We start from the raw sequence: 114,951 nt of genomic DNA on the forward strand, positions 1-114,951 counted from the left end.
ATGATAGGCTGGATAAATTGAGGTCTGGCTTGCCATCACACTGCTTTAAAATAAACGTCTGCCTTGCCCTAAGTCGTTTCATCTGTGTCAGCATGCGAGGCTGGTGCTTTTTACAAATGCGAAAAGAAAACGTGGGTTTGGAGCCCCCAAGATCAACATTATCCAAGAGAGGGTAATCCCCAATGGTTTGCTGAGAACCACTGCGTTATGTAACGTGTAATGGGTCTACGTTTTTTCCTAATCTACTCATATTTTCTAAGATTATAGTACTCTCCTTTCTCAAGTAGTTTCATTTTAGCATGTGAGTATGGTTGGCTTATTGACAGAGAAACAGATGAATCCACTTGATTTGGAAGAAAATGCATCCAAATATTATGTGTATCACTCTTGGAAACCGACCGACATGCACCTACTAGTCAATCCTCCCTCTCTCAATTAGCTTGTAGGCCTACTTAAACCTTGTCTTTTAAGTGCCATGGCTGGAGATATCGGGAGACAACCATAGAAACCACAAAGAAAACAGGTACTGAATGTGTTTTTTCCCTCAGGTTTCCGCTCTAATTGCAGTTATTACCCCTGGTTCATTGACGAACCTCCAGAGAAACAACCTGCCCTGACAAGATGGTGAAGAGTTTGATCTTTTCATCTTCAGATCAGCTTCTTTCAGCAAGTAGGTTTACACTAATGGGATGGATCCTTCATGTGAGGTTATCTTCTCCAGTAACTAACTACGTTCCGTAATAACCCACTACTGCTTTTCTAAACAAATTATGCTTTGTCATTACTTATCTGTTTTATAACTTTTAATGTGACCACTTACTGTAAACTATGCCTGCCTCCTGCCTCCTGGTTCAGTAAAAATAAAATGATTTAACCTTCTGAGACATCTAGGGGCTTATTAGCTTCTACTAGACTAGGCTACGCTGTCCGGAATTCCAATATGTCTGAAGAAATACCTCAGTTTTGAGCCTCAACCAATGACTGCAGAGAGCAAAGACTAATTTTCAAGTGTAAACAATTCAATAATGCCCAGAAACATCATTTAGCACTGGTCTCAGTCTTATATAGGCCACTATAAAAAGGGTTGGGTAGCTTTTGGGGAGACTTAGTGAATTTAAATCTCAAAATGAATTGTTTTTTTATGAGACAGAGGGATACCACGAAGCTATAAAAGTGCTTAGTTTTTCTTACATGTTGCATAACATCATTTGTTTCTTATGACCTACTTTCTCACCAGGATCACATTGCTTGATAATAAAATACTTTTTCCACAATTTATCAGCACAATTGGCTGTAGGCTAAATACATATTTACCAACAGGATACATGTTTAAGAATAAGTGCGTGCAATGCAGTGCATTCTAAACACACTTACTCACACTCACAAGCACAATAGTCACAAGCCCTAAGGATATGTTTGTCTTAAAGCCAGCAGTTACATGTTGAGACTACCCCTCAGCATACTAAAAAACTACATTCAATTAAATCAATTCAATTTTGTTTGCCACAAGATATATTACACATTATATCGTGTTTTGTGAACTGCACTATTGACGGTTACTAATTCCAATGACTAAACAACAGTACATGCAACATCCTAAATTTCATTTCACAAAAATCAAAAGGAGATGCCCACTTTCTTCTCTCTGTGAAAACAATTTGTTCTTCACTCGCGGTTTAAAATACATGGCAGACAGATTGGGTATATAAACACATGGGCGCACGCACTGGTTCCTACCAGGCAGGCATTGACCAGGCAAGACATGTCAAGTCCCAGGCTGGCCCCCTTCTGAGAGCATCTATAGTTGACTCACTGTAGCCCAGGGGCCCACAACCTTGTGTCCCACCACAACTATGCTCTGTCTGACCAGACCACCAGTCAGGGCCACACACACACACACAAACACACACATGTGCGTAGTGCAGTTGGTGGGTTCCATGCAGACAACACTTGCGGATTGACCCTTCATCCAGTCGGTCACAATTCGTCAACCAAGAAGAAAACAACAGTTTCTCTTTTCCCTCTCCCTCTCCCTCCTATTTTGTGGTCACATCCCTGATTGGAAGGTAGACCGCCATGTTGACAGATTTGACGTTCCGCACGCAGTGTTCTTATATAAGCATTTAGCCTACTCTGTCAATGGTTGGCTTTACCTGGCTGAGCCTGTGTGTCATCAGTCCATGGCCCCATGTTAGAGAGAAGGCCTTGTATAACCCCCCTCAACAGCATACTTCCAGTCGTTGTCGGAGCTTTGAGAAAATGGAGATTACCTGGGACCTAGACAGGCTTGGATGGACACAGGTCTAGCCATAATAGTCAAACATTGGTCTAGTCTGAAGTTCTGTCTGCAGTTCTGACTGAAGGACTGTAGTCTACTGGACCTCGGTTTAGGGCAGCCTCCGGACTGTGCCAAGCTGAGGGATGTTCAGGCATTCATGCCCGTCCCTCCACTTCTACCTCCTCAATCCCTCCTGCTGTTGCCCACACGCCACACACACACACCCTCCTTTGTCTACACTCAGACACACTACTTTGCAGTTCCCCCTTACATTTACTTGCACGCACACACACGCACTCATTTGTCTGTACTCAGACACACACTACTTTGCCATTTGCCCTCACATTTACTTGCACGCACCCACACACGATATCCAATCCCCCACCCACGCACCCACACGCGCACAGGATCGGCCACAGACACCCACATCACCATCCTCCAGTCCACACTTGTTTACCCACTTTCGTAGCAGCTCCATAGCAGTCAGCCCTTCATTCCTGGGATGTCTCTATGCATTCTTTCACTGGCTCCAAAAATGGCGGGGGCCGACGTCCACCCTGGTCCATGTGAAACCTTAGAAATGGCTAAGGTATTTTTGGAGTTTATGTCATATTATAAGTGAGATTTTGATGTAAAATTGTTTATATAAAATGGTTATTAAACCGATGCAAAAGCAGCTGTGGTCACACTGTGTTTTGGAGGGGTACTCGTGATAAAGTGTGTAGGCCAAATTCACAACTCTTTTTGAAAACATTTTAACATGTGACATTTCAAAAAAGTTTTTATATCTGATTCTGGTAAATGCAGTTCCAACTTGGCTATCAAGCTTTTACTTTACCTGGTTGTGCCAAACCCTACCTGTATTACCCACCAGTCTGTGCAAGACTGCCACCTATGTTCCACATGAGTAATAATTGTACAGTCTGTTACAAAACATTTAACCAAAGCTTTGTATATTTGAGATGTTTACTGAAATATAAAGCCAGAGATAAAAGCATGGTTTGTATCAGGTAATTTGTATTTTTTTAAATAAAGAAAAATAGAATCTCACCGAACCCGCTTATCACTGACGTCATATCTACGCGCCACCACATACTGACAACATTGCATTCAATGACACTCCAGAATTGTGTTTTAAATTAAACAAATGACCACAGATTGAGCCATGCAGAGAGCCGTTTTCGCGCATATTATATTGCACGACTGGACGCAAGTTTTCAGTCCTTTGAGAATTCAGCAATGTTGTTTAAAATACAGAGGTAAGCACCAATGTTTGCTATGTGACTAACATATCTGTCAGCCAGCCATGCTTTGAACAGCAAGGAAGTCCAAGGAGATTTGCCATCATGCACTCAAAAACTGTAGCTAACAGCTACCTCCCCTTATTAAATCTGGTCTGGCTGTACTTGTACTAGATGTACCTAACCAATGATTTCAACGTCTAATTCACGTATAGTTGTGGATAAAAGGCCAGAGGACATAGCATAACCTTTTCGTTGTGTCATTTTGACACAGGACCATTACATCTCTCGTCGCGGGGATACAGCGTGCTCCCACCCCCGCTTGACAGTGAAGAAAAGGCAATGCTGGACAGCATGTTACGGGTAGACCACGCAGGTGAATATGGTGCCAACCGCATATACGCCGGCCAGATGGCGGTGTTGGGAAGGTCACAGACGGGACCTCTCATTCAGGTAAACACCCGAGGAGAAACTGAAGGTACAGTTAGATTTATCAATACTTTTGTAGGTGATAGTTATCACTGAACATTTAATATTCGCTCAAAAGACTGACCAAAAGACTGACCTGAGTCATGTGCGTTATTGTGTAATTAACGCTAATGTATGTTAGCAGTGTAGTGGAGTATACATGGAGAGGCAGACTCCATACGTTTGATGCCATACATTTGATGGCAGACCCACTTGCCGGCTAACCTGTATCAATCAGTAGGCTACAGTTTATTTTGTTTTGTCCTGCAGCAAATGTGGGATCAAGAAAAAAAGCACCTTGAGAAGTTCGACGAGATCCTGGCTGAGAACCGAATTCGACCAACATTACTGCTGCCCCTTTGGAATGTTACAGGCTTCCTATTAGGTAAAGTATTGTTAAAAGAAAGGGAGTCGAGAATTTTGGATTAAATTATATCTTTCCATTTTCCACAAAGAACATATCAAAAAGGGACGTTGAGTTACATTATTACCAACGTACAAAATGATATGTTTAGCTTTACATTGCAATCAGGCATTGTGGGACCAGGTGGAGTATTGGTTTTCGTTCGACTCGAGATGGTCACTGGTCCCAAGGACATTGGTAACAATATTTATAAAAATATAATTAAATAAATATGATTCATTGATCTCCTCAGGGGCGTCCACAGCCCTGCTTGGGAAGGAAGGAGCCATGGCCTGCACTGTGGCTGTGGAGGAGAGCATCTCAGAGCATTACAACAGCCAGATCAGAGCACTGATGGAGAAGGACCCTGACAGATATATTGAGCTCTTAAAGGTTAGTCAACTCCCAGCTGTATCCACTACAATGGGATGGGCTCAGTGGCTGTCAGGTGGGAGGTTCAAATCCCCCTCTTGACGTCGCTTTGGATATAAGCATCTGCTAAGTGAATATATATGACATATACATTTTTAATTGATTCAACCGTTATGGTGCAGCTCATACAGCAGTCTCTAAAAAGGACAATTAAAAGTTATTTATTGAAATTGTTTGTACTCTGCCCAGGTGTGGGCTTTTGTTTGTCAGGAAAGCCACTCAAACTTGGTTGTTGCGTTTCCTTTTAAGGTAATAAAGGAATTCCGCGATGATGAGATGGAACACCACGACACAGGACTGGAACATGACGCTGAATCTGTAAGACCGTATTTTACCTTCCTTTTTAATTGTTTTCAAAGTTACAGTAAGCTTCTGTGCAGTTCTAACTGAATTCTTTCAACCAAAATTAGTTGCATAATGTGGGAGGGTTTGTTGTTGGTTTTCAGTTTATTTGTTTTTGTTACATAATGTTGTGTTTTGTTATGTCAAGTATTTTTTGTTTGGCATTCATCACAGGATCATTATTGGTTTACCAATAACAATATTCCATCAAAAATAGAAATTATTTCAAGGCTTCTATCATGGAACCCACCCAAGCGCTTTGATATGTCCAAACTGGGTCATGTTGGGAAAGACTGGGGTAGCTGTGGTATGCTTTCTTCATTTGGGCTGCTTAAACCAGACTAGACTATTGTGAAATAAGTTATGTTTGTTTGTGTTTTGTTTCCTATATTTTAGCTACCCGGATACTGGCTTTTGAAGAATGCAATACAAGTCGGCTGTAAAGCAGCTATATACATTTCGGAGCGCATCTAATTATAGATCACATGTTTGCATATATATTTCTAATTCTGGTAAATAATTATGTGAATTGCATTAGTGGTTCCCCCAAACATTTTGTGCCACTGCATTTTGAAAAAGTACTTTTATTTATTTCCTTACATATCTTTATTTGATGGTTTGATTGTTGATTTGTTACTCTGCCAGATGGATATTGATACTGTACATGGAAATTTGTCCTATTACATTGTGTAAATGTGAGTGAAAGTGAGTCTGCCTGGTCTGCACAGTGCGTAAAGTTGACAACGCTTATCAGTTTGTGTATTTTCTTCTAAATGTGTACCAATAAAATTGATACATGGTTGTCTAAGAGGAGCCCAGTTTTATTTCTTCAGTTCATACATGCCAGCGCAAGACAGTTGGAAGTCTTTCTCAAGTTGGCGTCAGGTAAAGAAAAAGCTGTCTTGAAGAGAAATTGCTAGAAACATTGGTGGTGTTCTGCTCAATTACATTCAAAATCAATTGCAATGCTTTTGGTCTACAGTTTTCTTCCACTCAGTTTGGCTTAATTACGGTAGGATTTCACTCACTATTACACTCTGGCAGTGGTTTAGAGCGCAATGAAGTCTTCAGAGGTTTGCACAATCTCACCCCTTTCAGATGTAGTCTTTGGCAAAAAATTACAGGGTCGATGTTCCCCAGAAAGCGACATAGCCCAGATAGTTCTAATGAGGTCAAATCGATATTGGCATTCTCACGCCATCGTACCCTTCAACGAACTGTCCTCTTTCTCATATTATAGGTCATTAATCACCCTGAACAATGGCTTGTCACTCCAGCTGAACTGCTAAGCCCCTGACACAGCTGTTCTTCGTTGGAACATGAGGTCAATGTGAAAGAGGGATCGACAAACGCAGGGCTAATCTACAGGGTGCCTTTGAGCGAGCAGGACAAGTCAGTCATTTGTTCCTTCCAATGCTCCCTGGTATTGATTGTAGGAGAGGTCAGTGTGTCCTTATACAAGCCCTTTCATATCCGCCCCATGTCTTGTCCGTGGTTCACACTTGTCACTGTCTTTCAGATACGTTGTGTATCCTGTATGGACTCAGGGAGACAGGGAGCAAAAGGGCGGGAACATTGGGACCATCACATGCAGAGCTAACATCACAGATGTGAGAAGGTTAAGAAGTTGTTGGTGGGACAAAGTTACGTTCAAGGTCCTCAGACACTACTACGCCTCCCAAGGATATTTAGTTAGTTAATACACACAGGCTGGGGAAGCAGTGATTTAAAGGGCTACTGGATATATACGGTCCCAATTTCCTAAGGACATGGTGTTGGCTCGTTGCCTGGTGTGTGAGAGAGCCACAGCACCTTTGTCTTGGCCCAGCTGAAGCACCTCTCTTGCGGGGACTGTGGCCCCAGTTCACAGGGCCTGGGCTATTTTCCCCAGCATGAGGTCAGAGGAGTTTTTTTAGCCAGGGGTTGGGTTTATGTATCAGAACTGACCCGAAAGGTTAACATGCTGTAACTCTGCTCTTTGTGTGTCCTCGGCCTTAAAAATAGACCCCTCCCCCTCTACAACCGTAGGCACACACACCCCAAGATGGACAAAACTCCCTCAAACTAATTAAGACCTTGAACAGGAACGTTTGGTTTAACCGTTGGGTGTGCTTTTAGCAGGCGGTGACTCGGAATGGCACAACAGAGAGGTGTGTGCATATAGGTGAAGCTATTTTGTGGATGAAAGATGGAGCTAGGCCTTGTTCCAGGTGGGTTTGATCTGTGACCCCTTTCTCTCTGCCCATGTCCACCCTCGATACCTGGTGATCATGCTGACAAAGATACCTCGAAGCTGAACTGCCAATGAGCCCAAGTCAGTATTAATAAACGGTGACGCATAGCCACCATAAATCACAAAGGGCCCTCTTTAGCTCTTGTTGCAAAACAGTCCATAAATTTCAACCAGTGATACAGAACATAAACAGATCGTCCCTGCAACGTGCACAGGGCAACCACTGCAGATCGTCTTTCACTTCTGACATTTGATCTGTTTGGTCATTTGACGCTAATAAATGTCTTGATTGTGTAACAAATGAAGTACGTGTGATATGCATGCATGTTTTCAGGTCAATTGTCTACAGACGAGCTAAAACCGTGATCCATTAACAGAACAAGCCAGAAATCAGAATCCACCAGAAACTTTTCATTGAAACCGAAATGATGACATTGAATACATTTGCAGTATCAATGCAGAAGAACCATTTCATCCTGAAGTTTTCCCCAGGGATGTGTTCCTATTGTGTGAACCATGAGTCATGAGTCAACATGAGAATGTGTTGCCAGCTATAGGCTATAGTCCACTGTTCTGATGTCTAAATGCATTCTTGCCAGGCTTACCGGTGCAAAATTAAAGAAGATATTTTTGTTATTACAGACATGACATTTTCACCACTTTGTTATAATGGGCAAGAAGATGCATGGGCATACTTTAATCTGTCACAGGAAGCAACGGCCTATACATAAATGACAGTTGAGGCCGAGAGGCTTTGCATCTAAAAGATGACTGTCAGAGATTATTTCTGTTGCAGATTAATAGTGTTGACAGCTTTATAGCAAGATGCAAGTCTTAAAAAAAGCAACAAGTGCACAAATGCATTTTTGGCACTGTGTTGGGTGACAAAATTGCCGTTAAATAAAAACATGAGTTATGACTCATGATGCAGGTGTTAATAACAGCAGCCTAAACCATAAAACCAACGTCTAAATTAGCACCGGTTTTTAACCACCCCTGTAATTCATCCTCTCTGCTTGATAAGCAATTGGGATTCGGCTAAGGACGGAGGAGCAATTCAAACCTTCAGTGCTGAGTAACGTGTGGCTCTGACATTTACACCCTGTTAGAGCTATCTTTAGACTCTGTGGTAATCAGGAGTTTGGAGGAATTGTTCAAGTCCTTTGCCTAGATTCACCTCTGGAATCTGTTGATAAATCGACCGGGAAATGGGCAATAAGAATTTGAAAAGTGCTATAAAACCCAGAACAGGACCGTCTCGCTCACTGAGAATAATCGTGGCAGTAAATTTCGAGGGGCACCGACAATATAAATCCACATAAGTCATGAAACCTTTCGGATGCAGATCTTCATGTTTCTTGGACTCTGTCTCCAAAGGATTATCAATCACCAGGCTTCAGGTTTTCGGTCTACAATTGACAAAGAGCAAACAGTGCTCTTTCATCTGTTGGGTCACCAAAGGTCTTGATGAAGTAACCTACGATTAATAATAATTTTAGCAGCCTGTTTAGTAGGCTAGTATTAGTAATAGCATAATATTGCCAATTAAAAAAAATTTGGGTTAGGATATTAAGACAATGTTTGGTTTGTATGTTAGATAGTTTTTAGAAACCAAAATACAATTTTATTATATTTTATAATTTTAATTTAAAATAGTTTAAAATAAAGAATTGTAGTTGGGCCTGTACAAATTAATGCTAAACTATGATTATTATTATTTTTATCCTAACTTAATATTATTGTTTAATTCAAGTGTATAATCCCCTAATAAATGTTGCCATAATATTTTAGTTTCATTCAAGTGTATAATCCCATAAGAAATGTTGGTATACGTCATGACAGCCAGCCCGTGAGGCACTCAATTATTACACGACAAGCTGACACTCATGCTTATGTCATGTTATCATAAATTTGAGCGGGATTCCTCTGCTGTGTTTGTATGTCAGAACTGTTGTGCCAGTTTGTCACAGCATAGCAACAGTCAGTGCCGGTGTCGTGCCAAAAAGTGTCTTTCTGCCAAAAACTGATTCCCATCCGCAGAAGCTGTAGACTTTTCCTTCACGCTACCGCCCACTTTATATGACATATAACAGCTGCTTTTACCTGGATCAAACAGTCATCACATGCAAATACACGTAACTTTATGTCCGTGGTAAAAGCAAAGGTATGTCTTTGTGAAACTAACATTACTTGTAACCAACAAAAAAAAAAGAGGCAAAAAGTGTTTGAAGTTTGAAGCGTCGGCATGACATTTTTAGGCAAAGCTATTGTATTGTTTATAGCCTGCAGCAGCCCTTGTGTTTGGTAGAGTAGGCTATGTGTAGCCTAGTATCCTTGTTTAGGACTAAGCCTACTTGGAAACTAGACGGAAATGAACATGACATATGGATGGGTTATATATATAAATATAACATGAGCTCTTGTAATTATGCTTATAAACTTTTTCTTCTTCATGCCCTATAGATAATACAAAATACAGTCATTTTTACAGAGGACAGGAATCACTATATAACAGAAAGTCACTTTTTGACACCTGTCACCTTTTTATGAGAGGTTCTCAGAAGTGAGAGGCCATTAACTGGAAGTGGCCCTGACCCAGACTGCTCCTCTTATACCTTGACTTAACCAGGTCAACATATCGCAGCAGGGGCAGAAATCACACTCGGTTTGCCACCTCACCATATTCACTGCCCAAAATAGGTTTGTTTGCGGTTCATTTAACTGTAATGTGTTATTTATATTCACTGTGTACTGTACATGATGTCATGGTTTAAAATTGTGATTGGGTTTATTGCGCTCTGTGTTGCTGGTATGTGCATTAATAGTTTTGTCATTTTCTCACCGTTTCACTTAATAAACTGAAGTGGTGTTGCACACTATGCGGGATATTGTCAAAGGGCTGCATTTGTTTTCAACTGCAACTGATCAAATCACACTTCAAACTTCACCAGACTACCCTGTAAATCTCCAGGCTTGTGGGTGCCCTGTGAAAGCTGTGACCACGTGTCCTCACAGTGTGAAGCCACAACACATGATGCAAAGGACTGACATCACCTCAAGAGGAATCCTTGATTTACGGCCTTCCCAACATGGGCAAGACTGGCTCCTACAGAACCCTGAGAGGGCGGGCCAAGGTCGGCTTGGGTGGTGGAAGGCAGACTTAAACGTAACATGCCATGGTGTTTGTGTCCTAGTTCTTCTCTCCGGCTTGTGGCGACAAGTGGAAGATCTAAAGATTCGAAAGGAATTCTTTGTAGCGCATTCTAAGATTTGTGTGGTATGGTAAATTGCTTTAAGACCTGGTGTTTTAACCCATGTATAACGTTTCATACATGGTAGGCTTATATTAAGATGTGTTACATGTATGGAGGCCATACAAGCGCTCTACAAAGCCTTTCGTAAGCCTTTATAAGATGTATTTTGTACATTATCTTCTTTAGATATGCGGCATCATCAGCATGGGTTATTGGGTGTGCTTGGTCTTATCAGACAGGGTTTGGCAGGCGTGTTTGGACTGTGCTACTGCCGTGATTTGGATCAGCTGGAAGGGGAGCACAGACGCTGCCTCTGAACACGGACTCTGACCCCGAGCATGGCGTGACCCCTGCTGAGATATTCTTCACCGTGGTGACAGGCGGTCGCAACGGACGCTCCAGCCTGACTCCAAGGCCACGTTGCTGCTCTACTGTGTCATGGGCCTCAAAGACTCTTCAAGCTATTTGCCAAAGCACGCCCCCCCCCCCCCCACACACACACACACACACACACACACACTCCCACCCGACTCTAAAACCCTTGGCCGACTTAGGCAAGAGGACAGAGACAAAGGTGATGCGAGGAAAGCTGTTCACTACACCGTTTGAAGGATTGTGCGTTGTCGTTTTTGGCATTGTGTATGTGGGCAAGAATGCCATTTTGTCCGTTTTTTTTTTTTAATTCCTTCCCCCCCAAACTGGACAATTTCTGTTGCTTGATTTGAATGAATCTGAGCTTCAGCTTGTGTTTTACACTACTGTTAAAGCCAGGGGCCAGCTTTTCACACATGGTATTTTAACCCCTTGATGCCTGGACTTGTTTTTCATTCTTCCCACTAACAGTAGTCGGCTGCATAGCTTGGATTGGTGAGTGTGTAGCTCATGCTGGTGGGATCTGCTCAGGCAAAGGTGCGCCAGGCATGCCCAACTGGAATAATGGGTGTGGGGGGGAGGGGAGGGAGCAGATGCGCCCCATCTGATGCCACCTCTTGTGGGCCGGCGCACCATACCTACACGTCTAGGTCATGCCACCCTATTCCGCCGTTGTTACATCACCCCCCCCCCATCCCCCCTCCCCTCCTCCAAAAAACTCCAGAAGTTCAACTCCTTGTTTCACTGCCACCCCCTCCCCCTCCCATCCACCCCCACCCCCCACCTCATCTATCACCCTGACGCTTTGGCAGTCTGCAGAAGGTTAACATGCGAGGCCTCCTAACACCTGGTTCTGAGGGCTGTCTTTACCCGCTCCACCTGCTAGTGGCCCTTTAGCGTCCGTCGCGCACTTTGCACCAATCCTGGTAAGCCCCCCCCCCCCTCTGTCGACTGGGCTGATTGAAGGGTGAGTCCTGGCAATGCGGCGTGGTCTGGGCCCCATCGCTCTCCTCCTGAGCCCGGCTTTCACACAGCTCGTAAACATGCCACTCTCCCTCCCCATCTGTCATGGCGTGGGCCGCTCCGCCGGCCTTAGCCCCGCGACGCTGGTGACAACTGAGATTTGGGGTGATGCGGCTGCAGATTGTCAGATTACACGCATCGTAGCCGCCAGCACGTGGCCCCCGGGCTGGTTAGCGCTGCGTCGTGTCGGGCGGACCGAGCGATGGTTCCGTGCGCTTCTCGTTCCTCCAAACCCCTCGCCCAGCACCCACGTTGACGACACATGCTGAAAGTTTACTGCTCCCGTGCTCGATGTTGAAGTCGTTACAAGGGGGAGGTCATGACCTTTCAGTGTTGTGGTGGTGGTCGAGAGATATCCAGCGAATGTCAATTGTATGTGGCGCGCCGTGCTTTGATGCTCTCAGCCGACAAAAATTCTCGCTCGAGCCTTGTGGCCCTCGGCTCCTGGTTGCTCCTGTTTGCTCGTGTTGACACTTGCTTTGTAGACAAATGCCTGGACCACCCTGGATCTAGGTGTCAGTGGCCTGACCTTGAAGCCGCCTGTGAAAAAAATATAACAACACTAGGCAGAAAGTATGCATCTTATGTGGCCCGGGGGGTCAAACCGCTGCCCCTTGTCAGAGCCAAAGGTCAGTGGCTCTTTGCGGCCTCTTCACATTCTGCAGCAGGTTACGCTAAATGTTTTTCTTCTCGTTCAAAGGGGCTTTGGGTAATAGAGTCCTTGATGAGAGTGTCGCTTTTTGCATGGTGGTGTTGGGGAGGTGCAAAACAGGGTGACTGACCTTGGGCAGGTTCACAGAGTTGAGACAAGCGTGGGCGTAAAACATGGAGGGGCTCCTGCTATTGATCTGAGGCCTGTCCACAAAATCATCTCTTGTATCCCATATCAAAGAAAAACAAAATAGCAGCAATGCCATTTCGAGAGCTCAGTTCGAGACAGTCTGGCAAAAAGGTGATAGATTTACAGCGACTTTTTTTTGTATCTCAGCTATTTGAGGTATCTGTTAAACAGATTGTTGCATTGATTTCTGGGAAGACAGATGGATTTACATACTTCAAGGAGAATGAAGGAATGAAGAAATTGTTCAGCTCGGTAGATCAAATTCAGTATAGCAGTGTCATTGGGGTTCTTTTTATTTTGCGTAGGCATACACATTCTCTCAGACATATTTTTTTCTGGCCTCACTTGAAAGTAATGAAAGCAGCCCAAAGCATGTGAGAATGAGGCTAAAATGCCCTTTCTAGCCAAAGCAAGAACAGGAACTCATAAAACGCCTGTTTTAAAAGACGTTTTTGCTTTTAATGTCTAGATGTGAGACGCTTGTGATAAGAGACCTTTTCATCCATGAATTTCCGATTTCAATCATTACATTGGATCGTGTCCTGCCCAGATTCAGGGATTGTCGTCTTTGACACTGTCTGACATGAAATGAAAACACCAGGACAAAAAAAAGATTTCCAAATATTTGTATTTGATGAACGTCAACTGATGAACCAATGTTTTTTGTGCAAACACGGTCAAACGAACATTCTGCCAACCATCCACTAAACCATGAACCCACCGTAACCCTTTGACTGTGCATGTCAATGAAGTAGTGGATGCTTTATCTGTAGATTGTAATTACCCCCCTTCACCCGGTCCCTCATCTTCCCAGCAGATTCTCCTGCCCTTCCAAAGTCAACTGCCATTATGAGTGCCTGTCTGCCCCACACTGCCTCTGTCCCAGTCCCAGATTCCCAGCATGCCCAGGAGCCTCCCTGAGGCTCATTAAGAGCTTGATTGACACGTCAGGATGGTGTGCATTTCATTGATGAGAATTTTAGAGGCCCTGTGGGGCTCGTGATCTCCCTCAGCGATCGGCAGGGCCTGGTGCGTCACCCTCCAGCTATCCCAATGGGAGGGGGACGAGAGATCTGTTTCAAATGCCCTGCCTCTGCCTCCCCCAGAGGCAAAGCTTCTGTCCAGGAGCCCCTGTGAGACCATCCTTGGCCCCTGCCAGAGCTCCGCGAAAAAAGGTAAAGAGGCCAAACGAGGCTTTGTGTGGAAGATGGACTCAACCTCTGTTCTTAAAATCCTTAAGTGCCCATCAAGTATTGAGTAAGTTGTGAAGAGAAGTCATGGTAATATTTGTAATTTAGTATCTAATACATTTTATATAGAATTATATAGATATTATTAAAAGCACTTCTTGCTTTTTGCGAGTATACGGGTGCAGTGTAGCGTTCCTTGAATATATCATTTTCGAGCAATAGGTGTGTACTTTATTGAACCTGTACTGTCTGTGAAAAAAGGATTGGGCTGTAATGTAATGTCTTCTTACATATAAATGTCAGAACAATGTTACGACAAAATAGAGTGGCAAAATGTGTGATAGTGTGATTATAGTCTAAGCCATCATTTGATTTGCATGAGTGAGACTTGTCCTACACATGTCACACACAATGGTGTGCACACTGACAGGTGCAGGTAATAGATTAAAGTTGGTTCACTTACCGGACTGTAATTCTTAAAAGATGTGTCATGGCATAAATAGTTTGAGGAGTTGTTGACAAATTCAGAATAGTCTGAGGATTGCTTGTTTTTCTCAGAACTTTCCTGAATGCAAATGGATTAAGATCAACTTTGTAATCCTTATTGTGGGAAAAATGATTTGACAATGAATCTTCTTTTGCACTTTAAGTGTAGACCTAATAATAATTCTCTGTGTTGAGCTGAAAGGACACGTTCATTGTTTATGTCGACAGTGCATACTAGACCTGGGCCTTAATTAAACGTACTACTTATTGTTTTTGATAGTGAATGATCATAGGGCGTTCAATCGAGTAAAAAACAGCGAGTCCCTCCTCGACCTTCAGTGTCAGCCACTCTGTACACCTTGGGAGTGTCCGCGTCCATTGGATTCTGAACCGTGCGTTAACTTTACGGGGACCATGAGTTCTCTGGTCAGAGTGTGTTTGAGGTGTGCGCTCCAGTGACCCTAGAGGTTACATACCACACAAAAGCACTATGCAGGTATGCCAACAATGTACGTGCTTAAATCAAAGCATAGGCCAACAGAGGTGGGTGGCGGGGGTGAAGGGAGAGAGAGAAGCTGGAGGAGGGGGGAGGGGTTGAGATGGGCGGGTGAAGGGGGGATGGCGCTTGTTGTGGGCCTTGGTCAGGTGGGAGGTTGGGTGCGTGTGTCTGGTTTGTACGTCCATGCGCGCGTGTGTTCCGGGAGCGAAGGCTTGAAATATGTTCAAGAGAAAGCGCGTGTTATCTTTTCTCCTCGCACACTGACTCACTTCAACACCCCTGGTGTGTGTGCCTTGTTCAGCGGCACCGGCAAACTGGCAGCAGCTCAAAGAGAATACGAGGAAATATGATCCATATGATGGTACTATAAAGGCTACCACCAACCTCAAGCCTTCACTGAAGACCTGGTCATCAACGCCACCATCGCCTACAATTGTCTCCTTTGTCCTCAGCGGTGCCATTCCTCCCCTCGACCTCGGCATCCTTCCTCGACTGCGACCCTCTTCCAGGCGGATATCGGAAAGGGGTACGTTGGGTTTGGAATGGAAGGATTCCGATAACCCTGACTCGAACTTTTACATTTAGAATTTGTACATTTTCTATTTGAGGTTTGGAACCACCAAGTCAAATAATCATCTTCGCTTCAACGTCTCCAAACCTGCTTTGGGTAGCAAGAACTTAGATGGAAATCAAGTGCTCAGTTGTGTTTCATGCTAATGGTTCTCTAATGATGCTATACTCTTCGATTTTTCCAGGCTGGCTTGGCTATGAAGTTACTAGGCCATCTGACTCTCCTGCTTCTGCTAGGAGGAATCTGTTGCCAGAATAACCGCAATGCCAAACCCAGTGGCAAATCATCCAAGAAGTCTGGAAACCAGGGGAGTGAGAGCGCTCATCATGCCCCAGAAGAAGAGTCTCATTCTGGGCCTGGAGGGTCGACAGAGTCAGGCAAGGAGGGGAGCTCAGCGGCTCGGACGGCCAATCAGCAGTCAGGTTCTGGGAACAAGGCCACGGATGATATGAAGCTGCACTTCCTCAAGAATGCCCAGGTGACTTGCAACGACGGCTCCGCTGCCGGGTAAGATGTTCTTGTGTTTCTGGGCGGGAAAGCTTGGAGCAGTGGTGTTTTGTCATATTCTTGATATGATACTACAAAAAAAACGAAAAGATGCTTAAACAAAGAAACAACCGTTTCATTGGCCTTGGACCAAGAATGTTTTAGAAATGTATTTTGTTTGAGGCTATCGACTTCAGTTTAGCCATCATCAACCACCGACAATGCCGCAAAGAAAATATGTTCATATTTATGTCACCCACTTTATGTTGTGTTTTTTGAGAAGGAGGTCTCGTATAGGTAGATGTAAGCTCAGCAAGTGTCCATGTATGGTTGTGTATTCGCTTGGTCCAGTCATTCCCTGCCCCTCATCTCCTGTTTATTTGTGGTTCACAGGTTTTACCTAAAGGAGTTCAAAGGCAGCAAGCGATGGCTGATATTTCTGGAAGGTGTGTATTTAAACCCTCCCTCCCAACTGGTTAATTTTATCTCGAGAGGTCAGCCTGTCTTGGTGTGACGTCCCCGCTGGCATTTTAACCGGTGGTCATCTTGTTTCCCTTTTTCCCCTTTTTCGGCGGCTGTCACCCTGTGAGCAACCGCCCACGCCACCCGCCAACCCTCTCCCAACACCCACCCAACCCCCACCCAACCCCCTCTCCATCACTTTGGGATATTTATGTGAATTGCGAGCATGTGTATTCTGGGGATGGGGCGTGTAGAGGCCACCGGATGCATTGCGTCATCTCCAGAAACACGTTTCACCTGACTGGGCAGTGTATGCCTCAACTGACCCCCCCTCCCTCCCTCCCTCTCCTTTCCCTCCCCAATGCTACTTAGGACTCCACAATAGACTAACAGGTTGGGGTCTTCCCCCTCTGCACCGGATGTAAGTGGGGGAGGGGAGCTAATATTAGTGTCTTATTTTTAGGTGGTTGGTGCTGCTACAACAAAGAGACCTGTGAGACCAGGTACATAAATATCCCCCGGCTCATGAGCTCATCCGACTGGTCGCTGACACGCAAAGGTAGGGTGCTGCCTGGCTTCCTTGTTTTAGAACTCACCGCCATTTGTGTTTTCGTATCTACCAGGTGTTTTGGGGTCTGCACTGTGGGGTGAGATGCAGCTGTTTTGTTTGAAGACGCCCCTGTCACAATTTGACCTCTGGTTTTCTCGTTTACAGGAACTGGGATATTGTCCACCCAGGCAGAGGAAAACCCTCACTGGTATAACACTAACATTGTGTAAGTGTGTCTTGTTATCGTTTCTATTTTTGGGGGGGTATTCAATTGAATGCATTTCATTACCAACGAGGCTTGACAAGCGACAAAAGCAATGTGTCTGCCATTTCCTGACAAACACATGTCAGGAAAACATACCGTTTATCTCCATTTTCTCTGGCCTAGCATGTGAGCTACATAGATATATGCCATCAGCAGTTAGAAGATCCTAATATATCGGGTCAAATATGGCCACGGGGACCAATCTGCCAACAGATGTGATTGAGGAAGCCAACTGCAAGCTGAGATGACATGTTGAAACCAACTTTGTCCTTGTCCATGTGTGTTGTGTGTGTGTTGTGTGTGTGTGTGTGTTTGTGTGTACAGATTGATTCCCTACTGCTCCAGTGATGTATGGAGTGGTACGGGGCCAACGCCTGTCAAGGCAGGAAAGGGAAAAGAGAAAGAGAAGGAGAAGGAGAAGGAGAAAGACACCGATGCAAGTAAGACCTTTTTCAAGTCGAAGTTCCCATTCCAATTTGTCAAGGAAAACTGATTCGGTATTCAGCACCCTATCTTGTTCTACATTCTCTTTTGCGTTTCTCATAGCTGAGTACACCTTCATGGGTTCCCATATCATTCGTGAGGTCATCAAAGACCTCGTCCCTAAAGGGATAAAGCAGGCAAAGGTTGTCATGCTGGCAGGCACGAGGTGAGCCATCCCTTCTACTTCCACCCCACCCCCCACCCCCCTTCTGTCTCTCCAGCCTCTCCTCCTCACTCATCCCTCCAACTCCAGCTTTTGGACCCCATCCCTGTTTGGCCCTTGAGTCCTTGCACCCCCCCCCCCCCCCTACCCACACACACACACACACTGTCCACCACCACACCACGTTCAATAACAGACAAAGGAGCTGAAGAAACTCTATTTCGGTTTCCATCCTGTAGTCTGTCATAAAGATGTTTACTGGGTGGGCCTCATGGACAATGACATAATGTCTATTAAAGAACCTTGTTGGTGATGGCCCACATTCTCCCCAGGTTAGCACTAGCAGCCAGCCGTATGCTTTGTGGGAAGCTAAAAAAAGTGAGTCCTGACAGCCTAGCTGCTTATCATCTCAAGTGCTAGTCAAAGGTCGCCATTTTGGCTTAATTGGGCATGGATCCCAATGGTCTCTGAGCCGCAATGTTGCCTCAGTTGTTTTCCTCCTCCATAGGAATGTCACCGAATGTTGAAATGATGTCCAGCAACTATCTGACTATACACTGTAATTTGGCAGCCATTTTGTGGCAGCCATTTGGACTTAGGTTAGCAGAAGCTGTATTGAAGGTACAGGAGTGCCAAGGAATATCACGTGTACAGTGAGCTCGTTCTGTTGTGGATATGGCAGACATTTGGGCTCAAGTTAAAAACGTTTGTTTCCTTCCTCCCCTGCAGTGCCGGAGGAACAGGAGTGCTGCTGAACATTGAGAGAGTGTCCAGCCAGCTGGAACAGCTGGGTGCAGAGGCTCAAGTTCGAGGATTGGTGGACTCTGGCTGGTTCCTGGAGAGTAAGCAACAAAGGGCACCAGACTGCCCTGACAGTGTCTCCTGCTCCCCTGCAGACGCTATCAAAAAAGGCCTGCGGTGAGACCACAAAGTCAAATGTCCCCGATTGAATCGTAATGTGCGAAACGTCGTTTGTCTTAAGTAGGCAGTTCAAGAATCCAGTTCGGTTCTGCAGCCGGTTTAAATTCTTGACCTTGTTAACGTCTCGACTGTGGCGCGTGGCTTACCGTTTGTCTTAGGCTGTGGAATGGCGTTGTGCCTGAGGCGTGTCGGCAGCAGTACAAGAAAGGGGAGGAGTGGCAGTGTTTCTTCGGCCACAAACTCTACTCCACTTTGACCTGTGAGTGATCTGCCCAATCCTTATCTCAGTTGTGTGAACAGACTGGCCCTTCAAGGACCAGTGTGGGTCCACCTCTGTTTCTTTTCTTTTGACCAAATACGAGTATTTGTCAATGTAATAGTATGTAAATGCAAGACCAAAATGATGACATTTCCATTTCCCGGCCACGGTTGGTGATTTAGTGATTTGACGAAGTGGCTGTAACGAATGCTTTTCACGGAATATCAGAAATTCCAACCAAAGCAAGAATCCACAGTTGTCTGAATTGTCCGTCTCATAGCTCTTTAAGCTAACACAGTGTTGAGAAAAGGCGCTAATCCTTTTCTCGACACTATGTTAGCTTCCGGTGCTCTCCAAGTGAGCTAGCTATCTATCTGAACCTGCTTATGGCACTGCATCACTAGACAGTTGTGTCCCTAAATGGTCTGTGTGTGTCTGTGTGTGTTTCTGCTGAAGCTCCTCTGTTCGTAGTGCAGTGGTTGTTTGATGAGGAGCAGCTGAGGGTTGAGAATATCTACCTGGGAGGCCAGACTCTGTCAGAACAGCAGTGGACTTACATGAAGAACCTGGGCAAGGAGCTCAAGAGCTCCCTCAAAGATGTGACGTAAGTCTCTACTGTACTGGAGTTTTGTGGAGAAAGGGTTGATTTGGTAGGGAAAGAAGTTAGGAAATAGCAAGACGTTCTGATGAAGAATATCTACAATAATGTGACATTACGATCCTCCGAAACGTATCAATTGACGGAGAAGATGAACAGTCAGGAAAGGACAGATTGTTTCTGAGACACTTCACCCCATCCCCTTGAAGTCACACAGCGGGCGTCACATAGTACCTCTCTTGGGTTCTCTCTTGGCTGACTGTAACTGTTTTTGCAGGGCTGTCTTTGCACCCTCATGCCTCTCCCACACATTGATCACTAAAAGGTAAGGACATATGACTCCTGCTGCCCTGAAAAAACACATCAACTACCCCCCCAACCCTTCTATCCCTCAACCCCCCCTCCCTCACCCCCCAGTCATCCTCCCTCCCTCCTCCTTAACTCCTCCTCCTCCCACACTAACCCCATCCTTACCCCATGAGCTCATGCTGCACTTTCTGCACGCTCGTCCATCACGGCGCATTCTGTGTGTCACTGCGTGCCATTTCACACTTTCACTAACCCCCCCAGCACCCCTTTATACACACACACACACACACACGAGCATGCGCCCGTCCCATACACACACACACACCTTCACTGAAATATACGCACATACAGGGCCACGCACAAGAACACAGGATCTCTCCAGCTGGACATGGGGGAGTCAGGGTCAATGGCAGGGCAAGGGGGTGGAGTCTCGGCTACGCTCTAAAGGGCAGGGTTTAAAGTGGGCGTGGTTGACAGAGGGATGCAGTCCTCTCTGAGGGGTTGAGTGTGTGTGTATGTGTGTGTATACTTGTTTGTGTGTGTGTGTGTGTGGGGGGGGGTGACGGCGTAGAGGGGTGTGAGGCAGGTGGGTAATTTCACAGTTTGGTAATCTAATGCGGGCCAGCGATGTCGATGGTTGTGGTCGTGTTAGGGGATCAGCACAGGTGGCAGCTGGGGAACGGATTGAGATGCGGGCTGCCAAGGCAAACTGCTAACCAGGCTCTGTGGGGGGGTGGGGGCAGGGGCTGGTGTAGCGTTGGGGGTGGAGTCAGGACAAGTGGGGCCACTCAATCTTTCTCTCTCCTCTGGTTCACTGGCGTTGTCTTTCGTTATCGCTCCTCCGCTTTTTTCCCCCCCGGCTCTCACATGCACTTGCTTGCCCCCACATCTGCTATGCTTGTTCTATTGTTTTCCCAACTAACCTTTTTTCTTTTCCTTCTTCCTCTTTCTCTCTCCTCCTTTCCCTCTTTCCTCTCCCTCGCTCTCCCCCTCGTTTTTGCTCTTCATTTCTCTTGCTCTCCCTCCCGTGGTACAGTAACTGGATGAGTTTCCAAGTTAAAGGCACCTCGCTCCCCCGGGCGCTACAGTGCTGGGACAAGAGTCTCCAGGAGGCCAACCGAAACAGCAAGACGCCCCTGAAGGGCTGCCCCTTCCACTTGGTGGACGCCTGCCAGTGGCCCCAGTGCAACCCCACCTGCCCCACCCTGATGGACCAGGCCACCCAGCAGGAGCTCACCCTCTTCCAGATGCTAGTCGGCATGGGCCTGGACCTCCAAAAACTCGGCCTTGACCCCAAGAAGGACGGAGCCATCTTGACTAGCATGGTCAGCAATGGTGGCTAAAAGAGAAGCAAAGAACAAGAGCGGAAAAAGCGAGAGCCGTTTTTGAGGGCTTTGTAGTGACAGAAAACAGTTATTTTTGAATTGTGACGTAACCATAACAAGGTACAGAATCTGGTTACTTCTTCTTGTGCCGCTCAGCATTCCATTGTGCTCCATTGTTCTTACCTTGGCGACCTGACTGGTGGGTATGTCACTGGGCAATATGTCTGTTCAGTTTGTCTCCTGGCGCCCTCTTGTGGGAAGTTGAAGGAGTCGCTCCAATATCAAAATCGGGATATGTGAGCCTCACGTTCTACACAGAGAACAATGAGTTTTGAGAACGTTGATAGATACCAGATACCATACCTGCAACACACTTTCATCTGAATAACACAAAGTATAATTTTACCGCATGATTTGTGGTGAGGTTTTTTACAAACACTTTTACTGATTGGAGGATATAAATCAATTTTACAATCGAATTTCCATCTTTTGTAACTGAATTGATCTTCGAAATGTCTGGGGTTGTAAAATTGAATGTAGACTAAAGAAACATATGAAGAGATTGAGAGAGTATAATATCCATTTTTAGGAAGTACTGTACTTTGGAAGTAGAGAAGACAGAAAGGACAGATAAAACAGTGTGGAAATGTTAAAAAAAATCTCACCCATTTCACAGACTCTACCGTTGCAATTTACTCTGCAATTTATGGAATTATTTACATCCTATATTTCCTATACAACCCATTACTGCCGCAACATAACATGCCTCCATGTGAGGCAGGGCTGTTTGAAATTTTCAAAAGTGAAGGCCAATATTTCTAAATGGCCACATCAGTGGCAAAGGCCGTAGAACTTTCTGCATTTGCTTGAGTATTGTTTTGAAGTGTGTGAGATCTGAATTGGTGGCTGTATAAGCCCATTTGACATGTGGTGTTTTTTCTTTTCAAACGCTGAGGTAATCACCTCTTAGCTACATACTGTATGTGCTATGTACTGTATCCACCCTATAATATGGTTGTAAGACACAATATATATAGCTATTGTATGACATCACATTAATATTTGCTACCGTTTTCAAGTCTTCTGACTCAGATATTTTAAAGAGGCTTTCTGATCATAATCAGTCTAACGCTGTCAGAAACTAGAGAAAACGCGTATGTATTAATAATAGAGACTGTATTTACCATGTAAACTGTAACTTTACACGCACCAAATTGTTGACGTTGGATTGAGTTGTATGTTCAACACACTGAATAAAAGTTTTGGATTAGACCTGAAAATCTGTAATTTTTGTACCACATTATTACCATGCATTTTGTTTGTATACACTTTACAGATAGCCTGCAGGTGCATCATTGTCCAATAAACAGAGTGCTTTGATGAATTCCCATGCTACGATGTCACAATACAACTCCAGATTGTCCAGTCTCACTGCATCTCATATGCATCAAATGGGATGGATGAATGGATGGATGGATGGGTGGACGGACGGACAAACAGACGCACACACACACACACACACATTATTTAATGAAATACAATTTTACCTCTGTATTTTTGTGCATTTGTATACATCTCTGTAAACTCTCCCTTTTGAGATGGTGAGATGTTGACCCTTTCCAAAAACCCTTGACGGTCAACGATTGTTTAAAACCTCATGTGTAGCTACTCCAACCACCAGGTGGCGATAAAGAATCTTTCAACAACGCGCCGCTAAAGAAGTTATAAATGATGTTATTGATAGCAGGTTTAACAAGTATGTTATAATGTAGCTGTTATACATTAAGTGTAGCCTAGTTGTTTGAATGAAAAGTGATTTCATTAATATTATTTTCATTGGATAGGCTTCAATACAAGATAACATCCATTACAAAACTAAATTCATTGTTTTAAAGCCATTATCCGTGTAGATATAGAAAACATTGCAAACTGTATTGTTATATTATTTGTATGACATATATGTTGGAATTTTATTTGATTGTTGATGAGTATTATTGTGATATAATTCGTAATATTTGATATGATTCCGATCATCATTTTAATCTTAGAGCTGAGTGTTTAGATTGGCAAATCAGTCAGATTTGCAAAGTAGGTTGTCTTGTCTTGCAAGTTCTTCGATTTTTTTCCCATATTGCATTGCTGAATTTTTCTACTTCCTCTTTCCGCCATATTGCAGAACCGGTAAGGTCTCCCTCTTAATTCTTATTTTCAATCTACTGAAAATCTAGTACATCCAAGCATCTTCAACACAGTTTTTGGACAGGTATTGTTGTGTTAAAGTGTAGTTATTTTATAAGGTGGTTATTGTGTCGATTAAACATACAGATTCGTTGACACCATCTAAAATCTGAAGTCCTTCGGGGACTTGTGATAGAAGCTGGCCATGTAGCATGTTGGATACGGCAGGGACAGAACTCGGAGTAGCAGAGAAAATAATATAGCTTACAATTACTACAACGATTCGACTGTGGAATGCAGTTTTTCTCGATCGGTGTGTAGGTGTATAAAGAGAGGTATAGTATGATGTGCTTAATTGTTCGAAGTGGACCAATTATACCTAGCTTACTGCGACTAGGTAGCTAGGTAGCTTGATTTCACCCAGGTTATGGAGTCTTCGTGCATGGCGGGGATGGACATGGTTTCTTTGAGCTGTTGTGTTAATCATCAAACGATGTTGGTTTTTAATGGCTCTAGCTGCTAGCCATCCATTGTAGTGATGGCCTGCCAGTGTCAATTCGTTACCGCGTTAAATGCTAGTTAAGTTAGCAAGCTATGGTTGGTCAGTACTGTCGGTCGTTTTGTCTGACGCTTAATTTGTAAATGTTTGTTTCTTAGGCATCATGGTGCGCATGAACGTTCTCGCGGACGCGCTGAAAAGCATCAACAATGCAGAGAAGCGTGGGAAACGCCAGGTTCTGATCCGGCCGTGCTCGAAGGTCATCGTGCGTTTTCTCACCGTGATGATGAAGCATGGTAAGTTGTTCAAAAGTTGCTTTTCTCGCTGTGTACTGGTATAAGTGATTGTCTGGTTGTGTGGTGTGTGTGTGTGTGTGGCATTGTACTGTTGACCAAATGAGGGCCTGGGGCATGGGTTGGTTCCAGCGTCAAAATGATCCCGGTTTAATGTGTTGACGAGCATACTAATCCAATGAACAATCTGGAAGTGGTACCACTGAGTGTCTTAGTGATGTCTGGTGCTAATGCCTTGTCTTCTCCTTGCCTCCCCAGGTTACATTGGTGAGTTTGAGATCATCGACGACCACAGGGCTGGGAAAATTGTCGTCAATCTCACAGGAAGGCTAAACAAGGTAAATTACATGTCGCTATCCTTCCAACGCTGGCACCAAAAGCCCCCAAAAAGGCCAGTTAGTGAAATGTGGGAGAGGGTGTGGCAGACCCCTGTGGCATGTGTACCTGCCTTTGCTGCAGCCATTAGACTGTTGGAAGAGTGATCTTTATTCATGAATGTAGTGATGTATAGGTGCTTGTCTAACATACAAATATTGTAATTGTCAATGATCACAACTCATGCCAGTGTCCACAGGAAATGGTTAACTGTGTCATTTTGAGGGGGAGTGCCTATGTGCTTGTGCTTATTCAAAAGGCTCACCAGTTGTTGCAGATACTGGTAACGGTGTCATGCTGCTACCCTGTTTTCTGCAGTCATTCTAAACATGACCCCCCCCCCCCCCTCCTCCATTGTTTGTGTTTTAGTGCGGTGTGATCAGCCCCCGCTTTGACCTCCAGCTGAAGGATCTGGAGAAGTGGCAGAACAACCTGCTGCCCTCAAGACAGTTTGGGTGAGAACCGCAACCAACGGGAACGGGCTTCCAGGGCTGATGTGGGCTTTTTCATTGTGCGAGCTGTATATGGAGTCGGGAGATTCCCCCTGAAAACAATGGGTGATTGTAGTTCACGTGGATGAGGGTTGGGTGATTTGTTTGGGTCATTTCAACAATGATGGTCAATTACTGTCTGGCCACATTTGACGTCTTTTCACAAAGTGATAGAAGCTGGCGCGTGTACTCAATGACCGGCCTTGCCAGACTACATCTCATCCTGACTGGAATGTCGCATACTGCCGTGTCACTCTTTGTAGAGGAATTGTGCTACTTTGCTTTTGACATGGCTGGTTCCAGGTCATGGAGTTGAGGCGGTGGGGTTTGTGCACTTGACCATTGCTTGTATGTCTCAGCCAATCAATTACTAGTATTTTGAGATTGTGTAAGGATGTCCCGGTCCCTTGACTTTACCCATAAGTAGACTCTTAATGAGGTGAACCTAACCAGTGTTATACGGTTACCGGTATTTCTTTAGAAACACCGGTAAATGTTATATGGTTGTTTTGCATTCAGACACCTCAAAGGTCTGCTTTCAAGGAACTTCCACGCAAGTCTATCAAAGTGCTTTTTCTTCACACCTTTTATTATTGTAAATGGGTGTGCCCTTGGCATGGGGTGGGCATTTGGCGCACAAACCATTTGCAGTTATTTTGCAGCAGTCGCGAGCATAGATATTTCGATTCTGAGATGTCATGCTTGCAGTGTAGGAAATACTGAATCTTTAATGAGAATGTCCTTGCTGATATGTAATGTTTCTCTCTGCAGATACATCGTGCTGACCACCTCAGCTGGCATCATGGACCATGAAGAGGCCAGACGGAAACACACAGGAGGAAAAATTCTGGGATTCTTTTTCTAAAATGTAAAGAACTGTGCAAAATAAAAACCAAATCCAGTGGACTGGTTTCAATCTTTGGTCTCTTTTTTGGCGTTCAAGCTCTGCTATTACACACAAAAGCAAACATTGTTACAAAGGCGACTAATTTCAATTTGTTTGGGTGTCAGTCTTTCTCGCTCTAGTAATGATCGAGTTAAAAGGCCAGAGTGGTGCTGTTTGAAGGGCACGGCACCTTGCATGGGTGTCTACTAGCTCTACCATGCATCGTAAAGTTATGTATGGTGAAAGTCTTCCACCTTGATGAACTTTGTTATTAGGTGATGTCGATTTTAAAATATAACCACACCTAGACTTCAGTCCATGCATCCACTTAGCAAGTGCTGTCAGATGCTCTTCCATGTTTGGGGTACTGATAACAACCATGCATTGGATGTGTTGGGGTAGGGAAACTTCTAAAACATACAGGACATTAGGCCCTGAGGATCAGGGTTGAAGACCAAAGCTCTTGAGTGCACATTATTTCACGAAGGGGCACCCTTTCTACATGAAAATGATCCACAGTAAACTTGTTTCAGAACAGTGTCGTTGGTACTGAAATGATGGAAATGACAGTATTCTGTAAAGTATGCAATCAAAAGTTGGCAGACATGGCTTTTTACAGAAAGAAATCAATAGAAATGTTCAAAAGGGTTTAGGTAATCCTTATGTAGCTTGTTTAACCCTTACTCTTTGCAACAGATACTTTCCTCTGTTCTTTAACATGAACTATCCATGAGTTCTTTAAAATCATCAATACTGAACTGCATTAAAGTAGCATCATAGCTAACTGCATGATATCCTATGACATCAGAGGTCCCAAAACCAGAACATTTGAATGTGGAATGCTAATCCCAGTTCCATGAAGGTGTTCATTTTTTCGATAGTAAAGTACAAGAATGCATTTAAAAGATGCACAAATTACATCATAAATATTCTAAAGCAGCTCCTGGGAAACAGAACCAAACAAAACACAAAATCCACAAAGTTTACAGCTGAAATTCACTTCACTACAAAACTGCACTGATATAGAGCTTACATCTGACAATGCCTTATAAACGAACATTCCCAAGGCCTTCTACACAGAAACCTAAATTTAAGATTCCTCGTTGGATTCTCAAACTGAAAGAAAGTAAGTTTCAACTTTTAATTTGTAATTAGAAAAAGGAAGAAATTATCATTTATCAATCATTGATGGAGTTAACTTTTAAAATTGTATCTAGGATGTTCAGGCTTATGTATGTTATTTTTGCTCAACTAGCTCTGAATGTTGAGGAAGAGGAGGAAACGCCTGTTCCTAAGACCTGTCCATTCATTGAGACCCCTTGGCTGAAGAACTATCACATCCCCAAACTTCCCAAGGCCACCGGTTCTGTGGATGCTGCTCCCTCCTCCTCCTCTTCCTCCAGAAGGAGAAGCAGAGAGAGAGACTGGAAGCACAGCAGCCAAGCCAGCCCGGCCTCCCTCTCCTCCCAGAAGCAGGCCGGCCGTGGACGCTCCAGGGAGAGGTGCAGTAAGACCCACAGGAGCCGCCTAGAGCCCAGCCACTATGACCGGCGCAGGGGGAGAGAGGAGAGGGGCTCTGCTGCTTCCAGAGAGGAGACATCCAGGGAGAACCTCCACCAGGGTCACCACTGCCAGTCTAGCTCCCACAAGAGGCCCCTGGAGGCCCCTCCAGCCAACCCTGACTCCAAGAAGATCAGACACGAGCAGCATCCTCAGCAATCCAGTGAGCACCTCCAACAGGGACCAGACTCTCAGTCCAGCTCCCACAAGAGGCCTCGGGAAGATGGGGACAGTCTTCAGACCCACCCTGAGCCTAAGAAGATCAGGCAGGAGGTCAGCACTTGAAAAGCAAACTTCTTGGACCAGAGACTGTCTCTTATGAGCATATTTTTGTAGTTTTATATAAATACATAGTTATGTTAGTGATTTTGTGAAGTTAAGTTGTTTAATTGAATGATTTTAGTTAGTGATAAGTATAGTAATAAGTTAATTACAATTCTGAATGTTTTTATTAATACGTGGTTACTTAAGTTAGTTAAAAGTTATTATGTTTTATTTTACTACATTAAAATTCAGCTTAATTTATTTGTGTCCTTTTTTTGTTGAATCGTATTCTCTTTCTATGGAGCATTTTTTAAGGTACCACTATATATTTTTTTTTACAGAGTTACAGTACAGTAAAAACTGCTATTTTGTTCACCATAATACAATTTAAACACCATGCCATTTTAGTAAATACTTAAAATAAAATACTGTTGAAATAGCCTATCCATTATCTGTATTACTCAAATTACCTACTTTTTCTGTTCCGATGCCTCTACAACTGTTTCTAACTAGAAGCTGCTCTTTAAGCAACATGGAGAACCAACTTGGAAAAGTAACAACTATTCATCACAACTACTGTCTGACCAGTGGGACTTCCATCTCAATACTAAAGATTGTCCCTCTTCAAGAAATCTCTGACATGACTGAGTTGGTGATGGCAATACAGCGTGAGAAATGAAATAAAGAACAATCTTCTACTACCTACAGAATTAAGAGATCAATAATCCTACTAATACAGACAGTATGTTAGTAATTGGTGTAAGTTTGTAAGAAGTATTGATGGATTACTGATATATTTTACACTAAAAGTATCAATAAATACTTTAGCGCATTACTTTAGCAAGTAATACGTTTCATTTGAATAAATATGAATTAATCCTCAATTAAGTGGCTTGAACTATGGAAAGCGGAGAGGAAACTTTTTAAAGACTAACAATAAAACGTTTTTGATGCCCTTGATCTATTGAACTGTCAACCTATACAGCTGTGGTTCTCAAACGTTAGGGCCCAGGATCATTTTACAGAGGGAGCTGCTGGAAAGAAGGAAAATAATCTAAAATGTGTTTTCTAATTTTACATTAACATTTTAACAATTTGGCGTCAGTGCTGAAGCCAGACAAGCACAGCCTTCTGATTCTACAGAATGACAGACTGCATGATAAAACATCACAAAGTTATAACAATGTTATTTATATTTAAACTTTTAAGGGGGCTTGAGGTTTGAGAAGCACTGCTCTGCTGGTTTGTCACTCTGAAGCCACCTGACATCAGTCTATGGAGATGGGACAAGCTCAGCCCCTATGGACTACAGTAAGCATGTCTCTGAACAATTTGTGCCAATACTCTCTCTTTCCTTGGATCAGGATGCAAAGAAAACAGTCTTTAAAAGTAATTCATGTATTATATTTGATTGAATAAAGAAATTACAATAAGGAGTAACTAAAAACTCTTAAGGAGTAATGGGCCATTCCACCAAATGTGTGACATTTCTGTCCCCAAGACATTATATGTATAGAAATGCACACAAATTAACTCTAAAATCCATTTTATTATTCAGCTAAGCATCCTGCACATTAAGCTAAATGTAAAATGTATAATTAAAAACATTAATAAAAACTACATAGAACACAAACAAATGCATTTGTTGCATGTCCCCCCTCTCTATCGCGATACTTTACCATGAAATATAATTATTAAAAACCTTAAGAAATCTTATTTGTTTTGCATTGATGTGTGATTTTATATCCAATCTATGCTTTAAAATAGTTTTTTTCATGAGAAATCCATAGTATTTTAGATAAAATACATATTGTAGTTGTGTCCCTGGGTTTTCACTCATTCACCCCGCTGAAAACTTGGAACATTCCACAAGACCAATTTTCAACAGGAAGTTTGCATCATCTGAATCTTCTGAAGTCAATGGGAAGACCAAAACTAAGTCCTCTCATTTTCTTTTCTGTAAATTTGATGATATTTACATTTACATTTATGCATTTAGCAGATGCTTTTATCCAAAGCGACTTCCAAGAGAGAGCTTTACAAAGTCACTGATCATAACAACGAGATAGCCCCAAACATTGCGAACAGCCAAAACATGAAGCATACATTGTGAAAAAACAAATAAGTGCCAAAGGGAAGAACCATAAGAGCATGCAGTTAAACAGGTTACAATTAAACAACATGACACTCAAAAAGTGCAAGAGTGTACCTGTAGAAAAAACAATCAACAGTAAAATATTTCACAGCGAGTACAATAATTTAAAACCGTTACAACTAACCAACAAGAGCAACAAGTCTCTCAATATGAGTCATTGTGATCCTGGAGGAAACTAACATCAGGTCCAGTCAAGCACTCCTAAATGCCGTTGTACTCCCGGCACTCCCTGATATTGCAACTATGTCTGAGAAGGTCAATCTCAACGTACTGTCCTGTTACCTAAATTATTTGTTAGATGTTATTTGTTTATTTTAAATATATACATTTTTGATAAATCACTAGAATTTGCTCAGTATCCTCATGCTATTAGCATACATGCCATGTGGCTATATTTCATGTATATGCTAATTCTATGCTAAAAACTCAGTCCTGTTACCCTCAGTCCTGTTACTTATATGATGAAAATGATACAAAAAGTCACACTCAAAAATTAAATAATGTTACCCAAGATTGACCAATATACATTTTGAACAGTGAAATATGTGTGTTATTAGATTCAGTGTTGAAAAAATATCAAAAATTAAGTTAATTCTTTAAAAGTTACTAAAGGCAAATGTCACCCATTCGGTGGAATGGAACTAATAATCTATATGCGCCAGGAGAAACACTTTAATTCTTTACATTTGCAGTAATTTAAAGAGATATACAAATAGTGCATTTAGAAAGTAAAGCAGAAATTCCAGTGAGCACATCTCAGCTACCAGGCATGATAGTGCAATAACAACATCTCAGTTACTTAATTACAACAACCATAGTGCAACGATAACATTTCAATAACAGTGCTGCAATTTTTTCTGCTAGTGCTTTACTGGTAGTTTAGTGATTCTTGCCTTTGTTTTACTGCTATAATTTATATATATAGAATTTATATATTTTTTTCCTTCTAGTGTTTTAAACTATTATATATTTTATATATAATAGATTTTTGATACATTTTTGATAAATCACTAGAATTTGCTCAGTATCCTCATGCTATTAGCATGCATGCCATGTGGCTATATTTCATGTATATGCTAATTCTATGCTAAAAACTCAGTCCTGTTACCCTCAGTCCTGTTACTTATATGATGAAAATGATACACAAAGTCACACTCAAAAATTAAATAATGTTACCCAAGATTGACCAATATACATTTTGAACAGTGAAATATGTGTGTTATTAGATTCAGTGTTGAAAAAATATCAAAAATTCCGTTAATTCTTTAAAAGTTACTACAGGCAAATGTCACCCATTCGGTGGAATGGACCTAATAATCTATATGCGCCAGGAGAAACACTTTAATTCTTTACATTTGCAGTAATTTAAAGAGATATACAAATAGTGCATTTAGAAAGTAAAGCAGAAATTCCAGTGAGCACATCTCAGCTACCAGGCATGATAGTGCAATAACAACATCTCAGTTACTTAATTACAACAACCATAGTGCAACGATAACATTTCAATAACAGTGCTGCAATTTTTTCTGCTAGTGCTTTACTGGTAGTTTAGTGATTCTTGCCTTTGTTTTACTGCTATAATTTATATATAGAATTTATATATTTGTTTTAAACTATTATATATTTTATATGTCTACTACGTACTATGTAGCTATTGCTTGCCATGTCCTAAGGATTTCATTGTTCTGAATGACCTTGTGGTATACTGTGCACTTGTTTAATAACTCACTTTACTTTGACTTCTGACTTTAGTGCACGGTACAGTTGATCTCAAATTCAAATAAAAAGTGCAGAGAAGAGACAAACTCGCAGTTACAGTATCATAATGAACTGCTAAGTATTGCTTCCGATGCCCTTAGGCCAGGCGAAAGAGAATATAAAATAGAACAGTGCAACAAAAACACATCTTAAGTGGAACGTCATTAACAATTTTGCACAGGGGTCACACCGCGAGAATACCCATGTCAAGCCCAGTTTAAGGGTCTGATTAGTGAGAAGGGGGGTTCGTCTCCACCTTGACTTCCACCTTTTCCTTCTTTTCTCCAGACTCATCACCTTTTGGAATGAGTTCTGCTTTTTCTTTGTTTTGTTTCAATGATTCAAATATGCGTTCAAAATCCTGAAGACATGTTTCTTTCCCTTGAATTAAGACCATTCCGCTATCATAAAGATTTATGTTTATTAATTTAGATTTAGGCCTACAATCTTCACTGTTAAATATAGTTATTTGAATGCCTTTGCTAATACCTCTTTTTTTCATGAAGTTGAAGGACTTAAAGATGGTATGTTCCCAAACTGTAGTACAATTTGTGTAAAAAATCAGGTTGGTCATCATTCCACTTTTGTCTGAGAAATCAGCATATAGATGTTCAGGGTTCTTATGCAGTATCATCTCTTTAAAATCTTTTTTATCCTTTTTCTTGATGTCCAAAGGGTATGGTATTTCCATTGTAAGACAAAATTGTTTAGGGATTTTTTTTTTAAACAATAGCTAATTTGGCATTCTTTCTAGCTAATTGGCTGGCATACAGAATGAATAAGAATAAATAATCGAATAGAAAAGATTGTGCTCCCTTGTTGGCCACTTTTCTCTTGTTTTAGTTTCTGCCTCTATACTGTTGTTTGTGCATGCGCTTAAGTTGATCTCGCTGTTGCGGAGGATTCCCTCTATCTTTTGTTATCTCCTCCGCTTTTCCAGAACCTGTTAGTGAACATATGAAACCACAACTATTTTAAGTAAGTTTGAGGATTGGGTTTCTGTTCAATCAGAAACTATTGGATACTGAAAAATGTCAAATCATAAACGCATCTTCCAATAAAGTGTCAGACAAAGGGTCTGCTCTAAGGCTATGGTGACCACAGAGTCAGCACCAAAGAGTGAAGAGAATGTAAACATGTAGTCATAATGTCTTTGTCAGTATGTCACCATGACAAACAAAAACATTTCAAGTCTCTTCATTTATTTACGGCAAATAATGTATGTACTGTCTCTGGTGTGTGTCATGTATGTTGTGTCTCCTATAATATGTCTATGCTTTGTATGTATAAGATGTATATTTCGTTAATAAAAGTTTTTACCTCTCAGCTGCTGATACCAGGTTGTCTTGTCGACCTTGAAAACAAGGAAATACATCTAAGAGTCCACCCAGACTCACATATTTGTATTTTTTCTTGTTCTTTGTGTGTAATCTGTGTGTGTGTGTGTCAATGTGAATATGCTTGTTTGAGCTATTTGAAAATAGATTTCCATACCAGTGCAAGTTATTACGGAAATGAACATTTCCCGCCTTCAAGTGGGGGTTGCCATGGCCTTTCAGGGAGAAGAAAATACTAATATGAATATGATCTACAAGCAATAAATAACACAGACACACAGACACAACAGAAAACGACCTATATGTGTAAATGTTTGGAAAGCATTAGCAAAAAGCTTCTGAAAAAACTTTGAAATATTACTTTTGCCAATTACAAGGAAGCTACCATACGAGTGATATCAAACTACAGAATGCTGAGAGTTTTTTCTGTCGACTAAAGTCAAACAGTCAAAGTGCTTTGTTTATCAAGTACACTGTATAATACTAAGTCATTCCATTCCAAACAATGACATTCCCAGGACAATGCAAGCAACAGTCATATACATAGAAGTCTGAAAGAAGTAAAGTAATACAAAGAAGTCAAATCTGTTGACTCAAAGTCAAACGGAAATTATTGAGAAGAATAAGTTCCTGTATGCTCCAGTATTGTCTACCAGACGGCTGCAGCGAGAACAATCCTTAGTCTGGCTGTCTGTGTTCTTGACTCCTCTCTACTTGTGTAGACGATAGTGAGAGATGAGTCATGCTGATGGGATGCTGCTTAATTACAAAGGGCGTAGTCAAACCAATTAAAAAATTATGGTTGGTGATACTTACTTATCTGGATGTTGGTATTGAATAAAATGGAATCAAAAACAGTTCAAATCAATAGAAGTGGTTTTAATTCAACCAAAAACAATGTAGAATTTACAGTTTGGTTACATGTCTATCTAAGCAAAAAACCAAACTTAAAAAGGTAAATTTAGCACAAAGCAAAGTACAGCAAAATGTAAAAGAATACAAGTTAAAAAAGGGCTAAACAAACTTGGAAGCTTGCTCTCCCAAAAACTCTCCCAAAAAATCCTAACTGCACAGATTGCTGGGAACACATTTACATTACATTTACATTTAGTCATTTAGCAGACGCTCTTATCCAGAGCGACTTACAGTAAGTACAGGGACATTCCCCCGAGGCAAGTTGGGTGAAGTGCCTTGCCCAAGGACACAACGTCAGTTGGCATGACTGGGAATCGAACTGGCAACCTTCGGATTACTAGTCCGACTCCCTCACCGCTCAGCCACCTGACTCCCTCAAATCTGATTCTAGAACATTCTCTAATACATTTTGAATAGCTCCAAGTCATCATTTTATTGCTCAACCTTCGTCCTTGCATGACTCACATTGTGACATACCTCCTCATCGGCCAAGAGAATTTTCACTTCCTCTCATTGTTTCCTCTGTGTAATCGTCATAGCAAATGTTATTGAAATGAAACATCCACTCAATGTGACTACTAAAACATATTATAGAGATTGTAGTATGATGCAAACAATAACATATTGTAATCCTGTCTCAACAGTTAATCCCTAGAGTATTTCATATCCATGCACACACAAACACAGAATATCAATCTCATCAGTGTTCACTGTTCTGAGATTGTTCATTTTGTACATTGACAAAACTATTCTTCAACACAACACTTACACTTCTTAAGCAGCTGTGGTTGCACCTAGATCTTATCATTATGGTCTGAGAGACACGGAGACAGAGACAGTAAGACACACACACACACACACACACACAACATGTGTATGGAACCTGGAAAAAAGATTATTCACTAAGTGAGAGGACCAGACTGTTTGAATGTATCAGTGGCTGACACTAACTAGAGTTTCTCCAGTCTACTGAGTGGATCTGAGAGCAGCTTCATTCTTGTGTCTTCTGGTAACTCAGGTCCAACTCTCTCAAGAAACAATGTGGCGTCAGTGCTGAAGCCAGACAAGCACAGCCTTCTGATTCTACAGAATGACAGCCTGCATGATAAAGCATCCCCAAATTATAACAATGTTTTTATATTAAAATGTTTAAGGGGGCTTGGCTTATGAAGTCAGAAGCCACCTGCCATCAGTCCAGGGAGATGGGATGAGTCTCAAAATGTTATATCAATAAATGTATTTAGTAGAATTCATTTAATTAAATAACATTAAAAAATAGTAAGGTGTATTGGGACTGTAAGTCTAAAACACTGAAGGAGTAATATATTTGTATCAGGAGAAACACTTAACTTTCTTACATTTTTATTAATTCAAAGCGACATACAAATAGTGCATGGAGAAAGTACAGCCGAAATTCAAGGATCAGAAAAACAAAGTTATCAAAACAGCCTATTTCAGCAGTTAGAGCCAATGATCTGTATTTTACCAGGCAGAGTTCAAAGATAACATAAACTACAGGCAGACATAAACATCTCAACAACATAATTTCATTCATTTAGTAGATGCTTACATTACCCAAGTTACTTACATGAATCATGTAAGTACAAGATCAATGATCAAAAGTGTAGTACAGTTCAAACAGTATTTCGGTGGTAAAGGTCTAGGAAGGCTTTGTATTTACCAGCCACATCGCGAAGTGAACACATCTTAGCCACCAGGCATGGTGAAGAAAATGCTTATCACAGTGCAATAATAACATTTCAATTTGAACTACTGTGCAACAATAACATCTTAATTAAAGTAGCTAGCAGTAGAGAAGAATATAAAGAGAATATCACATTATATTATTACATAGTATGGTGCAGCACACACAGCACAGTGCAACATCATAAACAATTTTAAGGGGTCACAATTCTGAGATTCTCCATGTCAAGGTTAGTTGCAGGGTCTGGCTGAGCAGGAGGGTTCTTCTCCTCCTTGGCCTCCACCTTTTCCTCCTCATCAGACTCCTCACTTTTTGGCATGTGGTCTGATTCTGCTATCTTTGTCTTTAACTCTAAAAATGTGCTTTTAAACTCCCAAAGATTTGGGTCATCCCCATTAATTACGACTCTTCCAGTATCATAAATATTTATATCTAGGAATGTAGATCCTGTGTCGTTACGTATGGTCACTTGACTGCCATGGTTAATAACTCTTGGTTTAACTCTTGTGACGTCATAGGTCCTACATATGCTTTCTTGCCAAACTTTGCGGCGGCTTGTGAAAAAAATCAAGTTGGTCACCCATTCCCCGTCGACTGAGGCATCAGCATATAGACGTTCATGGTGTTATAATAGACATTTATTTTTTTATTTTTTTATTTTTTTTATCGTTTTCCTTGATGTTCACAGGGTATACCCTATGGGATTTTCATTTCATCCCAAAACACAGTAGGCCTACGTTCCATCCTTACTAATTAGTTGGTCAACTTGTACACAGACGAATTAATAAAATATATTATATTGTGCACTCTTCTTCTCCCACTTTCTATACTTTTACTTGTTGCCTCTATACTGTTGCTTGTCGATGCGCTGATCTTAAGTTGATCCCGCTGTGGGTAGTTCTCCTTATCTTTGAATCCTCCGCTTTTTCCAGAGCCTGTTAGTGAACATAATAAAACCACACCCAATTTAAACAAGTTTGAGAATCAGGTTTCTGTTCAGAGAAACTGAAACTGAAACTACTGGATACCGAAAAATGTCAGACAAATAAATATTTTTGATCAAATCTAAACGCATCTTCCACAGAACCAATAAAGTGTCAGACAAAGGGTCTGCTCTAAGGCTATGGTGACCACAGGTTCAGCACTAAAGAGTGAAAAGAATGTAAACATTTAGTCATAGTGTCTTTGTTAGTATGTCACCATGACAAACAAACACATTTCAAGTCTCTTCATTTATTTACGGCAAATAATGTAAATACTGTCTCTGGTGTGTGTAATGTATGTAGTGTATTCTATGATATGTCTATGCTTTGTATGTATAAGATGTAGCTATATTTCGTTTATAAAAGTTATCACCTCTCAGCTGCTGATACCAGGTTCTCTCATCGACCTGGAAAACAAGGAAAAACATCTAAGAGCACCCAGACTCACATATTTGTATGTATTTGTGTTCCTTGTGTGTAATCTGTTTGTGTGTGGTCAATGTTTAAATGTTTGTTTGAGCTATTTGAAAATAGATGTCCGTACCAGTGCAAGTTAATTGAAAAAGTCCCGCCTTCAAGTTGGGGTTGCCTTTCAGGGAGGAGAAAATACTAATATGATCTTCAAGAAATAAATAACACAGACACACAGACACAACAGAAAACAACCTATATGTGGACATTATTTGAAAGCATTAGCAAACAGGCTGCTGAAAAAACGTACAAGGAAGGCCCTAACTACCATACGAGTGATATCAAACAACAGAATGCTGAGAGTTTTATCTGTCGACTAAAGTCAAACAGTCAAAGTGCACTTTGACTGTTTGTTTATCAAGTACACTGTATTATACAAAGTCATTCCATTCCAAACAATGACGTTCCCAGGACAATTCAAGTGTCGTGTGTATGGACTGATGTGGGAGGACTGGATGGAGAAGCTGCCGGTCCTGTCATGATTGGATTCTCAGCGGCGTGGTAATGCAGCCGCGGAGAGGAGAAAAGGGCCGACATGTCGGCAAGGGGGCAGAACGGAATACGGAGAAGAGTAGACCGGACGCGACCGGTCGACCAGGTGCAGTTAAGGACGTTTTGGGATTACGGGCTGTCTACAGTCGGAGAGAGCCGGGACGAAGGACGGTTGTAAACTGTTCTGTGAACGACCAGGATGACCTATGGACACAGGAGCACAAATCTTGGTTAGTCATTTCGGACAATCAAAGAGTGGGTGAGCGCTGATAGCGGCCCTAGTGACATTGAGACTTTGGTTTCGGTCGGGCCACTGCAGCCTATTACCTGTTTGTCAACTAGCCTGCTTCAACTCCGTTTGTTGCCAGCACTGTGTGGGCGAGCCACTCGCACTCGGGGCCAGCCCTGCAACATCCCAGACCTCGGACCCCCGAGTACTATAAACTGTTCTCTTGCTCCCGATGTTGGAGGTGCGGCTATGGTTGTTTTAAGCGTGCGGTGTGCCACAAGTTGGGTGCCTTTGTGGCCGACATGTAGTGAGGTGCCGACTACGCCACCTAGTTGTAAGTCTAGGAACTCAATTGGTTCGTTCTGAGAGGGAGGAACCTGTTTGACCAAAGGAACAGTCGACAACCATGCCATATAAACTATTGTATTTTAATGAGTAAAAGGTATTTCCAAGCTTTCGAAATGTCTAAAAGAGAGAATGTCTCAGTCTAACAGCGTCGTCCGGGTGTGCCGACTGATAGCCAAGTCCTTAGATCTCCCTCCGTAATCCGGATCACTCCTTTGCGGTCCTTTGATTACCTCCGTTCCCTTGATTGTCCCGATCGGGTCCTCCGTGACTTCGTCGGTGGCAGGCCCGTAACGGAAACACATGAGGCCCCCCCCGCAGAATAAACCTGAGAACTTTTTGGAACATTCTGAAGAGCCGTATAATAAATGCAAACTGAAGTTTGTCTTGTGAGGGAAATGTATTCAATAAGAAAAAAAGCTCTCACAGAGCATATGTTACAACAACATAACAAATAGGCCGCCTACATATAGTTGATACTTTCTACAGGTTTGCAGGTGAGCCTATACACATGTGCGCGTCTTTTAGCAAATCTGTGTGCAAAGTCTTATACCACACTCTTTACATCTAAACTGCGCGCACGTTCATTTTCTATGCTAAGGATGGCCAGACCTGACAGCCTCTCTTGTGACAATGGAGCATCTGAGATATGTTTTGATCAGTTTCAGCTTGGAAAATTTCAGCGCTTGCGACAGTCACGGGTATTGTCAGAAATAATTTGATGATGGTGTGAATCTTGTAGAAAGCAATGACTGTACGTTTTACACGATCATAATATGTATATAATTGAAATACAATGACTTATTGTAACTTTGATTATGTTTTTTGTACGCAATCGCTGCAACTGCACGATACTACTGTCGCATACGTTATCATGTTTGTGTCAGCGTTGGGAACAGGACTCAGGCGCAGAACCTGGAACTTTTGCAGAATTAGGTTTTTAATAAACCATAAAGCAGACCGGGCTGGCATATGAGAGAAACAACAATCCGGCAGGGAGAGGAAGGTCGGGCTGGGTTTTGTAGGTGGTTGATGAGCTGATTGTTGACAGGTGCGCTGATGAGTGACTGGTGTCAGGTGCGGGGAGAGAACAGGAGGGTGTGTCCACAACTGAGGAAAGTGAGGGTGACAAACAGAAAAAACAAAACAAGATCACACCCACACCGGACTAACGCTGGGTGGGCGTGACAGTTTGCTAATAATGTCAGTTATGTATATTTTATAATTAAGCACTTTTTCTACTTTCTCTTTTTTTGTAGTTTCACTCCATTTCAATGTTGTCAGCTTGATAGGAAGTCAATAAAGGAGCAAGGCTAATTTTCCTGGCTCTTGGAAAGGAGGCTCTGTTAACGCTAGGAAGCACAACGCAGAGCAGTACAGCTGTCAAAGTATAGGCCAACGTTAGCTACGTGGTACAGTAATGTTAGCTATAGCAAACAGTACAATACCTGTCTCTTCTGGCAGATGAGTGCATCCTTCACTGGTTGGTCGAAAAAGAAATTTGTAATTTTGGGAAGTTTGGCATTTAATTCAGAATTGTTCTGTTTTGAATGCCGCTTTTGGGCACCGCTTTTAAATGTGTGTTTCATTTTTCCTATGCTATGCTAAAGTTAGCTACCTATTTGCAGCGGGCTCGCCGGTCTGTGACCATCTGACCTACTTCGTCATGTCACTTACCTAGCTAACAAAGAAAGCACAATTAAATATACTTTACTTTATTTTTATATCAAGACACAGACAAGACAATAAGACATCCCATGTAATTTAAATTGGATAAAAAAAAAAAAAAAACGGGGGGCCTGCCACGCGAGGCCCCCCCGCGGTGCGGGGCCTGAGGGGGTAATCTTTACGGGCCTGCTTGCACTTATAGCGATTCATGTTGTTTAATTGTAACTTGTTGAACTACATGCTCTTATGGTTCTTCCCTTTGGCACTTATTTTGGTTGTTCACAATGTGTGCTTCATGTTTTGGCTACCCACAATGTTTTTGGGGCTATCTTGTTGTTATTATCTGTGACCTATGCACTTTGTAAAGCTCTCTCTTGGAAGTCGCTTTGGATAAAAGCGTCTGCTAAATGAATAAATGTAAATGTAACTTAGATATTCATCTAAGTTACCTGGTATTGACCTTCCGAGCAGTGAACGGGACTGCACCCGTCTACATCAAGTCTCTCCTGCAGCCTTACACCCCCACCCGTCACCTACGGTCTTCTTCAGACAACCGCCTGGTGGTCCCACCGCTCAAGACCGCCCGGTCCCAACACAAGCTCTTCTCCTGTCTGGCCCCCCAGTGGTGGAATCAACTCCCCACCTCCATCAGAGACACTGACTGTCTCTCCACCTTCAAGAAAAGGCTCAAGACGCACTTGTTCCGGGAGTACAACGGTACTTAGGAACGGTTCGCTTGACCCGATGTTAGTTTCCTCAAGGATCACAATGACTCTTGCTTAGAGACTTGTTGCTCTTGTGGTTAGTGGTAACTGATTTAAATTTTTGTTCTCGCTGTGATATATTGTTTTATTACTGTTGCTTGCTTTTTTCCACAGGTACACTTGCACTTATAGCTGTTCATGTTGTTTAATTGTAACTTGTTTAACTACATGCTCTTATGGTTCTTCCCTTTGGCACTTACTTTGGTTGTTCACAATGTGTGCTTCATGTTTTGGCTACTCGCGATGTTTTTTGGCTATCTTGTTGTTATGATCAGTGACCTACCACTTTGTAAAGCTCTCTCTTGGAAGTCGCTTTGGATAAAAGCGTCTGCTAAATGAATAAATGTAAATGTAATTAAAGGAATGAAAGACATGAATGACCTTAATACCCAATCCAGTATGAATTTGCTTTGCAAAGCGAGCTTTAATAGAAACTAGATTCAAAGTTAAAAGGATTTTAACAGACACTCCACCTTCCATGAGGTTTACACAGCCAATAGTTATACATGTAATGTATCCTATACTCGCTCTGGATAAGAGCGTCTGCTAAATGACTAAATGTAAATGTATCCACTCCATACATTCTAAATATATCTAAATATGAAAATCATCAAAAGGTTTCCAATGTGACATTTTCACAAAATGTCCGAAAGGTGAAAGACATGAAACAGCCTGCTGAGCTACTCTAAACCACAAGTGATAGAATGACTGATGAAAGTGCTGTCTGGGGGCCACTTGAAGCACCACAAAGGCTAAGGCCTTACTACTTGGCCACAAACCTCGCAAAGATTTTGAAGTTGTTGCCCAGTTTAAGCTTTTGAAGTTCCTTTTCAAGCTCTCCAACAGAATCATAATATTCGACTTTTGAATTATTTGTAATGTCTAAGTTGGGACAAATGGCGCCCCCTGACAGAATAGGCTCATCCTTACTGTTGGTGCAGCAATAAGCACTCCAGTAGTGACTCGGCACATTGACAGCATTTTCTTTGGCCCTCTTTAACCACTTACCATCACCGTTAAGATCACTCGGGACCACCCCAACCACGGCATACATCTTATCACAGCCCTTATCCTTCCCATACTTTCTCACCCACTTCTCGTATTCATTCCACTTTCCATTATTCATCTGTCCATTTTGCGGAGCTACATTGGTGAACACCGTGGTGGCACTGGAGTAGTCCTCATTACTGTGGTGCCCTGCAGGGTTCAGGTGGCCTCGGTCATAACCAACAAAATCGCCATCAACTGCCTGACTCTGCATTATCTTATTTAATTGTCGGTATTGAGGGAAACTTTCTTTGCAGCCGGTGTAATTATTATATTTCTTAATTTCGTTTTTACATGACTTTACGTCCATCTGGTTTCGTGGCAGACTGCTATGCACCAGCTGAAAAAGATAAAGAATAAGTTATAAATGGTGGTTGTCAGAAATATTAATCTTTACAAAGCATTGCACAGTCAGTCGGTGAAGACGTTAAGAAAGCTTTATTGCTTGCGGCTGCAAGGACACAAAACATCACACGCCATGGTGCTATAAAGTTTGTCCGCAAGCATGTTGTGCTAGCTACCTATTTAAACAGAACCGCTCTTGACAAAACAAAGGCATGCAAATGTCCCATGGCTCTTCCTTCATTGGCTCCCTTGCATAGACCTGGCGCGCGTGTGTGCGTGCATGTTTGCGTGTGTGCGCTCTCTGACCCCTCTAAGCTTGACCATATGATTAACTCTTTTATAGCCCCTCCAGCAAGATAGTGGTCAGACCAGGTCTCCTTGTTTACGTAAGCCTAGTGTAACCCAGAGTTCAGATTTGGGGGTAGGCCTCTCTTTGCACACAAAGCTAAACACAGTATCATTTTATACAGTATAAAAGGTTACATCTTCAATTTTTCCGACCGTGGTCCTCTCCATTTAAACCTTGTGGACTTAATATGCCATTGCACACCTTTTACAAACTCCAAACACTTACATGACATATTAAAACATCAAAGTGTATGTCAAAATAGGAATACGGAAATATACCTGTGGTTCCTGATAGAATGTGTTTCTGCCCCTCCCTGGTTCCGTCCCTTTAATGTCCACCTCGTAGGCAGAGTACAGGGGGATTCTCCTGCCTCGGTCGTACAGGGTAGCAAAGTAATATACATTTTCACCTCTCTGACAGATATGTGCTAGAGGTGCAACATTGTAAGCAGAGAGACACTTTTCGAAGTTTGGCAAACCATCAGTATTTTGTTCTGTAGGGACTATGGGTATATTCAGACCAGACACTGGAGTGCTCCTAAAGAAGGAGTTCTTGCAGTTGTTAAAGTTGTCAGCCACTTCACCGCTGACTCCCCACGTGAACACCAGACTAAGACACAAGAAGGATGTTGTCCCCATGGTTGATGGTCTGAGAGAAAAGTAGATGGATATATTGTCAAATTCTAAAAGTCCTTGGATCACAGTTACACAAGGCATCACCTCATCACACAGACGTGGTTGTTGTGATAACAATTCTGAAAGGAATGTAGATTTGCTTACGGTGGCTCTGAAAAACACAATTGCTCCTACAGTATTGCATACTCTGAACTAATCACTCCTGAGCCAAAACCAAAACTTACTGTACAACTACCATCACCATGTATTACTAAGACACTTAATGTTACCCTTTAAGTTTGTCACATCTATATACACATATACTGAATATAATACTGTAAGTTACCATATTATAAAAAGGCAAAAATGTTATGCCAGGTTTAATGAACTTTTCTTACTTTAAGTATGTAAGAATAGAGGGGTCAGATGGCTGAGTGGCTATGGAACCAAATCAGAAAGTTGCTGGTTCTAATCGATTCCCAGCTGTGCAAAATGATGTAGTGTCCTTGGGCAAGGCACTTCACCCTACTTGCCTCAGGGGAATGTCCCTGTACTTATTGTAAGTCGCTCTGGATAAGAGCGTCTGCTAAATGACTACATGTAAATGTAAGAATAGAAACCATCTTATAGATATTGTCTGCGGGGGTTTTCTCCCAGTCAGAAGAATTTTTCAAGAGAAGACGTGGAGAAGCATATCGTTAAAATCAAGAAAACTGGATGGTTTATTCAGCAAAGTAGCAGTGCTACAGGATGCAAGCAAGCGCTAGAAACATATTCAGTATCAGACAGTTTATATTCAACATGAGTTAATCCCCCCTCCCTTATTTAAACCAGTTTCCTGGCTATGTCACAATATTAGCTTCTCCCTCAACTAAACCCCCTCTGTCAGCCCCTCCCTCCCTGCAGTATTGCCCTGCAGTAGTGCATACAGTGCAGGCTTAAGTGCTACAACCAACATTTTAGTGAGTGCAGTCAGACAGGGGAACAGGAGGATCTCAAATACAACCGGCAGAAAAGGGACACATTCACAGGCAGTTCAGTCAAGACACTCACGTGATTGATTTCATATACACATAAACCATTTCTCATACACATGAGAAATGATTTAACATTGGCAGAATGGATGTACATAAGCGTTCCCCGCCTTCACTGCACATGCATGACATGAGGCGGGGAGCAATGAGTGAAATCCTCCACGGGGAGTACAGACAGACAACATGGGGGAGAAGGGGATGGCAGTGGATGGCAGCAGCGCAGACAGTAGGTATCGACGATGCGTGTGCATGCATGGTGCGACTTTATAGCGCCGCCTATCGAGCTAAGCCTATGGCCTGAGAGCATGGCGATGGGTAATATGACGCTCGCTGTCCGACTGCCATGCCTGAACCTGATTCCCTCATGTAATGAACTGCTAAGTGCTGCTTTCAGTGCCAACGTAAACCAGGCTCACACTCCCTTCAATGCTGTTTCACTACACGACACATCTCTTCATTGTCATTTTGTTAGACTATTTCAATACATGTATTTGTTATTCCTTTTCAACCCCATGTGTGGAATCCTTTTTGTCACAGCCTAAAATCCAGATGTGACAATGTCATTTGTGCAAGGCACCATCTTCTCTTTATGAGGAAATGTTGTGGTCACTTGGTGACATTTTCTGTTTAAAAAACATTTTCAGTTTGAGCTGAGTGAATCAGGGAGGGAAACTTCTCACCGTGTACAGACAGTTTAGTCTCACAATGAGTGGAAGATGTATTTGATGAAGCTATTATTTTAAGAAAGTGATACAAGAGACTCTTCATTAATGGCAGGTTGGCCCATACTGTCCACACCGACTGCCTTACTCCATACTACAATGTAAATTGTCATTTTTTGAAGATGTGAATGTGAAGAATTGCATCCTAAAACATCTATTTCATTTAAATTACTTTTGTATCTACATGGTTGTCTATAATATCAATGGAGGAAAATGTGTTATTAACTGTACAGTATCAAAATTTAAAGCTACGAGAATACATGTATTATATTCAACCTTATCTTAGACAAGATTGAAATGGTTTTGAGGTGAATGTGTTCTCAGCATGTCATGTGTTAAAGCACATGCACTCAACCTGTGTACAGTCACTCTTTTTCGAATGAGGAAGTTGACAAAATGTCGCTGTCCGAAAATGTTTGTGTGTTTTGTGTTTTTGTCTTCTCAAATCTCAAAACTCAAATCATTTTGCATTACCAACTCTTCAAATACGTGTCAGTGCAATATGGGCTGTTTACGTTAAGGCCCCGTCACACCATAACGTTCTGGTAAACGTTCTCTGAAAGTTCTAATCGTTCAATTTCGAGCGTTCTAGGGCGAGGTGTTCACATCTGGCGTATGACTAACGTGTGACTATAACGCATGACTAACGTGGGACTGACGCATGAGGAGCGTGTAACAGCGACGAAGTAAGACACCCCTGAAAACTATTAACGTGTGATGACGTGTCACTGGGTCGCAACGACAAGTGACGAAAGCAAACGATGAAAATGAAGCAAACGATGAATAACAACCAAGTAACGCTAGGGTAACGACTGACTAACGATAGTCAAACGCGTGCAACGTTTGTCAAACGTTCTTCAGCGTGTCCAGCGTTTAAAATTGCGCGTGTAAAAAACGCTGGTCTCCAGGAGAACTTTTGTGCATGTTCAAAACTTTTTTTTTGGACCAGCGTTCTCCGCCGATCACCGCCGATTACCGACAATTACCAGCGTCACCAGCATCCACACAACGCTCTTCTGGCGCTATACCAGCGCTATACCAGCGCTATACCAGCGACCATGGACGATTAGCAAAGTTTCCTCTAACGTCATAGAACGTCGACCAGACGTTATGGTGTGACGGGGCCTTTACCTATGTTTCTGTAACTCACTTAGATATATTCTTAGTCCTTAACCCTTGTGCTGCCTTCGGGTCACATGACCAAAAGGTTCATAACGAACCATCGTTGTGTTTACCCAATTTTACCCAATACAAAAACAAATACAAATAATTTTCTTTTAACCTTTGCAATTCTGAGACAGCCCAACGGTTAAAAGAAAATGCTTCACTTTGTTTTTGTACGTGGTAAAGTTGCCGCAATACGACGGTGGGTCACAATGACTGATGGGTCAGAATGACCCGAAGATAACACAAGGGTTAAACTGACTAAGTCCTTCAATGTTACTCAACCCTAAACTACATAATCATCAGTAATGTGGTCACTGTAGATTAAGTAAATTTAATACATGTAATCCACTACTTACTTTAATGTCTTCAATGTCTTTAATGTCTTCTCTAAAGTCTTCTCTTTGACAGTTCAAGATGTGGTCTGTTCAGCAGAAGTGCCACACATTTCCTGTTGAGAGACAGATCTTTACTTAAGCCATTTGACTGATGCTGACAGGACACCACAAGTGAAAAAACATCATGTACATAACTGTGTCATGTACATAGAGCCATGATTAGCTTCAACCTGTATTGGCAGCCATTTTTAGCAATCCATTGTTTAAGTGTAAATAAAAAATGTAATTGCCATATTTGGTCTGCAGTATCAGATGTGTTGAAAGTTTTCATAGCTTGTATTTGCAAAAGTTTATCCAGGATTGGCCCCAGTATTTGCAAAGGTTTATCCTGGATTGACTCCAGTATTTCAACAGGTTTCGACAGTATTTCAACAGGTTTCGACAGTATTTCAACAGGTTTCGACAGTATTTCAACAGGTTTTGACAGCATTTCAACAGGTTTTGGCGTATGTTGAGAATCACCATCAGAACAGTGTGGTATTGGCGCACACCTTACAGATTTAAGAGGCAGTGTGAACATTGTCTCACTGGCCTTTGAATGAGAATGTGAGATCATGGTCTCACAACTCGACACAGGCAGAGACTGTGAAAGAGACTCACAGGGCCTGAAAACAGATGACCCATGGGTCGGAAGAGGAGGAAAATCTGAGTAGGTAAAGCTTGGGGTGGGGGATGAAGAGGGAGATGGGATATGACAAGGGGTAGAGTGGAAATCCAGTGGCGGCCGGGACTTTGCAGAGGCCCCCCCGCAAAGTTGGAGCTCGAGGCCCCTCCCCTAAATCCACTCAAAATGTATCTCCATCCTATCTTATACATTGCTGTCTACCTTTAAATATTGCCTATATTCACCAATGTGAGAGAAATAAAAAAGTTAAAAAATAACAAAAGCACAATAGCAGCCTATTTGTGTGGCATTCTGCGGAAACCCGTCGGATGTCGCGGCCGCGCGGTCATTGCTGGCTATAAGCCATAAAAGATCAAAAATTGTTTTCTGTCAAAATTTAGATTTTTGATGTTTTCTATAGTTCACTTCATTGTAATGTACAAAAAGTATAGCTTCTGAAAAACTGTTAATTTCAAAGTTTTTTGGACATGTCAGCTAGCAAGATTTCCAAGCCATTTCAAATCAAATGCTCAGTTTGCTTGCTCTTTTGAGTGCTGCAGCAGCCCCAAACAACTGATCAATGAAGTCAGGCTGTTAAACTTAAAAATAACTTGCTGAGAAGTTATTAATGTAGCCTATACTTAAACTGACATTTACATTCACAACGTGATTACGAACAAAAGGATTTACTTTCCATATTCGCCACAGAATTAGAATGAAAGTGGAGTGGAATGCAATTTTCTCGGTTATCACTTTATTGACACAGGTCAACTTTAAAATTATGTAACTTCAGTTGTGATAAAGATATCTGAGTGATTTAAACATATTTGTATTCAGGATAGTTTGTAGTTTCCAAATATGTATAATACCCAGAAAGACCCAAATGTTCACGATGTGAAGAGTTTCCGCAGGCCGCCAAACATTTGTCATTGTTCAAAACCAAAGACAGCACTAGCCTTCTGATAGTTCAGCACCAAGGATAGCATCGTCGAAATAACACACAATCAATGGAGGAAAGGAAAACATTTATTCTTGCCAATAAGTAGGCTAAGCAAGTATATTTATTGTTGGTTGCTGGTGAAGACGTGCTGCTGCTAGCTACCTGCGGCTGCGGTAGTGTTTCGTCTGGAGATGTTGATAATATTCCTCTCTGGCTGGTCTAAATAAGTGTGTAATCTTCGGGTGTTTTGCTCGAGCTTATTCAGACAACAGTTTATTGCTGCGCTTTTGAGCACCGCGTGCATATTTTCTTTTACTCATGTCTCTACCGTCATCTAGCAGAACGTAGCCTAATGATTAGCATTTTTTAAATGTACGCGTTCAATAGGCGTAATGGCCCAAAAGGCACGTAAGATACGCAAAAGCCATTGTTGCCAGATTCAGGGATTTTGAGACTATTTAGCCTATTTAGATCTGTTACGTTGCCTACATTACGGAATTCCTTTACCTGGCAGTTGAAACTTGGGGCTCTAAATGAGCGCCCTCAAAGTGTTTTCCTTGTTTTTTTTATATATATTTTTTTATATAGGCCTAGTCTGTTTTTTGATATGCATATGCATGCAGGGCGGGGCCCTTAGGGCGTGGGGGCCCCCCGCCTTGCGGGGGCTGCGGGGGCTTCCCAGCCGCCACTGTGGGAATCAGTGGATAGAGAAAAATAAGACAAGGCGTTGCATGCTGCAGCAACCTTGTGATGACGCCCTTTGCACCAGTTCTTCTTTCTTCGCATCTGAAAAACAGAGAAAAGTAAGGAAGAATAAATACATGTTAGCAGTACTTGTCTTTATGAAGCTACATTACAACATTTACACCTCAATCTTTGTAGTAGTCAGCTGGTTGCTGAACACACAATATTAGTACAGTGCACTAATAACATCTAAATGCCTCAAGTATAGTCTTACAATGATGTCTTGATTACAATAATGCAGTGCAGCAGGAAACAGCACATCGAGTGCAACACAAGTACTAGTGTGTGCAGTTTTATGCCAGATGCCGAAACACAGATACAGACTTCCAAGTAATTTCTCAGAGTTGGAACATGTCAGTTTAAACAGTGGTAGCCACAGCTTGAGTAGACATAAACATAACATTGTGGAGATAGATGAATCAGAGATATTTATGTTCTGGGTTGAAGTATCTCAGTTTAGGCAGTGGTTGCCACAGGTCATGGCTTGGAAACGTGAATAACATTCATGCGCCAAACTGTATAACATTTTCAATATTTTATTCATACAGAATACACTTTTTCCAAAGTAATTACTTTGCTGGTCTCCCAGCATGTGCAACCCGCCCTCTTCAGAGGATTCAGAACGCGGCGGCCCGCCTGGTCTACAATCTACCCAGACGCTCCCATGTTACCCCGCTCCTCATCTCTCTCCACTGGCTACCTATCATGGCCCGTATCAGATTCAAGACCCTGGTATTGACCTTCCGAGCAGTGAACGGGACTGCACCCGTCTACATCAAGTCTCTCCTGCAGCCTTACACCCCCACCCGTCACCTACGGTCTTCTTCAGACAACCGCCTGGTGGTCCCACCGCTCAAGACCGCCCGGTCCCAACACAAGCTCTTCTCCTGTCTGGCCCCCCAGTGGTGGAATCAACTCCCCACCTCCATCAGAGACACTGACTGTCTCTCCACCTTCAAGAAAAGGCTCAAGACGCACTTGTTCCGGGAGTACAACGGTACTTAGGAACGGTTCGCTTGACCCGATGTTAGTTTCCTCAAGGATCACAATGACTCTTGCTTAGAGACTTGTTGCTCTTGTGGTTAGTGGTAACTGATTTAAATTTTTGGTTCTCGCTGTGATATATTGTTTTATTACTGTTGCTTGCTTTTTTCCACAGGTACACTTGCACTTATAGCTGTTCATGTTGTTTGGTTGTGACTTGTTTAACTACATGCTCTTATGGTTCTTCCCTTTGGCACTTACTTTGGTTGTTCACAATGTGTGCTTCATGTTTTGGCTACTCGCGATGTTTTTTGGCTATCTTGTTGTTATGATCAGTGACCTATGCACTTTAGCTCTCTCTTGGAAGTCGCTTTGGATAAAAGCGTCTGCTAAATGAATAAATGTAAATGTAATTATAAAATATAATACGTGAAATAATGCATATGGAAAGTACAACAAAAACGGAATGATCAAAAATGCATATTTGTACAGCATTTATGTAGTATTATGTATATATATATATTTCATACTCCATTTTGATACATTGCAAAATAAGCACATTTTCCAACCGACACCATAAAGAAAAATAACAACACTGCAAAAATAACAAATACTACACTGCAAAAATAGAATATCAGTTGCTTAACTATAGTACAACAAGAATCATGATTACAGTACCTAGTTGATGTATGGTGACCAAAAATAATATATCACAATGCATTAACATGTAAAGGCTTTGCTACAGCCATACAATAACATTGATTACAGTCGCCTAGTACAGTGCAGCTTAAAGCAAAATATCTTAGGCCCTATCTTGCACCCAGTGCAATTGACTTTGTCAACGACACAAGTATCATTCCTAGTTTGCACTCGACGCAAAGCGGACTTTTCCCTCCACAGACGCACGTCGGTAAATTAGGGAATGACTGCGCTCCCGGGGGCGGTTCAGCGAAAAAAGGAGGCGGATTCCCGGCGCAAATGTTCCCTGGTGCTATTTTGCAGTTTCAGAAAAATAATTCCGCCACTGACCAGGAAAAACGTAGTCTAAAGTCAATGGCGCGTTATTCAGATGCTATTTTAAGGGCGCAAGCTTGGTCCGTGGTCACTGCTGGCGAGGCCAGGGTCTTCTTTCTGCGAAGCTACGTTACATTTCTTCAATGATTATAAAAAGATTTTCATGAGAAATCTCTATGTATGTGAACTTGATTTGTAACAATTGTGGCAATTTCCTCCCACGCCTGCTTTACATTAAAATCATACAAACGGCTCTGGCTCTCCCTCTTCCAGCTCCTCAGCTCTCTCCATACCTTGATATGCAATGTCCCTTCCTAGTTTCATGATGACTACTAGAAGAAGAAAAACGTGTAAAAAACATTTTATTCAGTCAGCTCAGGGGGGCCACAGGGGGGGCCAGGGACATTTTTACAGGGGCACTGGCCCCTGTAGGCCCCGTGTAGAACTTCCCCTGCATCTCCATCAGAATTTAGAATCAGAATTCGGTTTATTCGCCATGTAGCTTATGTTGCACAAACATGGAATTTAATGTGGCAGGAAGGTGCAAACAATAAACATATACAGGTCTTAAATTAAGTAAAAAAGTACAATAGTTAAACTAATTCTAAAAACTAAACAATTTAAAAATATAACAATTTAAAAATAAAATATATATAAAAATAAGAATAAGAATTTGAATGAGCAGCATGAGCGGGCAATTTAGTGCAATGAGAAAACTGCTCTGCCTTTCCCATACAATGTCACTTTTTTATCTGTTATGGCCCTGAATAGAATGTCGGTCTCCTCGGCTGTGAACCGCTCCTGGCGTGCGCCTGGCAAATCCGCCGTGAGATGACGCTCTGATTGTTTATTGCACGTTACGCCCAAATCACACCCATTAGTAAAGTAGCTACTTCGGACCAATCCATTTTAGATTTGCGCCAGGCGCAAAGTAATTTATCCCGCCGGCAAAATAGCAACCGCGCCGGAGTCCCACCCACAAAGTTACTTGCGCTTTGCATTTTGATACTTGCGTTTCAGATTGTAAAAATAGGGCCCCTTAAGTGCAACAATAGCTAGTTGCCAGAGTGTAATAACTGAACCTCAAATAATAATTTAGCCCTTCTGTTCCCTAATGGTCTAACAAAGGGCCCTGACTTCGTTTAACTTAGCTATTTGCCTTATGGATTTTGAGTTCCTATATTTAACTATTAACTAACTATTACCTCGACGAGCACATACACATTACAAGTAAAAGCAAATACAGACTCGGTTTACATACACCTTTAGTGTAGTCTACTTTTAAACACACACAAAAAACGCATTGACTATACATTACTTTGTAGGCTAAATACACACCACACATTCACACCCAAGCTGGCTAAGAAAGAATATTCCCCAAATAAAACCTGTTGCAGGCAATAATAGTATAAACCTGCAGAGCCAGAGAGCCCGGAGAGCCGGAGAGCTGCAGTTTCAGGACCGCAGTTCTAAGACCCTCGTTTTATCTGACAGTGCCACCTAGTGTCACTAGATCGCAACAAGATAGGCTATTTGAATGGTTTGAGAGAGGCAAGAAGCGGTCCTGAAACTCCGGCTCTCCGGCTCTGCAGGTTCATACGAGTCGTTGCAGGCCTGATTCGATGCTGGGGTGCGGTGAGACCCTAAAACAATGGTCACTTCACTTTTATGAGCCAAACAAACAACGCTACCTTGTGCAATGATGTGTCCGTCAGTAATATCTCCGTGGATAGCAGGATAACGAAGAATGGCAGGTGTGCAGGTGTTTATGCTATGCTAAATACGTTTTCTAAACACATCAACTTACTTAGCAAATGACTCTAGCTAGACTAGCTGTAGTCGGCATTAGAAGGGAAGCTTTCGAAAAAAATAGCCAGAAAACGAATAGCAGTCTCGCCTATTGCTAACGCCTGTCTAGATTATCTATTTGAAAAAAACTGGAGAAAGGCAGGTGCTAGATATAGGAGATGTTCAGAATCAGAATGGGTTTTTATTCGCCATGAAAGTTTGCACAGACAAGGAATTTACTTTGGTAGGAGAGCCTACCTAGGCAGCCAATTTCGGCGCCAACTAGAAAGTTACAGCATAACATGAGGAGAGAGGAGGAGAGAAAAAGGCAACACCCAGACAATGCTCCTAGAGGAGTACAGTGTGGGGACAGACAAAAACCTCAGCACATAAGCACAACAACATTTACAAAAACACGATACTTGCAACGGGGAGTGGGGGGGGGTAGACAAGCAGCATCTGGACCTGCAGCCATGGTAGGCGCTGGACACAGATCCGCCAGCCACCCTGGGGAAACAAGCAGGCGAAGGCGTTGGATGGGGGTGGGGGGGTGGTGATGTTAGCATTGCTAATAACATAATAGCATTGCTAATAACTGTTAGCGACAAAATCATACTGGTTGCTGTGGTGATGAGCATATGGTCGGAACAGCCCCTCTTTTCAGCAACAGCTTTAGAGCAAATCCTGATTTAAATTGTTCCCAGTTTTCGAAAATGTCAAATTGTCTGAGCAAATTAATACTTGAGCGTTGTACTTAATAGGCATATTCTCACATCAGCCATGCCTGTCTAGTGTCTTGTTTTTTGGGAAGATGGTGAAAAGTGTCAGGATTCCCGGTACAACCTGGAACACTGCATTTACGGCGCTCCATTTTCAATATCTTGAAAACTTATTAACTTTCTTATTTGTAATTCCTGTGGAAGTACAGAGCAGCGCGCAGCTAGCTAAAAAAGTGTCGGAGATATACGCGACTCCGTTCATGTTCCTGGACCAGAAAACCAGAGGGCGGGTAAATGTACATTTTGGGGCGTGACAAAGTTGATGCTGCAACTTGTGACGTCACAAGTTGCCCTGTTTCAAAAGATAGCGTTTGCAAGTTGCAGTTTCAAAATAGTAGTGAGAAGTGACATTTTGATAGGAAAGAGGTTTCAATGTACTTTTAGGTTCACTGTATGTCTATTTTTTTAATGTTTTTTGCTGGTCTGTGGCGGAATTGTTTTCTAATAGCACCAGGGAACGTTTGCGCTGGAACACACCTTTTTTCGCTGAACCGCCCCCGGGTGTGCAAATTCATTCCCAAATTTAATGACGTGCGTCTGTGGATGGAAAAGTCCGATGTGCGCCGGGTGCAAAATAGGAATGATACATGCGTCGGTGTACAAAGTCAATGTGGTATATCAAAGCCTGTTTAATATTAGACATTCTCTGGGTATATGTCGAACGTCACATGACTAAACCGGAAAACAGGTCTCACCACTTCCGCTGCTGTGCTAACCCAACGGCAAACCAGAGAATGTCTAATTCATAGATGCCACTTAGGTCACTTCCAAACAGACCGTTCAATGAGAAAGAGACAGAGATATGTCGAAAAAAAAACACAGAGTTGGTTCCTTATTATCTGCCCCAGGCTTGTCCCAATTGGCTTTCGATGACAGAGCTATAAACATTTATCTTGTACATAACCCCTCCCCATACAGTGGGGATAGCTTGAAGGCTTTCAAGAGTACGGATGCTTATCAATATGCTGTGGCTGGATGGGTGAATGACGTGAAAGTGCAGCACCTGGCCACCAAGGACTTATATTTAATCATGGGAAAGTTATTTATTATTTAAAAAAAATCAAATGTACCATTTTGGTGGTAGTTTACTCTGACACACTGCATACTTCTATTCTATTTGTAAAAAAATAACATAATTGCTTCGGATGCCATCAAGTGGGATCTATGGTCGTAGTCAGTTCTTCACTAACCAATCACGTCATACACATTGTACGGCCAGAAATACTGCTTGACGGCAAGCTCTGGTTACTTCCACTTTTCTCTCGAGGCATCAACAACACAGCTGACAGGGGAGGCTATCCCTGTCAATACACATGCTAGAAAGAGTTTTGGTTTACCAATGTTGTTGCTAATGTTGGTCATGCTCTGACATTCTGGTTCTGCTTCGGATGCCATCGAGCGGGATCTATGGTCGTAGTCAGTCCTTCACTAACCAATCAACATTCGTTAGCAGAATGCTAGCGTGTTATTGGCAACAACGACTTACCCTGTAAGAAATCGAAAGGACATAAGTAGCTACTCGTTCATTTAACGTTCGACCTGTAATCCATGTTGAAAATGCAAAAACTACAATCAAATCTGAGATTTCTCAACGACAATCAGGTGAAAGAGACAAATTTAGCCGTTTAGCTCCATAGACTCTCATTCATTTTGCAGTCGACCGCGATCACTCCCAGTGGAACTCTGGTGGAACCGCAACACAATTCGGTACAATGGGGCTTAATAGGGAGTGGGCAGGCTCTCCTTAATGACTGGGTTTTTGGGGTATTTCACACTGTTCCTTAACCTTGTGTTATCTTCGGGTCATTCTGACCCATCAGTCATTGTGACCCACCTTCGTATTGCGACAAATTTACCTCATACAAAAACAAAGTGAAGCATTTTCTTTTAACTGTCGGGCTGTCTCAGACCCCCCACATTGGAATGGTTAAAATAAAATTATTTTTATTTGTTTTTGTATTGGGTAAAATTGGGTAAACACAACGATGGTTCGTTATGAACCTTTGGGTCATGTGACCCGAAGGCAGCACGAGGGTTAAGGTCTCCGAATAGGGTATGTAACATTGGTTGGGCTGAAAATGGCCCGGGTGCTGTTCTATGCCCCCTGATACATCCTCTGATTTTTTCCCAGGAAAAAACGCTAGGTTTTCTCCTTTTATGGTATGCTCATGAATATATAGATGAGCTGCGCGCTGATTGGTTGGTTTACAACGAGTGGAGCAAAGACGCAACATGGCCAACCCTCACTGAAACAACAAAGGTGGAGACTTGAAATAAAAACGTAAAAGTAAATCTATTGTGTCTACACAACACTGTTTTCAACAGATTGACTAGATATCATTTGAAATGATTACGTTAGTTGTTTCCCCTTCTGTTGTTGAAGCAAACTGGATCGACTTAGGTGGGTAGAACATTACAGCTTAGCAACCAATCTATATCGTGATTCAACTCAGCTTCAGTTGGCTAGATAAAAAATAACCTGCCAAAGATCTGGCCAAACATGCATCGTGAATTGTAGATGTACATGTACGGGTTATTTATTCGAATGAAACACAGTCAGGAACATGAAATAACGCGTTAGCCCCATTGCCAATAAACTAAATCATCACACATTACCTATGCTCTTGCGTTAGCAAGCTAAACTAGTTTACATGCCTACTCTAGTCTCTAAGTGTTTTCGCTATCTAGCTGTTCTTGCATTCCTTGCAAACCAGCGTTAATAAAAAGCAGGGCCCCGTTCGTCGTAAGGGTTGAAGCTAAGTTAATCAATTGTCCCTTTAGCCCGCTAACATTAGCGAGATGAGTGAGAACAGCAAATATCGGTTCGTCAACGGCTGATCCGCATCCAAATCATGTGGTTAATTTCAATCAGGCTAAACTTATCAGGGAAATTGCACGTGCACGTCCTACTTCAAAAGGCAGGAAAGGTCGATCACCAAAACCGTGATTTTCTAACGGTATGATGGCGGAAAAGACGAAAGAGAGAGCGGTGATAGGCTATTCTCGCCATCCGAGCAAACTATTATAATGAGTCTGTCTCTGCGAAGACAATAAACATATTATCATGCCTAAGTCAAACACCGCCGCTGCCAGAGCAAGACAAGCAGCTTGGCAACATTTCCGATAAGCTATAAATGCGAAAGTTTTGGGGAAATGTATAGGCTCATCTTAAGTGCCTCATTACCCCAATCAGATCACATTTCTTTAAATGTGCCTGCTGGCAGTAGGCTTAATGGAAATTTTCAGAATAAGTAGGCTAGATAAAAACAAGGCCAAAGAGTATCTAATTGATACGAATTCATAGACACTTATGAGGATATATGTAGGCTACTGAGCTTATATCATGTACTATATATGTGTATATGCATGTAGGCCTATGTGTAAATCCCTCTTTGATTTCATTGACTGGGACATGGCCAGGGAATATGATGAGTTGATTCATCAGCTGGTTAAGCGCCAAGTACACTTTTCTTACAGCAACGCATGCTGCGGCTTTGCCAATGTTTTCTGCATCGCCTATACTGTATAAAAATTTAGCCTATACCTGACGCAAAAAACCTCAAGGCTATGCAGAGTCTGAAGCACAGTTAAAGTTTATTGTCAATTTCTTCACATGCCAAGACATAAAAAGGAATCGATATGACGTTTCCCACTCTCCCACAGTGAAACATATAAAAAGCACAGGCACAACAGATAAGACAAGACATTTCCTAAAACATAGCGTTACATATTCACATACAGCAGCATAAGCTCATAACGCTTGCTGCGGCGTATGATATTTGCAATGTACGGCCCGAGAAGGTCTTGCAAATAAATGAGTCCTTGTCCGCTGAATCGATATCGCTCAAACAAGAACTCATCCGTGTGAAATAAAGGATCTTGGCAATCGCGAAGAACTCTATTGGTATGGAAAGCTAATCGAACTAAAATATAGCTCCTTGGTCAACTGGGTCTCTCAAAAAGGGAGCTGCCATGTTATTTTCCGGGGGTGTGGCAAGCTTATCCAGCTACACTTACGTTAGCCTGCTCTGGAGCAGGTTAGTGCTAATTGATATGTTACTATGGTGATTTATCGAAAGTTGCTTCCACGAACCAAAAAGAGGGGCGTTTTTTTTTATCTTAGCCTAAAAATTAGCTCGCTAAACCGCTTAGCGAGCTACGACGAATACCCCCCAGATGAGCTAGAGTCTAGCTAACATTGACTCGACGGGCGTGGCAGATGTTTGTCTATAACATAGCTCTAGCGTAGAAGATCCCTGTGCAAGCAAACAGGATAGACTTAGGTGGGTACAGTAACGTTAACACCAGCTACAGCTTACCAAACAAACTATGATTCAACTAAGCTTCAGTTAACTCTAGCTATCTTGCTGAAAAATAGATCTGGACAAACATGCATCTTGAATTGTAGATGTACATGACAACACGGGTTATTTATTTGAATGAAACACAGTCAGGAACAAGAAATGACGTTAGCCCCATTGCCAATAAACTATAAATCATCCCACATTCTACCGATGCTAGATACAGGCAGGATACGTTAGCATTGCTAATAACTGTTAGCGACAACATCACACAGCTTGCGGTTGTGATGAACCTACGGTCGGAACAGCACCTCTTTTCAGCAACAGGTTCATAGCAAATCCTGCTTTACATTGCCCCAGGTTTTCAAAACTCTCCTCGGTGACGTGGTCCGAGCAAATTAATACTGTCTTTAGCGTTGTACTTAATAGGGATATTCCCATAGATAAACATCAGCCATGCCTGTCTAGTGTCTTGTTCTTTGAGAAGATAGGGAAGTGTCAGGATTCCCGGTACAGCCTGGAAACTTATGAACTTTCTTATTTGTAATTCCTGTGGAAGTACCGAGCAGCGCGCATGCAGTTAGCTAAAAAAGTGTCGGAGATCTACGCGACCTCCGTTTATGTTCCTGAACCAGAAAACCAGAGGGCGGGTAAATGTACATTTTGGGGCATGACAAAGTTGATGCAACTTGCACTGTTTCAAAAGCTAGCGTTTGCAGGTTGCAGTTTCAAAAAGTGAAATGTTGATAGGAAAGAGGTTTCAATGGACTTTGAGGTTCACTGTATGTCTATTTTACACACCAAACTGTCATTTTTCAACTATGACAAGGTAAAATCAGTTTTGCAATCAATCGCCCCTTTAAAAAGGCTCTGGGCAAACCCAGCTAGTTCATTCAATCAACAATAACATTATATAATAAGCATTTGGGGCGTTTTAAATTATTTAACTGTGAAGACCATGTATTTATACAAACTGGTTAAGTAGGCCCTACCAGATGCAGGAAAATCAGAACAGTGATTTTTACTGCGTAACTCAGTATGAAATGTCCAGCAGTTGTTTCAAAGCCAGTAAAAATGGGGAATATAGATAGAAACAATAGATTATTGAACAGTAGAGAGAGGGTTATAACTGCACTGCTGGCCTCTGCTGGTAAGTGCTAGAAATGAATATATCTTTGTGTACATGACACATTGTGCAATTAGCTGTTTTCTTTGTCTGTCAATCATTAGAGCAATTTGTTCTTATTCTTTATAGATGATTAAGTAATTTAGTTGTAGCATTATACAACAAAATCTGGATCCCTCACTGGTCCAAACGTCTCAGGTTGCAGGTTGAGCTGAGGAATGAATCAGCAGCTGTCTACTGTCAAGAACCTGTTGATTTTGCCAAAATAAGAGATGAGAAAAAACATGATTAAGTAACTAGTAGACGAGGAGAGTGATCATAAAAAGTATTTATTCAAAGCACAATGAAAATGTCTAATCTCTACAAACAAAATCTTTAGTGGCCTGGAACAATTTTTAATAACCACATTTGCATTCATATTCTATAAATAGAGGATGCAATGACAAGTAGGAGAGAACATGTGACAGTCTAAACCTGTATTAGGTACTAATAACATAAATTCCACTAAAGCTACTTTCCTCTGTGTCTCCAGTTTAGAGTGAGGCCTTTTCAAGGCAGCATCGACTACATTCAGGTCAACATCGTGACGACATGCAATGACGTTCCTCAGGTGCAGCTCAGAGGACAGCACAGTGTCTGGAGGGAGAAGGCCAGTAATGTGCAGTGCTCATTGATAAGTGTCTTGTCAGTCAGTCTTTAGAAATAGAGAACACAGCCTTCATGGTGGGTATGTAGGTTCAGTTGAAATGTTCAGTGTTATTTGGTTTGGTGTTCACTGCTAACTGCCAGTAGTTCAACACTCACGTGATTGATTTCACCATTTATTCATATACATGAGAATAGGTTTAACTTTGGTGGAATGGATGTACATGGGGAAGCGCTCCTTCACTGCAGCATGCATGACGTATATCATCAAAGTTTATGTTTGGCTGTGTCTGGAACCAGGCCAGCTGACAGTCTTGCCTGGGCCCGGGACGAGATAATCTTAGATGAAATAATATTTAATTATTTAAATATATACCCTGGACCCAGGACAACAGACCGTTTGTCCCCCCCTATCGGCAGGCGTGTCTGAAACTGTCAACTGAGACAAATAAAACCATAATTGATTCATCAATAGCGACTTGTCTGGGTACTATTGTCAGGATGCCTCAGTCATAGGTCCATCCAACTTCTGAAAACACAAACCAAGAACTGAACCACCTCTGTAGCTAGCAAGACAGTGTTGCAGTCTTGCTGTTGTAATCACTACCACCCTATTTCTGGTAATGTGTCATTGGCATATTGATATAAAATGGATAGTTACACAATATCATGTTGATTCGGTTCAAAAGGTCTCACAAGAAAACTCCCAGAAAAACTCACTACAGGAGAAAAAATGGAAGAAACCTTGGGAGGAGCAATTCAGTGAGGGATCCCCTCCTCCAGAGACGGTTGGTGAAAGAGAGGAGCAGAACACAGGCTTAACATAGTCATACAGCAGGGAAGTGTCAATGGGTTATGAAACACCAAAATCCATTGTTCGACTTAGTAGATGTAGGAAGGGACCGGGAAACTCGCTGTTGCCCGTCATGGAGACTGGTTTCCGGTTGGCGACCAGGTCCAGTGTTGGCAGACCGACGACCAGGCAGGTGCTGACAGCTCAACCCCCCCCAAAAAAAGTTTATGTACATTAGTTAAGTTAATTATTTAGTTACTAATAAGTGAATTATTTTAGTTTGTGATAAGTATAATAAGTATAATTATGATAAGTTCATTACAATTCTGAATGTTTATTGTAATACGTGGTTCGTGAAAAATTATTGTTTTATTTGTCTAAATAAAAAATCTTCTTAATTTGTGTCCTTTTTTTATATTGTATTCTCTTTCTATGGAGCATTTTTTACGGAACCACTATAAAATATATTTTTTACAGTGTTACAGCACAGTACAACTGCTATTTAGTACAACATAATACAATGTAAACCCTGTCAAGTCAAGTCATTTTTATATAAGTACATATGTGTGCATGAATAACAATTTCCAAGTCCTTGAAAGAGAGGAAAGATTAGTCGCGAGAATGTCGGGCCGTAAACACAAATCAGGGTTTCGGAAAAGATCAGAGAAAAAAGAAAGAAAGGATAGACAAAAGAGAGGGTTTCAATCAGTAACCCAGTTTTTTACCAAGAAAGGTGGGTAGCCAATCTGTGAGTGGTATTAACCTGTTGGTTTAATGTCCATATAAGCTATCTAGCTACCCAGCTAACAAGGGACGTCATTTTGTTAGCTGGGTACAGTGTTAGCCTACATTTCATCAACATTTGGGGGAAGGGGGGGGTTACTTGGAATTTTTGCCGAAATTCCTGGCGACGCCCCTGTGGATACCGCCTTGGCTGTGATTGGTAAGAACCGCTTGCGTCAGGGACGGGGTTGCCGTGATCAACAAGACAGAACAGAAACCTTTGACCGCCATTGCTGTAAGTTTTTACAATACATATTTCAGCTAAACAGTACATGTAAATCAGCATCTGAATTAAAATGTGACGAGAAATGGGCAGTGTAGTTGTCGAAAATGTGCTTATTTTATTGATATTATATATAGCAGGGTATCATGACATATGCATTGCTAGTGCAACTCAATTGCTCACAGTCATCCTGCTACCTCTGCCTCCCCGGCCTCCACCCTTGGTTCTGTGTTTCCTTTTGTAGGGGGAATGCGTCGCTGCTCTCTGCTCAGGTGTCGAAACGGTGTCTCTGGTGGGCGCGGCAGGGAGCCGATGCAAGCAGAACCATTATGCCAAATCATGTATTACAATCATGTATTGTATCGTGTGTAATAAAGTATCAAGTAAATACTACTACTGAGTCCTCCTGCCTGAAACCTAGTAATACAGACAATATATTAGTAATTAATTAGCTGCACATTGTCCAACTAAGGCTAGGTTTAATGACTGGTCGTCTAATTAAATATCCGAATACATATATACATTAAAAAACTATTCAACTTACTACGACTTTTATCCATTAATGTATACTGTTAAGAGTGTGCTAACCGAATAATCTTTAAATGTTGCATTAAAGATACATGCCCATGGATGCATGCCCGGGAGTCAGGTGGCTGAGCGGTGAGGGAATCGGGCTAGTAATCCGAAGGTTGCCAGTTCGATTCCCGGTCATGCCAACTGACGTTGTGTCCTTGGGCAAGACACTTCACCCTACTTGCTTCGGGGGAATGTCCCTGTACTTACTGTAAGTCGCTCTGGATAAGAGCGTCTGCTAAATGTAAATGGATATTTTGAACTACTTACCAAATGACTCGCTATTGAAATCATCAGCATTTTAGTTTTGTTTTTATTCGCAGACGTTCTTTGTGTGATAGACAGACGAAAATGTCCAATGATACTAGACGAAAATGTCCAATGATACTAGACACAGAAATGGCTATATTTGATTGGCTTAGATGGTTTTGGGAGCATTGTTCCCGCCTTCTTCTACGGAGACACAAAAGTTTTTTTTACAAGTACACGAATCTTTTTCTTCTACGGAGACACAAAAGTTTTTTTGCAAGTACACGAATCATTTTCTACAGAGACACAAATCTTTTTTGCAAGTTACAAATCGTTTTTACAGAGCTCGCTCTCCTGGCACTAATTTCATGCCATAAAAGGGGAGTTCAGAGACAAGCGGGGTTCAATACCGTGAAACAGAGAGTCCAGGTGAGCAGTCCAAATCGGAATCCAAAATCCACAGTCGAGGCAAGCAGGGCAAGCACAGACAAAGAGTTTCGGAGTGAGAATTCGGTCCAACACCGGCCTTGCTCCGACTCCTTAGTGCCCTCTGCTGTCTTGGAGGGTACGCTGCGTGTTGAGTCGTGACACATCTTGTTAATGCATCTGGTACAGGACTGGTAAAGACTTCAATCCACTGTAAACATATCTATAATTAGCAGGCAGTATTGACCCTTCAGTTTTCTTATTGTTGAGCAAACACATGTAACAGCATCTAATAAGACAATACATCATCATTTGATATTCAACTCCTATTTCAATCAGGAGAGACCTGGGATGAGTGAAAGATGTTTATTACAGACTAATAAATGTACTATGGTGTTTGGAGCTTGAACCCCACGGGGAATTATATAGATCAACGGGCGCCTGCCCAACGCCCAAAGAAGAATCCCCCACGGAGTCCAGACACTGGTGGCGGTGGCGGCAGCCGACGACCAATTGAGCCGAAGACTGAGACAGGAACCAGGCGGCGACGGGGTGGTGATAGCATGGACAAACTACACAGGGAGAGAATCATATTTAAAGGCACGGATCATGTGACACCATTAATTGATAGCGGGAGCGCTAATCGACCTGAACCCTAGTGACCGCCCGACCAGGGAACGGGGGGAAGGTAGGGCGTTCTTAGCGGGGGGAGTGAGTAGTGTACACTAAGATTAAGCCTGAGTGCAGAGATCGGTCTTGCCTGACTGAACTTGCGCAAGCTTCATTAGTCATGCCTAGAAATTATCTGTTTCTTTGTTCCCTTCTTTAGAAAATCAACTGTTAGTCTAATTTCTTTCACTCAAAAAAACCTTTTCTGTCTTTTAAAACAGTTAAGTTTAAGACCTATATTGTTTTAGATTCTCTATTTTACCAAATCACACCTCATTTTATCAAAGATATGATAAAAGCAATTTTCATTATGCCAAACCAGAATCCGTATGCTTCTTAAATGAAATATAGACCAAATAATGTTCTTAATGTAGCTATTGACCAACTATATTTTCTATAAAGGTCAGATAGGTAGAACTTCATAACTCGTTTTGCTGCAGTTCAAAACGAGCCAATTAGCTCAAACCATCATAACCACAATTTATCAGACTTGATGAGTCTTCCCAAATTATTTCAGAACTGAATGTTATAATAACCCTGTTCATGCACTAATACCATTTATTAATACAACATTATCACAGCCTAACTGTTTATCCCAAACAGTATGCCAGGCTCTGATAAAACTCTCAAATAAAACTTAAAACCAAATTACAATTAAACTCCAAATAAAAATACATTGTTTTTTTCTCTTGCTCAGTTTTAACCAAATTACTTCTAATACCTTTATCAAAACTCTTAAAAACCGTAGATTTTATTTTTAGATTTTATTTTCTATTTTAATTTCTATTTTTCTATTTACTATTTTGAAATGTTATCCCATATACCTTCAAAGTATATTCATAGTTTCCTCTTCAAAACATCAGTGTTTAAACTAATCATCTCTTCACATACACAAAACGGTCTTGTTTAATTTCATAACCTTCCATGATCCTCTCTAAACCTCTCTAATCTTTTATGTAACTTTACAATCGCTTCCTCATAATTTTTCACATACATTTCCTCAAACCATTCTTTGACCAACACAGCTGGTTAGCGTTTACCGTCTATTCACTTAATTTTGCTCTAGTATAACTCTTCCAATTGTATTAGAACCAATTTATAAACCAGGGGTATACCCTTTGGGATCACCTTTGTAAGATCTCAACGTAACGGGACTCTTTTAGCCCCCACTTTTCTCCATCTCTCCTCGGGATTTCTGTAACTTCTTGGTCAAAGAAAAAAACCACACCACACTCCTCTCTATTTTAACACAATCTGACTCCACACAAATATTACTTGTTTAGGGACTGTAACTATTTTGAGGACACTTAATCTCAGGGACTCTAACCCTTTTGAGGACACTTAAACTCAGGGACTGTAACCTTTTTGAGGACACTTAACCTCAGGGACTCTAACCCTTTTGAGGACACTTAACCTCAGGGATTGTAACTATTTTGAGGACACTTAACCTCAGGGACTTTAACCCTTTTGCAACATAAAAAGGGTTGATTTCCCACCACTGTTTGACTAGGTACGATGAAACATAGTAATCGTCTAAATTTGGTTCTCAGTTCCAAATAGCAGTACTTTTTTAACAGGTGTCTGCTTACCTTTTTTATATTGAGGCGCGCCCGACGATTACATCTGCCTCCTCGTACTGGTGTATGGGTCTCTCTCCCGATCTGTCGGTCGGGCCGGAACCCTCTGGACTCCCTCTTTTCAGCGTCGGGGTCACCATTTGAAGGATTTAAATTCTTTGTGTCTATTCCAATATTTAATGATGGTATTCAATGACACAAATCTGTGTTCTAGAAAGAGTGGTCTGGAGTCGCAGAGGTCCGATAATATCAACTTTAATGCAGCAGTTGGAAATCAACAAGTACAGAGCTCTGGGGTTGTCTACGTTTCCCTACCCACAACAGAGTTTGGGCTGGTTCACGAAGTCCAACTCGCTATCTTTCCCTGCCCCAGCATGTATTATACAGTGCAGTAAAACAAAAACACAAGAAGAGGGTTGTTCTTGCCTACGCGTCCCACCTGCTTGGGTGCCGTCTCCACCCGGTTTCAAGGTTGTTTCTGAAAATGAAGAGATAGAGACACAAAATACAGCCTTTTTCCCACACTCTGTGGTCGAAACTCAATGTTTAAGCCTGAGCACACTTCTCAGTTCATAAGACAGAACTTTGCATAACTTTACTAAGCACAATATATTCTTTACATTGTTTATTATATTCAGAATATTTCAATCAGTATAGAAATAATAAAGTAATCACTATCTTGAATTGTTGTTAACTGATCAATGGTTTAAGGACATACCTCTTCAAAGTAAAGCAGAAATTCAAGGATCAGAAAAGCTACATTTACAGTATTTCAGTAGTTAGAGTCAATAAATGGTCAGTATTTTACCAGGCACAGTGCAACAATATCAACAGTGGGACAAAACATCTCACCTTCATTCACATTTTCATTTCATTCATGTAGCAGATGCATACATTACACATGTTACTTTTTTATATACATTTAAAGTGAGGCATACATTATTTATTTTTTTGTTATTAAAAAAAGAACAGCAGAAGATCAGGGATCAGAAGTGCATAGTTCCAACTGTATTCTGGTGGTCAGAGTCTAGGAGCGATCTGCATTTACTATTGACCACATCTCAGCTACCAGGCATGATAGTGCAATAACAACATCTCAGTTACTTAATTACAATGAAACAATAACATTTTAATTACAGTATCCAGGTAACCAGGTAACTATAGTGCAACGATAACATTTTAATAACAGTGCTGCAATTTTATCTGCTAGTGCTTTACTGGTAGTTTAGTGATTATTGCCGTTGTTTGTTTTGTTTTACTGCTATAATTTATATATAATTCATATATATCTTTCCTTCTAGTGTTTTAAACTATTACATCTTTTATATGTCTAATAAGTAGCTGTTGTTTGAAATGTCCTCAGGATTTCATTCTTCAGAATGACCTTGTGGTAAACTGTGCACTTTTTTAATAACTTACTTTTACTTCTGACTTTAGTGCACGCTACAGTGGATCTCAAATTCAAATACTAAGTGCAGAGAAGAGACAAACTCGCAATTACAGTATAATAAGAAGTAATGAACTGCTATCTAGTGCTTCCGGTGCCCTTAGGCCAGGCGAAAGAGAATATAACATAGAACAGTGCAACAAAAACAGATCTTAAGTGGAACATCATAAACAATTTTGCACAGGGGTAACACCTCGAGAATACCCTTGTCAAGCCCAGTTTCACGGTCTGGTTAGTGAAAAGGGGGGTTCATCCCCAGTTTCACTTTCCATTGGTGTAATAATGCAAATTCGCTTTGAAAAAACAGAAGATTTGTTTCTTTTCCTTGAATTAAGACAGTTCCGGTTTGATAAAGATTTATGTTTACCAATTTAGATGCAGGCCTGCTGTTGTTGTCAAATCTAATTATTTGACTATATACACGTCTGGGGTCGTTAATTCTTTCATTTGTCGTGAACTCGAAGAACTGCTCAAAGGTATTTTCCCAAATACTGGTTTCTTTTGTGTAAAAAATCAGGTTGGTCATCACTTTTATTTCTTTTTTGACTGAGAAATCAGCATATAGTTGTTCGGGGTTATCTTCAAGGATTCGCGTTTTTTTTCTTTTTTTTTCCTCTGGCGTTTTGCAATCAGTGTAGTCTATTTCCATTGTAAGACTAAATTGTTTTGGGAAAGTTTTTTAAAACAATAGCTAATTTGGAATCCTTTCTAATTAGCTAATTGGCTGGCATACAGAATGAATAAGAATAAATAATCGAAGAGATAATAATGTGCTCCTTTGTTGGCCACTTTTCTTTTGTTTTAGTTTCTGCCTCTATACTGTTGTTTGTGCATGCGCTAAAGTTGATCTCGCTGTTGCGGAGGTTTCCCTCTATCTTTTGTTATCTCCTCCGCTTTTCCAGAACCTGTTAGTGAACATATGAAACCACAACTATTTTAAGTATTATCTTTGTATCTCCTCTGCTTTTTCCAGAGCCTGTTAGTGAATATCATAAAACCACACCCAATTTAAACATGTTTGAGAATCAGGTTTCTGTTCAATCAGAAACTAATGGATACTGAAAAATGTCAGACAAATAGAGAAAAATCATAAACTCATCTTCTACAGAACCAATAAAGTGTCAGACAACGGGTCAGATCTAAGCCTATGGTGACCACAGGGTCAGCACTAAATAGTGGAGAGAATGTAAACATGTAGTCATAGTGTCTTTGTCAGACACATTTCAAGTCTCTTTATTTATTCACAGCAAATAATGTATGTACTGTCTCTGGTGTGTGTAATGTATGTAGTGTCTCCTATAATATGTCTATGCTGTGTATGATGTATAAGATGTGTATTTAGTTTATAAAAGTTATTACCTCTCAGCTGCTGATACCAGGTTGTGTCGTTGACTTTGAAAACAAGTAAATACATCTAAGAGTCCAGCCAGACCCGCATATTTATATGATTTCTTGTTCCTTGTTTTCTCAAATCCTTACTGCAGAGACAGCTGGACATACCTGTTCTAGACTCTGATTCTAGAACATTCTCTAATACATTTTGAATAGCTCCAAGTCATTATTTTATTGCTCACCCTTTGTCCTTGCATGTATTTATTTATTTATTTATTAAGGATCCCCATTAGTATGCATGACTCACATTGTGACATACTTCCTCATCTGCCAAGAGGATTCCTCTCATTGTTTCCTCAAACTCTGTGTAATCGTCATGGCAAATGTTATTGAAATAAAATATCCACTCAATGTGACTACTCAAACATATTATAGTGATCGTAGTATGATGCAGACGATAACATATTGTGATCCTGTCTCAACAGTTAATCACTAATGTACACTTATACACACACACACACACACACACACACACACACACACACACACACACACACACACACACACACACACACACACACACACACACACACACACACACACACACACACACATACAGTACATACAACATGTGTATGGAACCTGGAAAATAGATTCACTAAGTGAGAGGACCAGACTGTTTGAATGTATCAGTGGCTGACACTAACTACAGTTTCTCCAGTCTACAGAGTGGATCTGAGAGCAGCTTCATTCTTGTGTCTCCTGGTAACTCAGGTCCAACTCTCTCAAGAAACTGATGCCAGACAAGCACAGCCTTCTGATTCTACAGAATGACAGCCTGCATGATAAAACATCACAAAGTTATAACAATGTTATTTATATTTAACTTTTTAAGGGGGCTTGGCTTAAAATGTTATATCAATAAATGTATTGAGTACAATTCATGTAATTAAATAATTAAAAAAATAGTAAGGAACTGTAAGTCTAAAACACTGAAGGAGTAATATCTTTGTGTCAGGAGAAACTTTACTTTTTGTCATTTTTATTAATTCAAAGCGACATACAAATAGTGCATGGAGAAAGTACAGTCGAAATTCAAGGATCAGAAAAAAGTTATAAAAGCAGCCTATTTCAGCAGTTACACCTCTATACTATTGCTTGTCGATGCTTTGGTCTTAAGTTGATCTCGCTGTGGGTAGTTTTCCTTATTATTATCTTTGTATCTCCTCTGCTTTTTCCAGAGCCTGTTAGTGAATATCATAAAACCACACCCAATTTAAACATGTTTGAGAATCAGATTTCTGTTCAGAGAAACTGAACCATTCGTCATAGTGTCTTTGTTAGTATGTCACCATGACAAACAAACACATTTCAAGTCTCTTTAATTATTTACGGCAAATAATGTATGTCCTGTTTCTGGTGTGTGTAATGTATGTTATGTCTCCTATTATATGTCTATGCTTTGAATGTATAAGATGTATAAGATGTATATTTAGTTTATAAAAGTTCTTAACTCTCAGCTGCTGATACCAGGTTGTCTAGTCAACCTTGAAAACAAGGAAATACATCTACATGATACAATATGCGAGTCCACCCGTACCCGCATATTTGTATGTTTTCTGAATGAATCAACAACTGTCCACTGTCAAGAACCTGTTGATTTAGCCAAATAAGAGATGAGGAAAAACATGACTGAGTAACTAGTAGACTAGGAGAGTGATCGTAAGAAGTATTTATTCAAAGCACAATAAAAATTTCTAATCTCTAGAAACAACGTATTTAGTGGACTGGAACAAATGAAACCATAATTGATTCATCAATAGCGACTTGTCTGGGTACTCTTGTCAGGATGCCTCAGTCATAGCTCCATCCAACTTCTGAAAACACAAACCAAGAACTGAACCACCTCTGTAGCTATCAAGACAGTGTTGCAGTCTTGCTGTTGTAATCACTACCACCCTATTTCTGGAAATTGGCATATTGATATAAAATGGATAGTTACACATTTAGACATTTAGTCATTTAGCAGACGCTCTTATCCAGAGCGACTTACAGTAAGTACAGGGACATACCCCCAAGGCAAGTAGGGTGAAGTGCCTTGCCCAAGGACACAACGTCAGTTGGCATGACCGGGAATCGAACTGGCGACCTTCGGATTACTAGCCCGACTCCCTCACCGCTCAGCCACCTGACTCCCGAATCAACAATATCATGTTGATTCAGTTCAAAAGGTCTCACAAGATGCTTCCCCAATCAACACCCAGCTGATTTCAGTGAGCTCACCTTTATGTGAATTACAATTGGCTATACTGCCTCTTACAGGGCACAAAACAAAAAAGATAAATGGCTCTAACAAGTCCCAAAAAAAAATCTCAGATAACAACTGACAAGTTGTGGTGTCTGCTTTGACCTAAACTGGAGTTTTGGAAAGTAGAACACTCATCTCAGTTCCATGCCGGGGTTCTCCTGGGAAACAGAACCAAACAAAACACGAAATCCCTAAATTTACCGCTCAAATTCATTTTACAAACTCCAGTTACTTACAACTGACAATGCCTTTTAAACAAACATTTACAAGGCCTTCTACATAGAAGCCAAAATTTAAGATTTCTCGTTGGATTATCAAACTGAAAGAAAGTAAGTTTCAACTTTTTACTTAGTAGAGTAAAGTTTTTATGGAGTTAATACCTTTTTAAATGGTATCTAGGATATGCCATCTTATATCTGTATGTTATTTTGGCTCAACTAGCTCTGAATGTTGAGGAAGCGGAGGAAACGCCTGTTCCTAAGACCCGTCCATTCATTGAGACCCCTTGGCCGAAGAACTATCGCATCCTCAAACTGCCCAAGGCCACCAGTACTGTGGATGCTGCTCCCTCCTCCTCCTCTTCCTCCAGAAGGAGAAGCAGAGAGAGAGACTGGGAGCACAGCAGCCAAGCCAGCCCGGCCTCCCTCTCCTCCCAGAAGCAGGCCGGCCGTGGACGCTCCAGGGAGAGGTGCAGTAAGACCCATAGGAGCCTCCTAGAGCCCAGCCACTATGACCGGCGCAGGGGGAGAGAGGAGAGGGGCTCTGCTGCTTCCAGAGAGGAGACATCCAGGGAGAACCTCCACCAGGGTCACCACTGCCAGTCTAGCTCCCACAAGAGGCCCCTGGAGGCCCCTCCAGCCAACCCTGACTCCAAGAAGATCAGACACGAGCAGCATCCTCAGCAATCCAGTGAGCACCTCCAACAGGGACAAGACTCTGTCCAGCTCCCACAAGAGGCCTCGGGAAGATGGGGACAGTCTTCAGACCCACCCTGAGCCTAAGAAGATCAGGCAGGAGGTCAGCACTTGAAAGCAAACTACTTGGACCAGAGACTGCCTCTTTTTAGCTGAACTGTTTTGGATTAAGTTAGTAATTAAGTTATTAATAAGAGAGTTTTTAGACAATAGTGATAAGTACTCAGTGTATAATAGGTAGTAGTATATTGTAGTAACTGATAAGTATATCATTATATTTTTTGTGCTAAGTGCTAAGTTTTTGGGATAATTTCAATAAATGCATTTAAACTACAATTGTCATGTCTTTTTTTACTCAAATTAAAATGGTACTTGACTAAATATTGTTTTCAATGAAAATCTTAAATATTGCAGTGACAGTAGAAAACTGGATGGAAAGACAAGCAGCCCAAATGAGGGCTGTTTCATTTTCTGTACGTAAACTTTAGACAGGGCTTGTTTTGTGATTTTAGTCGCTAGGAAGACCCAGACATTCTCTTTTTCCAAATAGCCCCAACCGTAGCATTTTGAAGCAAAGATAATTGCACAACAGAAATAAAATAAACAAACACATTCAGTAGCTGAAGTTCAAGTTTTTTGTTGTATGCCCAATACTTTTATAGGCAAAGAATAGCTTGATTTTCACTCTCCTCCAACAGTGCAGAAAAGTTGAATGAAACAATTGAACATATAGTCATGCAAACAATGTACAATATTTAATTAGTATGAAATAGACTTCTGGAAATAAAAACTTGAAAATTTAACAATGCAAGTTTTGTACAGACAGTTTAGAGTTGTACAAAATGACAACAGAAAGTATGAATATAGACTATGTGTGTTCATAAATACCAATATCTGTAAAGTGGCCGAGTGATTGACTGAGTAATGAAGGATCGTTTGAGAGTGTAAGATTCTTCACCACAAGGAGATCAACTATTCAACAGCTTCATGACTTGAGGGAAGTCTCAAATCCTGTTGGTTGTATTTGAACCTGCGCCCGTTTGACGTGCAGTCAGGTGTTCTAACAACTGAACTATGTTGTCTGTCCCTGCCTTGTCGCCTTGACGATGGTGTGGGTGTGGTGAGACCAGGTCAGGTCCTCACTGACGTTCACCCAGAGGAGCCTGGCTCTTCCTGTTATCCATAATCATCTCCTTTGTTCTGCTGACGTACACCTGCAGGTATTTGTACCGAAACACCAGACGCCCCAGGGCTCTCACCTACACTCCATCAGCTGATCAGTTGTTGGCAGTCATCCGACCAACCACCGTGGTGTTGTCAGCCAACTTGATGGTGGTGTTGGAGCTGTGTGGGTCCACACAGTCATGAGTACAGTACAACATACAGCCCTGGGGCACAGTAGGTGAAAGAACTCTAGGCATAATACATTAGGTCATAAACAGTAAAGTAATAAACTGATTTAATGATTTCATATAAAAAATATATATATATACATATTGTGTGGAATCAAATTAATCAATGAAAGACATTCGGATTCCTTGTAGATAACGTTTCAGCGAGATGTCCTCTCTTTTTTACTCAGGCCACTCTTGTTTAGTCCCTTGGTAACCATTTCCAAGACTAAAAGCTGCACTCTCTTCTGACCATGTAGGACTGACTTGAAAAAGCCATGTGTTACCGGTCTCAACTCTGTTCTGTACATCACCACCAGTGGGACTGGGACCTGACATGACAAGGCAGGCGACAGCATAAAGACCTAACACACACTTTCACTCGACCAATCACGTAACATCACAAATCACCCACACGAAGGGAATAAAGATGAGCAGAAGGCCGGGGCATGAGCTAGCTAATGCATCGGCGCTCCCGGTGGCGCAATGTAGCTATGTAGGCTAAGTGCACAGAGACTGGGAACCATCTCCCAGTTGGATTAACAGCACTAAGCATTCCCTGGTACGTGAAAACCATCTCTCGCTCTTTGGTTTTTCGAAACCCAGGGAGGCGAGCTAGCCGACAAGCTAACGAGCTAACAGAGGAGAAGTTGTTCAACTCCTTGAACTCCTTCACGACAAAGGGAGTCCGAGGTGGTTTTTCAAGGGTGAAGCGTATAGGTTACACCTGTGTTATTTGGATTCCGTTTGGATGACAGGAAGTGCAGTCATGTCTAACTTCCTGGAAGAGAGAGAGAATAAAACATTCAGGCTCTGGATGCCGACCCTATCACCATCCCATGCCGATCTACCACTTGTTCCACAGTGACCAAGTTTGAATGCAATATTCAAGGCTGGCAGAGTGTGGGGTTGGCAGCAGGGGTTGGAACCCCTCAGTGCTCCTTCTCTCAACCATATGTCACAGGGAGCAGAGTCTCTCCCTGTGGCCCCTGGAAGTTTGGCGGTCGGAGGGATGAGGGTGGATGGGGGCTGGCAGATCTAGAAAACAAATGGAATACATGAATACTGAAAGACAAGTCTGTTATCTGGCCTCCTTTGAAAGTCGAAGCGTGTCTGCGATGTGTGTGTGTCTGTGTCGGTGTGTGTGAGTGTCGGTGCGTGCGGACGCATGTTTCTGTGCAGAAGAAAAGGATTGTGTTAGCGCACAAATCTCTCAATGCTTGTCTTCCTTCGGTATGCTGTATGAACTCCCTCTATGGCTTTTCTAGGTGTGTGTGCCTTTTGTCTTATTCGTTCATCAAAAGGCAACCGCCTCCCCCTCCAAGATCGTCCTTGTCATTTCTCGAACATCATTCAAGGGCTGCTTTTGTAGCCTACCTCATTTCCTTCCGGGATCTAAAGAACTTGTGTCCATAGATCATAAAATACCTTGAGGAGATAAACTGAGGTGAATGCCTTTCCTTCCTCCCGTCTGTCCGTCTGTCCTTTTCCCTTTTTTCACTGTTCTTTAGACAGAGTTACCCTGGCAACCTTCAATCGGGATGAAGTCATACTAAGTGGCGAGACCACGAGAGTTTGGTTAGAATTTTACTAGAAGAGCCTGGTCTAGCTCTCCAAACAGCAGTGAAAGCACTTTGTTTTAATTCAATTCATTCTGCTGGTCTTCTTGTGAACCAACAACAAACCACAGATTCCAGTAAGTTCACTCAAAGTTCAAGTTCAAATTCAACATGGTTTATGGACATATGAACTGGCAAATATGGTATTCACAGAATATTACAACTCTTACTTACAAAGGTTCCTGACAATAATGAATAGAAAACCAAAATAACATTACAGTCTGATAACAATAAGATCAATATGAAATTACTAACATCCAGAAATGTGTAAATGAAGAAAATCTAAATTGTATGTTAGTAGGGTTAGAATAAGGGTTGGATGATGTTAATTAGACGTGTGTTGACGTTTTTTTTTACACATTTGTAGCATTTTAAAGATCGACTGTTTGACTAATCACTTTTTTGACAGATTTTTTAATGCCTTTTAAGGGGGTCTATGACTGATCTATTTATCTATCAAGCTCTTGAGATAAGCAACAATTAAGTACTTATCAATAACATATCCTAAATAATGCTCATAGATAGTTAAGGTGATAGCAGAGTATTTCTAGATTGTGTCAGGGTACACAAACTGAAACCATGTTTTCCAGTGTTGAGCATTTTAGTACACATTTGCATATTTATGAGGTTGCAAGTTTAAAGACGAGCTGATGCTAATTTACATGCTGGTAATCACTATTCATAATCTCTCATATATCTGTGTAACGAAATAGTGGCCTTTAGGATTCTCACTGGGTGGTAAATTCATTTACATTTATTTCATGCACTACCCAAAACTGACATCGGAGGGCAGTAAAGGTATCTTAAATTTTGCTTGTGCCTAGTTCCCTTCCTGGAAAAGCTTTTACAGTATTATATATGCCAGACTGGAGGACTAATTATGATTGATACAGAGATAACAGAATTAATATTGAAATGGTGGAATAGGTTGAAAACCCTATTTTGGTTCTGAAAATGAAAAAAAGGCTTTATTCAGCTCTTCATTGTCTCCTTTCCATAAATCAATTTGCAGAAAAAGACAGACAGAGAGAGAGAGAGACAGAGAGAGAGAGAGAGAGAGAGAGAGAGACAGAGACAGAGAGAGAGAAGGATAGAAAGATTGTGAGCGAAGTAGAGAAAGTCCAAAACCAAAAAAGAGAGAGTGAGGCAGAGAGATAGAGAAGGAACTGACTCAGGCAAAACCATCATTACAAAGTATCTCACCCTACAGCTGGAGATAAATACATGTATTTGGTGCCTTCTCCCCAGGTTGTGTGTGTGTGTGTGTGTGTGTGCATATACATACTGTATGTAGGTGAACGCTTCCAAGGTGTGGGTAACATAATGCATTGAACTCTCTAATCCCCAGAAAAGTGAATTTGTTACCACCCAATAGGTGATGCCTGTTCTATCTCCAAAGACTAGAACATTCTAGAATATACAGAGGAGACCAACGAGTCTTTGAGGAGAATTCAGAGATATGATAATAACAATGTATCTCTTCCAGGAAGAGGATTGTTTTCCTCCCAGAAAGAGATTCATGATTCTTGCATTCCAAGGTGATATAGAGGTCTAAGTGTTGTCACAACGGTCATTTCACAGATAGCAAACAGAAAGGCATGCACACACACATACACAAAGCCACACACACACACACACACAGACACACACACAGATAAACAAACAAACACGCACAAACACAGCCACACACGCCGCACACACCCATGACCTGTTATCTCAGGTTTCTACACACTGCCCTGTCTCCATTTTGTAATGTGAAATGTGTAATGTTTAATAGAACGAGCAGGGAGATATGGGAGAAATAAGGGGGATTGGGGTGTGAGTATACTGTCTATATACATCTGTAATCAAACACACACTAAAACATGTATATATTGGCTGTGCATGTGTTTTAGTGTGTGTATGCATGTAGACACGTATGTGTGTTTGTACAGGCAATTACTTGTACGTGTAATTGTGAATATACGGGTGTGTGTTTCTGAATGTGATTCTTTGGGTGTGTGTCTGTGTGTATGTCTGTTTGTTTGTGTGTGTGATGAGAGGGAGGGGGGGGGGGGGTTTGGGGGGTATCCTAGACAGGGAGGAGGAGAGGATGAAGAGCCCGGGTGGTGGATGATAAACGAGACAGTTGGAAAAGCAGCAAATTTATGGACGGGGATCGCTGCCATCCATCCTGCCCTCGCAGTCCCTGGCTGTCCTCAAGGGCACTGTCTCTCTCTCTTCCTCTCTCTCTTCCTCTCTCTCTCTCTCTCTCTCTCTCTTCCTCTTCTCTCAATGTGTCTGTCTGTCTGTCTGTCTCTCTCTCACTCACTCACTTACTCACTCTGTCTCTCTCAGAGGATGGTAGGTGGGTGGGGGGTGGGGAACCGCCGTCGTTGCCACAACAACAGTGTCAGGGTGCCCTCGTCCCCCTCGCCCCTTCCCCCTCGACACCGGTCTCCGCCAGCGGGTTCAAAACAGCGATTAATTAACAGGAAGTGAATCAAAGCTGTTCGTGTCGGTGTAATGAAGGCGGGGAGGCTGAGAGGTGGCGGGGAGGGAAGGATTACCTCCATAAATTACACCTGTGGAGGCACCTGTGGTCGTGCGGGCCACATCCTGTAACTGGATCACCTTGAGCCCAGTGCCCGGGTGCAAAAAGACTCCCAGATTAGACTATGTGTGAAGTACAGTTCCCAACTGGCACTCCTCTTATCCACTGTGATTAAGTCATGCTATGGCTATGAATGCAACAGGTGTTGTTTAGGATTCAGGGGTATCGTTCTGGTGTTTGAATGGACGGACACTTTTATGATGAGGTGGAGAGTACTGAGGGACAAATGGAATGAATCATTCTTAATAATAGCTGAAGTACATTCACTGGAGAAACGTGGTCACAAGCGCGTCGCTGTGGATTGAGGTGTTTAAAGAAATACATTATGATCAATGGTGTATCAATAGCGTGACAATGGGATGGGGGGGGGGTGCAAGGGCCCCTTGGTGGTCAAGCAGCCCCTTGTGAGGTGCTCGATCTATTTGTAGACCAGATGTTCTATAGGAACAGGAGACCCAGTGTCAGAGAAGATGATCTGCAAGAGAGGGCCAGGACACAGAGGCAGGACCGACAGCAAAAGGGGATTTCAACCCATTAAGTCAAACTTCTCTCAGGAAGTGATAATAACTAGTGCTGTCAGTTAAACGCGTTATTAACGGCATTAACGCAAACCCATTTTAACGGCGTCAATTTTTTTATCGCAAGATTAATGTTCTTTTTGGCCTAGCAAACTTTCTCGTTTTTTTCACATGCTGTTACAACAACTACTGACGTTAGAAAAACTACAACACCACACCGAAACTAGCTAGACCGGAAACAAAACAACAGGCACGCCGCACAGACTTGTTTGGGCTTGCGAGCTGGCTAAAGAGTAGTAGGCTAACATTTTGCGTGGACAGCGAGCGCGAGACGCCGAAATGGATGCCAATAAGATTCTGAATGGAAAGTTTACTTTTAAAAAGTTGCCAAATGGTTCCATTGACAAGACCAAAGTGATCTGTGTGTTTTGTCATTGTGAACTGAGCTATCATCGCAGCACGTCCAATCTGAAATACCACTTGATGGCCAAGCACACAGCGAATTCTCCGCCCCCTTGTCAAAGCCAGACGATTGCAATGTTGTTTTCAATCAAAAACATTTGCACTGAGCAATCCGATCCACTTTCCCATGTTGATAAGAGCATTAAAATGCGAAAAAATTATGGGACAAAAAGAAATCAAGGGACATTTAGAATAGATAAAAATGTGCGATTAATTGCGATTAACCGCGAGTTAACTATGACATTAATGCGCGATTAAATATTTTAATCGTTTGACAGCACTAATAATAACATATCTCCGCTCATTCTCTACTCTTCCCTCCTCTCTAACCTTCCTCTCTAACCGCCCTCTCTAACCGCCTCTCCTGTCCTCTCCTTTCTACTCCTCTTCCTCTCCTCTCCTAGGCGGTATATCTCTGTGGTGCCTCGGCCTCAGGGGCCGTGTGGGGCCTGCTGCAGTGGGCGGGGCGGGGGGAAGGGGGCGGGGGGCGGGGGGGTCACATCTCCCACAGGTGGTGATTCATCCACTCCTAGATGAGCTGAAGACGGGCGCTGAACTGCCGTGTCAACACACACTCGTCACGACACACGCCGGAGGCCTTTCCGTGGGACGACGCCATCGCCCTCCTCGCTCGCGGCGATGTCGCCGAGACCGTCTCGCGGTGCGTTGTTTGGGGAACGGGATGTGTGTGTGTTTGGGTGTGTGTCTGTCTGTGTGTGTGTGTTGGTGTTGATCACGCTGTTAATCGTCTCTCTCGATGTGTGTGTGTTTTGATGGCTGATAGGAAGGAACGGCACAGCCTTCAGGGGGCCCATGTGTGGACATGGAGTGTGTGTGTGTGTGTGTTTATATGTATTTCATATTTTGTTGGGTTAGCAGCAGCTGCAGGCTCCCCCAGGCTCCAGTAGATGTCAGGCCCAGCTGGACTGCCTCCGGGGGGGTCAGGGTGTGTTGACAGCCCCCCCAAACACCCCCCGCACCCCCACCGCCACCCCCTTCCAGCCTCCAGCTGCAGGGTCCATGGGCTGTGCAGCACCACTTATCACTCACATGGATGTATCAATCTTTCAAGCTCCCTGGAGGGCACTACACCTTTATATATCTAACCCTATATACCATAGATATATACAATATATATAGATATCTGCGTGTATGTGTGTGGACTGGATGTGTTTAAAAGAGTGTGCAAGAGAGAGAGAGAGAGAGAGAGAGAGAGAGAGTCTGTTTTTGATCAATGTGCGTCTGTGGATCTTTGTGTGCAATGCGGATGTGTATTTAGGTACCTGAAATGTGTGTGTCTGTGTGTGTTTGTATGTGTGTGCGTCTGCGTGTGAGTGTGTACACGCATGTGGGCGTGCGGCAGCAAGCACCACCTAAAACATCCCGCTTTTAGCTCGCCTAAGTGCACACTGGCTTTCAGAGAATGAAAAACACACAATACATTTCCAGAAACATCTCCTCCGACGCCTCTCTTCCCCCCCCCCCCCCCCACCCCCCCATGGTTACAGCAGATCTAATGTGAACTAAAGGGACACTGTTGCTCCTATAGGAAGCCCATTTACACGCCACTCAGACACAGACCTCAAAGCGCCGAGGCTTCTGTGGCCGTCATTAGCTTCGCGTACTGGATTGCAGCCCCAATGGGAAAAGCTGTTGCATCGAAATACATAGGAGGCCCCCCCAAAAAATGCTCCTTCTGGAATGTCCACAAAGCTAACGTCGACCGGTTAGCAGAAGTAGTACATAAGAAGGCTATCTGTAAAACAGAAAGGCCTCTATGTCCCTTTGCCCCTGCCAAAAAAGTATTTATTTATTTTTTTCTATTTATATATGTCTTTGGGCTTTGGCCAGGCACACCCATACAAACTCAGGCCATGGCAAAGACATTGCGTCAGCCTCTAGGTTCAAATCGAATGCAGTTGTGACTCAGCATCTGACCGCCCCCCCTCACCCCCCCAACCCCTATCAAGCCCTGTAAGCCCCCCCCCACACACACACACACACACTAGCCTCCACCCCCCTCGTCAGGCTCCGTATTGATTGGATTAGGCGTTAATTAAAGCTCGCCTGGCCTGGTCCGGATTGCAGAGGAGACGGCTCAATTAGCAGGGATGTCAGGGAATCTAATTCCAACCCACACCTTCCCTCCCTCCCATCCCATCCCTCCTGCTCTATCACACTTCCAACACCACCCTCTCCGGTAATTTAATGAGAGAGATGGAATGGGGGGAGAAAAAAAGGCACAGAGAGCAGGCTTGAGAGAAAGAGTGAGCAAGAGAGAGACAGGCAGAGAGACAGACAAACAAACAGACAGACAGACTGAGAGAGAGAAAGAAAGAGAGAGACAGGAAAGGAAGCAGGTAAATCGAGCAGGCTAGAGAGAGAGAGAGACAGAGAGACAGAGAGAGAGAGACAGGGAGAGAGAGAGAGAGAGACAGAGAGAGAGAGAGAGAGACAGGGAGAGAGAGAGAGACAGGAAAGAAAGCAGGTAAATCGAGCAGGCTAGAGAGAGAGAGAGAGAGAGAGAGAGAGAGAGAGAGAGAGAGAGAGAGAGAGAGAGAGAGAGAGAGAGGAAAGGAAGCAGGTAAATCGAGCAGGCTAGAGAGAGAGAGCGAGATAGACAGACAGGCAATCAGTATTGGAATAAGGATGAACGTCCGTGGCGGAGTCGGCCTCACACACATCAGACGCTTGTTGCAGGCAGGCCCAGAGGTTTGCAACAGGAAAGATTAGCTCGGAAAATGTCGGCCGGGCCCTTTTAGCTTCCCCGAAGCCTCAAGTCCCTTCTATCTTCCTCCCTTCCTGTCTCTCTCTCCTGCGCCCGCTCTCTTTCTCTGTCTCTCTCTCACTCTCTATCCTCAAATTAATCTTTAGTTAAGCCAACCCCTGGGCCTGCCTGTGACTGTGGTGTTAGCTTTAGAGAGACCGCTGCATGAGTTTAGTTTTGGCATTTGTTGACATTCAGACAGTAACTGTTTGCCTGTCAGTCTGTCTTTCTGCCTGCCTGTCTGTCTGTCTGTCTGTCTGTCTGCCTCCCCTCCCCTCCCCTCCCCTCCCCTCCCCTCCCCTCCCCTCCCCTCCCCTCCCCTCCCCTCCCCTCCCCTCCCCTGCCTGCCTACCTGCCTGCCTGGGAGGAGTTATGGACGAGAGAAATCAAATCAAATGTTATTTTTATTGTCCTTTTTACAAGCTGTGACTCAGAGGGTTTTCCCACACGCCTGTAGAACTGCACCTCAACCAAACTTGTCATATCCCGCCCCACTCCGTAGGTCCTGTCTTTGTCAGGTCTGTTGTGTTATGTGTACCCATCTCTCCTCTCGTTTCAGTGTCTCCTACCCTACCTGTGTAATTGACCTCCTCGGCCCTGATCAACATCACCTGTTTCCAATCAAGCCCTGTGTATTTAAGCCCTTGTGTTTCTGTCCCCCGTTGCTAATTTGTCTTTGTAATTTAGAGTCAAACGTCCCAGCCTCATCTTTGTATCTTTTGGTGAACCACAGTAAAAACCTTTGTCTGTATTCGAACACTACGAGTCGTGCTTTTGAGTCCACCCCCGGCGTTACAAAACTAAACCCCTCAAAGAAATGTGGACAAAGGTTTTCAACTGAGTTCTTATTAAAGACAGATCTCTTCCACTTCAAGCCAATGTGTTTGTGTTTGTCTGTTCTCTATTCATGCATGCGTTGCCAAAAAATCTCCGGGGTCCAAGCAAAGTCTCCCCAGCAATGATTTAGTCCATCCTTGTGTATCTGCTTCCATTTGCATTCCAGAATGAGCTAGTCTTCCCTAGGAGATACCACAAGTGTAGGGAGAAGTGTGTGAGTGTATGTGTGTGTGAGTGAGAGTATAAATGTGTGTGTGTGTGCTGGTGGTGGGGGGGGGGCTGTGGCAGACAGCAGCTATTTGTTTATTTTGTTATCGGCTCACGGCAGGAGTCTTGGCTTTTCTGATCCCTCCACTGCAGCCCCCAGCAGCTCCGCGTATTCGCCGAGCAACACAGCCCACTCTCCCCCCCCCCCCCCCCCCCCCCCCCCACACACACACACACACACACGCTGACAGACCCTCTCCTTCCACAGGTGCTGGGAGGTGTCAGCATCCGGCAGGGCGCTAACAGGGAAGCGCCGACTCGGTGACAAATTTAGCCGCGCAAGCTTGGAGGCGCGGGTTTTGGCCATCGTGAATGCGCATGGCCGAGTGCTCGCACGCGCAAACGCCGAGTACACACACACACACACACACAGACGCACACACACAGACAGGCACATATGACACAGATGAGGGGGAAGAAACACATACGTACAAAGTATCAATGCCAGACACACACATGCTCGCGCTATCCCCAGGGCTGTGTCCTCTATAGAACTCATACAGCTGTACACAGCAGCGTAAGGGAATGTCAAGGGAGAGAGAGAACATCAGAGAGAGAGAGACAGAGAGAGAGGAAGAGAGGGGCAAAGAGAGAGTACACTGAGTGAAAGAGGAGAAACAGCAGTGGAAAGGTTATTGATGCCCTTCAAATTCACTTCCTCTTACTCCCCAAAGTGGTGAGTGTCTGTTTGTGTGGGCCGGGTGATAGTACAAAACACACCGCAAACTTGAATAACCTTACCCCTTCTGTATTCTAAAATCTCCACCCACGAGATCACAAGCATCAAGCCCTTTGAAAACCTCGCTGCCCCTCCCGCTCACAGCCTCACGTCGTCACGCGGCGTTCCGAGGGAACGCGCGGGACGACCGCAATCGACCTCCCGTGCGACGTGCGGTCTTGTCTTCTGCTCGGGACCGCGAGGCCGTGCGCTGACTCACGCAACGTTGACGCGCAACGTTGAGGACGCTATCAATCAACCCCCCTCCACTTCTCGCAAAGTTTTTCTTCCGGAGATAAAAGCAAGACCGTACAACCACTCAGCACTTCATGAAATGTCCATACCATTCAACAACTCAGTCATTGAGCACTAAAGTCCCAGCTAGCCAGACAGAATGTGCATTCATTAGACCATTTTATACTCCTATATATGATGTTTACAAGAACTGACTTTCAGGGAGAAAAAGGCCATGGTATTGGCTTGGAAGGCTGGCCGGGGTCCTCTATGCAGGAGAGCTGGCCGTCTATATATGCCCGATGGACTGCTGCTTTCATAAAAATGCTTCGCTTTTTATGAAAATGCTCCGCTCTGCAATGTGGAGTGCCCCCTGAAAGGGCTTGCCAGTTGTTGGTGCCAGTGGCAACGCTCATGGGTTGGCACCCATTTTGGGGGTTGAACCAGCAGTCTGACTGGCAACCGACAGTTGGATCGTGTGCAAAACAACCGGCTGACAGACAGATAGACAGAAAAATCCTTGAAAACCGTTGAAAATCATAATTGTATTCTCTTCCTTCTTCTTTCACTCGCCCAAACTAACCTTCCCTTCATATTCATACCAACTAAGACACCTTCCCTATGCCCTCTCAACCTTGAAGCTCCACACAGACTCCCAGCCAGGGGTCTCCTCCTTCTCTCTCCCTAGCCCGAGTGACAGGAGAGCTGGGTAGAGCTGACAGAGAGAGATAGACAGACACAGGGCCTGTTCCAGCCAAGCGAGGGACTCCCCCCGCCCCCCTTCCCCAGCTTAGGTGACAGGAGAGCTGGGTGGAGGTGACAGAGAAGGATGGGGACATGGGCAGTTCCCTGGTAATGAAGGACTGAGAAGTCTCTATTTCCTTGGCCGGGGTTAATTGCACGCGCACAGATAAAGGGGTTATAAATTGTGCAGGGGTAATGGCAGGAGGTGCAGCCCTGTCTGTCCCTCATTCATCACGACCAGGAACTGGAGAGTGTGTGTGTGTGTTTCTGTGTAAAAGAGAGAAAAAGACAAGGAAATAGTGTGTGGGTGTAGGTGGGAGAGACAGAGGCAAAACGCAGGTGTGTGTGTGTGTGTTAAAGAGAGAGGAAGAGAGTGTGTGTGTGCGTGTGTGTGGGGGGGGGAGTGTGTGGTGTGTGTGTGTGTCGGGGGACAGAACGTTAGGCTGGTGCACTAGTCCGTGGGTACTGTAGGTGCATCATGTTATTATTGAGAACATGAAATCCCCTGTTCTGACACGAACATCCTGTCACCCATTGGACAGAATATGATTTTAATACATTCTGCAAACAAAATGGTGCTGTATGAGATTTTTATTTCAGTGTCTTACCAAACTAGAGTTAAATTATTATGTAAGGATAATAACTGAAATTTAATTTATGCTGTTTAAGCTCTGTAACAAAATGCAAGCAACCCAACCAGAAGGTAATGAAGATATATATTATGTTCAACTGCATATTTCTTTGTGTGTGCATGTCTGTTTCAGAACAATATTCCTCCTGATAGTAGATTGACATGAGGTGTGACTATTCATCCATTTGCGATTCATCCTTTATGTTGTAAATCCCTTCTGCTCTCTTCCTCTCTCCAGCTTGAGAGTGTGAAGGCAAAGAAGGATTTATTACTCATACCTACACACACCTACTCGTGCACACACATACACACACACACACACACACACACACGCACACACTTAGATGTTGATGTGCTGGATAGGACCATATGACACCAGTGAGGTCCAGTGACATATGATGTTGGTACACCGGGTAAGAACATATGTGTGTGTACGTGCTCGTGTGTTTGTATGTGTGTGTGTAAGTGCGTGTGTGTACTTCATTGTGTGACACAAGGAGGCCAGCGAAATAAGATGTATGTCTGTATATTACTAAGAACACAGAGACACCTGAGTATGTGTGGTGTGTGTGTGTGTGTGCATTTGTGTGTGTGCGTGTGTGTTTGTGTGACAGAAAGAGACCAGTGACATATTGCCTTTGTGTGTAACTAAAGGACATTGGGGTATTTGCGTTTGTGAGTTTGTCAGGATGACAGCTTTGACACACGATGTGTTAATGCAGACTAAGGACACAGGTGGGGTGTTTCTGTTAGCTGTTCCTGTTGACTGCTTTTTATACGATCCGGGCCCATACTGGTATGGTGGGGGGCAGAGGACATGTTTTCCCATCTTGCAATGGGAAAAGCAAAATCCTTGAGATGTGACTTCCTGTCCAGAGAGGAAATCCTATCAGTCAGGGTCATGTGGTACACCTACCTATGAGGTATCAGAGGACTGTGATGTCATGCAAAAAAGTGAGAGAAAATATGAGAGGCCGTATAGGCCATAATTCATACTTGGTCTCACATACACGCCATGACCTCACATATATACCATCATACTCTCACATATATACCATTATACTCACGTATATACCATTATACTCTCAAATATATACCATTATACTTTCACATATATACCATTATACTCTCACATATGTACCATTATACTCTCACATATATACCATTATACTCTCACATATATACCATTATACTCTTGCACATAAACTACTTGGTCTCACATATAACACCATAACCTCACATATATACCATTATACTCTCACATATATACCATTATACTCTCACATATGTACCATTATACTCTCACATATATATACCATTATACTCTCACATATATGCCATTATAATCTTGCACATAAACTACTTGGTCTCACATATACACCATTATAATCTTGCACATAAACTACTTGGTCTCACATATACACCATTATACTCTCACATATATACCATTATACTCTCACATATACACCATTATACTCTTAACAGGATGCACTTAACAGGATGTGTAAGAGAGAATACTTTTCTATGTAAGAGAGAATACTTGTCTATGTAAGAGAGAATACTTGTCTATGTGAGAGAGAATACTTGTCTATGTGAGAGAGTTTGATTGAAACGGAAGGCAGTTTGATTGAAAAGGAAGTAGTACTGAATTCTCAGTTCCTGATTGGCTTACACATGAAGAAGAAGGATTTGGGGTAGATGTAGCTAACGCCCACCTTCCCTATCAAGACGAGACTGAGTGACATGACAAGATGGATTCATTAATAACATTTTGCATACTCCAAATCCTGCGGCGTCATTGTCAGAAATGTTGTATCAAAGACGACAGCCATACACGGGGGCTGTTTCTAACGCTAACGTTGACAATGAAATGCGCCGGCTATTCAGACCTGGATCAGGTGCATCAAGGAGCGGCAGCAGCACTCTGTCAGGAGCTAGTCTTAATGCCAGCCAAGTGATGGCGCAATCCCAATATCAAACTCCGCAGTATTTCGGTAAAGACTAACTCCTGACAGAGTGCTGCTGCCGCTCCGTGATGCACCTGATCCAGGTCTGAAGAGCCGGCGCATTTCATCGTTAGCGTTAGAAATAGCCACTGTGGATGGCTGTCGTCTTTGATTCCAACATTTCTGACAACGATTCAAGCAAATCCACTAAAAAACTCAAATGTAGAATTACATAGTTGTTTAGGAAGCTATACCGACCCCCACTACTTGATTCAAAAGTCCTAGATCAGTTTTTCAATTGATGAAACAAACTATAATTTTAATTAAAGCCAATGCCTGTGTGAATACCGTCCCGTGACACTGGGGTTTTAACGGTTGACGTCTTTAATTAGCCGAGTGGTCTTTACACCCTTGGCTACTAACCTAAACTTCAATGCCACAACCTGAATTTGATGTAAATCTGTTCACAACATTTTCCAGTTGGGACTTTTAAGATCCTATTTGAGTGTAGGCCCCTATGCCCGATGAGTGCCCGCACCCATTCACTGCAACGAAATAGCTTCATGGATCCGACTCGGAATCTGAGCTGAGACGCCTTGACAAAAAATGTGTTTGGCGTGTGGTGCGTTTTGGAATTGTTAATGTGATGTGTTCCCATCGTATTTAAGACGAAATAGTTTACAAAGAAGAGGTTTGATGTGAATGTATACATATCTCACTCATACTGGCTAATCAGCTAACATGTTAAAGTAGCCTAGTCTACATCCAAAGTCGCTGTCGTGAAACTAACCTCATTTTCACAAAAAGCTTTGAGGTAAAATTAAAAACCTTTAAAAACGTCTACATTTAGCCAATATTATTGTGCACAAGTATTTTAGTATAGTTAATATGTAATTTAATTCCATAATTTCTCCAGGAATAACTGTAAAAACGTATTTCAGGAACGGGTCTGTCCTCCCTACATTAACGCCACAGCATTTGGAGTATTCAAAATGTTATTAATAAGTCCAATGGCTTCATTAAGCCGCCCACTCTCTGCCATCTTGCCATGTCACTCAGTCTCGTCTTGATAGGGAAGGTGGGCGTTAGCTACATCTACCCCAAATCCTTCTTCTTCATGTGTAAGCCAACAAGAACTGAGAATTCAGTACTACTTCCTTTTCAATCAAACTGCCTTCCGTTTCAATCAAACTCTCTCACATAGACAAGTATTCTCTCTCACATAGACAAGTATTCTCTCTCACATAGACAAGTATTCTCTCTCACATAGATAAGTATTCTCTCTTACACATCCTGTTATTCTCTTACATATAGTAACATTCTGTTTCACACATACTATTTGTCTCTTACATATATTGTCATACTTTAGTATGATGGTGCATATAAGACGGTATTTTTGTGTGTGTAAGAGAGTATGCCAGTTTATGTGCAAGAGTATAATGGTGTATATGTGAGAGTATAATAGTTTATATGTGAGAATATAATGGTGTATATGTGAGAGTATAATGGTGTATATGTGAGAGTATAATAGTGTATATGTGAGAGTATAATGGTGTATATGTGAGAGTATAATGGTATATATGTGAGAGTATAATGGTATATATGTGAGAGTATAATGGTATATATGTGAGGTCATGGCGTGTATGTGAGAGTATAATGGTGTATATGTGAGAGTATAATGGTATATATGTGAGAGTATAATGGTATATACGTGAGAGTATAATGGTACTATATATGTGAGAGTATAATGGTATATATGTGAGGTCATGGCGTGTATGTGAGATCAAGTATGAATTAAGGCCTATACGGCCTCTCATAAGAAAATGTGATGTTTCATTTTAAACAATACATTTTAAACATTGACTTTATTAGCAAACATTTTAGCAGTCTTTGTGTCATCTTTTCCTTATTTTTTCCCCCAAGAACGTTCACATCTTATTACACCACGGAGGAATCTTACCGAAACAGTTTAACAAGGGGGAAAACTGTGTGTGAAGTGAAATTTAAGCCATGTTGTAAATTCCATGTGTTTTGCTGTGTTGTGTTTTTTTTTCGATTTATGCCTAATGGAAAATGGAACGAAAGAGAAAGAGAGAGAGTTAGGGGCTTGTGGAGGGGTGATGGTATACATGGATAATGACATCATCGATTTGGGCTGCGATGAAGTGAAGAGAAAAGAGGAGAGGAGGAGGACGGAAAAGCCGACAATGTGGAAGACAATAGGGGAGAGGAGAGATGAGAAAAAGAGGAGAGAAGGAGGGGAATGGAGGGGAAGACATCACAACCGGGCAGGGTTGAATTTCACAGTACAGAGGAGATGACAGTTGGTCGCAGAGGAAGGGGGAAAAAAACTGACAGAAAAAAGACAAGACAAAAGAAGACAAAAGAAGAAAAAAGTGATAGAGTGAAGTGTGTCCAATCTCTCTCTCTCCCCTTCTCTCTCTCCCTCTCTCTCTCTTTCTCTCTCTTTCTCCCTCCCTCTCGCTCCCTCTCTCCCCCTCTCTCTCTCCCTCTCTCTCTCTCTATCCCAGCATAACTTTAGATTCTTAAATCCTAGTGTGACATTCAGCCTGCTCGTACCACACACACGCACACACACGCACACAAACGCACACACACACACACGCCCAAGTGGAAATGTCAATGGAAAAGCAGGCAGGTCTGAATTAAGAACGAGGAGGGACGGGAGGTAGTAATGTCACCACACTTTACTCGGATCGACACCATCCATCTTCCTGACATTTAAGAGATATATCACGCACACGCGGACACACGCACACGCAGACACACGCGGACACACGCACACGCAGACACACGCGGACACACGCACACGCAGACACATGCACATGCAGACACACGCACACGCGGACACACGCAGACACACGCACACGCAGACACACGCACACGCAGACACACGCACACGCTGGCCCACGCGGACGCACACACGCCGCCGCCTCACAGGGTGCACTTGGAAGGGGAAGTTTGCCGGGCGAGTGACAAAGTACTGATCCAAGGACTACGGAGCTGACGACCATCACGGACAGATGACGGAATGCACGGACGGACGGACGGATGGATGGAGCGATGGATGGATGATAGATGGACCGACTGATGGAGCCATGTGTAAATGGACTAATGGATGGATAGATGAACAAATGCACAAACGAAGGATGGATGGGTGGCTAGAGGGACTGACGAATGGAGTGATGGATGGATGGATAGATAGAAGATAGACTGATGTATGAATCGATTTATGAACGGACTAATGGATAGATAGACGGATGCACGCACGAAGGGCGTATGGAGGGATGGAGCTACCCAATGCCAATACGTTCCGGCTCGCTTAGTTGCTCGTTGCTGTTCATTGGCGCTCGCTTTTCAGTGTGTCTGGTCCAAGAAGTTCCTTGGGAACATGGTTGTCTCATTGTGCTCAGTAAGCCTGTCGAATGTTGCTCAGTCAGGACGGCCGTAACTCTTCCGAAACACACACAAACTTAAAATAGGACATTCTACTTCAAACATATTCTGGTATATATTATGATGTAATACATTGTATGCTATTATAATAATATAATATAATAATAATTATACTGAAGAAAAGTAGAAGTTCAACTGCATAATTCGTATGTTTGTTATCTATAATGATTATAGAGTGAAGATGTAGACCTTCATTACAATTGAATTGACTGATGACTGTAATCGAAAAATTAACACTTGCAAGCAAATTAAGGTGAGTGGGGCGGAATGAAACAAATCAGACGAAACTAAATTAGTCTAACATCTCATGTTTTCATATGGCCTACATTAACCTTCTTCAACAAAACTGTAAGCTTAGATATAAAAGAATACTTTTAGGAACAAAGACTCCTTAGCACAATTATCATACGCGCTTATATTGCCGCCAGTAGGCCTACAATATCCGCGAGCGCATCCTGGATCTAAGTAACATTTAGATCTAGGATGCAGTTCATTATTTTTATCTTAAATTCTACATTTCTGCTAATGTGTAGGTCACATATACAGTATATGTTATAGAAACGGCCTCCTCTAAAACAGTTCTAACGTTTTGCGGTCGTGAAAGTGTATCAAAGGTCCACGTTTTCCTAAGACAGTGTCGAACAATACAGTGTTAATTAAGAACTTGAGACAATGCTACCCTAGGGATGAGATACACACAGCCGCTGCCATTTAGGCTTAGGCAAATCAAAAATGTGATAGTTTTTCTGACAAAACTGACGTAACAATAGCGAATTGTTGCCAGCTGCTATGACGTTTCGCTCACCTTATAAATTGTAGCCTGCTTAGAATGCACTCATTAGTGTCAAAGCAGTCTTATCTTCAGTGTGAACCCTATTCTTGTATAGAAAACGACAAAGGAAAAAGTTCTTGACAGGAACAACCATGGATGTCAGCCTGGTGAGTACTAATTGGTGTATTTCAACTGATATAAACCAGTTACATTTTGAAAATGCTGATAATCTTCAATAAAAAATGGAGGGCATCCAAAGAATGGGCATAGAAAAAGTAATGACCGTGGACAATAATGTCCCAAAGGAAAGTAAAAAAAAAAGAAGGAAATTGTAATTAGGTTTGGTGTGTGTATAAGTATTTCCAATGGTAAGTACTCCAGTTTCTCTTCAAGGGGAAAGGGAAGGTCAAGGGGTCAAGGGAAGTGAACTGTTGTAAAGAGGTGGTGTTAAAATCACATTTCACCTAAGTTGACCATTTCATCATCTGTCTTCTCTGTCTAGGATCAAAGATGTTGTATTGGTCCTGTGTAACCAGCCACCATCTGAGTCTACATTGTCACTTTTCACCAGACGGTGGACAGTGATTTGTGATATGTTGCTGTATAACCTTAATTCCTCTCATTCTGGATCCTTCTCCTCCTTCAGTGGGACAGCCAAAGGAGCAGCCGCCACAGTGGCAGGAAGGAGAAGATCCATCCTTTCCACAACAGCAGATGAGAGGCCCTCTATAGCACTCTTTCTGTCTACATGAACGCAAATGTTTACCTGGTCATAGTTGCTACATCATTCCTCCCCAGTCTATGAAATATAACATTTTGTGTTTTCTTTTTTAGTGAGGAGATCATGAGAGTGGCTGAGAGTAAGTTGCAGGAGTGTGGGGTCAGATGGCTGAGCGGTTAGGGAGTCGGGCTATTAAACAGACGGTTTTTGGTTTGATTCCCGGTTGTGAAAAATGAAGTTGTGTCCTTGGGCAAGGCACTACACCCTACTTGCCTCAGGGGAATTTCCCTGTACTTACTGTAAGTCGCTCTGGATAAGAGCGTCTGCTAAATGACTAAATGTAAATGTGTAAAGAAATGCTAATTCGGTGGACATTCCTGATCTCACTTTGCAAGACAAACCTGAAAGGGACTCACACAGTACATTGGGTAGAACTAATAGGGATTGAGGTTGTAATGTATATCAAATGCACGATATGTCTCCAAAGTATTGTCTCATCAATTAATATGTTGATTAATTTCCTTTTACAGTGTGTGTCGGCTCGTTATAAAATAAAGCTCCCAGGGACACCTGCAGCACCAGAGTTGTCTGAGAGGCTCTTCCACTGAGCGGTGAAACTGTGGAGCCGTTGATAGCGACTCCCTCTGAGGTAAGTATACCTTTAATGTCACCTCAAACTTCACAGGAACAGAATGCTGAAATCAATCTAGAGACCAGCCCAGTGGTAAACAAAAACACAAACACAAAATCCGGTGGAGGAGAAGGAGATATATATATATATATAATGGTGCAGGCTCAAGTAGTTCACCTTCTTGAGGTATGTTGCTCTTGAAGAAGAGACAGGACATCTCGGAAAAGGGACTGAGGACGTGACATTTAGACGCTTCATGTGGACGTAGCTCACATGGACCATCAAAGCGATACCTCAGTCACTTTACTGTTAGCTCAGATTTTTTTCCCTCAGTGCTCTTTCACCACCATGTCACCATGTTTTCCTTTAATACAGAATGCTGGTCTGGGGGACGCTGGTGGTCCACTTACTGACACCTTTCGAGGTGTCTCCTCCCAGTCGCGGCTTTTTGTGAAGCGCCATCCCCACCAGTCAGCCAAGAAGAGGTTAAATCCTGCCAATTCTGGGCAGCGTGCCGGTTTGGCGCCAAAGACACCAGTGCCGCTTAATAGTTAGTATTTATTAGGAAAACAGTATTTTATTTTTATGTTGAACCGCCATTAATCAATGGAAAAACCTTCTAAAGTGCCCTTATAGCGGTTCACAGTTAGTCACAGGTAGAAGTGGTAGAAGAGGTATGTTTTTTCCCTATTAAAAAACAAATGACTACAAATAAATGATAATGCTGTCTGTTTGAGGTTCCCACTACTACAATGCTTTTGCAACACCAAATCCGAGTGTTCTTAGGAGAACTAAACAATCTAAAAATTATAACAATACATTTAATATTCTAAATTGTTATATTTTTTTGATTGTTTAGTTCTTAGAATTAGTTATACTATTGTACTTTTTTACCTAATTTAAGACAACAATGGCTTCTTCTACTATAAAGAGCATTACCTGCATGACGTGGCGATCGACATCCCTGAGGAGATGGACTTTTCAACCGTCGATGACACTTTGGGGTAGCTTTCCTCTCAATGCTTGGATTGCGTTTCTGTGGATGGCCTGATTGAACAAAAGCATCCTAATAAAGACATCTTGCTATGTCTAACAGTCATTCTTTGAACACAGGGGCGTTTCTACACGGGGGCCTACAGGGGCCAGTGCCCCTGTAAAAATGTCCCTGGCCCCCCCTGTGGCCCCCCTGAGCTGACTGAATAAAAAAAATCTTTTTTTGTTTTTCCACGTTTTTTTTCTTCTTCTAGTAGTCATCATGAAACAAGGAAGGGACATTGCAGCCTTTTTTGTCCTAGTAAATACAAAAGTTAGAGAAACATATCAAGGTATGGAGAGAGCTGAGGAGCTGGAAGAGGGAGAGCCAGAGCCGTTTTATGATTTTAATGTAAAGCTAAATTAAAGTATTTAATGTTTAAATATCATTTGTTTCCGTTTTTTTATGTGCCCCTCTGATTAAACACTGCCCCCCCCTTGGCCCCCCCAGTAAAATTTGTCTAGAACCACCACTGTTTGAACATGATCAGAATACAAGTAAATGATTGGCTTGTGAATAGGATTCTGAGGATACATAGAATAATACAAACATACAATACATACACAGAATAATATATAACCTACCCAGTCTAGACCCCATATAACCAAGTCTACTTCCTGTATGATCCGTGTTACCACTGCCGTGCTCAGAGGGTGGGTTGGGCTGACCGCCCCATGGTTGAAAGGACGTAGCTAAAGTGTCTCTACATGCATGAGAATGTGGGGAAACTTGCTAATGGATGCCACTCCAGTGGAGAAAATGTGATGTGGTACCATTTACGTGCCCTTACAATTGGATAAACTTGAGGTTCCCTACAGGTGCTTTGCTGATGTGTCTTCTTAGATGCCCTTGCAAGATAGAGAACACAGAGAAGACATGCAGGAAGTGACCTCGGGTCAGATTGAAACCCAGGCCCCTGCGTTAAGTATTAGCCTTTAGGGTACTTGCTCTTACTCAGTGAGCTACCATCAGGGTGTCCTGTGAGGATTCTTGAAATCAGGATCGACTAATAATGTCCATCTTAATCAGGGATGAGGACTATTTCATCATACATTATGCATCATAACTTTTTGCACACTGCTGTGGCCCCATGTTGTGCAGTAGGTGTCCTTCTTATTTTTCCACCCCTGCCTTTCAAACTGCCTGAGTCCCCACTGGATGGAGGGATGGATGGTTGAATAGACTCCACAGTTCCTCAAAGTTTTTTTTTCCGTCCGTTTTTTCCCCCCATTTTGGTTTACAAGTACACAAGGAGGTCTAAGTAAGATTTGCTCCTCAGTCAGTTCTGGGTAACATTCCTCCTGTTTACTTTCAAAACAAACCCAAACTAGGAACTGTGTGTAAAAGGCCTCTAGTTCGCAATACTTGGGAGGGTCAAACTTAATGCACCAAAGTTGTGTAATCTAGAAGTATTTTACAACAACAAATGGAGTGTATGAGGAACTCTATCATTCTCTCTCTTTCACTTTGTATCTCTGTTTCTCTCTTGATTGCTCTCTTCTTTCCTCTCACGATGATGGTTGGTGGGTGTTCCATTGATTATATGAATAATTGACCATCTCTGCCAACTGCTGTTTTGAATTTTCACTAGCCAACTGTCTCTCTTTTACTTCACCTCTTTCTCCCTTTCATACATTTAGCTCACCTCTCATCCGCCTCCTGTTCTTTATCCTCTCCCCCTCTCTCTCCTCTCCCCCTCTCTCTCCTCTCATCTCCTCTCCTCTCTTGTCCTCTGCTCTCCGCTCCTCTGTCTGTGTGCTGACGTGGATCCAGCTCTGTGAAGGCGTGTACAGAGGGGGAATGGGGTGCTGCTCGCATGGTTGGCCAGCCTCTGCAAATCATCCGTCTAGTTCGACGCGCCGTTGTTTTAGAGTGCTGCTGGAAGCTGTCTTCCTGTCTCCCTCTCTGTCTCTCCCTCCCTCCCTCTATCTCTCTCTCTGCTTCTCTCTCTATCTCCATCTCTGTCCCTCTCTCTATCCCCTCGCCACTGTTTCTCCTCCTCTTTCCGTCTCTGCACTCTTCTCACACGTCTCCCCCCCCTCTCCTCTCGTTTCTCTGCCTCTCTCGTCTGGCTCAACCCTGTCCCTCACTCTGCCTCTCTCTATTGTGTCCTGGTGCTCTCTCTCTCTCCCTCCCAATCTCTTTCTGACTCACTCTGTCTCGCCGTTGTTTCGCCACCCTGCCTCTCTCTCTCTCTCTCTCTCTCCAACTCTCTACCTACTATTCTTTCCCTATCCTCCCTTCCTACCCCTCTCTGTCTATCGTTCTCACTCTTGTGTCTGGCTTTTGTGAACAACTTTGCTTGGGCACATAGCTGAGAGGAATGCTAAAATCTGCCTCAGGGATGAGGCCCTCTGAGAAAATGAATGTGTGCATTGGCTCAGACTGTGTCAATGCAAATGTGTAAATTCCACTATTAAACACTTTAGTTAGGGTTTGATCTCTAGGAAGCTGAGCCTTTGTCAGTGTATATTTAAACAATAAAACATGTTTTACAGAAAATGAAGAAGTCTCTTTGTACCCTATTGCTGTGAAAGTACCAAGTCAATGAAGTCAATTTCCAAATACAAGTTCAAGACAAAAAGTATTTATTACAGATCTGTAAGGTAATGGTGTCTGATACACTCAAGCTGAGCATCTCAGAGGACTGGACAATGAATACAGGAATGAAAGGCAGTTAAATAGTATCACAATATGGGAGGTTTTACTCTCACTAGAAACGTCGGGGGGTGACAATCAATGTAGCCTTTGCAAGCACAGGGAGAAGCTACCAATTCAAGGTGCTAGATAGCTTTTGTTTAGTTTTTAGATAGGGCTCCTAGAAATGGCCTTGACGTTCTATGTCCTCATGAGCCAATATAGCAGGGTATAGATCAAACATTGTTTATTACATTCAGAACATAAAACTGTATTAGACTAATAAAGTAATTATTAGTTGTAATATTTAATTGTTGTTAATTGATCAACGGTTAAGGACAGACCTCTTCAAGAACATTTAGAAACATCATCGAGTTTAGTTTCCTAGGCACAATTTCACCATTGTTTTTATGTGTTTTATTCTAGATAGTCAGAAAGAAATACCTAATAATTGTTCACTTTCAAATACTTCAGACTTTCAAGAGCTATAGAAAAATGGGAAGAACCGATACCTTTTCTTCATGCTTCAGTAGAGCAATGCTACTGTAGTTGTGACTAGGAAGAACCGTTCTGTCTGTGTTAGCCGCTAGCGGTGTTAGCAACTGGCCGCCCTTCACGGTGTAGGTTGTGGTTCGACTCTTGTCTCTCAGAAGAGCGATCTCTGGATTAGTGAAGATAACTCTCCCCCCCCCCCACACTGTCCCCCACCCCTTTCCCTCACAGGAACACCGACAATTGGGCCGGTTCCGTCAACAGAAGATCGATAGGGAGGTTGACTTATTTCCACGATTATCGATAGTGGCAGACTACGGTGGCAGGGTCTGCCCTCTCTCTGGGCCTCCTCTGGGCTGTTGTGATGATCCTTCTGTGCGTGTGTGTGTGTTGGCCTGTGTTTATCAATGAGCACTGTGACAGGTGGTGAATCCACTGAATTCATTGCCTGGCCTTGCACAGGATAGAGAGGCTGGCTGGCTGGTTTGTTGGCTGGCTGATTGGCTGACTGGCTGATTGGCTAACTGACTGGATGACTGATTGGTTGGCTGGCTGGCTAGCAGGCTGGTTGGCTGACTGACTGACTGGCTGGCAGGCTGGTTGGCTGACTGACTGATTGGCTGGCTGGTTGCTTGGGTGACTGCTTGAACAATGTTTAACTGGCTGGATAACTGAGTGACTGATCGTACCTGTAAGTTGAGTTGAGACAGGCTAGCAGACTTGTCCGATGTTGACTGACAGTGGGGAGACCCCTGGCTGTCCGGTCCACACACTTGTATTCTTTGATTAGCATAATTCAATTTGATGTTCATAAGCCCCATATGTTTCACATCATGTTAGATGTTCCCTACAGTACACACTGTGCCTTTCTAAGCACCAGGGGAGAGAAAAAAAACCCTCCTCTCTTCTCCTCTTCTCTCTCTCAATGGACCAGAAGCAGACTTGACAGCATGTGATTTGAGCTACATGCGTTAGGTTAGAGGAAGAGAGCTCAGCCCCCAGCTCGAGCACTCACACACCTTGTACTTGCAGCTGTAAGAGGAGCTTCAACTAAGGGGCCTCCTCCCTCTTCTCGCCGACCAATCCCCCCCCCCCCCCCCCCCCACGTCCTCCGCCTGTTCCCCACTCCACCCCCTCGCCGCTAATGGCTGTTAGCCGCCTGTGAGCTGATGTCTGCAGACACTTCCTCGTGTAACGTTGAGCTCGAAAAAAAAACCTCAGTCGTCCTCTCCTCGCCCTTGCTTGGCTCCCATAGGACAAGTTGGTTTGACTTAGCTCAGCATATCTCTGTCTTTCTTTCTTTCTATCTTTCTTTCTGTTTGTTTTCTTTCTCTTGCGTGTTCCACGTTCCCTCCGACTCACTTAGCCTCTCTCCTTCTCTGCATCTCCACCCAGTCTGACACGTTCACTCTCCCCATCCCTCTCAATCCAGTCTCTCTCTCACTCGCCCTTTCTCTCCAGACACTTTTTTTGTCTGCTATCCCTTCTTTACCCCCACCCTACGCACAAGCACTCTCTCTCTCCCCATCTTTCCCCATGTCTCAGATGGTACTGAAATATTTAGAGGCCTGACAGACGGTCTACATCCCTTGTTTTCTCTCTCCTGCCTGGTTGGAGGGATTGTCTTAATGCTCCTAGTCACCGAGTGCTGTAGTGAGGCCTCTGGTTGTAATAATCAGATTTGACTCCAAGATTTTTTTCTTCTCTATTCATCAATGAGTAAAGCTGAGGCATTGTCTCTCTGGTGTAATAGCAGCAACAGTGGTATGAAGATGTGTGTGCGTTTGTGTTGAGTATGTGTTGCTCGTGAACGCGTACGAGGGCCAGATTGTGCGCCTGCGTGTTTTCCCTTTCACACGTGTGTGTTGTGCGTGCGTGACCGCGTACATCCCGAGGAGTGAGTACGAATGTGTGCGTCTCCCTCTGAGCGAGAATCCACTCATGTGGCTGGGTCGCAGCGCGCCCACGGGAACCCTTGCGAGGTTGAAACGAGCCCTGAATTATGATGTCATTACCCCTTTCGGCAGGAGCAAGATTCACAAGAAGGTGGTAGTGGGGCAGGGGGGGGCGATAAGTGCCATTATCACACAGCCGGAGACAGGAGTGAGAACATTTCCTTCTCTTCTCCTCCTACTACTCTCTCTCTGGGGGGAGACAAGCTTCCCTGACCCTGGGTTCCAGAAAATCTCATCTGCAAAGTGTCTCTCCCGCCGGGTCGACCGCGGCACATTGGCGAGCGTACGCTTCTCCTCTCCTTGGCGCCAGATGCTTACTTCAAGATGGATGCCTATTAGTGCTAATGACAACCTGCGCTATCTATCCCATTACTCAAATATTCTGTCCCTCTCTCGGGTGATAATTCATGTAGTCACCAAAGAGGAAGGCCCAGCGCGATACAAGCACGATGAGGGAAACGCGGGGGGAAACATGAATGCCAAACCAGAATCTGTTTGTGTCACATGATACTGTATTTGTTTTTACATCATACAGTCTGTGAAATGCCGTTTTCATTCTGGTCATTCGACTTGTTGCCATTGTTTGGTTTGACATGTTTCGATACAAGGAAACACTGTTTTACCGCAGGCTTCCTGCGAGGTGGATGTTTGCAATGTGCATGTCGACTGATTGTCAAGATATGGCTGGTAGTCACGCACACTCCATGCATGCAAAACCCCACAATTTAGGTATGCAAGCACGCACACACACACACACACACACACACACACCTCTGAGACAGTCAGGACTAATTAGACAGCCTGTCCCCATCCGTGGGACTGATTGGGATCTGGTGGCCCTGTAGCATCCCTTTGATCAAGATCTATCTGAGGCTTGGCAGCAGGGAGAGTGAAGTAGACCCTGGAGGGTTACACACACACCCTCGCACACACACACACACGCACCCCACCAACACACACGCATACACACAAACACTACACCGAGGACAGGGAGTGGCGCACAGAAAGATCATACTAGTCAGACCGTCTCGAATACAATAGTGTTGTCACCTACTATGGAGATGTTAGCACACTCACAGACTCTCACACATGGCAGAACAGTTTATATTTCAGGCAGTAGCTGACTACAACCTGTGCAACTCCCAGAGGTTCATCTTGAAGAATACATGTTTGGATTCATGACATGGGAGTCATTGGGAGTCAGGTGGCTGAGCGGTTAGGGAATTGGGCTAGTAATCCGAAGGTTGCTGGTTCGATTCTGGCTGTGCCAAATTATGTTGTGTCCTTAGGCAAGGCACTTCACCCTACTTGCCTCGGGGAGAATGTCCCTGTACTTACTGTAAGTCGCTCTGGATAAGAGCGTCTGCTAAATGACTAAATGTAAATGTCATTACATTCTGAATACCACACAAAGTATGTATACTTTCTACATACTTTAATCTCCACACTTGTGAGATCTTCTTGTGCTTTTACACTCTCGATAAAACACTAGAAACTACCAGGTTGAGGGTGTTAGTGTTCTGTTTAAGTAATGGCAAGTTATGGAGTGTAACTCATTTGGTGTTGTCATGGAAAACATGTGGTTGTGACTTCACGTTTGCCAGAATAATGACTAAGCTAGTTAACTTTAATGAAGTTGAACGCTTAAAGGATGAACATTCCACCAGAAGTGAAAGACAATTAATGAACAGATTAGGAGGTAAGTGACTCGTTATTTCCACGGAAAGCATTTTATGTTAACAAGTTCATCTTACTGAACAAATAGTAAAACTCGTCATGTGGCCCACTCACTACATTTATTGTAAACACAGGATGACAACTATGCTCTCAACCTTAATTGGTAAACACAAAAAAGACAGACAAAAATAAAACTAAGGAAGCCATGTATTTTTTTCTAGATTTTATTTTAAAAAGCAATCAGAGAACAATGAACCAATCTGTAAAACAAAAAGTTAACAAAAACCTGACAAATAAAAAAAGCTGAAAAGACAGAAGGCGTGATATACTGTATATATATATACAACAACGGACATTATTATTTATTTTTTTCAGCATTTTTTTGTTGTTGGTGTATTCCAGTTTCTTTAAATCACATTTCACTGGTGCTTTTTCTCACTCCACTTTTCGTAAAAAGTATAAAACAAACTGAAACCCTTTATAGTTGATGGACAGATACGATTTGTTAAGCGCTCCCCCAGACAGGAATATAGACAGCTAAGGCACAAGGTTTCCCTCAAAAAAACAAAACAAAAAAACAAGGGGGAAACAACGTTGAGTTCAGAGAAGGTTGTGCAACAGTTGCTCAGCAATACATTCCAGCAAGAAGAACAACAATCTGACGTGAGATTCTCTGAAAAAGGCGAGTATTTACGAACAGCTTTCCCCAAATGAGTCCTTAGCTCATCGTCTGCCTGTCAAAAACACTGAAACACGTTACATACCTTAAAATCACTCTGGGAATTCTCACATTTTCACTTCATGGTTGTTTAACCGCATTGTATATACATACCATCACTTTTGAACATCTTTTTTTGATACAAAATATGTATGTACATTTTCTTCATGTTAATTCTTGGTAACAAAATAAGACTTTTACATTGGGAGTAACACTTCATAAATTTAAGCAAATAATTGCCATTTGTACTGTTGAACAATGTTTGTCATTCAAAGAATGACCAGTACAAGAAATGGAGACAGGTAAGGGTCAAATGTGTCCAATATGCTATTTGTGGCCAAAATGCTAACTGCTTAAATTGTCCTTCACAATTGTTTGAAGAGACAGTTACAATTTGATTGACAGGGGCAATAGCTATTAGAATAGATCCATCCAACAGAGGGGCAAGGTGAACTTGCAATTGATTAACTTTAATGATCGTTGATTAGGTCCTTGTGAAAACATTCACTTAGTGACCTTGACAGCCAAATGATATTGACAATCACAGATTGCACATTAAATTGGTTCAGATTGGTTCAGTAGAGGGAGTTCATTTAAGGACGAAAAGAAAATTGCCTTTTCTACACCCAAATATTGTTGTGTGGTTGTTTTTCTGGTTGAACTACACTTCCCTCATTTCATTCGTGTTTTGAGCTGGGATAGATTGTCTTTCTTGATGGCACCAAAATAACGTAACCACTAAAACCTTTACAAGCTGGGACAGTTAACTGTGAAATCTTCTGTTCCTTGATTAAGATACAAGATTTGCTTTTATGTTACATTTTTGTCTCATCAAAGATAGCATCATCAACATCTCCATCACTCTTGACTAGAAAGTAGAAAAGGACCCAAGCGAAATGTAACACTACCAATGCACAAATGTTCCAGATCAGTTACTTTCTTACTTTTTCCATTTTGGGGGAGTGTTTTTGTCGTCTTCACCGTTCTCTGTTTGGTGAGGTTGTCAGGAGGCTGACATGTTCATCCTGCGTGCTTCCCTGCGCAATGTGTTTCGCAAACAGCAGTACAGGAAAAGGACAAGAAGGTCTATTCACAAGGTGACGACATTGACGCACTGGCGTTTGCAGTATAAAGGTACAGGTTCACGGGGGATGGCCTTTGTAAATAAAGGCAATTTCTTTACCAAAAAATATTTATCAAGCTGCCTTGGCAGCGTGGTAGTCATTTAGTCATTGACTAAAAATATCTGTATTTATATAAATGTATAAATAAATAGCAACTTGTGGACTCCCATTCACACAGTAATAATTTTGTTTCACCGTACTTGCAACGTAAAGTGTCATTGCCAACAAATTAAGAAATGGAAAAGGATAATAAATGGAAAAAAACCGGATTGAGAATTTTTTTTGCAAAAGCACAATTCATTCTATAGGCCTGCTTCCATTTAAATTAAAGGCATTCTCTGCGGAGAAAATGAAGGTCTGAAGGATCATTCTTTCCACAAAACTCGTCTGTCTTCAGCAAAGAAACCTTGTCCGAATGCTAAAAGAAAAATTCATATATCTCGAAATTATGATGACACAAATCTGATTTGTAGGCCTATGACTCTATGTTTCTACTTCCCCTTTGAAACAATCCCGCCTTTCTGAAAAGCCGCAGATTCCCGGCATTTTCCGCAATTGTGAAAAATAACGCTAGTCTTCTCAGCCGACCACTCTTCTGTTCAGGCACTGAAAGTGACAAAGCAGTGGTGTGTGGCAGGTACTCGGTCACTCACAAACAGAGATTGAGGCAACAAACTGACGTTCAAATCTTCGCTGCACCTTGGACATCAAATTTCAGTCGAGGATCATACTTCGTAAATGCTTTCTGTCCAAAAAAAACCCCTATGAAGAGAGAGGACAAAAGCCATTTTTCCCCTTTTCATATTCATCCTGAATCACACCACTGTATGAGTGGCCCTTGAATGTTCAACTTAGATATTGATTGGATTTAATTTTGACTTCCTGAAGGGAAAAAAACAAACCCCAACTGATACCGGCACCTCACAATGAGCAGTTGAATACTTGTTTCCTTCTGTCTCCTACGCTGTATGCCTTTAAGGCCTTGTGAAGAACACCTTGGTCCACTACCAGTGTTGACTATCCTGTTCCACTCTAACACCCCCAAATTCCCTATCTTGCATACTCAAAATGTGTGTATACTACTGAAAGTAGTATATACACATACTACTTCATACTTAATAGGGAATCGAGTGTTACATAAGACATAGCCCTATTGACTTCAAAACCAAATCTTTTGGTTGAGAGGCAAGCTAGGTGCCCAAGGTTGCTTGGCAACTCTCGCCTCTGTTTCAGACACAGCTTCGGTCACAGTAAGTTCAGCAATGAGATGAAAATAAATACATTGTCAAGAAATTGAAACTGCAAAGCCAGCAAAAAAACTAAACTAAAACAAGAACAACAAAGGAACCGATACTCTCTCTCTCTCTTTCTCTTTCTCTCTCTCTCTCTCTCTCTCTCTCTCTCTCTCTCTCTCCCTCTCTTGCTACCTCCTCTCCCGTTCAGAAACCCCCCAAGACAAAAACAAAACAAAGACAACACAACTAACGCAAACAATAAATTACTCAATCGCGAATCCTCACGCTGTAGTGCGGCCTCCCGACCAGCGGTGGCGCCGCCGCGCTACCTTATACGTCCGTTGGCGCGCGGCGCCACCAGCTGGGACTTAGGGTCCGGGCTGAGGGACGACCAGGGGGTCTTGGCGCAGAGCTGCATGACGGGGCAGGACGTGGGCCCTGTGGCGCAGATGTCGGCCGCCTCCCACAGCTCGCCCACCAGGCTGTCCAGCCACTTGTCCAGCTGGGCTCCGGTGAGGGCGGCGTTCCTCTTGGCCTGCTCCACCTGGCTCAGGCTCACCGGGATGTTGAGTACCGGATTGAGGCCGTGGAAACTCTGCTCCATGTAGCTGTTCTTGGCCGGCCCGTTGTGGAGCTTCAGGGTGTCCTCTGTAGAGACGAGGGGGGAGACGGAGGGAGAGATGGAGGGAAAGGAAGAGATGTCGAGAATAAGAAACAGAGCAGGATGGAGAGGGAGTGGGGAAGGGCACATGGTTACATTTTCTAATTCTCTTTATCCTTTAAACCTCGAAGAAGGAACAGTTATTTTGATTGTGTATTGAAGAAGGATTGGGAGACTGAGGAGTTTGAGAGGGTTTTTTTGACGCTGGATTCCTCAGATTTTACAGAGCGCTCAATCCCTCTTCACTGTTTTTATCGATTTCTCAGTAGTGTGACTCAAAGTAGGATCCAATCGTAGTTCTGCTACACTACTCCATTTTTACCTAACTTCAAGTTAACTCCCTAAAATGTTCAGACTTAAAACCATTCTCTTCTTCTCCAAACCCCCACCCTGTACTTCAGTAAAGCTGGACATTCCTCAGTCCTCCTCGCACCTGGACGCTACCCGCCTCCCTTCAGCGGGGCTATTGTGCGCTAGAGCTGCCTCCATTGGTTTCGCATGCGGCCGCTAGCTAGCGTCAGCGATTTTCATGTGCTAGCCACAGAGGTAGAGTAATGCAGAGTAATGGTGTGATGCCAGGCTTGAGAGGTACCAACCTGGACATGCCAGTTCTGCTGTGGTAGCTCTGTGTGTCTGTGTATATGTGTGTGTGTGTAGAGAGAGAGAACCTGTGTTTATGTGTGCCCAGTGCCATTGCCGAGCCAATGCTAAACCCCGACCATAAAGTTTTACAAGCTCTATGTGTAAGAGGACCTGGTGCCAGTCATGGTAGTAAATCACACTGAGGCTGGATAGATGGAGGAGCCAAGGCCAGTGGCACCCCCCCCCCACACACACACACGTCTAGACAGGACAAGAAGACATTCATCTGAGGAATGAAGGCACATGTACAAAGCGGGCTACACAGATCAATACAATTTGTATTTGATATGATTTAACTTACTTTACTAAATACAATTGAGTGGTCATTCTGTAAATATACTTAAAGATCCTGTTAAGTGGACCTGGAAACGAGTTTTAAGTTCGCCACACCACAGAATAATGTGTTAACTACCCATCCAAATTCGAATGAAAAAATAACACCGACAATATGTTAAATTAGGCTTTGAAATCGTGAAAAAATCAGCAGTCTTCTCTGCTTGAGACTGGGGGGGGCGTGTCGCCTGACGCAGCTGAAGCTCCGCCCCTCGCTGCCTAGTGCCTACCTCCGACCCAGATAATGGACGCTATGTCAAGCCGAACAAAACCGTATAGAATTAGATTTATTATTTATTTGTTCAATGAGTGAAACATACAGATGCATATAAATTAAATGTTCCCCTGAGCTGTAACAGTAAAAATGGACACCAGAGACAGCAGACAGTGAGCTCTCCAACTAGGCTACTTCCAACACATTAGCTACCATATCACCAAAATACCATCATTCTACACTGAGTAGCCTAATATCAATTTAGCGGTTTGCACTAACTCATAGCAGAGATACCTCTGGAAAAGTTATCTAGTATAATTATAGCAAGCACACAGAACTGAGTGATGAACTGCTGGCGGCGGTGGATGGTCCAGGTGCGACCGGAGGATGAACGGCCGGGGGGGCGATGCTCGGTATGGCTCCGCGCTGCAAGAGAAGCCGTGTGTTGGTGAACCCCGTCTGTCTCTGGTCCATGTTAAAACTGTTCGCTGTGAAATGGTCAGTGCAGAGGCGGCTGTTGGAGTTTATCCGAAGCTTTCCATGAGCGTGGCTCTTCACAAAATCTATCTACCTATTTTTCCTTTCATTATCAATAGGGAACTTAAATGGCGTTGCAGCGCAGCTGGAATGCATCCAGGGAAGATGCAGTTGCTGGTGGTGGGAGACATCCTGAAGCTAGCTAGCTATCTGATGTAGGCTACAATAACAGTACAGCAGGAGGAGCCATTCAGTGATCTGACGTAGATAGGGCATTTTTTGGCTCCGCACATTAAAACCTGATCTGAAAACGGAAGAGAAACTGTTCTTCGGTTTAACTCCACATTTCAGTGTGACAAAGTTTTAGCGCTTTGCACATGCTTTCAGGAACTAATTTTACACTTATATAATGTACTTAGAAGCAAAACATGGAATTTACTTTACAGGATCTTTAATACTCCAACAAAGTTATACATAGACTCCACATCAAGGTAGGACAGCAAGGGAATCTAGCTAGTAAGATTTATCGCCTAATATTATTGTGGAGTGAATCTATTGTCTGCTCTTGTGGCTCTCAGTAAGCAACAGGGATAAGGGGTTACTTAATTATTCGGCACGCAACCTTCCCCCGCGTCAACTGGGAAATTGGAAGCTGAATGCGAGGCAAACAAACAGACAAACCCAGACAAAAACACTCAGAAACTATTGATGAATAGTAGAGTTGCCTTGTGCTCGCACAATAGGTTTCACAACTCCACGGAGATGCAGAAGCCAGGGACTTGACTTTCCCGCTCTTTATAATTAAAAAGGCTCAACAGCAATATAAACCCAATGCGAACCGTGATTATACGTACAGTTTTGTTGTTGTCGTAGTTTTTTCGCTTTTTTTGTTTGTTTGTCTGTGTAACTGTGAGTTTCAGAGCAACAATGGGTATCGGGGTGTACTAGTTAATGCATTGATGAAATGAGACTTAATTTGGGTCAGAGGGTTGATAAATATGGCTGTGTTTGAAATGCTGTTCAGTATGTACGAGAGACACACAGTAGACTCCCAGAAATAGACCAGGAGATAAACAACTCACAGCATCCCAGACGGTTGATTATAGAGTGCATCTTATGGACCACATGTTCTGTATTAATTGTGATATATGCATGTAGATATATTACACATCATGTTAATGGGGAGTACAGCTTATGTTCCATGTTGCTGTGTGTGGGTTTACATGCTGTACCAAATGGCTTTATTAGCCCAATCTGCTGTGAACATCTATTCGTTTTTCTGTCACCTATGCACGTCCAAGAATCAATGCTATTTGGTGCGAACATTGTTATTAAGTGGCGCCACAAACCAGTGGTGTGTGTGGAAGCGCGTGCGTCTTTAGGGGTGTTTCCAGCGGAGAAAAAAACACTCCTGCCCCGGCACGCCGATGTCATCGTGTACCAGTGTGTGTCCATCGTGCGACATGCTCTCCTTCTCCAGGTCACCCTCCTCTCCTCTCCCTCCTTACCACGCCCCTCCCTCCCGTTGATCCTCCCCTCCATCCATCCATCCATCCCTCCCTCCCTTCCCCCCCCTCCACCCACCCACCCACCCTGCACCCCTCCCTCCTCCCATCCCCTCCCTCCCCTCTCTCCCCTCACCTTGTCGTATGGGCTGGTGCTTGCTGAAGGCGAGCGGCGCGACCAGGAAGCGCGTCTCGGCCACGGGGCTCCAGTGGTGCAGCACGCGCACCGTCCACATGCCCGGCCGCAGCGGCAGGTTGAGGGGCGGCCGGTAGTGGGTGAACTCGGCGGCGGCGTCGATCAGAATGTCGTAGGTGGCGGCGATGACGTTGGTGGGGTCCACCCACACCACGGTGACCGTGACGTTGGCGCCCTTGTTCCACCTCTGCATGCCCACCGTCTCGTCCATGGGGCCCATGAGGCCCCCGAAGTTCCGGAACATGCGCTCCTTGGCGTCCCAGTCCGTGCCGATCTGGGTGGGGGGGGGACGGAGGTGCCGAGGAGGGATGGAGGGAGGGAGGGATGGAGGGATGGATGGATGGTGGGAGGGATGGAGGGAGGGAGGGAGGGATGGAGGGAGGGAGGGAGGGATGGATGGATGGAGGGATGGAGGGATGGAGGGAGGGATGGAGGGAGGGATGGAGGGATGGAGGGAGGGATGGAGGGATGGAGGGAGGGAGGGATGGAGGGAGGGAGGGAGAGGGGGTGGAATAAAAAAAAGAGAGAAGGTTAGACAGCGGGAAGGGAGCAAAGAGAAGAGGGAGTGAGACGGACAAGAGATGGTAAAAAGGCAAAAAAGAGAAAGTAGGAAAGCGACAGCAAGAAGCAAACACGGAAACAGCGAGGGAAGACAAGAGACAAAGACAATGGAGCGAAGAGAGAGGCCTGTTCATTTACCGGACCTTAAATGACAGCAATAAGTGCAACTGGATAACACACAAGGCGCACACAGTGACATCGGACCCACTTCAAGAAAATAATGAAATGGGTCCAACGCTATAATACGCGTCTGCACTCTGGCGTTGAGGGAAACAGTGAACAACACACTCAACAGATCTTCACCCTCCTCACACACACACGCACAAACACACACACACTCCCCTCCACACACACACACACAGACATAGTCATTGTTTCCCGACACGGAAACGTGCACATGGCAATCGCACACCACATCATTTAGCGTCCTCTCCAGTAAGGCTTCTTTGGAGGCGTGTGGTTGTGTGAGGTGAGGAGGTGTGGGAGAAGGATGGGGGGGTCGATGTTGATGGGGAGCGGGAGCGGGCGGAAGCGATTCCGGCGGGGCAGACCACCCCCCACCCCCTCTGCTCCCCTCGGGGGGGGGGGGGGGGGGGATCAATCTATCTAGCTTATAGCGCCTCAACACAAACAGAGGGGGAGATGGTGAGAGCCTAGCGGGCGGGTGGACGTGCTGGGGAAGGGGTTTAAAACGCCTATAACTCCTTTGAATGCGTCACGGACTACAGCAGGAGCGGGAGGGAGAGGAGGGGAAAGGCAAAGGTGAGAATGAGAGAACGAGAGAGAGGAGGTGATAGAGAGAGAGAAAGAGAGAGAAGAGTGTGTGAGTGAGTGAGGTGTTAGCAGAAACGTGAGATGGAGGGATGAGGGCTGTGTAGGAAGAGCTCATCCTTACGCCGGCTGATTAACACAGTGCTCGGGCGATCAATGCCTGACTGGAACCAAGGCTATTACAGGCTGAGTGAGAAGTACAGAGGTATAAATAGATGCCTCTGTGAGAAATTAAAGTGTGTCTGCGTTTGAGTGTGTGCGCGTGCGTCTACGCGTGCGTGTGTAGTTGGTGCGCGTTGGTCGCGTCACTGCGTGTGGCTGTGCGCGCGTGCAGGGTGGCACTGCACGTGTGCGCACAGTGCGCGTGCGCAGTGCCTGTGTGTAATCTGAAGGTTACCGGTTAGATTCCCGGCTCTGCCAAATGACGTTGTGTCCTTGGGCAAGGCACTTCACCCTACTTGCCTCGGGGGGAATGTCCCTGTACTTACTGTAAGTCGCTCTGGATAAGAGCGTCTGCAATAAATGACTAAAATGACTAAAAATGACTATCCGAATCGCCCCCAAAACCCTGCGTGCGTTCGGCACCTTCTGAAACACACAACCGTCTTGAACCTCCCCCATGTGACTGACCTCAGCTCTGGCGCTATACCAAACCCTTTTCCCTCCTTCCTCCGCTTTAAAGGCTCTGCAGCCTACATTAATCAACTGAAATGCCAATCAGCCAAACTTCTCATTCCCCTCAATCCAGATAGACTTCCAGAGTGCTTCTCGTTGGCCCATAAGACACCCGATTGATTGGCAGCGGTCTAATTCCGAGGCGCCAACTCAAATCAAAAGACTATCGACGAGTGAATCTCTGTAATCCACTGATGGGGATGACTGCCTTGCCAACACTAAACAGGCTCCCTCTCTCTCACTCTTCTCTCTTCCTTCCTTCCTTCCTTCCTTCCTCTCTCTCTCTCTCTCTCTCTCTCTCTCTCTCTCTCTCTCTCTTCCCTCTTCCTCTCTCCCTCCCTTCCTTCCTTCCTTCCTTCCTTCCTACCTCCCTCTTTTTCTTCCTTCCTTCCTTCCTTCCTTCCTTCCTTCCTTCCTTCCTTCCTTCCTTCCTTCCTACCTCCCTTCCTACCTCCCTCTTTTTCTTCCTTCCTTCCTTCCTTCCTTCCTTCCTTCCTTCCTTCCTTCCTTCCTTCCTCCCTTCCTTCCTTCCTTCCTACCTCCCTTCCTACCTCCCTCTTTTCCTTCCTTCCTTCCTTCCTTCCTTCCTTCCTTCCTTCCTTCCTTCCTTCCTACCTCCCTTCCTACCTCCCTCTTTTTCTTCCTTCCTTCCTTCCTTCCTTCCTTCCTTCCTTCCTTCCTACCTCCCTCTTTTTCTTCCTTCCTTCCTTCCTTCCTTCCTTCCTTCCTTCCTTCCTTCCTTCCTTCCTTCCTACCTCCCTTCCTACCTCCCTCTTTTTCTTCCTTCCTTCCTTCCTTCCTTCCTTCCTTCCTTCCTTCCTTCCTTCCTACCTCCCTTCCTACCTCCCTCTTTTTCTTCCTTCCTCCCTTCTTCTCTCTCAGTGATGGGTGACTGATGGACACAAAGACTAGAAAAGGTGGGGTGACATGGCAGGTCCCTTCACAAAACACACCAACAGCCATCTGAATCCATACGACAGCCATGTGAAAATCCCTGAATCAGCCCACTTCTATACAGACTCACTTCATTGGATGAGGATCAACTGTATTATCCATTGAATCGTCCAGTCGAAGCAAAGTTAATTGCCGTGGGCGCGTCGGTTACAATAACGATTAATGCCCATCAGTGTTTCATTTGTTGGTCATGAATGAGCCGTAATTGTTGACTGGAGATTGTTTGGAGACAGCACAGGCGTTAGACCGTAAGAAAAAGCTTTCATGGTGTACACCCTGTTATTGAATGTGACGTAGGTTTTTACAAATCTTGACATTTATCAATAATCCCAGCTAAAGGAGATGTTCACAGTGGTAGCCTAGGACTGGCAAGACAGTCTTTATTGACCAACAAGATCATTTGGGTCAATGGAGAATTCCTTCGATGGCCTATTCAAGGTTCACTCTCTTATTTATGGCTTTTGCTCTTTCTCATTATGACTACATGAAGGCAGTCCAAAAAAGCCACCACGGCCTAAACATGGGAGAAGACACTGTGTGAAGCGATAGTAAAAGACTGCAAGGTTACCTCAAGGATATATGCTTTTTCCACTTCAAAACCCCCCAAAATACAGTGTGTTCACTGCCCATGCTCATCACCTCCCCGCAACCTCCACACTCAACTCCATCCTATTTTTACCCCCTTTTTTGTTACATTCAAATTAAATACATGTTTTACATGCCAACCTGGCAACCCTAAACCCCCTTTCCCACGTATTACAGTTCCACCCTCCACTCCACTTTAATGCTGACCTGGCATCCCCTAAAAAAAACCCTCACCGGCGCCCAGACTCCGACACCTCCATAAAACATGACAGGTCAATCAGATCAGGCAGTAGCTGGTTGGGGTGGTGGGGTGGTGGGGTGGGGCTTTAGCAGCAGCAGTACCCCCCGGGCACATCTGGCCTTGATTAAACAAGATGGGGTGGGGGGTGGGGGGTTAATGGCAAGGATGCCCCCCCAGGGCCTCTCGGTCGTTCGCAGGGGCTTATTAGTGGCGCTCTTTGTGGGGAGTAATCAAACACAGGTGTTGAACGCCGCCCCGAAGCACTCCCCGGGGCCTGGTGTAAAACGCGGTGTCTCTCTGGGTTAGGGTTGCCAGGTTGGTCTATAAAGACACCACACCGGAGAGGAGGAGGGAGAGAGGGTGGAGAGAGAGCGAGGCAGGCAGGCAGGGGTTCGTGGTGGTACAGGATGATTATGCACGGACGAGAGGTAGAGGTAGATAAAGAGAGCCAGAGCAAGAGAGGAACGCGGGAGATTGCGGGGTTGGCAAGGAGACAGTAAGTAAGTAAGACTTTATTTATATAGCACTTTTCATACAAGAATTGCAGCTCAAAGTGCTTTACATAAAATCAACAAAAACAATAATACAAGTGTTGATCTAAAACGTTTAACAAACCAAACTAGCCGCACTCTATCTGCGGTCTCTCGAATCCATCTTAGATCCGAGCTGCCACTTGCAGTTTCTAATACACAAACATGACAAGGGGGTAGACAGGACGAGACTAGAAAGTTGAAAGTTACAGCATAACATGAGGAGAGAGGAGGAGAGAAAAATGCAACACCCAGACAATGCTCCTAGAGGAGTACAGTGTGGGAACAGACAAAAACCTCAGCACATAAGCACAACAACATTTACAAAAACACGCGACTTGCAACGGGGAGTGGGGGGGGGTAGACAAGCAGCATCTGGACCTGCAGCCATGGTAGGCGCTGGACACAGACCCGCCAGCCACCCTGGGGAAACAAGCAGGCGAAGGCGTTGGATGGGGGTGGGGGGGTGGGGATATCTGTAGTAGGTGAAAGTTAATGTGTGAGTAGGTCTGGGTTGGCGCCCTCGACCTAGGCCACAATCAGTCCGATTCTCCCTATGCAGATTGTGTTGGCCAGGAGACATCCTTGGTTATGACCCGGGCAGAGACCAAACCACAGATGTCGGTGGGGGGGGGGGAAGGGAGGAGCAAGATAGTATCGCTTCAGCGCTCTCCAGGGGAGTTGTTTTCCAGCGACGGCCTTGGCCAGGGCCTGTGCTGGTTACGGGGCAGGCATCTCGTAGAGTCAGCGTTTATCTACCTACTATCTTCCATGCGTATACAGTACAGTGTACACTGGCAGAACTCAGTGTGTAAACTACAAACGATAACCCCGCTGTCCTGTCAGTTTATCTTTCCTCTCTCTCTCTCTCTCTCTCTCTCTCTCTCTCTCTCTCTCTCGCTCTCGCATTTCCGCCTCTCTCCCCTCTCCTTCTCTCATTATGCCTCTCCAGTTCTCTCCTCTCTTTCGCTCTCTCACTCTCTCTCTCTGGTATCTGTCTATCCCCACCTCTCCCTGCCTGCCTGCCAGTCATCCGACATGCTCCAGACAGCTGGCCCCCCCTATTCTGGCGCTGAGAGCTCAGATAGTCTCAAACACGTCATTTTTTCTGTCACTCACAATTTTTTCTGAGGCTAGACAGACCCGGTTTCTGGAAATGCTTGGGACCTAGCCAGCCTGGGTGCTGTATTAGAAATGCCCCACCCACCGCCCTAAGAAGTTCAAAAGGGTCATTGGACCAAGTCACCGAAAAAAGCTCAAAGCTGCGCCCATCTGTTCTCCTGCAGAGTTCTGAGGAAAATGTTCCGAAGGTCACGACATGGATGGGACAACCAGAGTGTTAAAATGGTGCCAAAAAAATAAGGTCAGACTTCGCTAATACTAACAAGCAGGTTCAGCGGCTAGCATGCAGAGGGGGGAGGGGGGGGGGGGGGGGGGAATGTGTGTGTGTGTGTGTGGGGGGGGGGGGGGAATGATAAACATAACACAACAATCACGAAGTCACTCCAGTGTGAAGGTGAGGAGCCAGTTCATTAACAGACAACAAATAAGCAGCGAACGAGGCGTTCATCCACATAAAGTTTGATGAATTCAATCAATTTACATTTTACAAGGCCGTTACAGACCTCTTGTTTAATTGCACGCGCACTGCTGAGAGTCCCTGCCAAGGTCGCGATAGCGATGAATGTAATGTTACCATGGCAAAGAGCTATATATCTAACCTGCAATTATATGACAACATGACTTGTGTGAATGGCACCACGCTTTTAAATATGTAGCCAGTTTAATAACATCCAAGTTATTAACCGAGTGAAGGACTGCTGGTCACTGTGTTCTGAGTGGCCTAAACGTCAACGTCTGGGGAACGTTGTATAAACATTGTTAAACGTTGTATAAATGTAGCACAACCCCAAATAAGTGAGTGTCTGTCTTACCTCGGCGAACTGGAGGCGGCTGAAGGTGCTACTGGGGGGGTCGGCCATCTTGAATTGCTTCTTGGGCATCACCCAGGTCTCCAGGGTCTCCAGCTTGCTGGTTGCCAGGTTGGTGGCATGGTGCTTAACCAGGTAACCCTGGAACTGGTCCGACTGGAAGTAGAGGTGGACCGACACTGGGTGGCCCATGGGGAAATACCTGGCAACCCCAAAACGGAGGAGCGAGAGAAAAAAAGGGATTCCATTAGCGAGCTCAAACTCGATACAGCGGCGTTTCTGAAAGGTTAAAAGTGTAACGGGAGAACGTCGATGGCTTTTTTCCCCTCCGACAGTTGAGTGGCGACGCCGTCGGAGGCGGTGTAAGGCGGTGAGCGGCGTGTGCGGCTGTGTTTGTGTGTCTTCTTCGTGTTTGTTTGCTGTGATTGTCTGTGAAGCGTTAATTCAGTGACCTATGAAAACATCTGCTGGCTGGAGGCAGCAGGAGGGGGAAGGGAAAGGAACAGGACCCAGACATACACACCGTTAGTGTGTTCAATAATCGTGCTTTCACTCAGGTTTATTGGGGACGTTATTAGGTTAGCCATAGATCACTGACCTGTGACCTCTATGACACAGCTAGCTGCAAGACACACACAAACACGCACGCTCTAAGTGGTTCAAGGCCAAGTAGAAAGGTCCAACTTGATAGGAGCAGGCCTGGGTCTGACTAACACACAGACGCACACCTACACACACTAACGGTTATGTTCTTGTTTCTGGACATGTGGCAGAGGGCTGGACCTGAGGGCAGAAGGACTTCTGGGAAAATAAACAAGGGGAGGAGGGGTGGGGGTGGAGTGTGGAGGAGGAGGACGATACACAGCTGCCCCCCCCCTCCCCTCACACTTTCCCTCACTTTCTCTGCACCCTTCTCTCTCTCTCTCCTCTCTCTCTCTCTCTCTCTCTCTCTCTCTCTCTCTCTCTCTCTCTCTCTCTCTCTCTCTCTCTCTCTCTCTCTCCTCTCTCTCTCTCTCTCTCTCTCGCTCTCTCTCTCCTTCTGTTCCTTCAGTTTACCTCCTAACACACACTAACACGCACACACTCACACTCCTGCGCTCCCGTGCTTGCCCACCTCTGTATTCTGCCCCCCCCCCCCCCCTCCTCTTCCCAAGTCAGTCCATCCCGGCAACGCTCCCCTGACGAGCCGAACTGCAAATATTTACAGCGCCGCCACACAAACAACACCCCCCCCCCCCCCCCCCCCCCCCACACACACACAGACGCCCGTACACACCGCCTCCCTCTCCTTCTCTCCGCCCCTCCTTTCCCTTCTCCCCTGCGGAGCAGACTGGGCAACACAGAGGCTCCATTCAGCCGCCCTCCAGGGCCGCTACCTAGAGGAGTCGCAGCAGGCTGTGAAGAGACAGAAATCTCTTTCTGTTTCTCTCTCTCTCTCTCTCTCTCCTCTCTCTCTCTCTCTCTCTCTCTCTCTCTCTCTCTCTGTCTCTCTCGCTCTCTCTCGCTCTCTCTCTCGCTCTCTCTCGCTCTCTCTCTGTCTCTCTCTCTGTCTCTGTCTCTCTCTCTCTCGCTCTCTCCTCTGTCTCTCTCCTCTCTCTCTCTCTCTCCTCTCTCTCTCTCTCTCCTCTGTCTCTCTCGCTCTCTCTCTTTGTCTCTCTCTCTCTCGCTCTCTCTCTCTGTCTCTCTGTCTCTCTCTGTCTCTCTCTGTCTCTCTCTCTGTCTCTCTCTCTCTCTCTCTCTCTCTCTCTGTCTCTCTCTCTCTCTCTCTCTCTCTCTCGCTCTCTCTCTCTGTCTGACTCACGGACGCTCATGGCAGCCCCACCCTTTCTTCCAACGCACACATGGAGACCAGCACACACACTCACACAATCAGACACACACACACTGTATGCATGCCGGGAATCCACACAGACACATGGGGTCCCAACAGCACTTTATACTGTGTGTGTGTGTGTGTGGAAGATTGAGTTTGCCTGTTTCCCCAAGTAAAAGCTTTTTCACATGGTAATTACGTTCCCTTTTCAGTGATTTGCTGACTGACACATACATACACATTTACACAAACCACACTTAAGCGTGTTAATATGCAGGCCCACAGATGAGACATGCACTATACATGCACGCACACACACACACATATACTCGTACACAGCCACACACACACACATAGAGATACACACACATCCACACGAACACAAACGCATCCACGCACACACACGTCTACATCCACACACACACACATACACCACACACACACACACACAAAACCTCATTTCCTTTCCTCCCTCGTTCACAGAGCTGGCACATGAGTAGAAACAGCTGTATCTGGTGAGATGGAGCGGTTTGGTGGTTCGTCAGACAGAAACGTGTTTCCTCTCATTTCTCCTTTTCCCCCTCATCCCTCCACTCCTCCGCCCTATCCAGGGTTCCCTGCGCCCACCCACAAAGCAGCGGGGCGTGCGGCGTAGCTAGAGGGTCCGTCCTGTATCCCCATGTACTCCCTGTGTGGAGACAAGACCTCAGCGGGAACAAAATGAAAGTCCCGCTCCTTTGAGCGGGAGTGAGACTTTTATTTTGGAGGGGACCTATCGTATATGTTGTGTTAAACTAACGTATTGATATGGCAACAACAACAACAAAGGTTTGGGAAAAGCGAGGTTGAGAATTGCGGATTGCTTTTCATTAGTGGAACAGGGGAATGGTGATGCAACGCCAGTGGACACAGCACTACTTACGCAGAGAGAATCATTTGTGGTTGACGG

General features: G+C 43.4%; 6 protein-coding genes and 1 long non-coding RNA gene across 9 annotated transcripts in view; 4 read left to right on the forward strand and 3 right to left on the reverse strand.

The window, feature by feature from the left end:
• The first annotated feature begins 3,352 nt into the window (after positions 1 to 3,352).
• coq7 (coenzyme Q7 homolog, ubiquinone (yeast)) lies at positions 3,353 to 5,972 on the forward strand. The gene is made up of 6 exons (XM_067259497.1): positions 3,353 to 3,537; positions 3,794 to 3,972; positions 4,258 to 4,372; positions 4,644 to 4,783; positions 5,072 to 5,140; positions 5,561 to 5,972. The coding sequence occupies exons 1-6, from the start codon at positions 3,444 to 3,446 to the stop codon at positions 5,636 to 5,638; spliced, it is 675 nt and encodes a 224-aa protein (XP_067115598.1). The 5' UTR covers positions 3,353 to 3,443; the 3' UTR covers positions 5,639 to 5,972.
• Positions 5,973 to 14,006: 8,034 nt separating this feature from the next.
• On the forward strand, positions 14,007 to 22,734 carry notum2 (notum pectinacetylesterase 2). Of its 2 annotated transcripts, none has more exons than XM_067259373.1 (13): positions 14,007 to 14,062; positions 15,515 to 15,588; positions 15,818 to 16,140; positions 16,513 to 16,565; positions 17,045 to 17,140; positions 17,297 to 17,357; positions 17,721 to 17,836; positions 17,943 to 18,045; positions 18,772 to 18,960; positions 19,122 to 19,222; positions 19,679 to 19,826; positions 20,098 to 20,145; positions 21,166 to 22,734. In XM_067259373.1, the coding sequence occupies exons 3-13, from the start codon at positions 15,830 to 15,832 to the stop codon at positions 21,470 to 21,472; spliced, it is 1,533 nt and encodes a 510-aa protein (XP_067115474.1). In that variant the 5' UTR covers positions 14,007 to 14,062; positions 15,515 to 15,588; positions 15,818 to 15,829; the 3' UTR covers positions 21,473 to 22,734. The 2 variants fall into 2 exon arrangements, with proteins under 2 accessions (XP_067115474.1, XP_067115475.1); XM_067259374.1 differs by lacking the exon at positions 14,007 to 14,062 and adding an exon at positions 14,092 to 14,144.
• Positions 22,735 to 23,612: 878 nt separating this feature from the next.
• On the forward strand, positions 23,613 to 26,206 carry rps15a (ribosomal protein S15a). Its single transcript, XM_067259714.1, has 5 exons — positions 23,613 to 23,635; positions 24,290 to 24,427; positions 24,683 to 24,762; positions 25,169 to 25,254; positions 26,062 to 26,206. Exons 2-5 carry the CDS (start codon positions 24,295 to 24,297, stop codon positions 26,153 to 26,155), a joined length of 393 nt encoding a protein of 130 aa, XP_067115815.1. The 5' UTR covers positions 23,613 to 23,635; positions 24,290 to 24,294; the 3' UTR covers positions 26,156 to 26,206.
• A 774-nt stretch (positions 26,207 to 26,980) lies between these two features.
• On the forward strand, positions 26,981 to 28,021 carry LOC136965621 (luc7-like protein 3). Its single transcript, XM_067259803.1, has 2 exons — positions 26,981 to 27,302; positions 27,432 to 28,021. Exons 1-2 carry the CDS (start codon positions 27,218 to 27,220, stop codon positions 28,019 to 28,021), a joined length of 675 nt encoding a protein of 224 aa, XP_067115904.1. The 5' UTR covers positions 26,981 to 27,217.
• A 3,159-nt stretch (positions 28,022 to 31,180) lies between these two features.
• Positions 31,181 to 33,467, reverse strand: LOC136965514 (uncharacterized). Its single transcript, XR_010879301.1, has 3 exons — positions 33,408 to 33,467; positions 33,234 to 33,267; positions 31,181 to 32,856 (listed from the first exon to the last, which is right to left on the reverse strand). It is a non-coding gene; the product is annotated as an uncharacterized lncRNA (long non-coding RNA).
• Positions 33,468 to 41,215: 7,748 nt separating this feature from the next.
• On the reverse strand, positions 41,216 to 46,546 carry LOC136965584 (endonuclease domain-containing 1 protein-like). 2 transcript variants are annotated; one of them, XM_067259767.1, is made up of 3 exons: positions 46,475 to 46,546; positions 42,842 to 43,211; positions 41,216 to 42,209 (listed from the first exon to the last, which is right to left on the reverse strand). In XM_067259767.1, exons 2-3 carry the CDS (start codon positions 43,199 to 43,201, stop codon positions 41,586 to 41,588), a joined length of 984 nt encoding a protein of 327 aa, XP_067115868.1. In that variant the 5' UTR covers positions 43,202 to 43,211; positions 46,475 to 46,546; the 3' UTR covers positions 41,216 to 41,585. The 2 variants fall into 2 exon arrangements, with proteins under 2 accessions (XP_067115868.1, XP_067115867.1); XM_067259766.1 differs by having other exon boundaries at positions 46,457 to 46,527.
• Positions 46,547 to 99,059: 52,513 nt separating this feature from the next.
• LOC136965622 (xylosyltransferase 1-like) overlaps positions 99,060 to 114,951 on the reverse strand; it is a 21,767-nt gene continuing 5,875 nt past the window's right edge. The window contains exons 3-5 of the mRNA XM_067259804.1: positions 112,193 to 112,391; positions 105,882 to 106,215; positions 99,060 to 102,561 (exon numbers count right to left, since the gene is read on the reverse strand). Coding sequence (XP_067115905.1) covers positions 102,239 to 102,561; positions 105,882 to 106,215; positions 112,193 to 112,391 — 856 coding nt within the window. The 3' untranslated portion in view covers positions 99,060 to 102,238. The remainder of the gene's footprint in view (positions 102,562 to 105,881; positions 106,216 to 112,192; positions 112,392 to 114,951) is intronic.

Source organism: Osmerus mordax, chromosome 21 (genome assembly GCF_038355195.1).
Source record: "Osmerus mordax isolate fOsmMor3 chromosome 21, fOsmMor3.pri, whole genome shotgun sequence".
Taxonomy (NCBI): domain Eukaryota; kingdom Metazoa; phylum Chordata; class Actinopteri; order Osmeriformes; family Osmeridae; genus Osmerus; species Osmerus mordax.

Excerpts from the sequence above, each read along its gene's own strand:
- coq7 (XM_067259497.1), top strand. The coding sequence starts at position 3,444 with ATGCAGAGAGCCGTTTTCGCGCATATTATATTGCACGACTGGACGCAA. Across the intron at positions 3,973-4,257 it reads AGACGGGACCTCTCATTCAG|CAAATGTGGGATCAAGAAAA; the intron begins GTAAACACCCGA and ends TTTGTCCTGCAG. Across the intron at positions 4,373-4,643 it reads TGTTACAGGCTTCCTATTAG|GGGCGTCCACAGCCCTGCTT; the intron begins GTAAAGTATTGT and ends TGATCTCCTCAG.
- notum2 (XM_067259373.1), top strand. The coding sequence starts at position 15,830 with ATGAAGTTACTAGGCCATCTGACTCTCCTGCTTCTGCTAGGAGGAATC. Across the intron at positions 16,141-16,512 it reads AACGACGGCTCCGCTGCCGG|GTTTTACCTAAAGGAGTTCA; the intron begins GTAAGATGTTCT and ends TGTGGTTCACAG. Across the intron at positions 18,046-18,771 it reads GTCATGCTGGCAGGCACGAG|TGCCGGAGGAACAGGAGTGC; the intron begins GTGAGCCATCCC and ends CCTCCCCTGCAG.
- rps15a (XM_067259714.1), top strand. The coding sequence starts at position 24,295 with ATGGTGCGCATGAACGTTCTCGCGGACGCGCTGAAAAGCATCAACAAT. Across the intron at positions 24,428-24,682 it reads CACCGTGATGATGAAGCATG|GTTACATTGGTGAGTTTGAG; the intron begins GTAAGTTGTTCA and ends TTGCCTCCCCAG. Across the intron at positions 25,255-26,061 it reads CTGCCCTCAAGACAGTTTGG|ATACATCGTGCTGACCACCT; the intron begins GTGAGAACCGCA and ends TTCTCTCTGCAG.
- LOC136965621 (XM_067259803.1), top strand. The coding sequence starts at position 27,218 with ATGCCTTATAAACGAACATTCCCAAGGCCTTCTACACAGAAACCTAAA. Across the intron at positions 27,303-27,431 it reads GATTCTCAAACTGAAAGAAA|CTCTGAATGTTGAGGAAGAG; the intron begins GTAAGTTTCAAC and ends TTGCTCAACTAG.
- LOC136965584 (XM_067259767.1), bottom strand. The coding sequence starts at position 43,201 with ATGGGGACAACATCCTTCTTGTGTCTTAGTCTGGTGTTCACGTGGGGA. Across the intron at positions 42,210-42,841 it reads CATTCTATCAGGAACCACAG|CTGGTGCATAGCAGTCTGCC; the intron begins GTATATTTCCGT and ends TATCTTTTTCAG.